General features: G+C 43.2%; 7 protein-coding genes across 17 annotated transcripts; 3 read left to right on the forward strand and 4 right to left on the reverse strand.

The window, feature by feature from the left end:
• Positions 1-30,634: 30,634 nt before the first annotated feature.
• SPA17 (sperm autoantigenic protein 17) lies at positions 30,635-46,289 on the reverse strand. 3 transcript variants are annotated; one of them, XM_061592917.1, is made up of 5 exons: positions 46,135-46,289; positions 40,916-41,095; positions 36,420-36,490; positions 35,217-35,282; positions 30,635-33,660 (listed from the first exon to the last, which is right to left on the reverse strand). In XM_061592917.1, exons 2-5 carry the CDS (start codon positions 41,067-41,069, stop codon positions 33,454-33,456), a joined length of 498 nt encoding a protein of 165 aa, XP_061448901.1. In that variant the 5' UTR covers positions 41,070-41,095; positions 46,135-46,289; the 3' UTR covers positions 30,635-33,453. The 3 variants fall into 3 exon arrangements, with proteins under 3 accessions (XP_061448901.1, XP_061448902.1, XP_061448900.1); XM_061592918.1 differs by having other exon boundaries at positions 46,102-46,289; XM_061592916.1 differs by lacking the exon at positions 46,135-46,289 and adding an exon at positions 45,709-45,998.
• SIAE (sialic acid acetylesterase) lies at positions 43,967-65,696 on the forward strand. 2 transcript variants are annotated; one of them, XM_061592914.1, is made up of 11 exons: positions 43,967-44,010; positions 48,256-48,430; positions 50,355-50,513; positions 51,592-51,767; positions 54,538-54,676; positions 55,718-55,901; positions 57,946-58,055; positions 58,142-58,275; positions 59,518-59,672; positions 60,985-61,180; positions 61,791-65,696. In XM_061592914.1, the coding sequence occupies exons 2-11, from the start codon at positions 48,385-48,387 to the stop codon at positions 62,025-62,027; spliced, it is 1,536 nt and encodes a 511-aa protein (XP_061448898.1). In that variant the 5' UTR covers positions 43,967-44,010; positions 48,256-48,384; the 3' UTR covers positions 62,028-65,696. The 2 variants fall into 2 exon arrangements, with proteins under 2 accessions (XP_061448898.1, XP_061448897.1); XM_061592913.1 differs by lacking the exon at positions 43,967-44,010 and adding an exon at positions 45,815-46,210.
• A 415-nt stretch (positions 65,697-66,111) lies between these two features.
• PANX3 (pannexin 3) lies at positions 66,112-81,943 on the reverse strand. The gene is made up of 5 exons (XM_061592340.1): positions 78,875-81,943; positions 77,133-77,275; positions 76,621-76,835; positions 73,664-74,319; positions 66,112-66,719 (listed from the first exon to the last, which is right to left on the reverse strand). Exons 1-5 carry the CDS (start codon positions 79,053-79,055, stop codon positions 66,685-66,687), a joined length of 1,230 nt encoding a protein of 409 aa, XP_061448324.1. The 5' UTR covers positions 79,056-81,943; the 3' UTR covers positions 66,112-66,684.
• A 97-nt stretch (positions 81,944-82,040) lies between these two features.
• Positions 82,041-90,676, reverse strand: RPUSD4 (RNA pseudouridine synthase D4). Its single transcript, XM_061592341.1, has 7 exons — positions 90,395-90,676; positions 88,772-88,937; positions 87,506-87,707; positions 87,239-87,332; positions 85,650-85,800; positions 84,924-85,021; positions 82,041-82,605 (listed from the first exon to the last, which is right to left on the reverse strand). Exons 1-7 carry the CDS (start codon positions 90,557-90,559, stop codon positions 82,396-82,398), a joined length of 1,086 nt encoding a protein of 361 aa, XP_061448325.1. The 5' UTR covers positions 90,560-90,676; the 3' UTR covers positions 82,041-82,395.
• Positions 90,677-90,859: 183 nt separating this feature from the next.
• Positions 90,860-104,086, forward strand: HYLS1 (HYLS1 centriolar and ciliogenesis associated). Of its 6 annotated transcripts, XM_061592344.1 has the most exons (4): positions 90,888-90,990; positions 99,694-99,759; positions 101,835-101,983; positions 102,709-104,086. In XM_061592344.1, the coding sequence occupies exon 4, from the start codon at positions 102,740-102,742 to the stop codon at positions 103,652-103,654; it is 915 nt and encodes a 304-aa protein (XP_061448328.1). In that variant the 5' UTR covers positions 90,888-90,990; positions 99,694-99,759; positions 101,835-101,983; positions 102,709-102,739; the 3' UTR covers positions 103,655-104,086. The 6 variants fall into 6 exon arrangements, with proteins under 6 accessions (XP_061448331.1, XP_061448328.1, XP_061448327.1 ...); XM_061592343.1 differs by lacking the exon at positions 101,835-101,983; XM_061592345.1 differs by lacking the exons at positions 90,888-90,990; positions 101,835-101,983 and adding an exon at positions 90,992-91,008.
• PUS3 (pseudouridine synthase 3) lies at positions 97,472-107,259 on the reverse strand. Of its 3 annotated transcripts, XM_061592338.1 has the most exons (6): positions 107,154-107,259; positions 101,221-101,612; positions 99,817-100,179; positions 99,611-99,720; positions 98,114-98,304; positions 97,472-97,918 (listed from the first exon to the last, which is right to left on the reverse strand). In XM_061592338.1, exons 1-6 carry the CDS (start codon positions 107,212-107,214, stop codon positions 97,545-97,547), a joined length of 1,491 nt encoding a protein of 496 aa, XP_061448322.1. In that variant the 5' UTR covers positions 107,215-107,259; the 3' UTR covers positions 97,472-97,544. The 3 variants fall into 3 exon arrangements, with proteins under 3 accessions (XP_061448322.1, XP_061448320.1, XP_061448321.1); XM_061592336.1 differs by having other exon boundaries at positions 99,611-100,179; XM_061592337.1 differs by lacking the exon at positions 107,154-107,259 and adding an exon at positions 106,736-107,147 and having other exon boundaries at positions 99,611-100,179.
• A 1,957-nt stretch (positions 107,260-109,216) lies between these two features.
• Positions 109,217-131,356, forward strand: DDX25 (DEAD-box helicase 25). Its single transcript, XM_061593066.1, has 12 exons — positions 109,217-109,454; positions 113,100-113,160; positions 114,188-114,250; positions 116,280-116,415; positions 117,626-117,718; positions 118,739-118,841; positions 121,110-121,224; positions 122,102-122,279; positions 124,955-125,192; positions 127,994-128,156; positions 128,243-128,431; positions 131,022-131,356. The coding sequence occupies exons 1-12, from the start codon at positions 109,377-109,379 to the stop codon at positions 131,081-131,083; spliced, it is 1,479 nt and encodes a 492-aa protein (XP_061449050.1). The 5' UTR covers positions 109,217-109,376; the 3' UTR covers positions 131,084-131,356.
• Positions 131,357-142,209: the final 10,853 nt, after the last annotated feature.

A 142,209-nucleotide genomic window follows, 5' to 3' on the forward strand; every position in this document is an offset into this window, starting at 1 on the left:
TCTACAAGATTCCCACTTAAGCCACTTAATTTTTATTTATTTATTTATTTATTATTTTAAAATATTTCTATCCTGCCCTTCTACCCTATAATAGGGCACTCAGGGTGGCTTACAAAAATAAAATCAAACACGTACATAATAAAATTGTGAACAGTAAAATCACAAAAACATTAAAATAAATTAAAATACATAAAATACAATTAAAATACATATAATATTATATATATATACACACACACACACATATATACATATATATAGGGAGTGGTACTAAAGGGACTACAAAGGTAAAATTTAATGTAGAAGGCATAAAATCAGTGTCAGGCTCTACCTTCAGTCCTTCCCAAAGGATCTCCGGAACAAGATCATTTTCAGAAGTTTCCAGAAAACCAACAGGGAGAGAGCAGAGTGGACTTCTTGGGGTAGGGTATTCCAGAGCTTGGGGGGCACAGCTGAAAAAGCTCTCTCCCATGAATTTCTGGTTCGGCAAACAAGTAACCATGATCATTCCACCCCCACCCTTGAATCCCGACAGTGGGTTGCTCTCAATCTATCAAGAAGTTTGGGAACACAGGAATTTAAGCGGCTGCCTCATACTATGTCATCTGTTGTGGTATATTTGACACTGATTTGAAGCAGCTCTCTGGGGTATCAGGCAGGAGTCTTTTCTGGGCCTTACCTGGAGATACCAGGAATCAAAGCTGGAATCTTTTGCATGCAAAGCATGTGTTCTGCCTATGAGTTCCAATCCTTCCCTCTACAGGTGGAACCTAGACAGCAGACTGCACAGGCAGGCAAACACATCACCTAATCAGAGTCTTCCCCACTATAGGGAGATGTATCTGTATTCAGATGGAAGTAATTCATTCTACATTTGCATTGCATAAATTAGCACTTCCAGTTTTTATGCAAATCAGTGTCCTTTCTAGGGATCATTTATTCTGCACAGTCTTGCGATATCTGGCCTGTTTAGGTCCCACTAACATGTAAACCACTTCCACTTTTGGACAACCTTGGTAGCTTTTGCAGAAAAGTTTGTTCCCTGAAGCTAGTAGCCCCATGGAGGAGGAGAGTCTGGCCTTTATAGTCTGCTTTAAATTCTCATTCCCAACTATTCCTATGCTTTTAGTACAAGTAATGTACTTATGTGTCCTCTCTCTGGCTGCTGTTATCTATTTTGCAATGCAATTAGATGCATGTGTATTCAGAAGCAAATCCCACAGTGTTCAATGAAGTTTACACTCTAGTAACTTACTCTCTAGTATGGGAGTGGGGAACCTCCATCCCATGAGGCAAACTGTTGGTGGTGCCGCCGCTGAGTGCTGCCCACTTGGCACTGAACCATAACAGGACCTTTTCCGTGATGGCTCCCCATTTGTGGAATGCCCTCCCCAGTGAGGTGCATCTGTCTCCATCACTACTGACTTTCAGGAGGAATTTGAAAACATTTCTGTTTATCCAAGCATTTGACTGCTGAAGTGGGCTTTTCCTGGCAATCTGAAGGTCTTTGATGAAAGTATGTTTTTACCTGTGTAATATTCTAAAATATCTGAAAGTGTATTTTGGAATGTTTTTTTGTTTTAGTATGCTTTTCTATTTTCTTGTTAATATTTTTAAATGTTTGCTGCCCTGTGCTTCTTTGGGAGGAAGGGAGGGATATAAATTCAATAAATAATAAATAAATAATGCACAGAAATGCCTGACATCATAAGACATCAGGTGTGAGGGGCATGTGAGCATGGCTGGGGAAAACATTGTCACAGGCCAAATTAGGAACCATGGCAAGCCTAATATATTATTTTTATTTTTTAAAATATTTGTATACTGCTATTCTTAAAAAACAAAATCGAAGCAGTTTACAACAGTTATGAGTCTCAGGATATCCTCCTGATTGTTCTTCTGAAAGCAGAGATTGCAGTCAGTACTTTTTAAATTTGGTGCTGAAAGCAAGCCCCTTGGAATCAGCTCCACTTGGGAAGTCCAACTGGGAGCTACTGAGTAGAGCTGATCCCTGACAAAAGCACAGCTTGCATTTGGAATGGACTAAATCCAGTGCCAAACACAAGCCCCATTGAGGATTTTTCTTGCAGCAGCAGCTTGAATTCAAAGGAAGAATCTTTGAATGGAAGGATCTGGAACATTTGACTGACAGGTAGGCAGCTTCACCCACTTGTGAAAAGTGGGCCACAGAAGGTCCGTTGGTTGGATCCAGACCCCCCCCCACGCCCCGTGAAGTAAGAAAAAGTGCATTTAGGATTGTAGGCTTAGATTGTAAGCTCCTTGGAAACAGGGATCTTTTAAAATTTGTTGTCTATGTAACCATAAGGCAATGATGTGAAGCCTGTGACCTTCCACAGACTACATCAGCTGAGGATTGGACAAGATGACCTTTGAAGTACCTTCCAACTCTATGATTCTATAACTCCCATCTTTTTTGACCATTGGCCATGCTGACTGGAATGGATGGAAGCTGAAGCCTAGCAACTCACAGGTCTCCCCCATCTCTGGTGCAAGCTGCAATGTTTTCTGATTGCTGAGTATGAATATGTTCTAGGATGGATAGCATCATGGCCATAAATCATTCACTGCTGTCCCCTCTGTGCTTGCCCTCCTCCTCTCTTTCTACATAGAACAGGTGGTGGCTGGCGCCCATTGGGACTGGTGGGGCGGGAGGCAGGAAACTCAACAGTAGGTGGAGCCAGAACCAATAACAAGCCAAGCCAACTAATTCTTGTTTTGTCCGCATCCTCCTCCTTGCTGAGTTCTACAAGGGGCAACACTGAGACTATGGAGGAAGAAGGTGGCAGGCAGGAACAACCCTTGGACTGGTTGTAAGCAGGTAGGCAGGCAGAGGCTGCCTGAAGGTTGACTGAGGTTAGTGGGGCAGAATACCACTTGCCCTAATGGACCAGCCTCTGCTCCTAGTGATGGCTGGTACTCATCGGAATTGGTGGGGCGGAAGGCAGGGATCCCAACAGCAGGTGGAGACAGAGCCAATGACCAGGCAGAGCCAATGAGTTCTACTTTTGTCACCATCCTCCTTTCTGTCAAGTTCTACCTGGGCAACACTGAGACTAAAGAGAAAGAAGCTGACAGACAGTGCCCTGCCCTGGGCTAGTTGTAAATAGGAAGACAGGCAGATGAGGGGTGGCTGAGGTCTCATTGAGACTGGTGGGGCAGTAGCCCAGTTGCCCTAATGGACCTGGGTCCACTGGGTGGATTTTGCCCTATGCCACACCAAAGTTGGAAATACTGTAATCAAGCCTTTGGCAACTCAGTGCTTTCCAGATGTTTTGCACTGCAACTCCCATCGGCTCCAACCAGCACGGGAGTTGTAGTCCAAAATACCTGGAAGGCACTGGGTGGAAGTTGCTGTAACCAATAAAGTTGTGGCTACTTTTGACCCACAATCTGGTCTTATGGTGTTCATAAGGTGCGTTGCTCAGTGACAGAGCTTCTGCTTTGAACGCAGATGGTCCCAAGGTTTAATCCTCAGCATCTCCAGGTAGGGCTGGGAATGGTCCCCATCTGAAATCCTAGAGAGTCACTGCCAGTCAGTGTGGACAATACTGAGCTAGATGGGCCAATGGTCTGACTCAGTATAAGGCATGCAGCTTCCTACGTTCTCTGTATTACACCCACCCAATTTGCCTAGCATGCAAGCATCCCGAGATAAACCTGATTCTTTTTCTCATTCTCCACCAAAACAGAGCTGTTTTGTATTACAGTCTTAAACCAATTCACTAAAATGAAAATTCAGTACAAAATACAACACTTCATAGCAGCATCACAAATAGGGACAGGTGAAAATGTCAGTTTTAGTTTCTCTCTGTTTCTCATTTTTCAAGTCAGCTCTCCACAGTTCCGCACCAGTTTGCAGATTTTTTTTTTAAAAGTCCTCATGAAAATTTATCATAGTTTTAATTTGAATTTCTCCTAATATACCTTTTTGTATGCAATTTTGCCTTATGTATATATGTATGTATGTATTTGCACAGCTATTTCCCCTAATATAATGCATTTTGTATGCTATTTTCACTAATATATGCACTTCTATGCACATTGTACATTTGTTTTGGTCCCCATTACTTGGCTGAAGAACTACACTGCAAAATTCGGAGAAGTGCAAATTTTGAAGGATGGCTATGTTTCGGTTCATGTATTGTTTTGGAAAGTACAAATCTGGACAGTTTGCCTTTAAATGCAAGCTGAATTGAATTTTTCCTCCATCCCTAATTGCCTACTGTAAATGTAATCATACCCTAGTGTAAATCCATCTACTTTGATGGCATTGTTACAGCATAAATGATCCACAGTCCTTAAAAACTGCTCATATGCTTGAAGTGACAAGTGCACCTGTCATTTATTTTATTTTTATTTTAAATTTGCCAAGTCCTTAAACACTTGTTGTTTCTGGAAGCTATTCTGAGGTGCACTGAAAATGAACCATGCCGTATAGTAGTCATTGGCTGCACTGTATCACATTTTTTTTAATGTGTGTTGGGCACATTAACATTACACAGCTGGGAAAAGTTATGCGAGGCCATCTCCTTTGGGTGGGTAACAATCACTCTTAACACCCTGCTATTTACAGCCCCAGAGTAGGCTTACATTTTTGATGCTCACAGACCCTAGTCCAATTATTGAGGGATACCTTTGCTCTGTCTGCGCAGGGGAGGAGGTGGACAGACATCATATGTTTCTATATTTTAGCCTAGCGAAGGGTGAGCTCTCCAGCCATTTCTTGCACCGATGAAAAAAAGCAAGGGGGGAAAGAGGGTCTTATTGATCAGCAGATAATTTGGGACAGATGTCAATAATAGCAATGGTTCGTATAGCATATAAGTAACTTATGGCATTCACTGTGGCAAAATGTGGTGATCAGGACCAGCACAAAGTTTGAGGGGGGAGCTATGCAAAATAACCTCCAGTGGGCACCCTGCCCTGTTAGTCCTTCTAAATTTATCTGGCGGAAGGGAGGGGGCCAACAGTAGGCAGCAATCTGAGCAGCTCAAGGGGATGGGGTGGGTCTTTTTAATTTCCCACAATGTCCCAGAGTGATGCTTTGTTGGGGACCTTTTGGGAAATGTATATGATGGCCACCTGCCCAAGGCTGCCAGGTACTGGTGCCAGCCCAAATGGTGATAGCCACAAGGATGGCCTTCAAAAAGGATTAGCCAAATTCATGGAGGATAGATCCATCAACAGACACTAGTCGTGATTGGTAATCAGAATGTCAATTTTTAGGGGGTATATACTTCTGAATAACTCTATTCTACACTGTTGAGATTGCACCTAGAATACTGAGTCCTGTTTTGTGCACTACATTTTAAGAAGGGCATTAATGATCATGTTGTCCACTCTGCTTTGATGCTAGCACCTCTCAAGGTTTCAGATAGGCTTCTTTCCAAGCCCTGCCTGAAGCTGCCTGGGATTAGGGTTGTCAGGTTCAAGGCCTGAGACTGATCCTGTATCTTTAGGAGAAGAGTAAGTCAGCCAAGTGCAGGTGTTCTTGCAACTCTGCAATGGGAAAAACCACAAGGTGGAATTCTCCCTTCCCCCTGCACAACTTTTAAAGATACCGAAGACCTGTTGGAGGCTGGGCCCGGCAACCAAGTCTCAGGCCAAGAACCTGGCAACCCTACATGGGGACTGAACCTGAGACTTTCTGCCTGCCGAAGCTCTTCCACTGAACTACAGCTCTTCTCCTTTAGTATACACAGGGATGTCAATGTTGGTTCTCTCAGCTTCTCATTTTTCCAGTCTCAGATTCAGTTCTCCACACTTCCACAGCCATTTGCAATTTTTTTTAAAAAAAATCCTCATGAAAATTCTCCAGCATTTTCGTGTGAATTTCTCCTAATAAACACATTTTTGTCTGTGGTTTTGACTAATGTACATATTTTTGCAAGCAGATTCTCCTAATATTATGCATTTTTGTGTTTTTTCCACTAATATATTCATTGTTATGCACACTTTCCCCAAATACATGAATTTTTGTAAACATTGGATGGAGAACTGCATCAGAAAATTGGGTAAGTACAAATTTCAAAGGATGGGTGTGTTTCAGTTCTTCTATTGCTTTGGAAAGCGTGGATTCAATTGATCTGGTTTTAAATGCAAACTGGATCAAATTCCCATACCCCACCCTTAACTAGGCACACATGTAAAAGGTGTTGCTGAGGATGGTGATGATGATGAGAGCGTGTTTCATCAACCTCAGAGGCTAGGAGTGTCTTTTACCAGCTGCAGCTGGTAAGACAGCTGCAACCATTTCTGGACCGTGATAGCCTGACCACTGTAGTCCATGCACTGGTAACCTCCAGGCTGGATAACTGTAATGCGCTCTATGTGGGCTGCCTTTGAAGCTGGTCCAGAAGCTGCAGCTGGTGCAAAATGTAGCAGTGCAACTGCTCACTGGGGCAGGGTATCTCCAACATGTCACCCCGCTGCTGAAAGAATTGCACTGGCTGCCCATTAGCTACTAGGCGAAGTTCAAGGTTCTGGTTTGGGTGTACAAAACCCTATACAGCTTGGGACCAGGATACCTGAAAGATCGTCTTATCTCTTATATACCTAGTCGATCACTACGCTCTGCAGGTAAAGGCTTCCTGCAGATACCAGGAGGTTTGTTCTGCACAACATAGGAAGCGGACCTTTAGGGTAGTGTCACCTACCCTTTGGAATTCCCTTCCTTTAAATATTCAGCAGTCACAGCCTTCAGGAAGTTGATTAAAAACTTGCATTGTTTTTTAGATGCTCCTTTGCAATTTCAAAGGCAAACCAAGGAAAGCAGCCTTCATTTAGGAGAAATCTGTAGCTAACACTCATCTGTAAAATTCAAACTTGAATTTGGCTTTGAAAGTTGGCAAACAGGAATGACACAGCAGGTTGTGGTCTCTTAATAGAAACCCAAGTTCATTTTTCTTTCCTAATTAGGGCTGCTAGTTCTTTTCAGTACTCATCATGTATGCTCATCATGTATATTTTAATGTCTGTTTTTATGGTGTTTTAGAGTGTTTTAGTTTGCTGCCCTGGGCTCCTGCTAGGAGGAAGGGTGGGATATAAATTTAATAAATAATAATAATAAATAAATAATAACCAGGATTAGGGGTGTTGCTAGGTTCTTAAAAGATTCAAGGCACAAGCCCAGAGACATATATTTGCATCAAAATTGCATATATATGTGCTAATGCAAATTCAGAATTTATATGTCACAGAAGAGAAGACAAATCAACTAATTTCAGATAAGTTTTTCAATTAATTTACACCCCACCCAAATCAGTTCCAATTCATTTACTTCCAATTAATTTCCCAACAGGTCCTTCTCCTTGTCAGTTCAGTTCCTCTTCAATAGCCCCCATTCAATGCCCTCTGAAATTGTCCCCAGATAAAGTCATCTTAAAATTAAGTTATTCCCCCGAAGATCACCTGCCTAACTCAATTTCCTCCAGATTCATTACCTACCCAGAAACGGTCAGGGCACTTAGAGAAAGGGTTGGCATTCATGCCCTGTGGGCCCACCTCCAACACTGCAGATGACCAGGCTCACTCACAGAATGATGGCATTTAGAGCTTTTTAAAAAAAAAAAAAAGAATGTTGTTTAATATGCATGCCGGTAGGACTGAGGTTCCGTGGGCATCCTTTTATATACGTTTGTAAGTAGTATGTGTTTGTGTATACCTCTGATGTTATACATTTTATGATATACTGGCTGAATTTTCTGGATTTGATTTTTTGAGTTGCCTCTGGCACTCATTTCCTTGAAGCCCTCTCCCCGCCCAGAAATGTGGCCATCTCATTTAGTAAGGAAGTCTGGCTATAGCTCTCAGCCACAATTGGGAAAGGGTCATAGTTCAGTGGCAGAGGATCTGCTTGGCATGAAAAGAGTCACAGGTCCAGTCTCTGGCATCTCCAAGTGGGGCTGTGAAAGACTGCCTTCCTGAAACCCTGGGGAGATGCTACCTGTCAGTGTAGACAATGCTGAACTAGATTGTCTGACTTGGTATCAGGCAGCTACCTGTGTTCCACACAAAAGATCATGGGGACAGCCTATGTCTGTTCAAGAGGGCTTTCCCCCTTCAGGCCTTCCCTCACTGTGAGTGCAGGAGGAGTCCTATGTTTCCAGAGGTGGGGCTAAAGATACAGCCCACAGGTTTGAGGGGACCCTTGGCAAAGTCAAAATGTCCTCTGGTGCACCTCTTCCTACATCAGGGTCCTCATCCGACAGTTGGTGGGATGACTGGGGGTATTTAAGTGTCCCACAATGCCCTGGGGAAACACAATGTCAGGGTCACTGTGGGAAATTCATACGGTGACTTGCCAACCCAGGTGCTGGTGACAGTGGGCCTTGCCAGGGAGCTGGGCTGCTAGCAGCTGCCCAAGGATGTCAGGTGCTGACTCCAGGCCTGGTCACAGCTAATGATGAGTCACAGGAAAATAAGGGCCGATGGAGTGGGATGAGGCTTTGGGGAATGCTGGCAACAATATTACTGGGAAATGCTGTTACGTTGCAGGGGACAGATCTCAGTGCAGAAATCTTAACCTCCTACAAGGCATTTGCTATTCAAAACTCACAAACAAAAGCCATCTTCTCCCCCACCCCAATCGCCGTGAATGCCTCCATGTTGATGTGCCCTTCTATTGAGGCAAGGGATGGAAGGAACTGCCAATTTCAGTTCTCTCCGTTCCTCATTTTTCCAATCCTGAATTCAGTTCCCCACATTTCTGCAGCTGTTTGCGTGTTATTTTTTTTTAAAAAAAGTCCTTGTGAACATTCATCAGCATTTTAGTGCAATTTTCTCCTACTAAACACATATTTTGTATGCAGTTTTGACTAATGTACACATTTTTGCAAGGCATTTTCCCTAATACATTTTTGTATTTTATGTTCACTAATATATAGATTTTAATGCACACATTTCCCCCTAATATATGCATTTTTGAAAACATTGGAGAAGTGCATCATAACATTCGAATAAGTGTGAATGTCAAAGGATGGCTGTGTTTCAGTTCTTATACTGTTTAAGAGAGTGCAGATTTGATAGAATTGCCTTTAAATACAAACTGAATTGAATTTCTCCCCCCTCTCTAATCAGGACTCCTCTGATTGGTTCTTTCAACTCTATTGACTCCATGGTAGTTACCACAGTGTGTGTGAACTTTAACTGCTTTCTTTCTTTCTTTCTTTCTTTCTTTCTGTCGGAAGGGCTCTTTTGCCTTTAATATCAGTGTGACAACAAGAAATTGAGCCAATGAAGCTAGATTTGAATGACAGAAACATTTCCATCTACAGGTCTGTCTGCCATTCTGATGCATTGTTTCATTTGTGGTTATCTCCTTTGAAGATCCTCTGTGGCGCAGAGTGGTAAGTGGCGGTAACGCAGCCGAAAGCTCTGCTCACGGCCGGAGTTCGATTCCAACGGAAGGAGGAAGTCAAATCTCCGGTAAAAGGGGTTGAGGTCCACTCAGCCTTCCATCCATTCGTGGTCGGTAAAATGAGTACCTGGCATATGCTGGGGGGTAAGGAAAGGCCGGGGAAGGAACTGGCAATCCCACCCCATATATACGGTCTGCCTAGTAAACGTTGCAAGACGTCACCCTAAGAATCGGAAACGACTCGCACTACAAGTGCAGGGACACCTTTATCTTTACCCTTTACCTCTGAAAATTGGAATTATTATGTATGATACTGAGGAGTTCGAATGTGTGTAGGGATGTCAGAGAATTCGGAGGAAAACAGAAAAAGGTGTGGAAATTGCCACTGTTGGCTTACTTGTTCCATGTCCCAAACAGAATATAATCAATCCAGAAAATATAATCAGTATTCACAGTTGTTGCTTTCAGTCCACAAATGATACATAACTGATTACTGTTCTTCTCCATTTGCATTGTGTTTCCTTCGCATTGAAATGAATGGGGTGAAATGACTATGTAAAGAATGCAAGTTACATAATTTCACCACCGCAAACAATGAGGCAAGACAAACTGCAGTGGAACGAAAATAGTGCATTGTATTCAAAGCTACTCCTACTCAGAGTAAACCATTGAAGTTGATAGACATAACTAACTTAGGCTCATTGATTTCAATAGGTATACTCTGAGTAAGCCTTAGTTGACTACAACCCAGTGCTGCATGCAATGAATACAGGGCAGAAGAGAAGACCGTGCCTTCTTACATCCCTAAATATGTTTTGTCTATATGGAAAGGACTATCACTCAGCGGTAGAACATGCACTCTGCATGCAAAAGGTCCCTAGTTCGATTCCTGGCTTCTTCCACTGAAAAAGATCAGGTAGCAGATGATGTGAAAGATTTGTCTTTGCTTCAGACCCCGGAGAGAGCCGCTGCCAGTCTGAGAAGACAGCAGTGGGCTTGGTGGAGAATTATTCTGACTTGATATAAGGCAGCTGATTTCTGCAGATCAAACTCCCGTTCAAAGCACAGGAGCAGGATGGTTTGTTCCTCGCCAGTTGGCAATTGTTTTTTTTTTAAAGGAGCCATCCTTTTATTGTTTACCCTTTAATGCACAAGTTATTCTGGCCTTCAAAACACTCTCCCGTGTGAGAAGGGCTGTAGCTCAGTGGTACAGCATCTGTTTTGCATACGTCCCAGTTTCAATCCCAGCTACCTCCAGGTATGGCTAGGAAAGAGTCCCTGCCTGAAACCCTGGAGAGCCACTGCCAGTCAGTGTAGACAGTATGAAGCTAAATGGACTAATGGTCTGACTCAGAATCAGGCAGCTTCCAATGTTCCTAAGTGGCCGACAGCATCAGCCCTCGTGCAAGTGGTACCCTCTTGTCAGAAAAGCCCTTAAGCAAATGCAGCCACAACCTAGATGGGGTCAGCAGCCTTCATGCCCCTGTACCTATGTGGTGGCCTTGCCAGCCAGATGCCCGATAGACTCTCAGCAGCTTTATTAACTCAAGAGGGTCAAAATCAAACAGCCAAGTCAAGATTCTCCTTCTACGCTACACACACCTCTTTCCAAATTGACACATATCGCCTGTTTTCACCCCACAGCAGAAAGGAATGTGGCAGAGCACCTGCCTTTCCCAAGATCAGTCCCCGGCATCTCCAGGTAGGGCTAGGAGAGACTCCTGCCTGAAATCCTGAAGAGCTGCTGCCAGTCAGTGTACTGAGCTAGATGGATCAATGATCTGACTCAGGGTAAGGCAGCTTCCTGTGTGCTTAAGGACACTTGCGGATCTGAAGAATGTCAAGGCAGCTGGCGATCATTCTGTCTTATGATGACACACCTACAGGGCCAGGGCCAGGTTTTGTGGGTCCTTGAGCAAGATGTCCTCAGTGAAACTCAATCCTGAACCCCTCCTTTTCCTCACCATCACTGTCACTGCTCCTCTTTCATGTTTTTTTTGTCCTCCCCCTCAAGGCCCAATCCATACCAGCACCCAGAGGCAGCAGAGGGCAAAGCAAGTGAAGGCTGCCATTCCTCTTTGCTTTCATCAGAGCTTGGAAAAGTTACTTTTTTGAACTACAACTCCCATCAGCGCCAGCCAGCATGGCCACTGGATTGGGCTAATGGGAATTGTAGTTCAAAAAAGTAACTTTTCCAAGCTGTGGCTTTCATCACTGCCTACGGTTTAGGGGCGGCCAACCTGTGGCCCTGCAGATATTGCTGGACTACAGCTCCCATCTCTCCTGATGATTGACCATGCTGGCTGGGGCTGATGGGAGCTGGAGTCCAAAGAAACTTGGAGGATCACTCCTTGCGTACATGCTGGAAGAGGGGAGTGGTAAGGCTGAGCAGCAACAGCAGAGCCAGGGGCTTGGGGGGGGAGAGTCATCCTGGGAGGCCTGCTGGGATGTGGGCTTTGGCAAGTTCCCAGCAATGCCATCCCCTGATGCCAGCCCTGCATACCTGTTCTCCATTGATGGCACACTGCGGAATGCTTTCTTTGGACCGGCACCAGCATGTTTCAGGGAAGATAACAGCTGGGTTAAACAGTCTTGCATATTGGCCCCTCATGTGGGTTCTGTTAGAATGTAAACCTGACCCATCCATCTTCCCTCCCTAAGGAAAGCTATTGCCAAACTTCCTAAGGAAAGTAGCTGTGTGTGCTCCCCCTCCAAACAGGCAAGTGGCCTCCGCCAAAAATAATACAACCCTGCCCAGGGACCCCAGCAGCCCAGGGCCCCTGCCTGTGGCAGCAGTCACAGTTTTATAAGGCATATAAAACTTTGGATGTGCTGCGGTGCAAAGTTCTGCTTCCTGCAAACAAATAGCCTGGTTTTGATCCCATTTAATTCAATGAAAGGCAACTCCACCATCTCCTAATTGAAGTTGCCGAAAACAAACCCGAGTCCTATGGGAACTGCCAGCACATCAATGCTAATATCTCCTGGCTTGGCAAATGGGTTCATGGGGAAATCCCATGTCAAGCGCTAAGCGAGTATTTCACATCCTTCCCCATCCAGCTTCATGGACGTGGGAGAATTTCTGGGTCAGGCTGTTAGACCCAGTTCAGGTTTCCTCTTAACACAGATGGTTCCAGTCAATTCGGGTTTATTGTCACAATACCTTGCAAGTGCAATAGTGTTTGGTTCAGCCTTCCCAACCTGGTGCGCTTATTAGGAGTCCCTATTTTTGCCTTTGAGGAGTGTCATATTCACACTTTTCTTAGTGTGATTTGGTAGCTGTGCCGTTTCTTAAGGTCCAGTTCCATCCCCAGGCAGGGGCTAAATATCTGAGTGTTTGATTGGATGCATCTAGTGTGCATGTGGAAAAATGCAGGCACATTAGCACTAAGGAACTGTGCAAATGTTTTGGACTACAACTCCCATCAGTCCCAGACATCATGCCCAGTGGTCAGGAATGTCGGGAGTTGGAATCCAACAAATTCTGGAGGGCGGCAGGTTGGGGAAGGCTGCTGTAGTCTTTCATATCCTACATGCATAAACCCTGGTTTTTGAAAAAATAGGATTGGCAGCTTTTTTTAAAAAAATGGGCAGGACTCCCTTTTGCAGAAGAAGTGGGCAAGTGTTCTCAAAGCTTGCCAATGCCATGGTGATGTGGACTGTCACTGGATGAATTGGTGCTTGTTGTACAGCTGTAAAATCACAGCAGCCACAATGGGACAGGGGGAACTAACAACCGCATTGGAAAGCCCGTGGCATATGAATTCCAGCCAATACACTCCAACACCGGAATGGGGAACTTGCAGCTCGCCTTCCAGACATTGCTGGAATTCAGTTCCCATCATCCCTGACCGTTGGCTATGCTGCCTCGGGCTGATGGGAGTTAGAGTCCAACAACATCTGGAGGGCCACATGTTTCCCATCCCTGCTTTGGCATCATGCAGATAACAATTAAGATATGCTTGCAACATAGCCTTGCTCTTCCTAAGCTCCACCCCCAGGACCAGCATCAGGGGTCAGTATTATTGGGCGTATGCCAAGGCCCTTACCCCATTCAAGGGGCCACTACCAATTCCTGACCCTGCTGCTACTTCTCTTTGCTGTTGCTGCCTGTTTATCTCTTCTCTTCAAGCAAGCAGCAAGAAGAGCAAAGAAAAGGAGAAGAAGCCTCCACATACCTTGCCATTACTCTCTGGGAGGTGATGCGAACTGAGTCCAGAGGGAGAGCCAAGCAAATGGGAATTGGCAACAGTTGTAAGGACTGACAAACTGGAATGTGTCCAGATGAGAAGGGCGACTAAGATGATGAGAGATCTAGAGATCAAGTACAGTGAGGTAAGGTTGAAGGAACTGGGTGTCTTTGGCCTGGAGAAGACATGATCAAGAAATGATGTGATAACCCCCTTCAGATATTTTGAAGGGCTGTTAAATATGGCGATGGATCAAATGTGTTCTCTGTTGCTCCAGAAAGTAGGCCCTGAACCACTGCATTCGTATTTCAATTAAGGGTGTTTCAACTAAACAACAGGAAGAATTTCCTGATAGCAAAATCTGTTTTACCTTTTCCAGCCCAAGGACCACATTCCCTTCTGGGGGCCACATGCCAGAGATGGGCACTGCCAGAGGCAAAATTGGGCAGAGCAACAGATGTGATTTTTTTCTTTTATACAATAGGCTAGTTTCTTCACACCCCTCTCTCTACCCTCTGTCCAGGCAAGCAAGGAGCGTTATCGTAGTTCAAGGGCATATTCCAGCCAGGCAAAAGCACTCAAGGCAGGTGTGAAACAAGGCTGGCAATGGGTATGGCCAGGATGAGAGGGAGTAGCTGAGAGGGGTGTGGCCTGAGGAGAATCCCAAGGGCCAGACAGAGTGGCCTGGAGGGCTGAAGGTTCCCCACCCCTGTGTGACACAATCAAACAGGCTGTCTCAGAACTCTCCTTCTGTAGACTTTTTTAAGCAGAGGCTAGATGATCACCTATCAGAGATGCTATAGCTGCAGATTTCCTGCATCAACAGTGGGCTGGACTGGATGAACTTTGAGGTCCTGTCCAACACCATGATTCTATGAAGAAAGAAGGCCTACCAAGAATGCCATGCTCAAGCGCCTCCCAAAACCTAGAACTGGCATTGCTCACCATCCCCACTATTGAGCATTACTGAAAGCTCTTCTCCACCCAAATGTATGTCATATCCATATATTATGCACTGATTTAAAAACCAAGAATGTGTTTGTCTTTTTGGTTAAAGATATATTAGAAACAGAATTGTTAACACAGAATTGTCCTAGAATACTTAACAAAAGTAGGGATGAGGGAGAAATTCGATGCAGTTCACATGTATCAAATTCACACTTTCCAAAACAGTCTGAGAACTGAAACACAGCAATCCTTCAAGATTCGCAGTTATCCAAATTTTGCAATGCAGTTCGCCAACCAATGTTTACAAAAATGCATATGTTAGGGGGAAATGTGCACATTAGTCAAAAGCGCATACAAAAATGTGTTTAGTAGGAGATGTTTGCACCAAAACACGGAAGAATTTTCATGAGGATTTCTTTAAAAAGAAGCAATTGCAAATGGCTGCAGAACTGAATTTAAGACTGGAAAAATGAGAAATGGAGCGAACTGAAATGGACATATCTTTTCATCCCTAACAGTGTGTGAAACGGCAGGGTGTGTGTTCTGCACAGTTCCTTAGTGCTCATGCGCTTGCATCTATCTACATGCACACTAGATGCATCGCAATACGTCCACCCAACAACTTCACTAGCCCCTGGGGATGGAACTGAATCCAGAAAAAGCGCACAACTACCAAGTGACACTAAGAAAAATGTGAACACCACACTCCACAAAGGCAACAATAGAAACCCCTAAGAAGTGGAAAATCACGAAAATATCTCCAGGATAGTTTGCAATTTCTTAAGCCAAGGATGGGGGATCTGTGGCCCTCTGGAAGTTTTTGGACTTAAACTCCCATCGGCCCCAGCCAGCATGGCCAATGAAGTGCCACAGGCTCCTCATCCCTGCCTTGACCCCTTGTCAAAAGAGTGAGTGGAAGTGTGTCCACTAAAATCATTAAAGCAGGGGTGGCCAATGTAGTGCTCTCCAAGGAGGTGTTGCGCCACATCTCCCATCATCCCTGGCTATTAGCCATGCTGGCTAGGGCTAATGGGAGTTGGAGTCCAACAACACTTGAAGGGCATTTTGTTGGCTAACCACACCCTGAAGATTGAAAAGTGAAGGAACACAAGGGAATAAACATGATATATATGCCACCCAGTGCATCCAGTCTTCAGATGCCTTTCCCACCCAACAGCAGAAATCGGATTTAAGAATTCCAGCAGTCCAAAATTCAGTGTTTTAGCAAGTTTCTTTTTCAAAAGAGGAAACAAATAAAAGTCCCGATCCTTGCTTTTAGTCCACACAGTTGCTGCCTTCTCAGCCCCTTTACAAAAAGACATTGTTTCCCCTCCCTGGTACGAGACCAGAAATAAGCCATAAACTCCCACACAGAAATAGTCCTGTTATTATTAATTCATGCTCAAGGTTCTGGAAACTAGAGATCACTGTGCCATGCAGAGCAGCCAACTTAAAGACGCCGCAAAGCAGCCTCTTTTTAAAAAATAAAATAAAAAGTCAAAGCACTGCATCTAACTGAAAGTTATTCAAACAGTCTCTCAAAGCAGCTGGTAGAGTTTCCCATCCATCAAAGATAAAGCCATGTCAAAATGTCACAGAGTTCAGATACGTAGTGTGCCATGGTTATAGCTGAACACCTCCTCCATAACCACCATCACCCCAGAGAGGGGAAATCTTAGACTCTAAACAAAAAATGGGAGTGACTCCCCCCACCATATAAATATGGGTGTAGGCTCATAGAAAACGGAACACTCCTGAAGTCCACTGAAATCACAAGTTGCCTCTTGTAATAATTCAGCAATAAAAACAATAGGAACAAAATAGCTTGGCTCCAGCACCTTGACTTCAACCTTTCCCACTAGCTCATGACATTCAAGTACAGCTTTTATGCATTCGAAAAAAATAATAATGTACAGGTGTGTACATACATTACAGCAGTCCATCCTGGGTGCCAATCTGTCAAGAGTTTCCCAGCCAACAGGAGGTTGATACGCGCTGGGAAGGCAGAGATCTGCTTTCTTTTCCAGTTATGAGAACTTGCTTTTTCCCTGCTGTCTCCAGATCAGACCTTTCTGCAGGTGCTGAAGTTGAGCGGAGCTTATTGCCTACGTAACCCAGTTACTCTCGGCTAGGGAGCCTATCAGACCTACTCAAGAAGCTCCTGCTCTTCTTGTGCGTTCTAATTTCTCTCTCTCTCCAGCTTATTTTACAGCAACTCCCCTTGCTTCTAACACCCTCTAAATACTTAAAGAGACAGGCAGCCTGGCTGGCACTAGAGAGCTCTTTGTGCCATAGAAATACAATTGAAGGACAAACAGTACTTGATATTTAATGGGCAGTTCTGCAGGTCTCTTTCAAGTGTGCAGTGCCCAGGTTATTATCATTTATCAGTGCCTGGCCATCATATGCAGGACAGGAGGGTATGGAGGCACATGATGATGCAGTGACCTTATTAAAGCTGAGTAGATCTGGATCTGGCAAGCTCTTAGAGGGGACACTGCCTGCAAACTCTGAGTTGTATTCAACTAAGCCCATTTAACTAGAGAAGACCCATTGAAATTAATGTACTTACAATAGTCCATTAAATACAGTGGGTCTACTCTGAGTAGGACTAGCATTGAATAACACACTGTATGTACACTGCTTTGAGTTCCATCATAGAAGGAAGGTGAGATATAAATGTAATCAACTGTGCTATAAGATGATGATGGTGAAAATCCACCTTTCCTCCAAAGAGCTTAAGGTAGTAATACATGGCTCTCCTCCTCCTCATTTTATCCTCACAACAACCCAGTGAGGTAGGTTGGGTTAACAGGTACTGACTGGCCCAAGATCCTCCAGTCATCTTCATGACCGAGGGGGGATTTGAACCCTCATCTCCCAGATTCTAGTCCAAGGCTGTGACCACACCATATATTTAAAGCACACATACACCCCACCAAGAATCCTGGGAATTATAGTTGACTCCTCACAAAGCTATAGTTACCAACACCGTTAAACTACAGTTTGTAGGCAACACTTAGCTAGATGGGCCATGGTCTGACTTAGTATAACTTTACAGTAGCTTCCTATGTTTCTAACCGATTAATAGATCAGTTAAAGGTTCCAGTCTTAGTAAAATGTTTTGCTAAGTGTGCTTCAAATCATTCATCCCTTCCTGAAAGCAGGGAGATTGCAAGTTTGTTTTGTCATGAACACAAGTGGTGTTTGGGTTTTACATCTGGAGAACCTGATCCAGGAAAGATCACCATGCCTGCAAGTGGGGTATTCCTGATGCTAACATTCCCCAAAGAACCGGGATGGTGAGAAGAGGTGAGTGTAGTCCTGTGGTCTAGCACCTGTCCTGTGTTCAGAAAGTCTGAAGTTCAGGCCCTAGCATCTCTAGCCAAACAAATTCCAGGTAGGAAATTCATGGAACTGAGACCATTGCCTGAGACCCACTGAGATGGTGCCAGTCAGACTGGCAACACAGGGCAAGTAATCTGCCCTGATTTAAAGCAGCTTCCTGTCTTCCAGTACTCGTGATATCGAGTGGAATTATCCTGAGATAAATCAGACGTGTAGATATCTTGGAAAAAAACATAAGCCAAATATCAGTTTTTGCATGAAGCCGTTAAACCAAGACAAATACACCAACACATCAAAGCAAACTTGCAAAACAAAACAAAAACAGACTTACTTACACAATGACCGTGAGAAACCACATCTGAGCTAAGAATATTGCCTTGCCTAAGGCCACATAGTGCAATCCTATGTGTGTCTATTCAGAAGTAAGTCCTATTGAGTTCAATACAACTAACTCTGTAGTATATGGGTATAGGATTGCAGCCTTTCACAGCTGGGTTAGATTTGAACCAAGGTCTTCCCAAACTATATTCTTACAGCACAGTTGTATACATGTCTTCAGTGGGTGTTTTGCAGCATGAGGCAAAGAACAACATGCCCTGCTCCCTCCCCATTCATCACTTGCAGACGTTTACTGGATAGGCACCTGAATCTTGCTTCAACACTGACCATGAGATAGTATCTACTAACATACCTGAGGCAGCAGGCTAGTTAGGGATGCTAGAACATGCCATGCAGTACATACCCAGCTCTGTCATCCAACAGAAGGGAATGGCTAGAGGACTCTGGAGGGACAGCTAGGAGACGTCTGCCTTTGCTCCCATCAAAGAAAGGAAGTAGTCACTTCATTCTGCCTAATGGTAGGGCCGGCCCAACTAATTATTTAGGTCACAGCCTTAGCCTCTAAATACACCAGTCTTCCAAACTCCTCCATGTGGCTACAAGTGGAATGACTCTCTAAAGCAGGGAGTGCCAACATGGTGCCCATGGGCAGTAGTGTGCCTGCCAGTACCTCCCATGGTGCCCATGAAAGGTCTTGGTTAACTATCCCCATAGAAATTCACAAGGCATGAAAGACTATTTCCTCTTCCAGCCAAGTTCTTGTTTGCACTGACTTGGCCTCTGCTACGTTGAACACCACCAGCCTTAAACATGCCCTCATTTCATCGGATGCCAAGATTGAACACCCTTTTCACTTCTATTCTGAACAGAGGAGAGGTATAAAGAGCTCATCCCTGTTTTGGCTACAGAGGACAAATCTAGCACCTGTTCACTAGTACCTTTAGCAGTGATGGCTAGTGTCCATTGGGACTGGTGGGGCGGAAGGCAGAAAGCCCAACAGTAGGTGGAGCCAGAGCCAATGACAGGCAGGGGCTAACCAATTTCCTCCCCGTTGCTGAGTTCTACAAAGACAACACTGAGACTAAGGAGGAAGCTGACAGCCAGTGACTCCATCTGGACTGGATGCAAACAAGAGGGCAGACAGCTGGGGGCCCACTGAGGGTGGATCAAGGTCGGTAGGGCAGTGCCCCAGTTGCCCAAATGGACCAGCCTCCACTGTTCATCCGAATAGTTGCATATCCTGGTTCCAGTCTGGTGCTTTCATGTGAAACAGAAAACAGAGTAAAAGGAGAAATCCAGCAGCGAGAGAGGCTACTATGGTAGGAGCAACAAATCTAGGAGGGTTCCAAAAAAGCAATTGATCAAACAGAAAATTAATCTCCTGTGGAGGATTACCACCAGGGTTTGGAATACTTACTGAAAGCAATAAACACACACACACACACACACACACATATCGCAAAATCACCTTCGTTTTAGCAGAGTTGGGATTTGAGCCACAGAAATAGAGGAGCCTTTATTTAGATGGTTTTAATGCAAATGTTATTGAAAAACAGTGGCAAGACAAAATCTTCCCACTGATACTGAGGGAAGAGCGACATTTGCAGTAGATGGATCCTTATGTTTGCAAGACAGAGCCGCTGAGACAGACAATAAGGACTTAAGGAGCGCTATAAAAGCCTCATGTTCCAAAAACAAACTATCTAACTGACAAACCTGGGAAGCAAACGCACACATACACACACATGCAGACGTCTCATTTCAAGGCAATCTAGTGAAAAGCACTCTTGGCTTTTTGTAGACTGAGGATATGTTCCAACGTGTACGGCGATCACTCCGTGACCATCAAAGCCATCAGGTGGTGGATTGCATGCATGAAACAAGGCAGACAATCCCCCATGTCACCTTAGTGACTTGCACTGGGAATGCTCCCACCAAATGAACAGATGACCACCTTTTGTTTTAGTTTTATTTGCTGCCCTGGGTTCCTGCTGGGAGGAAGGGCGGGATATAAATCTAATAAAGAAATGAAAAAGTGAAACGGACTGTCTTCAAGTCAATTCTGACTTATGGCGACCCTTTGAATAGGGTTTTCATGGTAAGCGGTATTCAGAGGGGGTTTACCACTGCCTTCCTCTGAGGCTGAGAGGCAGTGACTGGCCCAAGGTCACCCAGTGAGCTTCCTGGCTGTGTGGGGATTTGAACCCTGGTCTCCCAGGACGTAGTCCAACACCTTAACCACTACACCACACTGGGTCTCAATAAATAAATAAATAAATAATATTTGATTGCTTGATGAGAAGGACCACCGATGGTCCATTTTAGTTTCTAGAGCTAGCTGAAGATACTTGCTCAATGGCTTTTGACGCACACAAAATGCATCTTTAATAAACATTGATGGCTGGTGGCAACTGAGCTTATGACACACCTCACATGCTTGGGTGGAAGCTAGAGAAAGAGCTGGAAGTTGCAAGGTTGCCAGCAAAGGATCATCTTATAATTCTTTCTTAGTCTATGCCTCTTCAGTCCCACTACATTCCATAAGGCAGCATGTCTAAGACCAGCTGCTACGGCATGCTCCTGGGAGAACATAAGAACTCGGCTGGATCAGACCAAAGGTCCATCTCACCCAGTAGTGTATTTCCTCCAAAAATGATGTTTCAGAAAAATCTGCAAGCAGGTAATGAACCCTCTTCATTTGCTCCCTCCCCGCAAATGGTATTCAGTGGCCTAAGTGCCTCTAAACCTCAAGGATCATGTTAGCCATTATGGTTGAGAACCATTGCAAGACTTACAACGGTCTGCAAAATTAGTGAATCCCCTTTTAAAGCCACCTAAGCCAAGGAAAGATGTTGCTGTGAACTAGCATAGGTAGCTACAGCCTATCTAAGTATAGGACATACTTACTCTTCTGCCGGTTCCAGTGTGTCTCCACCTCTCTTTTCTGAAAACGGGAGCGCACTACGCTAGTCAAACCGCGCTCCTTTTTACTCTAAAACCTGGTCAGATCAGCATAGTTTTTTTTTTAAATTCAGCTTCAAACTGATCGGCAGATCAACCCATTGCCCCTCCAGGTGTGGCCGATGGAAACGCTTCGCTCTAGGCAGCTAGTGTGCCCACAGGCTAATTAACGCTACCTGCTTTGTCCCGGAATGATCAGCGTTAATCCTTTGTAAACATCACCACATTTGCAGCTCATCGCACTGTTCTGCATTATTATATAAATACAGAACGAAACCTGCCAAGTCTTGCCGTTGACATGACAGCAATTGCACTCGTGTTTGTGATGGCTGCAAACCCGCACACAGTTCGACTGCTCGGAATCGGAGCCAATGGCATTCTTTTCTTAGCAGTATGCTAAGGTGGCTGGCAGCCCCTCAACATATGAATGTGTGCTCCAAAGTAAATACTATTGTATTCAGTGGGGATTTGCTTTCAAGTCATCATGCATAGGATCCCACAGCTCAGTGGCACAGCGCCTGCTTCGCAGGCCTAATGTCCTGGCTTCAGTCCCTGCCATCTTTAGGTAGGGCTGGGAAAGAGTCGCTGCCAGTCAGTGTAGACAATGATGAGCCAGGTGGACCAACGGTATGTCTCAGTATAAGGCAGGCAGCTTCCTATGGTCACAGCCTTAGTAGGAAGCAAATCTCATCGAATTTGGTGAGTGTTATGATGGAAATGCATCTCTGGATTGTATTCCACTAAGTCCTAAGTTAATCATGTCTATTAACTTCAATGGGTCTACTCTGAGTAGGACCAGCACCTAGCCCTTTGTGCTTATTTCCCCCCCCCCAAATAACAACAGTGCAGAGAAGGGGAGGGGGAGAATCTGGATTGAGACCACAACATGGGGAGGAGGGTTAACCCTTTCCTCTCATGCTGTTTTCCTGACTCAAATTGCCACACACACACTGGGGAAACTGCACTGTGAAGGGGTGCATACAGTCATATGTTTTTCCCTCCTCAGTTTCAGCAGAGTTGACTTAAGTCAGAGAATCAATGGAGGGGAGAAAGGCTTAACCCTCCTGCCTGCCATGCAGCCGTCCTGTTCCAAAGGGCCCCCATGCAGCTGCTTTAAAAAGAATGTGGGGTGGTCGAGTTATGGAACTGGCACATAAAATCTAGTTTGGCCCTTAATGTATACTGCATGCAAAATGCGGAGAAAGTGGATGAGACATTTTTCTCCCTCTTGTTGATACCAGAACTGATTATACTGACTGGAAGTAGATTCAGAACTGACAAAGGACAGTGATTCTTCACACAACACTTAATTTATGGAATTCACTGCCACAGGTTTTTGCAATGGCTACTGGCTTAGTGATATATTGATGGTCAATAGATCTATCAGCAGTTGTCAGTTATGATGGTCAAAGAATCATAGAATAGTTGAACTGGAGGGGGCCTATAAGGCCACCGAGTCCCACCCCCTGCTCAATGCAGGAATCCAACTCAAAGCATACCTTACAGGTGGCTGTCCAACTGCTTCTTGAATGCCTTCAGTGCTGGAGAGTTCACCACCTCCCTAGGTAATTGGTTCCATTGTTGTATTGGTTTAACAGGTAGTTTTTCCTGATGTTCGGCTGAAATCTGGCTTCCTATAAATTGGTTAAATGGAACCTCCTGTTTCAGAGGCAGTGTACCTCTGAAGATCAGTTGCTGGGAAGAAACAACAGGAGAGGGCGGTGGTCTTCATGCCCTGCTTGTGGGTTTCCTAGAGGCATTTGGCTGACCACAGTGGGAAACTGGATATTGGACTGGATCAGCTTTCCCCAAGCTGGTGCCCTCCAGATGTTTTGGACTTCAACTCCCATCAGCCCCGGACATTAAGGGCTGGCTGGGGCTGATGGGGGTTGTAGTCGAAAACCTTTTGGAGGGCACCAGCTTGGGGAAGGCTGAATTGGCTGGACCCTTAATCTAATCCAGCAAGGCTTTTCTTATGTTCTTATTTCCTTAATAGATTTCTATCCCACTTTTTAAAATACAAACCTATATTCAGAGCGGCAAGCAGCATAGGTTTAAAACATATCACAAGCCTCATGATCCATAAAATCACAATTTAAACAAGCATAAAAATACACAGTACTATTTCAGTATGCCTTGGTAGGCATCATAAGGTCAAACTGTTAGCTTGTGCTACTCTTTCTGATACAGGAGGATGCTCTGATTGTGTTCGCATCCAATTCTCAGATGAACGTATTGGTATTTAAGTTGGCAGAGGGGTGGGGGAGCTCTAATAAATTCCAGCACCTGGTAGTGCAAAGATCTTTTTTTCCCCTGAAATCAGTCCCCAGGCGATAAGAAAAGACGAGCCACTGAACAGTTGCAAGATAGAGTGGGAGAATTGTAAGGTTGCTTAGCAACATCCAAGCCTTTCTTTTATAGAGGCAAATTTTTAATGTGGGCAGGGACCTCAGATGGGAGAAAAACACACAGTTGAGCCGTGCTAATTCTCACCCTCTCACTTTGCTTGGGCTCAGACAGGCACAAATGTTTCGCCCAGCTTTCTCTGCATGGCTTTAATTACACAGGCATTGCTGCAAAGAGATCTCACATCTCAGAGATGGTTTGTCCGATCCTTGCCTCATTCATGCCGAAATCCTCGGGGGACAAAAGCTCATTTAAGCCCTGTTGGGAACTGGTCAAACTTAAATCTAAATGCTTTGCCTTGATGGGAATGAAGATCAGGCTATATTTCCTGGGCTTTACGTATGGGTGTTCACAACAAAGCCCCCTTCTGATGAGAAGGCTGATTCTGGACCAATAGTGTAACTAAAAATGGCAAAAGGGACACCTGCCCTGGGTGCTACCTGGACAGGTGTGCAAAATGGGCAAAGATCATGCAGTACAGGGTGAAGACCTCAGGCCCAGAGGTCAAATGTGGCCCTCCAGCCCTCTTGGCTTCTCTGAGCTCTCCCCAGACTATGCCTCATCTGCAGGCCACATCCATCACTGGCCCTGTCCCAATATTTTTACCTGTCTGGAACGTGTCTTTGATAGGGATGGGGGTGAAATTTGATTCAGTTCACATTTAAGGGAACACTAACTAATTCACACTTCCTGAAAGAATATACAAACTGAAATGCAGTCATTCTTTGAAATTTGGACTTCTTTGAATTTATCAGTGTATTTCTCCAAACAAGTAAAGCATGCAGAAATGCATATACTAAGTAAAGTGTGCATAAAAATGCATACATTCATGAAAATAACATACAAATTGCATTACATTGGGGGAAATTGCTTGCAAACATATGATATTGTGCAGCACTACATACCAAGAAATGTGTATATTGGGAGAAATTCATGCTAAAATCCTGTTGAATTTTCATGAGGTCTTTGAAAAAAATTGCAGATGATGTGGACATGTGGAGAACTGAGATTAAGACTGAGAAAATGAGCAGGTGAGAGAAATCAAAACTGACAGATTCACCCATCCCTAGTGTTCAAACGTCAATACATAACGCCTCTGGCTTGCATGGGTTGGGGGATGTACATGTACAAAGAAACCTCTGTTTTTGCATGGCTGGATTGTAGCCTGCCATGAAGTCACAGCCATTGCCACTCCCCACTGCTATGTGGCCCCCACAATGTTGTCCATGAGGGAAAGCGACCCTTTGGATGAAAAAGGTTCCACCACCACCACCCTTGACAGTTCTTACAATAAGATAAAATGATGATGTCATGTTTTCTTTTCAGCATAGAATAATTAAGCATGCTTTGAAGAGGGCACATCAAAATGACAGATATCTTCTTGCTCAGAGGCTTAGCGATGGCAGCAGGCAAGGCCTGGAGGCAATATTGCAGCATGTTATCGGCAGTGGACTTACAAGGTTGAAGGATTTGGTGTAGTATTATTATTATTATTGTTGTTGTTGTTGTTGTTATTGTTATTATTATTATTATTATTATTAATGGTATAATAGCTTCTCAGCAGGAGTAGTATATCTAAATAGTGAGGACTTACAGCAGCATTACCATTAAAAGGTGGACCTCAACTGGTACCAGATGCCTTCTAGGGAAAGAGGCACTGAATGAAGAGCCTCACCCAGGTGTGAAAATAACTGGTTATGTCAGCATTGTTCTGGACTAGCCTTCTTCTCCAAACTAGTGCCTTCCAGAGGTTTTGAACTACAACTCTAATCACAAATGGATAATTGACAATATGGGTATGTGTTATTTTAACATCAGATTTTTCTCCAAAAATGGAAACTCCTGGTTTAAGGAGAGGGGGGAAGTACACGCTGGCATTTTGATGCCGGTGATATTGCATGGAAGCTGCAAAAAAAAAAAAAAGTGGCATGCATGAGGAGCACCAATACCACAATAAACACCCATCCGGAAGCACCTTGTGTGCCCTGGCACTGAAGAAAGAGTCACAGTCTAGTGATGGAAGATATGTTTGTTCCTTGATCCACCAAGGTTGGCTCACCCGGTGCTAATCTTGAAGGATTTAAAAACCCCTTAACTGTATTCTTGTTTGCTCTTCCAAGCTCTGAATCGATCCGAGGGTTTTTAATTCCTCTTGGTACCAATTATAGCTTTGAAGTAAGGCTAGCTTATAGTGTCATTCGTTTCACTCAGAAAACCACCACTGAGAAAACAGAACCATTTGCTCAACCGATCTTCTGGAAGGAAGGCATTGTGAGGCAAATGTGAGCTTGGTCAACGACGGGGAGAGGCAGCTTGGATCTGACTATGGAGGGAGGATGGACTGCAGGGCCAGCCCTACCGTGAGGCAGAGTGAGGTGTGGCAGCCTCAGGTAGAAGATGCTGAGATCAGGAAGTGGCAGGGAGGCATTGGAGGTCAGATCTGTGTGTGCCACACAGGCTGCCCTGAGGATTCTATAGAAGGAATAAGATTCAACAGCCAGTAGAGATGGGAGAGAAATTCAATCTAGTTCACATTTAAATGCGGACTTGCTACATTTACATTTTCTGAAACAATGCATGAACCAAAACACAGCCGTCCTTTGAAATTTGCACTAATCTGAATTTTGTACAGGCATACCCCACTTAACGTCGCTTCACTTAATGTCGCCTCGCTATAACGTATGTACTCCATACGCCACCATACCCTGCTTAACATACGCGTGCATTGCAATTACGGACACTTAATGGCATGACGCCGCTGCCATCTGGTGGCGAGTGCAATGCAGTACATGCATAGGTAATTGCTTCACTTTAAGTACATTTTCACTTTATATACACGCTCTGGTCCCATTGCGTACGTTAAAGTGGGGTATGCCTGTAATGCAGTTCTCCAGCCAAGCAATATATACAAAAATGCATATGCTAGGGTAAAGTGTGTATAAAAATACATGTATTAGTTAAATAACAAAAAAGAAATGAATTATATTAGGGGAAATTGCTCTGCAATAATGTGTATATTAGGCAAAACTGCATATAAAATGCGTATAGTAGGATAAATTTGCACAAAAATGCTGATGAATTTTCATGAGAACCTTTTGTTTTTTAAAAAAAATTGCAAACAGATGTAGAAATGTGGAGAACTAAACCTAAGATTGGGAAAATGAGAAAATGAAATCAACGTATTCACCCACCCCTAACTGCCATTCTGGTCAGCTTCTGTGCATAAAATTACCACTACTACCACCACCACCACCACCACCAATCCTTCACCAGCAGGTCCCAGGGTGGGATACAACAGTTTAAATTTCAGTGTTAAAAACAACTGAAATATGGGTGGGGGTTCTAGTTCTCCAGATAGCAAAATGTCTTGGGTCAGCCCTGGGGTACTTGAAGAAGGAATAGTGGGTGCAATACAGCTAGGGGCGGCCACTTACATATTGCCCCAAAAGAGAGGAAATGCATAATCACCAGGGATTTGTGAGAAATTCAATTCAGTTAGCATTTCAAGCCGAATCTATCACATTTGCACTTTCAAAAATATGAGAGCCAAAACACAGGCATCCTTTGAAATTTGCACTTATCCAATTTTTGTAATGCAGTTTGTCAACCAAACAATGTTTACAAAAATGGGTATGTTAGGGGAAAGTGTGTATTAAAAATGGATATATGAGTGAAAATAACATAGAAAAATGCATTATATGACAAGAAATTACTTGTAACAATGTGCACATTTGTCAAAACTGCAGACAAAAATGTGTTTATTAGGAGAAATTCACACTAAGATGCTGGAGAATTTTCATGATGATTTTTTTTTAAAAAAAGAAAAACATAAATTGCGGCAGAAATGTGGATAACTGAATTTAAGATTAGAAAAATGAGAAATCTAGAGAACCAAAATTGACAGAACGTTCCATCCCTAATAATCTCCAAAGAAAACAATGATACAAATTTACATAAAATTTGCATATGCAGATTTATCTGTATAGATGCAAACTTAGAAATAATAACAAAAGCTTAAATAGAAATACAGTAACCTCACCATAGTGGGGATAGCTATGAACAGGTGACATGGGTGCCTGTACAATCTGCTGACCCAGTACTGACTGTTGATGGACACCTTCAAGGCCCCTTCTGCTCTCCCTTCTGATGGCTCTTTATCATCAAACCAGAATTGGATTGGACACTCCTTTCCATAGATGATGCCTAAGCTCTTGGGTGGAGAGGAGAGTCAGACGGGATACATAGCCTGTGATCTCCACCTGCTGAGCATCCCTTTGTGCCAACCTCCTGCCGCAATGGGCTGCAGCCTCCTGTTCCCACTACTGGTGTGTTACTGAAATTAATAATAGAAACCGTATAAGGTTGCTTCCCTTTACTAACTCTTCCAGTCACTTTGGATGGCAGCTGGGCTTATTGTTTCTGATGGAAATTTCAGAAAGCTGGTAAACTCTTAGCCTTGCCAACAAATAGCCCCAAAAATCTTCTGGTGATTGGTCACTCGCACTACACTAAACTTCGGAAGCTCTTTTCTAATGAGTCAGGCCTATGGTCTGTCTAGCACAGTCTTGCTATAATGATGGGCAGCAGCTCTCTAATGCAGGGGTAGCTAACCTGTAGCCCTCCAGATATTGGACTCCCAACTCACATCATTAGTATGGCTAATGATTGGGGATGATGAGAGATGTAGTCTAACCACATCTGGTGCGCCACAGGTTCCTCACCACTGCTCTGAAAGTCTCAAGGGGAAGCCTTTCCCAGAATCTACCTAGAATCCTTTTAACTAGAGATGGCAGGAATCAAACCTGCAACCATTGAGCTATTGATCTTTGCCCAAAAATGCATGGTGCAAAATCAGTCAGTTTTGCCAAAGCTCAGGACTAAACCAGGGAACATTTAAACCTTCAGTCTCGTGGTCTCCCCGGATGAGCCATAAGATAAAGTATTAAAGCCACAGCGTCCCTATCCCTTTTTTTAAATTAAACCACCATGAGGGCTTTGTTGCTGAAAAGCGAGTAGACATTTTTCAAATAAATATATGGATTGTAATGATGTGTCTTTAGGTAAGATGTGTTTAATATAATAGAAATTTAGAGCTGAAACACCAAAGTAAATGTATACACCTTCAACTCAGGTTAAGCCTTCAAACATCTGATGAAGTAGATTGCAGCCCACAAAAGCGTATACCATAATAAATTTTAGTCTTTAAGGCAGGGGTGGAGAACTGGATATCCATTTATCTCCCCTACCCCTGCAGGCCAACTTTGAGAGGCGAACAGGACCACCTACCTGTCAATCATCTGATACCAGCTGATTGGCAATCCCTGTGACTTTACCTGCCCTCACCTGACACCATATACGACATCAGATATAGGACAGGTGGATGTGGCTAGGCCAAAATGATCCGGTGGGCCTAATCCAGAACTTCCCCACCTCTGTTTTCAGGTACCACACAACTCTTTGTTGTTGCTATTGTGAGAGATTAGCACAGCTACTCATCTGGAGAAGTTTAGAGGTTATCTGATTACTTTTTTAATGCCATACCACAGAGGGGGAAAACTGTATTGGCTCTTCAACTGTTTGGAACCTAGTGATGTTTCCAGCTTAAAGACATCAGCGTGACACATGCCCAAGTTTTCACTCTGACCTCCTCACTGTGGCACTTCAGTCCTCCTTTTCCCCATTGTACATTCATGATGCTTGCAATAGTATGTCACGTTCCTCCCTCACAAAAGGGAGTTGTGACAGCCTCTTGGGATGCTGGTAAACTAAAATTAGAACTGTGTCATCTAGAGAGAGGTGCATGTAGATCACTTTTCTCTCTCCTTAAAGAGATATTGTAGCAGGACAGCACAAATGATCTTACCCTACAAACACACAGAGCTATGAGTAAGAACTCTCAGGTGATCACATGTAATAATTACAGGCACCTTGGGGATATATCTAATGATTAGTGACAATTTATTAAGTCTGCATTAAAACAAGGTTCTTCATGAGCTAATCTTCCACCCCAAGAGAGGCAAGGAACTCTTTTGTTCTTCAATTATTGGTTTAGACAGATTGTTAAGGAGCAGAAAGGAGACTGTTGATCAAGGAAAAACTGACACATCTCTAGGCTGTTTTGGCAGGTTGTGTCCTAACATAACAATTCTTTTTATAAAAGACACAGACACAAAGATTTTTAGAACAAGGAGGGGAAACTTGTGGCCCTCTGGATGTTGTTGGACTGCCAACTTCCATAAGCTCCAGTGAGCATGGTCAGAGGTCAGGGAAGTTGGCAGCTGCAGTCCAACAACATCTAAAAGATCAAAGGCTCCCCATCCCCAATTTAGAACAGTATTTCCCCAAAGATTGGATGCTTGAGGCATGTGTCCCTCCCCTACTTAGGACACGGAAAACATTTGTTCTAGAGAGTGTAAAAACTACCAATGCCGAGAGAAGCTCATTATGATGAATAAAATAGTTTTTAAAAATAGAACAATCCTCTAAAGTGCCACTGATAGCAACTGCACACTGCCTGCATGATTCTAGAAAACGTGTATTTCAAAGGAATTAGCAGAATGTTCTTTGTTGTGGAAATCACTTACATGGAGTGCTTCCCAAATGCATACAAACATCTGTTGCCAAAAACATTTACCTATTTCTCATCTTAATGGTATATCTACCCCTTTAGAAGTGAAAAATCTCTGCAAATCTAGATGTTCTAATCTTCTGAAGAGCCAGCCTTGGATAATTTTGAATCCCATGCATACTTTTATTTTTTATGCAATTAAGTTCTACTGAGCTCAACCGGATTTGCTTCTAAGTAAAAGCGCACAGAATTCTCTAATCTAAATGGACTTGTGTTGCTCCATATGAAACATTATCCATCGTACCTTTATTAGGCCAACTGAAGTGCCACAAAATAGTGGACAAGCAAGTTTTCAAATTCTCCCAAGCTTTTATCAGGCTGGATGTTAAGCAAAATGGGTAGGGGAAGTTGAATTGGCTTTAAAACCATAAAGTCTGTAATGATATCCATCTCAAACATTGAGTGTGGGAAGAGATACATTTAATATATTATCCTAGATGTCATGCAGGTTACACCTAGGGATACTGGGAAAATGAAACACACAATGGCATATTCCCCTCTTTGAAAACTATAAAATCCAGCTGTTCTTTAGATCCAAAGTATTCCAACACACACTTTTTCCATTAATAAACTTGAAATGCCTAGAACTATGTTCTTGGATGGGCAGCATACAGATATTTGTACATAGCACTTGCTTAAATATATGAATTACTAACTGGTTTGCCTTTAATTTCACAAGCCCTGCCCCTACCACATTCCACAATAAACACCTCTGCATTTTGGGATAGAAACCTTCCTTGGTGTATGCTAAATATACCCTGAAAATTGGGTGAGGATCAGATTAACAAATCTTGATATATACGTGTGCAAACATGCACCATTTTTTATATACAGATTTGACATGTGCTATACGGGTCACTGAAGGGAGAAAAATTGTGTCTAGTGTTTTTAAAGACAATGACTTTTTATAACACCTGAAAACAAAGGGCTATGTTGGTTGCCAGAAGCAAACAATGAGGGGGAGGGTTGCAGCAGCTCACCTACCCCCACTAAAGCACCATTTACTGGTTGTGTTTTATTAACAACTAATAACACAGTATTAGTACTTGTGACTCCAGTCCAGAATGATGAATGCCAGTTACGTAATCATCGGTGTAAAAATAATGCAGCAACGTTTTCTTCTAGCTTCGAACCAAGAACATTGAGTAACACTGCCAACATGTTTACAGAATGTACTAGGTAAATATTTTCTGTCTTTTATCTGGGATAAAAATATTAAAATGGCTTTGTTACAGATTTTCAGATAAATAAAAGGAACCAGGAAAGTACAAGATGATATATACAGGAATTATCAACAGGTGCTAGGTTCAAAAGAAGTACAAGGCAAAAAAAAGCATTTTTAAAATAAATAGGTTAAGTATGGAATTAAAACGTTGGATGCATGGGGACATTCAGGTCTTTCCTCCCAGGGCAAATAGCAGCTTCAGAGGAAATTATTTTGGTTGAGAAAAAGGGCGAGGGGGAGAGAAGGGTTAACCCCATGCCACAGTCTATCTGCATGCCCTGTATCCCCCATGGTTGCTATTTAAAATATTTATCTATAAGATGGAAATGCGATCATGCATTTCTCTTCTTGTCTAGCCTGGCCATAATTCTCTGATGGGAACTGAGCATTTCTGCCTGTTTTAAAATAATAACAAACAGAATGCTGTCCTTTGGCTTTTACCAAATCTTTATAATTATGCAAAATATATAAAGATTTCATTTATTTAACAAATTTATATCCCACCTTTCTTCACAAGACAGCAAGCACAAATACAAAAACTATAAGCACACAATAACTCAGTAACTTCCCTAACCAGACTGAAGCCACAATCTTAAAACACTCTTACTAATGAGTAAGCTCCACTGAAGACAGAGGGATGTACTTCTAGTAGACCGTCTTCCAAAACAGCTACTTTACTCCCAACTTAAGGATGGAAAACAGAATATCGGTGCACAGCAACAGAGGTTTAAAGATATTCTTAAAGATAATCTAAAAAATGTAGCATGAGCATCGAGACCTGGGAAGTTTTGGCCCATTGGATATCGGCTATTATCAAAGGTGCTATGGACTTCAAGAAGCACGAGTACAGGGCGAAAGGGACAAACGAGCTAAGCGGAAAGCACGTCAAGCAAATCCTCATTGCGAAAGTCTTCCGTTTGGAAACCTATGTCCTCACTGTGGGAGGCTGTGTGGATCTAGGATTGGCCTCCACAGTCACTTACGGACCCACTGTTAAACCTTATCTTGGAAGACAACCTTACTCGGTCACGAGTGATCACCAATGAATGACTTCTAGTGAATTGACAAGGTCAAGTGACTTAAGAGGCAACCCTGACCCCCTTTCAAAAATGACTACAGAGGACAAAGTCCAGACCAGAACAAGACTGGTGAAACAAAAGCCAAGAGGGGGAAGGAGCCAAGGACTGAAAATGTCTAAGGACAGAAAAGAATTGAGAAAAGAAAATGAAATAGACAAATGCACTTCTTTTCAGACTTAAGGAATGGACCATCGCAGACCCGCATCTTCTTCCCTTCTTTTTGACTGCTATGGAATCATGACTAATGAGTGTGTATGCTTAAATCTTGAACCAGCCCCAGGTTCTAGGGATGGAAGGAACAGTGTTAAAATTGAAAATCACTCTTTGTGTTGAAACTGAATACTACTAGAAGTTATGTTAAAGTACCTACCAAAACCCGTGATATTTTTGATCTGTGTGGTTCAGATTCAAAGAAAAATTTTACACAAGTCAAAAAGTGCATGCACTTTCATATATATATAAAAACCTCCACCACACACTATAGATTCCCAGTCCAGCCACTGAGGCACCAAGACCATATGGAATCTATGAACATAACCATAATAGGAGACAGCATAATAGAGAGAGCGGTGTATGCAGGCTACAAAGTTCATAACAGTGCTAATGGTCTGACCTGTACTTTACATGCAGAGAACCACATGCAGCTTATCAACTGAAATACTATCAGAACCATAAGATCATTTTGCTCTTCAACGCAGCTGAAAAGGTAGAGTAGCAGGAATTTCAGTATGCCCAGTCAGTTAGGAGCTGCCCATTAGTAGAAAATGAACTTGTGCCTTAAAACAGATTCAGGTTGTTGATCTGCTAATGAGCACCAGGAATAACATGGGTGCTTTTTTACAGTTTAGCATTTATTTAATAAACTTGACACATGCTTCTAAAGCAGACCAAGGGGACTTTGTGTTAAGCCACTTCTCAAACTTGACTGTTGGCAGGGTTGCTGTGATGGATTACTGCGGCTCTTTTTTTTCAGGTTCACTTGGCTTTTCTTCCTTCCCTGTTTCCTTCTCAGCTTCCTTCCCTTCTTCCAGTTCATCATTTTTCGTGTCTTTCCTTGTTTTGTATCCCCTATAAATGGCTTGAATTTTTGTAGCAGCTTGTTCTTCTGTTAGGGTAAGAGCACTTTCTCCAGTTGTTGGTTTCTCCACTGTGTCCTCCTTTACAATTTAAAAGAAAAACCAATTTACATGTCTAAGCTTTGCATTTAACCTGCAGATACTTTTGAAGGGGTATGGGGGGGTGAGCAAGAGGGAGCAAGAGGTTTAAATTACGGTAAACGTAAGTCACATTATCCCAAAAGCTTTTTGGAAGCCAGCTTATGAGGCCAAGGGTGGGTGGGAAGATAAGATGCAATTTGTTTTGTCACTTTTAAAATAGGTATTTTTTACAATACATCCGTGAGGTTATTTTTAGTATTAGATCTTGTAAATGTCATTTGGGCAACTTTCCATCATTTTTTCAAAGGAAGTTTTGCCTGCTAAGAATGTGAGAATTTAGTGCTTAGATAATGCTAACTGTTCATCCTTGGGGATGCAAGGGCAAAAATCTCCCTACTAGAAGAAAGGGGAATAATGCCATAGGCTGCAGTTTCCTTATCTGCGTGCCTACAATGGATAATGATTCCATCACCATTCAAATATTACAAAATGCAGAGGGTACCATTCATCCGAAGTTAAGCAGTTTTAAATCCCAGTGATTTCAACGGATGAATTAAACAGATGCTTAAGCCCCCAAATCTCTTCACATTTACCTGGAAATAAGCCCCAATGAATACAGTAGGGCTTCCTGCTAACTAAACATGCATAAGCACACTGCAAGGTTTTTTTCTACAGAAGCAATGGAACTTAAACACTCGGACTGTGCCTACATTTCCCTGGTGAAACTCTGTTGGACAAAAGTGTAAAGTGGCCCTCAGTGGGGTGTTACCCCTTTGCATACTGGTTCAGAGAGCCAACTGAAATGTCCAGGTGTCTTGAGGAAATGTTAGAAATTGGGCTGGTACCAGTGATGTTGGTTTTCTGGAAAACTATGAACTGGAAAATCAAAGGAAAATCAGAACAGGGTGGTTTATAACATATGCTATTGGAGGTCACTGATTCGTAGGGTCACCATAAGGCGTAATTGACTTGAAGGCATATAATAACAACAAAAGAGAGGGATTTAGTTTAGCATGTTTATCTTACTTGTATTTAAAGCTAAAAACTTTTAAACTGCCAAGCTTACCCAATACTGTATTTGCAACTGGCATCCATTCATTGTTAGTAATGAATTTAGGAAATGTGGAAGTTTTCCATGGGAAAATAAGACACTGGAAAACTTTCACCCCATCACTGCTGGCTGCTGCTTGATGCAAAATGGCTTTGGATATGTGTTAACTGCTCTCTCTCTCAAATCATTTAAGTTCAAGAACTGTTTCAATGGATCAGCAACCAGGGATTTGAAACTAATATCCATGCAGGGAAGAAGAGACTCCATTGCTTATTACAGATGACGCCTCTTTCTCTCTTTATTTTTTCTTTAGAAAAGGGGCCTTGACAAACTGAGTGTTTTGCACTCTAAGTAAGCATTAACTCTAGCCTTACTGATTCAATGCTGCCTTGATGCAGCCTTTGGGGCACAGCAAGATCAGCAGAGGTTAGCTTCATAATAAGGGGCTGAAAAGATTTTTCAGTTTCTGGAAAGGTACATCATGAACTCATGGAACATTGCTTACTGGCTGTGGACTGGGTTCTTCCTTCTTCTCCTCTGTTTTGTCACCACCTCCTGGCGGTGCAAGTTCCTGCAAAAACAAAGGGAATTTTTAATACACTTGCTTGCAAGAAAAGCACCAGAATCTGGAGGTATAGGTGATACTTTATTCAAAATCTTGTCCCAATTAAGACATAGGACAAGGAGCTCATAATCCTTTGGATGAGCTGCTTTCTTTAGAGCACGGTCAGGAAACCCGTGGCTCCAGATGTTACCAGACTTCAACTCCTCAGTCAATATGACCAATGGTGAGAGATGAGATAGGATTGGCTGAGAGACTGTGATTGGTCCAAGGCTACCCAGTGAGCTTCATGGACGAGCAAGGATTTGAACTCCTGTCTCCCAGGTCCAACACTCTAATTACTCCCTACACTGATATCTGACAACATCTGGAAGGCAAAATATATATAGGGTGTGGACATTCATTAATATCGAAAAAAGAGAGGGGATGTCCCCAGAATGTCAAGGAGGGAAGTTCCAAACTGTATAGATTTATTTGTTTATTTTCTTTAAAAGAGAAAAAAATTCTTCTTAAAATACCCAACGCGTTTCAGCCTTATAACTAGGCTTTCATCAGGGGATTTATGTTGTTGAAATGCTTTATTCAATAGCGTATTTCTTCTCACTTTTACTATGGATGGCTTCAATATCTTTATGACTATAGTCTTTTTTCTCTTTTAAAGAAAATAAACAAATAAATCTATACAGTTTGGAACTTCCCTCCTTGACATTCTGGGGACATCCCCTCTCTTTTTTCGATATCAACACCTGGAAGGCCACAGGTTCTCTGCTCCTGCTCGGGGGCGGACTTTGCACCTTGAAGGCTTATGTGATTAAAAAACAAGCACATTAGTTTATCTTTTCAACCACCTTTGTGGTATTATAGCAATCTGTTATCACAAAGTTTCATGCATTCAAGTACTCAATGAACAGTCATAATTATGTCTGAGCTTTCAGCTCAGTTCAGAAATAACAATGTGTGTGTGGGGAGAGAGAAGGTTAACCCATCCTCCCAAAATGGCCCACTGCTTCCCATGCCACTGAGCCTTTCCTGCCACCTCCCTGCATTGGCCGTTATTAATTTTTCCCCTGATCCTTGATCTTCCATGTCTTTGGCCCAAAGTTCTGTACATTAAAGGAGGTATGCCCACAACAGAATAATACTCACATTGAAGGCACGGTTATTGTAGTATCGGTCCTCTATCTTTGCTCCCCATTCACTTGCATCATACCCAGTTTCTGAAAAGAGATTTTTTTTAAAAAAAAAAAGTACACTGAATTCTTCAATATTTATCTTCCTGATCAAGTTGTGCTTATTTAGAGTAGCAACTGCAATGAAACACAGATATAAAGGAACATTTCTTGTCAAGGGTAGGAACCCTCAGTTTTGCAGGCCAATCTTGGCCCGCCTGGGTGTCCAATTTGGCCCATGAGGCCATTTTACCTAAACCATGCCCATCTGTCCATCAGCTGACATCACTGCGGGATGATAGGTGATAGGCAGGGTTCAATCCTGTTGGGTGCTGCTTCACCAATGTGTTCCCTTCAGGGAATGCACTGGTGAAGCAGACCCCTGCACAGAGCAGGACTGAACTCTTCTCTACTCATCAGCTGGTAAGCAGAGAGTTCAATCCAGCCTGGCGCTGCTTCACCGGCTTTAAGGATTGTGGCATCAATTTTCAATGTCTAACTATGTATACATACACCTGCACACTTATATATAGCTCAGTGGTTTTGAAGTAGTGTGCAAATGAAAGGGGGAAGGAACTCCAAGACTCTGTATGGGGTTGAGGAGTCCCCGGGGATTGTAAGTCAGAAGCACACACATTCCCTTCCAAAAAAAAATAGCAATAGAAACAAAGAACAGCAAATGGGTGAAAATGCAAAACACCGATTTAAAATGTCTCGTTTCAGACAGGGAAAAGGGATCTGATAAAGAAAGAAAGGTAGGAAAATGGCTGGAATGAAAGATGTCAGGAAATATTTGTCCAGTCTAATTGCAGCAAGGTATGCAATTTTGCATGAATAAGTTTGGTAGCAGAATGGTAATCAGGGATATTTGGTGGCAGTATAAAAAGAGACTACACTAGCTCCTCCTACTATTTTAAGTGAAGATGGTGGCAAAAGGAAATAGTACACTGCTTAACAATGCAATCCTATGCAAGTCTACTCAGATGCAAACTTTGCTGAGTGGGGCATACTCCCAAGAAAGCATCAATATTGCAGCTTAGATCTGTTTTCAGCACTACGTTCAGCCTAGGAAACTAAGAGCTGCTACTTGATTCATACTACTTTGGAGGACCCAACCCAACCTGCATACAGTTGCTTGTTCACTCTCCTCACCACCATCCCAGTTCTATGATCTAGGCCAATCCCACAGATACATTTAGTCACAGGCTGGAAATAATCCCAATGCCCAGTGACCCAAACTCTTATTTCTTTTTAGATGTATAACCAGCTTTTGGGCTGGAATTCACAGACAGGCTTACTGCATTTATAAAATGCAACAGTTCCCTTCTGAAATAATACAATTAAAAAAACAAACTACAAAACAAATGTTCACATGGAACAACCTGATGGGAGTAAAGGAGAAAAGGGGGCCAGGTTGAAAAAGGGAGGTTGAGAACCAGCATGTTGTAGTCATTATAATACTGGCCTGAGATCAAGGAGATCTGGCTTCAAATATCCACTCAAGTCACAAAGCTCATTGGGTGTTCTTGGGAAAGCTGCTGTCTCTTAGCCTAACCTACCTCACAGGCTGCAAGGATAAAGTGTGGGGTCATGTACACGTGTCACCCTGAACTCTTTGGAGGGAAGGTCGGATAAAAATGAAACACACATTTTAAAAATACTGAACTCGGGAAAATGAAAGAAACACAACCAAGGTGGAGGTGGGGAAGGGTCCAGGTGATTCAGGGATAGATATATAATGGTGTCTTCACCTGCCTCCATTCTTCAAAATGTTCCGAGGGCACAGAGATATGTTTTTCTAGTTCTACAGAGGGCTATGCCTTAAACCAGGGACAGGGAATGTGTGACCTCTGTCCAGCCCTCCAGGTGTTGTTGGACCATCTCTTCCAGCAACCCTGATGCTTGGCCATAATCACTGGACCTGATGGTAACAGAAGTCCAACAACATCTGGAGGGCTACAGGCTCCCCATCCCTATTCTAAACATACCTTTTTGGCCTCTTAAAAACAACAACGCAACCCGATTCTGGTTCCTAAAGTTTGGAAATATGTTTCCTGCCCTGCTTATGTAAACAGACAGATCTGTGCATTGTCCTTACGTTCCATATGAAAGCCTGGCTACACAATTTGGGTTCTGGGGCCAGGACAATGATACGGTGAAGAACCTCTTTATGAAACAGCTGATGCTGTATGCCCTATACAATTAAAATAACCTCCTCAATGTCAATCTACCTAGCAACATCTTCCCTCATAGAACCAATTAAATTCTGAAGGTCTGCTAAAGCACAGAGTGTATTTTGAAGAGAGGGTATTATTCTAAGGGGGCAAAAAAAAAAAAAAGAGAGAGAGAGAGAGTAGATCTCCACCTACAGCTCCAAGGCACGGTTGAGTCTCCCAACTAGGAAGAGGAAAAAGAGTTGATTATTCGAGACAGTGAGGGATTATGTCTCTTGCGCCCAGAATATTCTCCACTCACTAGCTTGCATAATACAACAATTCTTCTCTGGAAGTGTCATTTACTAGACATTTTGAAAACAAGAGGCCAAATAGCTCTGAGCTTCACTGTGAGTCATCTCGCAATTAAAACACCACCACATATTTCTAGCTTGGTCAATCAGCAAGATTGCTTCCTCTGGCCAGCTATTTTCTAAAATGCTGCACGACGATCCTGCCAGAGAACTAAAAGTCCCACGTTATCAAGAGAAGGCCACAACAACATGAATTTAGTCAGACTTGAATTGCTCTCAAGTAGTTTAAAACGAAGAAAGGGACTTCAAATCCATCAGGGGCATTTTCCTTTCCTCAAGCTGTAATCCTACTAGTCATTGACACACTTTCCTAGACCAGTACCTACATATCAGGTATAGAAGAAAGCCCTTTGCCAGTTTTAGCAGAGGACTGAAGTGACTGTAATAGCGTACAAAGAGACCTATATATGGGGAAAGAGAGGTGCAATGATGTGGAAACTTTGCTCCCAGAGAAAACAATACCCCACACAGTACTTGGCACACCAAATGGACAAGAAGGGAAGAACGTGTCTTGTCTGCTCTCACAGACTTCCAGTGCATTCTCTTCTTCCCATCCTTCCCAATCTAGGTTTCCCTGGACCTAAAGAAAAAGCCTCTGAATAAAGCCAGTGCCGGTAGGTGTTACAGCAGGGGTGGGAACCTCAGGCCCTGGGGTCACATGTGGCAAAAGAGCTAGATGTATCTGTAGCCTTTTGGAACATTGCCTATGAGGGCTGAAAAAGGTTCCACAGCCCTGGGTTAGGGTGTCTGACTAGAACTGGGGAGACCCAGGTTCTAATCCTGCTTCAGTCATGAAGCTCACTGGGTGATCTTTGGTTAGTCACCATCTCTCAGCCTAACCAATCTCACACAGAGTAACTGCAAATGTAAAATTGGTAAGGGAGGGTAGGACCATGTATGTTATGCTGAGCTCCGTGGAGGAAGGGTGGGCTATGAGAAAATTAAGTAAGTCAGTTTTATTTATTAATTTTAATAAGGGAAAGCTGTTGGCTTAGAGAGGAAGCGGTTGATTTAGAACAACAGTCACAGCTAAATAAGCACAAAGAGAGCAGTCCCAGAAATCTGGGCAAAATTTCAAGGCTGCAATCCTATGTACATTCATTTAGGTACAAGCCCCACTGAACCAAGGCATTTACTTCTGAGTAACATGCACGAGGTTGGACTACACAAGTGGTGTTAGCCCTGCTCACGACACCCCTGCATTCCAAGCTTTCACCAGATAACACTCACATGTTCTGCTTTACAATTATGAGTCAGAAAGCTTTTACAAAATGAAAACTGGAATTCTATGGATGCCGAATTTCATGCCAGATTATGAACCTTTGATCTTGTAGGCTCGGAAATCTGTGTTTATCGGATGTATGAAAACCTGGTGTAGTAGCCATATAGCACTCACTGCTAAAGCCGTTCACTGTGCTGAAAAAATACTGCAAATTTAATATGTTACGTGTCTAGGCTGTTAACTTTAAAGGTTTTTAAGTCTTCACTTTGAATAGAAAACAAAGGCAAAAAAAATCTTATGGCTGTCGTCATATACACCAGCCTTCCCCAACTACCTTCCAGATGTTCTGGACAAGTCCAATTATTCCTGACAACTGGCTGGCTAGGACTAGTGCAGCGTTTCCCAACTAGTGAGCCACCAGATGTTGTTGGACCACAATTCCCATCTTTCCTGACCATTGGCAATGCTGGCTGAAGGGAGTTGTGGTCCAACAACATCTGGTGGCCCACTAGTTGGGAAGGCTGGACTAGTGGGAGCTGCAGTGCAAAACATGTGGAGGGCACCAGGTTGGGAAAAGCTGCTATGCACACTTCCCTGGAAGGAAACACCATTGAACACAGTGGGACTTCTGACTAGGTTGTCATGGGCCTTTTCTCAGTTAGGGAATATAAAGATATCTGCACACATACATTAAACATATTTGAAGTTATCTGTTTATGCTCACTTTCTCTTTCAATGAGGAGAGTTTCAAAATACTTGGCTGCAAAGCTTGGTATATCTGCTGGCTGGCTCCTCAAGACTTCCCTGGCAAGCCCTTCGAGCAGATTTGCAAATCCTGGAGGAATGCGTTGGGTGGTGTTGGAGAATGGAATGGACATTGTCTCTCACTAGGCTTCTATCACACCTGCAGTTTCATTTAAAAAAGCAATGGACAATTTTTAAATCTGAAAAATAGTATTCTTAATCTACTGAAGTTTATAATGTTGTTGTTGGTCTAGCTTACACAGATATCGCAGGTGTTACAATTGAAGTTATGAAACTCATACCTCCCCCCACCCTCATTCACTGAATGAAGTGTGCAACACAAATGTCTTCATTATACCTAACATACAAATAGCACTAAACTGACCAAAACAACAACAACAAACAACAACAAGCTTGGCTTGCTATCTGATAGGCAGAAATCTGCAACTGAAGCTTTGCACTGGGGCTGCAATGTCTAACTGATGAGATTAGTTGATTAAAAACATTTTAATCAACCAAAAAGGTGCCCTCAATTAACCAGGCAAATTTTTAATTTAAAATTATTTTCATTTGGGAGCATAGGCTGCACACCCTTCTCTGTCTTATTGTCAGACCAGAGAAGTCCTGCTCATCATGGGGAACTAATTTTAAACTATTTTTAATACAAGTACTTGTATAAGTCCCTCATGTGAGAGACAAGGGAATGCTTCTTCTAACACAATGTGACACCTGAATGCACCTGAATATCTAAGCACACAGAGAACATGCTATCTTCTGTAGGGCTTTTCCCACCTTATGTTCAAATTTATCTGCTTAAGTGATTAAAACCCATATACTTAATTGACTAAGATTTCATTGTGGGCCCTGCTTTTCACAGCATGGAGGTAAATATTTTCTCTGGCTAATTGCAGCAGTTTAAACCACTGTTTAAAAGCACAGCTAAAGCAGCCAATTCAAAAGTTGGAAACCTTAAATAGCATCTCAGTTTTCACATTTCTGCCATTAAAAATAAATTCTGCAAAACTAAATGCCAATAGTGTGTCACTGTAATGTTGGAGTTATGATTTTCATAGCAGGCAAAGTCAGGGAGTGCAAGAGTTAAAGCAAAGATAAAAAACATTAATTCATTCTATTCTGTGCATATCACACCTATGCTAAAATTTCAGTTGTCTTTTATATAGTCACAGTTTACATTTGCAGCTTGAGTGAGGTTACAAAAATGAGTTCTTGCATCTCTCATTATCCTAATGAATGTAATTAGACATGCAAGTACTCAGATCTGCAAACAGAAAACAAACTCACCTTATACATTTGCAAATACTTTTAACAGCACAATTCTATACATGTCTACTCAGAAATATTCCATATCAAGTTGGATGGGACTTACTCCCAGTTAAAACATATATGATTGCAATCCTATGCTCTCTACTTGGAAGTAAGCTCCATTTAGCATAGCGAGACTTACTTCTGAGTAAACATATACAGGATTGTACTGCTAATATGATGAGTGATTGCCATCCTACCACAGGTAGATCCCATTGAACTCAGTGGGTCTTGCTTTCTGAGTGACCTGCAAAGGATCAGACTGCAAAACCTACATGATTTTCCAATTGAGGAAGGAGTTCTGATCCTTAAAGGTCCCATAAGTATTCCTTTTGCTGCCATATTTTATCCTATTGCCTGTTCTGATTTGTTTCTCATGAAGTATTAAATTTAAGCAGCTTTGAGTGCAGTTATATTTTGAGGAAATATGCTCTGACTATAAATGAAAGTACAGTGTTGAGATATGGTGACAGTTTTGTGGTTAAGCTATGAGGAACAGCAAAGAGAAAAACAAGCTAACAGTCACAGAAATGTATCCAAGGGCATTAACAAAAATGATTCAATGCTGTTTTTGGTACTGTCCGTGTGGAACACACCAAGGAAGGGGCAAGGCGAAAAAGACCTTGGAGTGTTCAGCACAGAAAGGGGCAGGGGCAGGGGCTTGAATGTGTACCTTGTAATGGCGTGTAATCATTTTATAAAGCTATGCTTTGGCTGGTTTTCTTCAGAGTGGTTCTTCAGATTTGCTCTGTTGAGCTTCTCTCCCAATTGCGCTATTGGTTTATGTATCTATCAAAATAAACTCTGTCGTTTGGAGCATAATAAATTGACTGGAAAGTTTTTCCTTCCACACAAGGTTTAAAAATGCTGCATGCAATCCTGACAGCTAGCTCCACTGAACATAATGGGATCTACTTCTGAGTAAATATGCACAAGATTGGGCTGGAAACTGAGAACTCTTACTGCCAAACAGACATAAGAGTCAACCTCAGAAAATCCTGACTGTGAGATGTGAGGCAAACAAATAATGATAATTTTATTTATTTATTTATTGGATTTCTTAGATAATAAGAACAAATGGTTAACAGTGGGGCCATAAAGCCCCAAAATGTAGAGGAAATAAGTGTACAACCATAGTGAAATCAGATACACATCAAGACATAGTATGAAGAAATATTTATATAAGCATGAATGTCAAATATGTTTATTTTTTACACAACTTGTAAAGATATTTATAGTGCAATCCTATGCATGTTTACTCAGAAGCAAGTCCCAATGTATTCAGTGGGGTTTACTCAACCAGGAAGCATGCACAGGACTGCAACCTCAAGTGGTAAGGAACAGCATGGAGCAGGTGCGGCAGCTCCAGGAGAACTACGGAGCCAACGGAAACAAACACCTGCAAAAGCCATATTGAACCAAGCGTCTCTTCTCCACCCCCACACCTTCAACAGTGGTATTAAAAAGGGGGTTGAGGTTGCAATTTGATCAACATGGCAAGTTCCCTGGAAGATGATGGAACTTGTCTGAGCTACCGTGCATAAAATCATGAATGTGGTGTTTCCAGCTGCCCCACTACCTCCGGCCTTTGGAGGGCTTGCAAGAAGTGGCTGCAGGAGTGAGACTGCGGGTAACATCACGGGTGGGGTGTTTCTAGGAGCAAAGCTGAAAGTGTCTTAATTTCCTTTTATTTTTGCCATATTGCCAAGAGGTGTAACGTGGCCTGCTAAAGAATGTAATGCTATTGAAAATGTAAGTATTGAAAAGGGTTTTGTGTTTGCTGTGACATTTGTTATTGTTTTATTACTGCTGTTATATTATTTTATTATGAAATTGTTTTTGTAATTGTTGTTTCCTTTATTGTAAGCCTATTTGAACACAATTTTTTTTCTTTTTTTGTAAGTCGCTTTGAGTTCCATTTTGGAAAAAAAGCAACTAATAATAATAACAACAATAACAACTTCACTCACCCAACCCAAAATTCAGAATCATGCCACTTTAACCTGTTTTGCAACTGTTTTATACTAGTTTTATGGTTATTGGATTTTAAATAGATTTCTTTTTCTGAGCTGCCTTGGTTTCCAACCAAACGTATACAAGATATGCAGAATGGCCACTATTTCTTTTTAAAACACATATAGCATCCTTCAATCTGTTTAGGATTCCAGGACAAAGTACAATTTAGTGCTGCTGTGACTAGTCATCATTCCTCTCGTTTACTGTTCGGATCTGCATAGAAATGTCACATGCTGTTTTTCACAGCCTTTGGCTGGAGTAATTTCCTCCACCCCCTCTATACATAGCTGTTTACATACCAACTGAGAATCACACTTCCTATATCAGATGAAATGGCCTCCATGAAAACCTATGCCTGGTAAATCTGTTAGCCTTCAGGGTGACACAATATCCTTTGTTGTTGTTATTTATTTATTTCTTGCCTTTCCCTCACCATGAGGTCTCAGGGCAGGTCACAATATTTTTTAAAAATATAATATTAAAAACAGTAACAACAGATTACTCATAAGGCATTAGTTACCTATTAGGCATTAGTGACATGTCTTCCAACTCCATTATTTAATAATTAAAAATATGAGAGGAGCTGGGGATACTTCCAGACTTCAGTATTTTGGGATGGCATTCAATCACATACCAGCAAATTCAGGTTGCACGATTATAGTTCATTGGAATGTCTTTTACAACATACCTGCTTCCCCCAAAATCTGGCTATTTGCAATAAGGAAAGTGCAGGGAAGATGGATTCTAAAGCATGGGCTAACACTTGCCTTGACATAATCTCAGCTAACCTCCCCACAAACAAATCTGGATAAATGCTCAATAAACAGGTCGTCTGGAATCACTCTGGGTCTCGCATCTACCTGGAAGCCATACTAACTTCCATAAAAACCATACATCCTGCTTTCAGATGTGAAAGCGTTAATCACCCGTCGCTTCCAGACGACCTGTTTATTGAGCATTCATCTTGATTTGTTTGCCAGGAGGTTATATGATGTCTCATCAATCAACCGTTATCCCCCACTTTGCAATGCATTTTCCCTTCACTTTCCTCAATGCAGGAAAAGTCCAGTTGTTTTTGAAAGACGGCTGACTTTTAATTGTTCAACCTAAATTTGCTAGTGTGCGATTGAAACCCATCCGCAAAATAGCAACTGTCTGCAAGCGTCCAGCGACGGGGAACCTGTGGAGGTCCAGATGTTGCTGGGCTCTAGCTCCTCATCTGCCCCAGCCAGGGATGATGGAGCTGTAGTCCAGCAATATCTGAACCTCACAGGCTCCCTTCCCCGGGTTGACCAGATAAGGCACTCTGCCCATGCTCAGAAACTCTCGTTACAACCCCCATTTGGCGCGTGCCAGGCTTCCGGGGATCAGGACGCTAATTAAGCCCTGCTCCTCCCCCTCCCCACCAGAAGGTTACGTCACAATAAGGCTCACCGCACTCCTGCCGGTCTTTTTTTTTTTTTTTTTGCCTCAACTCGCGGCTACTTGACTGTGGGAAGCGGGAGACGGGAGAAATAACAAAACCCCGCCTCAACAGCGCCGCAAAGGCCTTTTCCCGGGTCGCCTAGGTGAACAGCGGGGTGTTTGTGTGCGTGAGGCGTGAAGACCAGTGTTTGTCGTTGGTTGCCTTAGCAATCGGAATGGGACGGCAAGCCGGGAGAATCAGAATAGCGAAACCGTTGGTCGCTTGGTTTAGCAGAGCCTTGAATTCATCGGCCTCGAACCGCCCACCCATTGGATGAAGGCCCCGCCTTTCAAGCAACAGTCCTTGCCCCCCCCAGAGCCCGCCCACTTGGCCACGTCTAAGCCCGTCCTTTAATATATTACCTCAGCGCCGCCCCTGCCCCTCTTGAGCCTCACCTCGTTGCCTGTTTTGATTGCGAAGCTCGCGGTGGCGATGCCAGTGAAGGAGGCGGTGGCAAGGCCAAGCCTTTAGGTCAGAGCCGGCCTAGTGCATCTAGTCGGGGTCCATTGACTTCGGACTCTGGAGACAGAGTGGGAGTAACAGTGGTCCTGAGGGCGTTACGTAATAAAAGGCAACGATGGCGTCACATATTAGGCCTCTCGGCCAACATCCGGGGTTTCAGGCTATGAGGGTCTCAGCACAGCACTGTGATCCTCAGTAGGGAACGGGCAGGTACAAAATGTTGGGCCAGCCTAGTGTAGTGTGTCGGGAAGGCTAGGGGCTCCCTAGTGACTAGGGAGACTCGGGCCCAAATCCTCTTTCAGTCAGGAGTTCTTTGGAGGACAGGCCAGATATAAATAAAATAATATTGAGGATATTAGTATGCATCGTGGTTAAGAGTGTTAGAAGAGGACGGGGGGCTGCAAATTCAAATATCCTCTCTCATAATTTGGGCCAAAATCATTAAGTCTCATAGCCTAATTTATCTCAGATTTTTGTGAGATAAAATGAGGAGAAGGGAGGGGAGAACCATGTAAGATGCCTTAGGTTTCATTGGAGAAAGGCTGGATATAACGATACAGTGATATAACGATACAGTGAAATGCTGTGAAGTTCTTTTAAAACGTTTAACCAACTTGAGTGTAGCCTACTAGCAAAGGTATATGGGAGTTCTAGAAACGGACACGTTGATACCCGCAATGTTGTGTACTCCTATAACCCTTCGCCAGTCGTCTAAGCTCATTTGTGGCCTCTTCACATGACAATGTAGGTATGCTGCACACAAGTGGGAATTGGGATGACAGTGGTAAGCTCCACCCCCCCGACATACAATCACTCATTTGGAGGCTGGAAAGAATTGTCCCTAATTGTGCACAAATGGCGTAGGTTGTACCCACACAAATTCCTGACTGAATGATTAGAGCCTACTCACATAGCACTTCGGGTCACTATCAGCTGGACATGCGGAAGTCCTGAGCACAGCTTGGTGCCATGACCCTGCTTCCCTACTTAATGCATATCCAGTTTATGTACACTGCATATGTGTGGAGAGGGTTTCTCTGGAATGTTGGGAGACTTAAACATGTACACCCATCTTTTCAGCATCTGTATGTACATGCCTAGAGGCCTTTGATTTAATTAGAATCCCACATGAATATCTGAAGACCAACATTTGCTCCATAATATGTATATGGTGGTATTTCCTTTAGCAGTCAGTACAGAAAGTGTGGATCACATGTGTACACTTATTTTTAAACACTCATGTATGTATCAGGGAACCCTTGTCGGGCCAGGGTTCCAGGATGTGTATATGTGTGTATGTATGTCATGAGGCAAACATGTTTGCTCTGTAAAATAGGATGATGCTCTAAGGCTGCACTCCTTTGTTCTTTTAATTGAAAGTACTATGAAATAATGGATAGTACTATTGAGTGAATATGCATATGATCTGGCTACACATCTCATTGAAGTTAGTGGGACTTTTGAAGTGTGTGATCTGCCAGCATACCCTCCATTTCTTCCCTAGAGTAACAGCAGACTCTTTATCAAAGGTAAAAAGAAAAGGAGCATGTCCAAATGTAGTTCCTGGCTAGTATTTTTAATCCATTTCGGGTGAAACTTAAGGATATTTGAGATACTAGGTAAAGACAAACTTGCATTTGCCACATCGTATGCACTCAACAGGGAGCTGCAGCCATTGGCGACTGATAACTTCTCGGAAGGCACAGAAATATAGTGACTTGCTCAGAGGGGCTTCCAAGCTCTGCATTGGAGGCTTCTGAAACCCAAATTTTTGGAGTATGTTTTTAGGAGGAGGTAGGGAGAGATTGGATCAGATTTATAAGCCAGGTATAGCCCTTCATGGTATCCTAGCCTATCTGTGATAGGCCTGAAACAGCTTGACCAAATAAAGCAGAAATTGTGCTATAGTATTCTTGCTGGTGCAGATCCTCTGTTAAAATACATTTTACCTTTTTGTTTGTTTATTACTTTTCTGTCCCACCCTTTCCCCCCAAGGAACTCTGGGTGTATTAAGCTTTCAAATGAAAATGATGAATTTTTTTTTCTTCCTTAAGCCACACCTTTCCGTCTAGTTTGCCCCAGCTCAGTTGTGAGGTCACAAGGAGGTTTGTCACTTTAAGATACTGGCTGTTGAGATTCCCAGAACCACGTGGTCTGTCTTCCTGTCTTTGGTCAGAGGGACGATGGCTGCTTCCCTGCTGCTTGTGCTCCTGTTGGCTTGGACGACAGGTGAGTGTGGAGAGAAGGGGCTGCTGCATGCTGTGCATGGGCAAATGGCATTCTCCCAGAGGCATAAGTCAGAGAGAAACTGCTAGGATTGCTTTTACTTACCTGCCTCCCATTTGAATCTGTCCGGATGAGAAGACAATTTCAACTCTTAACAAAAAGAAAACTAAAGCCAGGGTTTTTTTGAAGGATGGATTGGAGGAGTGCTTCATCCTTCTCTCTTGATTGGTAGAGAATGTTTTCACCTATCCTTGCAATGCAGCCCTATGCATAATCGCATTATGGATTATGCAATCCATAATGTGGATTGATTACTACTGTGGCCTTTTAAAATGCTCTTTAGATAAATGGGGGGAAACACATTATTTGCCACGTTTTCATCACCCAGGTTGTGTGACAAGGCGTCTCTTAAAGAATTACAAAACTTAACTTACGCAGGTGAATGGCACCTTAGTTTCTGCTAACCCCTCCCCCCAAAAAAGAGTATAGTGTTTTGGTGATTTTGAAAAACAAGCAGCAAATGATACTTAGCTATAGGGAACTTTGTGGACCACCAGATGTTGTTGGACTGGAACTCCCATATCCTTGACTGCTGGCCATGCTGGCTGTGATTGATGGTAGTTGAAGTCCAACATCTGGAGGGCCACAGGTTCCCCATATAGGGGAAGGACTGTTAGAGCAGTGGTCGAGTATATCCTTTGCATGCAAAAGGTCCCAGGTTCAATTCCTGGTATCTCCAGGCTGGAAAAGATTTCTGTCTGAAACCCTGAAGAACCACTGCCAGTTAGTGTAAACTGTGCTGAGCTAGCTGGACCAGTGATCTGACTTGGTATAAGACAGCTTCCTATGTTCCTATATAGATGGCATTTCCAATATCTTTCCATCAATGAATATTAATCATTTTCTCTCAGGTGTGATAATTTCCTGGTAGTCTCTTAGCCTTTGCAATGGGAACTAACACAGAAGATCTCATAAGGCTTACTATGTATTGCCAATAATACAGGCAAGTCCGAAAAGTGTCCATGTAAATTGTTGTGCATTGTAATTCATCAACCTGTACTTCCAAAGAAGGCTAGATGCACCACAGTTCCAGCTGTGCAAGCTATCAAAAGTTCAGTAGGCAATAGTTTTGTCATTTTGATTAGACTTTAGTTGTATATGTAGGTTATATCTGACATTAGCATACTCAGAGTTGACCTATTGAAATAAATGGACGTGACCAACTTAGGTCCATTAATTTCACTGGTCTGTTCTGAATAAGACCAAGTTGAATATAAACCTTTGTCAATAGTGGATGTCTAGAATTTTATGAACGTCCTGGGTCACATGTGAATGTCCAAAAATCCAGAAAAACAGTTACTAATATTCTTCTATTGTCAGTATTCACTGAACTGACATATGTCTGAGAAATAAGGATAAATAGCCACTTTGAATGTCTCTGGCACTAGTAAATGTTCTAATAAATGTATGTTTATTTTCTTGAGATTGTCAGCATTCACCAAATGTTAGGCATTCGTTATAAAATATATAGAATCTTTTTTCTCTGTTTCTTGGATCATGATTGTTTAAGTTAACTTTTTCTGAGTAAACTTAAAGTTGAGGTCCTAAACAACTGCAATCAGAGGAACAGAAAAACATCCTTGGTGTGTTTGTGTGTTTTCCAGAACCAATGAAAGCATGCATATGGCCCAAAAGATTTTCTTGAGATTTAAAAAGAAAGGGGAAATGAAAGTAAAATATCTGAGGATATGTTCCTCTTCTCAGTAACAGACTTAGCTTCCTTGGCAACCTGACACAAATTGGCAGTTATTTTTGCAGTCAGAAAAAATCTGAACATTGATTGGCTGCAGAGGAACTGATATCCACAGGAACATTCCAGAGAGACCACCCATTAACAGGAATGTCATGACATTTTGTGTACCCCCAGGCGCTATACTTCGCTTTGCCTCCTATTATGGTGATCACATGGTACTGCAGAAGAAACCGAGTCAGGCAGTCATATGGGGCTATGCAGATCCTGGCACCACCGTAATGTTGATTGTTTCCCAGGGTCACAATCTTATGGAAAAAATGGCAGAGACTGAAGGTAAAAAATAAAGATTCAGGATTGACAAAAGGCAATTCTTCACAGAGAATACTTAAATTATGAAGTGTGTAACTACAAGATATGGCAGTGGCTGCCAACTTGGATGGCTGTAAAAGGGATTAGACATTCATGGAATATAAAACTATCAATGGCTACTAGTTATGGGGTTGTATCCAACTAAGTTATACATTAAGCATTGGGTAAAATCCAGATAAAATTGAGGAATTGTTGGTCAGAGATTCTGGCAGTCTGTGGGAGGATATTCAACCTGTTGTGGGTTCCACTTCCTGAAGCAAGACTAAAAGGTGGAGTGTAAGACACTGACTTGCTAAATGAGACAGCCTTAGGTCAGTCAGTCACCATCATGTATAGCTAGGTAGACCACTATCAGGTGATTATGCTGTCTGTCTCTTATTGCTTACTTGAGATCATTGATTTATTGAATTTTATTGCACTTTATATCTTTTCTTATATCAGGGTAAAGAGCCACCTTCATCCAGTGGACCAGATCAAAAAGTGGCCAACCCTCCATGGGTTGACAAATGGGCAATATAATGGGCATTATATAAAGTCAGATGGATCTGATCTCTCCAAAAACAGCAGGGCTTGCATTTGGTTCCAAATTTAAACCGCACTGACTGCAAGCTGTGACTACAAAGGAACAATCAGGAATGCATGGCTTATAATGTGCTCCCAGTTATTCATTTGCAGCAGCAATTTGTATTCACTACTGTTTAAATATGGCACCGAATGCAATCCCTACTGCTTTCGGCAGCTATCAGATCCACTCAGTTCAGTCAAGAACTGATCCTGCCCCCAAACAGGACTCAGTAACAAATTTAAACAGCACCAAATGCAAACAGATACGTAGTTTGGGGGGACTTTCCCTGAATGCTGAAGCAGTGGTGACGAGGAGTGTCTTTTACCAACTTCAGCTGGTTTGCCAGACCTGGCATCAATTATCTATGTCCTAGTTGCTTCCAACTGGATTACTGCAGTGCTCTTTTAGATGCCTTTAAAAACAGTTCAGAAATTAGAATTGGTGCAGACTCTGATGTTTCCTCCAAAAACTTTTCAGGGAGCAATGGGATCTGGAAAGTAATCCTGAAACCTATGGCCCCTGGTGGCCCTTTCACTATAATGATACGGCAATACGACAAGGAAGAGGTAGCAAATGCGACACTGAAGGATGTCTACTTTGGGGATGTCTGGTTTTGCAGTGGACAAAGTAACATGGAAATGACAGTTTCACAGGTAAGCCATATCACTACCGAGTGCAGTGAAGGCACTGGTTATTTTTCAAAGAACTGGAACATGTATATGCTTGATTGAGATGAAAATGATTGATATAGGCTGAGTTCAGACATAACACAAAGCCATGGTTTGTTAAAGCAGGGGTGAGGAATTTGTGGCCCTCCAGATGTTGCTGGATTTTAACTCCCATCATCTCTGACCATTGGCCATACTGCCTAGGGCTGATGGGAAATGGAGTTCAACAGCATCCAGAGGGCCACAGGTTCTCTTCCCTTGAGCTAAGCCGTGGTTTCCTTCAACATTTGAACTTGAGCCTGCCCCCAAACTATGGCTTGCTTGTGGCTGACAGACTAGGATCTGAAACTCTTGTCTGAGGCTGGCTTACAAACTGCAGTTTGTGTTAATGGTGGTTTTCTGTTATTTCTGAATTCACAGGTCATTAACAAACTATATTTAGGCCCATTTCTTTACTTCAGGAGGTTATTGCATCCTGAAGATGGGAATGTTTTTATAAACTTACAAGGTTGTGTGCTGAAGGTATGGACATATCCATGCTTAGGGATATATTCTCTCATAAGACCATAGGACACTGCCTTCCACAATGCCATATTTGTCCATCTAGCCCTGTGTTGTCTATTCTCCCTGGCAGTGGATCTCCAGGGTCTCATGCAGACAGTCTTTCCCGTCACCTGCTAAACAATCCTTTAACCACCACCATCCCACAAGCCCCCTGAAACAAAACTGTTTTCACACCCCATGAGACGAGCCTCTCAAGCCATTCCACCAGACTGCCTCAGTGGGAGACATGGGACACAGGGTTCATTCCTTCGGCTCTCCTGAAAGAACAGCTCCATCAGGCACATCCTACCCCTGAACTGTTTCTATGCCATCTGGCTATTATAAGAACTACTACTTAGAATTGGTGTCTAAATTTGATTTTTTGCTCTTCCCTCTCTGCCCCTTTCCCCTTGCGTGTTGTGTTTTTTATATTGTAAGCCTGTGGGCAGGGACTATCTTGTATTGATTGTACATAAGCCACCCTGGGAACCTTTTTAGCTGAAGAGCTGGGTACAAATACCCTAAATAATAATATTAATATTAATAATATTAATAATAAAAACAGAAAGAGGTCCATAGCCTGCTGCCCTATAGACATACTCCACATATCTGTTGTCTGGGGAAATGGAACAGGACCCCTATAAACAACGTAAGCATACAGGTGGGTTTGTGTGGGCTAACGTAGTCCTTTCAGTACAGATGGGCCCCGCTTATACAGCAGGTTCCGTTCCGGACCCCCGCCGTAAAGCAGAAATCGCCGTAAAGCGGAACCCCATTGAATATAATGGGGTGCGTCATGCGAAAATGCCGCAAAAGGGCAAAATCGGCTTTAAAAACGGGGAATCAAAGCCGCCGCATTAGCGGAACGCCGGGAAGCGAAGCGCCAGGAAGCGGGGCCCTACTGCACACAGAACCCTTGAATTCAAGCAGCTGTTAGACCCAGCCAGCATACTTGTGAGAGAGGGGAGTAGTAGTCTAACAATATCTGGGCAAATTCCCCATCCCTAGTACACTACCTGCATGTTTCCAAGTCCTTGCCTGTGATTATGATGGCTATGAACTCTGGATTTTCTTAGCATTTGGTGAAAGTCCCTACATTCTGCATTACACGTCAAAAACGGTGTCTTCCCACATGCAATTGTGACAGTGTAAACATCTTGCCTAAAATTGGCATTCAGTACTTACATCCACATGTACTGGCCCAACAAAATATGTTGTTCCTTTACTCTTCTTCCCTCATGCCCTGGGAATAATGCCACAATCAACTTGTTTAGATCAGGAGCTCAAAACAAACTGCCAAGAAGCAAGAAAATAACTTGTCTTCTTGAGATTGTTGTCTGGCAGTTGACTTGCCACCCTTCAGCCTGAGGAGAAACTGGCAAAGGAGCAGTACTATATGGACACATTGCATAGTTGAAGACTCCTGAAGAACTAAGAAATCAAAAGGCTTGAGAAAATACAATCTTGAATCCCTCTGTACAGATTAAATTAGCAGCAGGAGTGGTGTGCACTTACTCCTGTACTTCCCTGGGTGGAATGATGTGGAAAGCTTGACATTTAACTTGTTTGGCCACCTCATTGATACACTGTGTAGACTCTTCCAGAATATCACTATTTTTGGGTGGGATTGAGTCATACCAGTAAATTCAGGCTGTGCAATTAAAACAGATTTGGAGCTCTCATGAAACAAACCTGCTTTCCCAAAAGACTGGACTTTTTGCGATAGGGAAAGTAGTGATTGGGAAATGCAGTGGGGGGTGGAATAGCACTTACTTGATGCAACATTGCCTAATCTCCCCACAAACAAATTCAAATGAATGCTCATTAAATAGCTAACAATGATTAATCTCTGCAGACAACAGGATGAATGTTCAAAAAACCAGGTTGTCTGGAAATGACCTGTGGAACAAGTGTCTGGAAGTGTCTGGGTCTTCCTATAAACCAACAGAAAAGCAGGACATACTCTCAAAATATAGGTAGCAAAGAGACCAAGTCACAGGAATCCAATTAACAAAAATAAAGGTGATTTAGTGATATAAACGTCCACAAATATGTGGAGCATACAGGTTGAAATACAAAATATGCAAGCCGAGGCCACTGAATAAACAAAAGCTAAGGCTGCTCTATAAACAATAATACAAGTTTTCCAAATAATACATTGTTTTGAACTTTACTTAATTATTATTTCAGTGGAATATGTCCTGTTTCCTAGGTGTTCAATGCCAGTAATGAGCTTGCAGAGGCCTCCCATTATCCACTTGTGCGTGTGTTTGGAGCTGCTCTCGTCCAATCTGAAGTGGAACTGCAGGACCTTGCCAGCATCATCTTGCCATGGTCTATTCCGACAGCCAGTAAGAGTCTTTTAAAGCAAAACTTGTAGCAAACAATCTGCAGCAGTGGTTTTTAATGTGTTATATCAAAAACAGATGTTCATTTTTTGGTTTGGTGGAGTAAGATTGGAGCCATTTTCCTTCTTAAACTCCACAGTGCATTTTAGGGTAGAAGACATTGGAGATTAGTTGTGGAAGCTTTGTGTCATCATCATTCCAATAATTCTCCAGCTACCCTCAAGCTCATGACAAGGCTGGTGAGGGCATGGCCTGGGGGGAGTCCTGAAGGCTTGGTAGAGAGGTTTGCAGGGCCACATTTGGCCCACATGTGAGAAGTTCTCCATCCTACATCCAACTGATTAATCATCTAAAGCAAATGTTCCCAAACTGGTCCGTGGACCACTAGTGGTCCACCAGCTTCATTTGGGTGGTCAGCAGCATGTCTGCATTAAATATTCATATTGATTTTTAATTACATTTTTATTGCTTCTTTCTTGTATTGTATTTTATCGCATTGCAGTTTGAATTCTGTGGAATGCAGATTGTGAGACGATAAAGCACAACATAAGAAACAAAAGAAGTAATAAAAATACAAGTAAAATCATACAACACATAGCACGGTACATTACCATTGCTACAACAGGCAGAAAAATCGTTAAGTGGTCCTCTGGGACCATCAGCAATTTTTAAATGGTCCATGGGGAAAAAAGTTTGGGACTCACTAATCTAAATTGATGTATCTGTGAAAGATTCCTAATACTGTCCTCTGTATACAATACTTGCAAATGTCTGTACACGTTAACTGACACCCTCATTCTGGCTCAGTTACATGATGATCCACCCAGGGGGTTTTCCAGTTTCTGACAGTATTAGCTGCTGCAGAAGAATCTGTAGTAATTCTGCAGTATTTCGTGCCAAATGTCTGATCTATCACAGCTGTACAACAGCTAATATCTGAAAATGCAGAAGAAGAAAGAATTGTTTTTGTAGTTTGTTATGTAACATTTGTATTAGTTTGCAAGCTTTTAAATGTTGTTTTTTAAAAAAAATTACATTGAACAGAAAACCTTGGTCATGGAGACTTCAGTTACTTCTCTGCTGTGTGCTGGCTCTTTGGGCGGTATTTGTTTGAGAAGCTCAAGTATCCCATAGGACTGATAGATTCCTCTTGGGGAGGAACACCAGTTGAGGCCTGGTCTTCCAAGAAGGCACTGCAGGAGTGTGGGATCTCAGGATATGCTGAAAAGTAAGGAGGACTAATGACAGCATGTTTTGTTCCTTTCCCACTTGTTTGGCTGTTTCTTCGGTAGTGAATGGTTTTCATCATTATAGAATCCTGTGTGCCCACTTTCTCATAGCACCTCCTCCCCGTGTGGCTATAACACACAAGGGGCCTCACAACCTGTGGTCCTCCAGACGGTGTTGGACTCAAACTCCCATCTTCCTTGAGTGTTGGCTGTACTGGCTGGAGCTGATGGGAGCTGGAGTCAAACAATATCTGGAAGACCGCAAGTGTCCGCCCCCCCCCCGGTCTTGCTGTAAATCCGCTTCTCCATTTAAAACAAGAAAAGGAGTATCAGGTTTGCCTGACATGCCTAGTTTGTTACGCTTCAGATGATCCCGTCCTCTAATGTGACTGTGGTAAATAACCTTGGACCCTGCAATCATCATGATCTGAATGGAGCCAATCAGATATCTCTGGGAAGTCCACAAGCAGAACTTGAGAGCAGTATAGTCTTCTCCTGCTATTTTCCTCCAGTAGCTATCCAGAGGCATATTGCTTCTGACCCTGGAGACAGCATATAAACCTCAGAGCTGGCAACCATTGATAGCCTTATCCTCCATGAATTTTTCTAATCCTTTTTAAAGCCATCTATGCTGATGGCCAACAGCACATATTGTGGTAGCATATTCCATGATCTGGAACAAGATGATGTTTTTGCATTGTTGTTTAGTTTTCGCCTGGTTTGGAGGGTTCAATCCTTGATCACATTAGCAGCATGAGAGAGTTGTGCTGTTTTATTCTGATGGAAATGAGAGGTGTATGTATCTTAAGATAGGATTGATTCCATAAAGGAAGCCACAGACCTGAACTTACAAGATCTGAACAGGGTGGTTCATGACAGATGCTTTTGGAGGTCGCTGATTCATAGGGTCGCCATAAGTCGCAGTCGACTTGGAGGCACATAACAACAACAAGGAGTGTGTTGCACAAACCGATCCTACTCGTTCATCCTAAAAGCAGTTCAGTGAGGGTGAAGACAAATATAAGATTTTAAAAGTAATCACTGCAGGTTCTTTGTTTTCAGTGTGAGATGGATATTGGAACTTACAGGTATATATTTCAGCAGGTCAAGTGCTGGATTAGGTGGATCTTGCCTGTCCCCTTGTTCATCAGGTGGACTGTCCACCTTTCACAATTTTATTTAGGCGTTCATCTGTATGTCCTCTCCCTCCCTCTGCCCCCCAATTCACAACCTTTTTTTTAAAAAAAGTGCAAAACTGCGCTGGGGTCTAGCGGGTGCTCTCTGCAGGCAGCTTTCATTTTGTTCAAAATGTTCCATACATGTTTTTGGAGCTTAGCCTTAGAAGATTTGCTTGCTTATATTTAATGTGAGAGAGATCCTTTAAAATCCCTCCACAACTCTATAAATACTTGGTCTCTTTTATCTATTTATTGATTACATCTATATCCCACCCTTCCACGAAGGAGTTCATGGTGACTCACATGGTTCCTCACGCTACCCTTTGAAGCAGGTTAACCTGAGAAAGAGTGACTGGCTCGAGGTTATCCAGTGAGATTCCTGGCTGAATGTGGATTTGAACTTGGGTCTCCCCGGGCTAAGACTGACATTTTAACCACTACTACACACTGGCTGTCAATCCCATTTATACTTCCTTCCATGATGGAACTCAAGCTTGCATATGTGGTGTTCCTTGGTGTCCTGTGGGCACTGATGAGACCTGGGCCTGCTTAGCTTCAAGCAAGATTGCTCCATCATGTGTCTTCTCTGGGGTGTACAGATACAGTGGAAAAATAAAACGTGGGTTAGATTCAGGAGTAGCAGGCAAGACTTAGATGACAGAAAAGGTTCTGCTAGCTATTAGAGCTAGGATGACACCAGAACAATATAATAATGTAGCCTGAGCTGTGTAGACCTGCTCTTAATATTTCAGCACTTTGACCACAGAGCATAAGTTCCAGGAAGGCAAGTGCCCCATCACCAGAAATCAGGCATTGACTACATGTTGTAAATTCCTTTCTAACTGGTTCATCTTGTATGTTGCAGAGCTACTTCCTCGTATCTTGATGCTGGCCCCAAAGAGTTATCGGTGCTCTGGAATGCAATGGTTCACCCTTTTCTCAACATGACCCTCTACGGTGTTATTTGGTATCAAGGTAGGTAAGTCCCACAGCAGGGTTGATCAGGCACAGTGCCGTCATCGCTACATTTGGACTCTTTCCTCCTCTGTGCCCTATCACAGGTGAATCAAACACCCTCTTGAACACCGATTTGTACAACTGCACATTCCCAACACTCATTGAAGACTGGCGGAAAGCCTTTCATGAAGGGTCTAGTTGGCAAACTCAGCGGTATTTTCCCTTTGGCTTTGTCCAGGTAAGTGGCACTGGTGTGAAGGCTTGAGCGTTGGATCAGTTAGTTGGCATTATCAGACATGGGACAAAGGCAGCACTTTGAACAACCAGTGGGCAGACGCTTAGCCATGCGGGGACTAGAGGGGGCCTGGCCCCACCTAAAATTTTCCTTCCTACCCCCATTTTTTCTTATATAAAAATAAATAATTAACTTTTATTATAGAAAAAAAATCCTCCTGATATGTTCACATGGTGTGGTTCTCCACACCCTTAGATACTGCTATTCTACAATTCATGGGAAACAGGGTAGTAAGATTTGACATATGGATGCTGTTTTCAGTAGCAGGGTTGAATCCCGGATAATGGGTAGTTCCAGCCACAGGGCTTCTTCACAATGTAATCCTGGAGTGATATTAAGGAGCCAATGTCTTTCCTTTACAATATGATGGGGAAAAGATATACAAGGTCACATTTCCACACTGTTGGTGGCATTAGCTATATCTGTAGGATAGGAGTGGTGAACTAGCAGCCTATGGGCCCAATCCAGCTAGCCATGCCAACTGTGCAAGCGTGTGTGCTCTGATATATATGTGATGTGTGGGTGTACTCAGGTACATGTGATGTGTGTTTGGTTTGTAGAGCGTGCATACACACGCCACCTCTGACATGTAGCCCCTAGAAAATTTGCACTGGTGGCCCTCAGGCCTGAAAAAGGTAGCCACTCCTGCTGCAGGAAATGGTGCCTTCCCTGTGCTCTGGACCAGAACACAGGTTCTGGACTTGTGGGAAATGTCATTTCCAGCTGTGGTTTCTTTTCTGCTACTGACACACCCATATTTCTTCTCCCACTGCAGTTGCAACTATTATGCCAAAATGGATAGGTGGCATATCTTCCACAGACTTTATGTTCTTGATGGGGGTTTGATCATATCCACACCACACATTGAAAGCGCTCTTATGCCATTCTAATGGTCATGGTTTTCCCCAAAGAATCCTGGGGACTGTAGTTTGTTAAGGGTGCTGACATCACAGATCTATAAATCCCAGCACCCTTAACAAACTACCCAGGATTCTTCAGTACTGTTAAAGTGGTGCAGGAGTTCTTTAAATGTATGGTGGGGGTGTTGAGTCAACAGCCATGCCTGCAGAAAGCACAAACAGGAACAATTATGTGATAGACAATAAGGAGTACACCTGATATGAAATCCATAGCCGGAGATAGGTTTTGCCTAGTAATACCAAGTGCGGTTGTTCTATGTTGCAGTTATCTACAAATCATCTTGTGGAGGAGAATGACCACTTTCCACGCATCCGATGGCATCAAACAGCAGACTATGGCTACGTCCCTAATAAGAAAATGCCCCATACTTTCATGGCTGTGGCTATAGATCTGGGTGATGAAAGTTCTCCCTATGGCAGGTAATGATACCCCACTTTCGTTAGGCTGTCCAAACCCACTCAATCAGCATTAAAGATTCTTGGGCAGCTGAAATCTCTTCTATTACAGAAGGCATGTAGAGATGGAAACTGTCTGTCTCCTATTGGACAGAGCCTAGAATCTCAAACAATGCCTTTTAACCAAATAGAAGGAGTATTCAACAGCAGACAAATTTACCACTGTCTCCCACTTAGGAACATAGGAAGCTGCCTTATACTGAGTCAGATCATTGATCCATCTAGCTCAGTACTGTCTCTGCACTGACTGGCAGCAGTTCTCCTGGGTTTCAGACAGGAATCTGCCCTAGCTGGTGAAGGGCTGTAGATCAGTGGCAGAGCATTTGCCTTGCATGCAGTAGTGTCCAGGTTCAATGCCCAACATCTCCAGGTAGAGCTAGGAGAGAATCCAGTACTGGAGACAGTACTGAGCTAGATGGACCAATGGTCTGACTCAGTATAAGGCAGCCTCCTATGTTCCTAGCCTTGCGTGGACATATCAGGAATTGAACTGAGGACCTTTTGCATACACAGCATTTGCTCTACCATTGAGCTACAGCTCTTCCCCTAGAAAGGGATAGAAAGAGGCTGCATTGACTGAGAGTGTGCATCAAGGACTTGGTGAAAGAGAGGCTTTCTAAGTCTGCTGATTAGGAAAGTGGCACTGTGTGTGTGATGGAATTTGATACATGATGCTGGCTGTGGCCTGTAGTAAATGGTACTAATTAAATATGCTTGATTTTTGCTTATACTGCATAACTTACTCTCTGAAGGTTTTTGGGGGGAAATGGAATGGCAGAAAGCATGAGGAGAGTAGGTGGAGAAAGGGAAAGGGCCTAAAAATAGAGACTGCATGTAGATGACATGTGGAAAAAGAAAACTGGTAATAGTAGACGTGATGGGTTCTGTAACCAAGATGACTTAGCAGCAGGTTGGGTGGCCTTTCTCAGCCTGGTGTCCTCTAGATGTTTTGGACTACATGAGCCTCAGGTAGCACAACTGAGCCGGGTTGTGCTGGTAGGAGTTGTAGTCCAAAACATCTGGAGGGCATCAGGCTGGGGAAGGCTGTTTCAGGGCATTCAATCATTTGGTTCTGGACCCTTACATAAGACACCACCTGTACATGCACATAAACCTTTTCTGTATAATAATGAGGGCTGAATAGCATTTTTATATGGGAGCTGAAAAAAAATCTGGTTCCAAGTTTGGCATCTTGGAGGTGTGGACTACACATAGCCCCTTAATAATCCCCTCCTTCCATTCTCCCCCTCCCTGGCCACTTTTCCTTGCTTTGCAGCATCCACCCCCGGGATAAGCAGACTGTAGCCTATAGACTGCTTCTTGGTGCCTTGGCAGTAGCTTATGGTGATAAAACCATGGTCTTCCAAGGCCCATACCCTGAGAAAGTACAGGTGGACATAGCCCACGAGAGCCTTAATGTCACATTTGAAGATCATATCCTGGTCCGCCACTCAGACAACAAGACATTTGAGGTAAGACCTTGCAGAGGAAAGGGGTGCTCTTTATGGCCTGCACCGTGTGGGAAGAGCTCAAAGTTGTACTGCCTATTAGACAAGCACTTCTGTAGTCCATGCTGCTCATTGTTAGAGCCAGCAGTGCTGGTCTGGCTTGTGCCCCATGAGAAGGAACAGACTGCATGGATGTGTACAGGCTATCTTGTGTAAGCAGCTGCACAGTTGTTGAAAGCATCAATGACCTGCAATACCTTTTTTACAAAAAAAAATTTCTCAAACATCAATATATATCACTATTGTTTTATTCCCCTTCAGTGGGCTCAATAGCAATTTCAGGAGTGGAGGAGTAGAATTTATGGGGGAAACATAGTTTTGTCTGACACTGCTGCTCCAGTCTAATTTACAGCCTGCAGTGGCCGCTTTTAAGGGAAAAAATCAAAACGTTAGCAGGCCTAATCATGGCTGTCCTGAGTAATGTATACTTTGCCCTGAGTCTGATGCCAAGCACACCCAGATATAAGCTTGAAAAGATGCTTCACCTTGTGGCAGGGCTACCATTCTACACCATTAGTTTGTAGGACTCCAGATGATGCAAGTTTGAGTTAAATGCTTTGTCTTCCTTTGGCAGGTATGCTGCTCTGAACAGGCACTGTGCAAATGGAGTGCAGTATCCATTACATCCTCCTCTTCCCGCTCAGTGATTCTGCACAACACAAAGTGCCCAAATAACATGATTGGCCTGCGCTATGCATGGACTGAGTCGCCTTGCGACTACAAACTCTGTCCCATTTACAATGTACAAGGATTGCCTGCCCCTCCATTCATTACATTTTCCCACAGTAATCCTGGTTGGACTGTGTCGTAAGTGGGGTAACAGCAGGAAGATGAATGGACAGACAGAGACTGTAATACGAAGTTCAGAAAAATTACAGCAGCACTTTATTTTGCTTAATGTAGTAAATTTCTCCGGCTCATTGCAGAGGGAAAAAAACCCTTAGAATTGGGGGTTGTGGTTGCTTGCTCATCAGAAAGTTACATAGAAGTTGCTACCAGGAAACATTTCTTGCACTTAGCACCTGCACGAACCTTCACAACAATAGAAACTTTTTGTAGGAGCTGCACTGGAATTCAGGCAAGACGCATACCAGACTATTCCCATCTACCTACACAGACTAGGTAAAATGGAAGTGGACTGCCTTCAAGGCGATCCAGACTTATGGCTACCCTATGAATAGGGTTTTCATGGTAAGCGGTATTCAGAGGGAGTTTACCATTGCCTTCCTCTGAGGCTGAGAGGCAGTGACTGGCCCAAGGTCACCCAGTGAGCTTCGTGGCTGCGTGGGGATTCGAACCCTGGTCATAGTCCAACTCTGCATAACAGTATAGCTCTTAGTTACACTGTTGTCAGATGTGAAAAATACAGTGAGTGAGATGGTTGGATTTACTGAGTTTAGAGGTTTTAGTGATAGCTCGTGCTTAAAATCTGTATTTCTTGGGTTGTATCCAATGCTTGTCCTACTCAGAGTAGACCCATTGAAGTTAATGGACATGACTAACTTAGGTTTATTCATTTCAGTGGATCTACTCTTAAGTTGGGTACTGCCCCTTATTTATGCCATTTGACATTGTACACCACTCTGCTACCTTAGGGTGAAATGTGGGCTATAAATTTTATTAATAAAGTAAATGTTTTCTCAGAATTAAGTCCAACTGTGGTCAGTGGGACCAGCTCCCATGTAAGTGTGCACAAGATTGCAGCCTTAATGTTGCTTGTTCATTTCTTCTAACAGCTTAATGGAAAATTGTTTGATGGCTTCATCTTCTCAGGATGCTGCAGTGGCCCTTCTCCACTGCCTGCTGTGAAGTTGCGGACAACTGCACGATCATAGTGAAAGAAGGCAAACCTTTTTGGGTAGCTGTTGAAAGGAGTAGATCTAATTTGAACAAGGGCTTTGGATTAAAACGTGAAGTGCAGCGCGATACATTTGTATGCTGCATCTAGAACAGAGCCGAGGTGGCTCTTTGGGGGACTCTTGGGTTTCATTTGTAGCTTTTGTTCCAGGAGGACTACAATAAATTATACCCCCTAGAGTACTTCATACTTCTATCATTGAAAAAGCATTAACTGTGCAGAACGATTCTGTTCCACTTGGGTTACATTCTAGGTTAAAAATCTAGTTTGTCACGGGGCTTCTGCTTCAAAAAGGGAGTATTTCACTTTCTAGCTGTCGCCACCAAAGTCTCTGGCTACAGCTGAAAGCCATGGAAGTTTTTCCAGTAGCAGATCCCGATTAACTTGACTCCACTATTGAAGTGGAACTGATTGTACGTCTGCTTTAGAGCAACAGCGAGCCAGCCTTTTGCGCTAAGAACTGCCATTGTTCCCATGGTGCTAACCAGAGCAGAAAAGAAGGAACAGCTTGCTTCTGTTGCTAAGTTCATTAGATTTGAGCAAATGCACAGGAGGCCAGACCTGCCGAGTAAGGTGTTATGGAAGAACAGATGCACAGCTTAAGGATAATGTGCAAGCAAGTATGCATTGTTTTATTTCCCTGCTGCTATCTACTCTTGAGATCAACGTTAGTCTTGTTTTTTGTTTTTTAAACTTGCTTCACTAAGCAGGCTTGCATTAAATGACTCGTTGACTGAGAGGTAGGAAGATCAGATCCTAGTTCTCAATTTTTTTAATGAATCTTCATGATCTTCGATGGTTCCAGAGTAAGCACTTGAAGAACTAGCTTCTATCATGGGCTTGTGTAATATTGTAGTGCAGAGCTGGAAATGGTGCAGAAAAGGGCAACCAAAACGATGCAGAGATTGGAGCAACTCCCTTGTGAGGAAATGTTAACAATATTTGGGGCTTTTCAGTTTAGAAAAATGGTGGGTAAGGGAGGGATGTGTATGGAGAGATGTTTTTCTCCATTATATTAGAAGAACCCATGACATCTAATGAAGCTGAATAGTGAGAGATACAGGGCAGATGGAAGCATTTCACACAGTGCATAGTTACACTATGGAATTCACTTCCACAAGCTGTGGTAACAGCCAAGAATTTAAACAGATTTAAAAGTAGATCAGATAAATTTATGGAGGATAAGGATATCGCAGTGGCCGGTAGGCATAGTTTATATAGGATCAGAGACAGCATGCCTATAAATTACCAGAAACAACAGTAGAAGAAGGCTATAGCCCTCATGTCCTGCTTGTGGCCTTCTCAGAGGCATCTGGTTGGTCACTGGGAAACAGGATGTTGGACTAGATATACTTTTGGTCTGATTTAGGAAGGCCCTTCTTACGGGGTGGGTGTTGGCAAGATAGCATTTCTTGGTCTCGTTTTATTGTTTGTTTCTAAAAATATGTATATATCATCCTCATTAAATATTTTGGATGGAGGCAAGAGTGCCTACAACACAGGATTATTGTGAGTGTAAAAATCTGAAGTTTAACAGCCAAGCTGAAGGTGGTATAAAAATGGTAGAGGGGACTGGGTGGATAAATATACATTTTTAAAAACAGATCTTTGAAATCATTTTTGAAACTTGCAGCTGTATTTAATGTGCCTTAAATTTTCTTGTGTAGCCAGTCATTTTAATGATTGCCCTGCCCTGATGCTTTATGAGAGAGTGCTATATAAATAAATAACCTAGTTTAAAATGAAATCTAAATTTCATCACCAGCAGACATATGGGTAAAAAAATACTTGCCTTTTGAGGCCAAGAATTTATAGATAGATAATATTTAGACTTTAAACCAAAGGGTATGGACACTTATTACTGATTAGAACAGATTCTAAAGCAACAAATCTTGCACCCTAGAACTCTGCATGGAAGTCGTGGAAGCATGTGATAGGTCACTGTAACAGGTAGGATGCTGGCGTATGGGTGCCTGGAGACTATTTTGTGGCATGGAGTCAAGTGCATAACTTGAACTGTAGGTCTGGGCAATTAAAAGTGGATTAAAGTTGCCCTAGTACAACAAATCCATTTTTTGTGGTTTGAAGAGAGACAGAAATGCTCAACAAAGACTGGACATAGTCTAAATTACCACCTAAGCTTTGTGCCAGCAAATCAGGATGAATGCTGAATAAACAGGAAGAGCCCTAGATAGGCCTTTGGTCTGATCCAGCAGATCACCTACATTCTCATTTATTTATTTATTATTTATTTATTAAATTTATATCCCACCTTTCCTCCCAGAAGGATCCCAGGGCAGCAAACTAAAAACCCTTGTAAAACATCTTAAAAACAGACTTTAAAATATAGTAAAACATCTTTTTTAAATAAAGCGTTAAAGACATCTTAAAAAGCAGTTCCAACACAGACACTGGGATAAGGTCTCTCTTTAAAAGGCTTGTTGAAAGAGGAAGGTCTTCAAGTAGGCACTGAAAAGATAACACAGATAGTGTCTGTCTAATATTTAAAGGGAGGGAACTCCAAAGAGTCAGTGCCACAACACCAAAGGTCCACTTCCTATGCACATTCAGAAGCACCTCCAAAATGCACATCTATAATAAACAGTTTTAGTGTTGTCATTTTAGTGCCTTTTATAATTGTAAGTCTGTTGGATTTTATGCTTCTATCTTTTTGTGAGCCCCTTTGTTTAACAAGAGGAGGGGGATATAAATGAAAATATTAAGATAAATACAGTAAGATTTTGAGACCCTAAAATAGTTGCTTTGCAAATAATTAAACCTTTTATTAAACCATTGCTGGTCTTGGACCGAATTAAATAAATTCATTCATTTATTAAACCGTATTATTAAACCATATATTTATGGGTATTATAATGAATCTTGATTTATAAGATGGTGGTTGCTGGTTGTAGACTGGAGAAAAAGCTTATGATGGAATTCATGGATTATTTCATGAACTGTTGACATGATCCAGCTTGCAACACATTTTCCACACCAGAACCAAGTCAAACAAGTGCCCTAAACTGATCAATGTGGAATTAAATTTAATGGAGATTAGTCTACAGAATTAATACAGGAAGAGAGACAAATGAGTTGTGGGTAAGATAAACATTTGCACACAACATAAGATCACTGCTTCTTTCCCACGGAAAAGGCTATTATGCCTTTCACAGTTTTGTAACATTAAATAGGTAAATCATGCTTGCCATGCAAGTTGCATCTGTTGAATTTTTACCTGTAAGGCAACTATTAAGAGGCAAATGACTGCCAGAACAAGTGGCAGCCTTACCTTTATGAGAACATTAAGCCTCTAACAATACAAAGGCATCTGCCAGCAACCTGTAGCCAGCATGCAATAATTATATTACAGATATTGTGTTCTGTGGACTTAGTACCCAGTAAAGAAACAAGCATTTAGGATGATGCATACATACTCCTGTCATGCCAGGGGAACATAATACAGCTTTGAAATCATGATAAAGGTACACAGCATGTTGCTGTCACCAATGCATAGGAGTGTTGCCTGGTGTGTGTGCTCCATCACTATTCATTAGCCCCATTTGTTCTGCTGTTGGCTGCTCCGTCAAGTCAAGCGAGGCCAGAGGGAATGTCAGTCTTCTTTAGAACCCAAGGCAGGCTTCATTTCTAGGTACAGGAAAGAAAATATAATGTTAGACTGATGCTACTTTTCATTGACAAACCAATCAATGGCATGGATACTGCTTCACTGAGCACAACTGGTAATTTCTGGCATGCCTGGAAGAGGAGGAGGAAACCCAAAAGGCTTGGTCATAGGACAGAGTTAGGTTCATGATCTTACCTGCTTCTCCTGTCCAGCTCAGGAAGCTACAGCTAAAACATACCAAGGCAGGGGCTTCTAAGCATTGCAGTGCGCACAACAAGAGTATCATCTGCTACACTATCTGTACTGCACATGCAAGTAAATACACAAATAACAAGACAGCACAGAGAGAGAGAATGTGTGGCCTCATATATTCCTGGACTACAACTCCCACCATTCCTGTTCTCAGGATTATTTGGGAGAAATTGTGTGTTTTAAATGTATGGTCTCAGTTACAGGCAAAATTCTCAGGTGGCATTTGATGTGCTGGGGGCAAACTCTTATCTTCAGCATGGTAACAGAAGGCTATTTCAGGGCCTAAGCTTTTCAGGGACTTTTGTCACACTACAGCGTTCATAAACAACATTGCTGTCTCACACTAAGTGCTACTTTGAGAGTGACTCATCTGCGGCCTTCCGTTCAGTGGTTCTTTTCACACTATGGCACAGGAGGCCTGATGGAAGAGCCTTTCTCCTGGCATCACCCAAGACATGAGTGTGTTGTCCGTCCCTAGAAAGTACTTTCACTGATTCGCAATGTATCTGTGGGATCCTGCTGGGAGGAAGGGCGGGATATAAACCAAATAATAAATAAATAAAATAAAATGCTCCAGCACTGGTTCATCATCTGAACCTGACCTGGGAAAAAGAGCTGATGAGGTTTGAGAACCCAGGCAAGTTGTCTTATACTGGGAACATAGGAAGCTGCCTTATACCATGTGAAGTAAATGGATTGTTACATAAAAATGCAAACCTTATATATAGGTTTGGTCAGAGGTTGTGGGGTTAATTTGTTAAGTCTGACCTGTCCAGGGCTCATATTGGACAGAAGTAGTTTCATTGAAGATGGGATGGTTTGGTAGGTGCTATCTATACCTAGGAAATAAGACTCTCAAACTTCCTTGAATATGTTGATTGCAAAGCAACCCCAGGCTATATCTGCACACTCAGAGGAAGGCAATGGTAAACCATCTGTGAATACCTCTTACCATGAAAGCCCGAGGAACAGAGTATCCAAAATGCAACACGAGATAGTGCTGGAAGATGAGACCCCCAGATCAGATGGCATTCAGCAAGCTACTGGGGAAGAACAATGGACAAGTACGAGTAATGATGTGACTAATGACACCACTGGGTCAAAGCCAAAAGGAAGCCCAGAGGCTGATGCACACAAATGCGAAAGGAGAGTCCGGAGTTGTACAACGTATACAATAGGAACATGGAAGTGAGAAGCATGAACACTAAAGTCAGGATCATTCAGACCATAGTATTCCCAATCTCTATGGATGTGAAAGTTAGACTGAAAAAAGTGGATAAGAGAAAAATCAACTCATTCAAAATGTGGTGTTGGAGGAGAGCTTTGCACATACCATGGACTGCGAAAAAGACAAATAATTGGTGTTAGAACAAATTAAACCAGAACTGTCACTAGAAGCTAAAATTATGAAACTGAAGTTACCATACTTTGGGCACATAATGAGAAGACATGATTCACTAGAAAAGACAATGCTGGAAAAAAAAGAAGGGAGTAGAAAAAGAAGAAGACCAAACAAGACATGGATTGGTTCCATAAAGGAAGCCACAGACCTGAACTTACAAGAACTGAACAGGGTGGTTTATAACATGCTCTTGCAAGTCACTGGTTCATAGGGTCACCATGTGCCTTCAAAACAACAAGCACTGTTGGAAATTTTCAAAGAGCATCCTGCTGTTGTCCCTAGCAAGCTGAAATGAGGAAGCTAGCTTTGCTATTCCAGTATGCATGCATAGGATGATAAAGACTATAAAATGCCAAAACTAGAGGTAATATAAGGTATAGTTGAAATAAAACCATTGATCTAGGTTTATATAGGTATAGATTATAGGTAACCATAATAAGAGAATAGATATAGCATCAGATAAGACTTTAATAAAGAAGATCACCTTAGGGCAAACACTACAAGGTTTACCACACAAAAAAGGAACATGGTGAAGTTTGGGATAAACAAACTACGTAGACGGGCAGATCCTTCTTGGAAGAGGGGTATATTCTAAGGAGAGTAAGACCCAATCATCGTAGGAAGATTAGCATGATATTAATAGTTAATTAATGGGACGGTTTTACTGGAAGTGGGGAGAAGGGAGTATTTAAGTGGGAACCCAGGGACAGCTCAGGGCCGTTAGCTTACTCTGAAACCCAGAGGCATGTGTTGTCCAGTCGGGGAAAGGAGAGGCGGTGGGCCAAGGATACTTGCTGTCTTTTAATGTTTGTGAGTATTACGTTTACTTTGCTTGCTGAGTGAGTTCTTGTGTTTGCTTCTATTTATCAATAACATTCCTGTTTCAAACGATCAGTCTGGCTTTGGCTTCCTGCCTTTGCTGGGTTTTAAGAAGGGAGGGTATCTGCACATGGAATAGATGCAGAGGTGGTAGAAAGAGTATAAGGGGCCCTGCGGTATTGCAGTCCCTATAGTCATCATTACTGGAACCAAAAGCGTACGTACTGGGACTGGGCTTGTAGGAATATTGCAACAACCTGTGACCGGTTCCTTTACAAAAAGACCTGGAGATGCCAGGGATTGAATCCACAAAGCATGTGCTCTACCACTAAGCTATTGTCCCTTCCCAAGACATTTCATTGTGCATGGGGCAAAACAGCCCTGGGGGGCAGTAGCCCCAGACTCATTTCACTTCAGAAGGCAGAGTCCCACTCTCCGACTAATGCTGATGGGGTGCCCAAATCTCCTCCCCAGTGCTGGAAGGAACTCTTCTCACCACCACCTAGCTGGCTGATTGGGCATAATGTTGAACATTAGGAGAACCCTGCTGGTTGAGACCAAAACATCCTGGGTTGCAGCCAGTGCTAGTTCTACTCAGAGTAGACCCCTTGACCTTAATGGGCATGACCAAGTTAGGTTCAGTGGGTCAACTCTGGGTAGAACTTAGTTGGACGCAACCCCCTTTATTCCAGTGACCAAACAGATGCCTATAGGAAGCCCACAAGCAGGACATGTGAGCAACAGCCCTCTCCTGCTCTGGCCACCATGCAAAGGGACTGTGATGGACTGTCCTCCCTCCAGCTACAGCTGGGGAGCTTCTCTCCAAACTCTGCTATCATTGGCTGCCTCTGGGGAATGAAAGTAGATAGCTGCCTCCCTACATTCATACCACCTGCTTCTCATCCTCTGCTGACTTGGGGGCTTTCCCTGACTGAACTGCGGGGGGGGATAAGATCTCCCTCTCTGCTGCTGGGGAGGCCAGGCTGGTTGCAGCATAGAACTAACAAGAGGCCAGGAGCAACACAACTCCCAGGACATGGCTTTTAAGAAAGAAGGGGAAAGATCTCTTCCTATGCCAGTGTGGAATTCTGGGTCGGGGTCAATTTTATTGATGTTAACTTGTATTCATTTTTATGGGTATGTAGTTCCCTTCATCACTTTCTTGTTTCCATAGTCTGATGACTAGGGTTTTTTTTGTTTTTGTTTTTAAATCTGAATCAGTGTAAAATTAACATCTCAGTCTTTGACCAAGGATGGACTTTATGGGGAAGGGTTGTAGCTCAGCAGCAGAGCATCTGCTCACTTGCAGAAGGCCCCAGGTTCAATCCCTGGCTTCCCCAGCAGGGCTGGGAGAAACCCTGTTTGAAACCCTAGAGACCCGCTTGCCAGTCAGTGTCCTCTGCTAGATGGGCCAGTAGCGCTGACTCTGTATAAAGTAGCTTCCTATGTTAGCCACAGGCCACATACAGAGGTATGCAAGGATCTTTGCACATTCATCCGTGGAACATTGGTTCTTTTTGGGGGGTGAGAGGGGGGCAGAAGGCAGCAGAAATTTAGCTATAGATATTTAAGAAATATTGTCAGCTGTATAGCTTTGCGTTCAGCAGAACAACAGGTTTTTGGAAAAATAATAATGTGGTCTAGCAGTGAATCTTTCCTCTTTGGAGCTGGGTAGGGGCAATCCGATATCCTGGGCTTTGCTGCTTCCATGGATGTTGTGTGCTTTGCTGCACATAGCCTTGGAGCTGCTCTCTGAAAGAAAACTGTGTCCCCCCCCTAGAGTTACAGAAATGGCAGTCACAACATGCCTTTTTCTTCCTTGTCATTTGCTATGCTAAGGAAGTTTCCAGAGCTTGCCAAAATGCAGGAAGGCCTCAACCACTTTGAGGCGTCTCTTATACACCCAAATGTTTTTTTAAATATATATATATAACAACAAACAGCTGATTATGAAGTGGTTGGGTTATACACTGTGAGGCCCCTACTGCAAGTGTTAACACAACCAAGCCCAATAGTATACATAAGTAATTATCATGTGGCACAGCAGAACATCTCTCCAAGACCAAAAGGCAAGACTTAGTCTGAGCTACACGCTAATGTCAGTGTACGTTCTAAAATAAGAAAGCAATCTAAGTTGGCTGCCAGCATTTAACCCCACTTTTTGCAACACAAAACGACAAATTCAGCAACTTGGACAAATGTATGCACGTAGACTTGCTGATTTTGCATATATGTACTCATGATGAAGGTTTGGAATAAAATTGTGCCCTCTTTGTCACTTGCTCTTAAATTCCTAACTGTACACTAACTACCAAATAGGACAGCAACGCATGGAGCTGAAAGTAAGGATGGGCAAATCTGTTCATTTAAGTTTCAGTTTTCCAATCCTCAGTTCTCCACATTTTCTTCATGAAGTCCTCTTGAAAATTCATCAGAAAACCAACTAGTTCTACTAAAAGCTGAGTGAAATATCTGTTGCTAGTTCACGTCTTGCCATCCACATTAGTGCACAGAGCCAAGACATCCTTACAGTTCTGCCAGTTCCAGTCGTCTCCACCTTTCTCTTCTGAAACTGGGGGTACACATGATGCTAGTCAAACCCCTCCCCTTTTTACTAAAACTGGTGGGATCAGCTTGAGTGTGTTTTTTAAAAATTTGCTTCAGAGATTTCACAACTGATTGGCAGATCAACCCATTCCCCCTCCAGGTTTGGCCAATGAAAATGCTTTGCTGTAGGTGACTAGTGTGCTAACAGTCTATTTTTTTGTGTGTCCTTCCCCTGCCCTCCAGTACCTTTTCCATCATGGGCCTTTGCACCAGTATTTCTGTACCTGAGCATGTACATTTTTTTAAAAAAAAGCAATCACCAAAAGTGCATAAGAATGTAAAAGAAAACATTACCAGTCCTGAGTTATCATGTTTCACAACAGGCAAAATGGAGGCTCCTGCCTTGGAGACAGGGACGGCAATTTCCGTTTCCAGAGGAGAGGAGAAAAGGAGGAATGAGGTATCAATAACAAGGGACCAATATAGCAAAGAATCTTGTGGCATCTTAGAACACTGAGAAATCTATTGTGGCAGAAGCTGTGATGGAGTAGGTCGCTGGTGGCTGGTGCCTATTGGAACTGATAGGATGGAAGGCAGGGAGACTGCCAGTAGGTGGAGGTAAAGGTAGTGACAGGCAGAGAAAACTAATTCTAGTTCAGTCACCGTCCTCGTCCCTGCTGAGTTCTATAAGGCGAACACTGAACTAAAGTGTTTTAAAGTGTTTTTAGTGCTCGTGTGTGCCACCCTGGGCTCCTATTGGGAAGAAGGGCGAGATATGGATCAAATAATAAATAAACTATGGGGAAGAAGCTAACAGGCAGTGCCACCTCCCTAGTTTGAACCAAAATGGAGACAATAGTCAAGAAATCAGAAGAAGGCTAGGACTGGGGAGGGCAGCTATGAGAGAACTAGAAAAGGTCCTCAAATGCAAAGCTGTATCACTGAACACCAAAGTCAAGATCATTCCAACCGTGCTATTCCCGATCTCGATGTATGGATGTGAAAGTTGGACAATGAAAAAAGCAGATAAGAGAAAAATCAACTCATTTGAAATGTGGTGTTGGAGGAGAGCTTTGAGTATACCATGGACTGCGAAAAAGACAAATAATTGGGTGTCAAAACAAATTATGGAATAGTCTCCCCGAGGAGGTTCGCCTGGCGCCGACACTATCATCCTTTCGGCGCCAGGTTAAAACCTTTCTCTACTCCGAGGCATTTTAATTTTTTGTTAATGATTGTAATGTTTGTAATTTGATTTTAGCCTTTGCTGTTTTTAGACTGTGAAATTTGATTTTAGACTGATGTTTTGTATTATATTGTATTTTATTGTATCTATGTTCACCGCCCAGAGAGCTATTGCTAGTCGGGCGGTATATAAGTTTTAAAAATAAATAAATAAAATAAATAAATAAACCAGAACTGTCACTAGAAGCTAAAATGATGAAACTGAGGTTATCATACTTTGGACACATCATGAGAAGACATGATTCACTAGAAAAGACAATAATGCTGAGAAAAACAGAAGGGAGTAGAAAAAGAGGAAGGCCAAACAAGAGATGGATTGATTCCATAAAGGAAGCCACAGACCTGAACTTACAAGATCTAAATAGGGTGGTTCACGACAGATGCTATTGGAGGTTGCTGATTCATAGGGTCGCCCTAAGTCGTGATCAACTGGAAGGCACATAACAACAACAAAAGAGGGCAGGCAGGTGGAGGCTTGCTAGGGGCAATGCCCCATTCTCTCTCATGGACCAGAGGCCACTGGAGTAGTGAACTCTCATCCACAAAGCTACAATAAATGTGTTAGTCCTTAAGATGCTACAAGATTCTTCCTTGGTTTTGCTGCAGCCAAAAAGGAATAGTTATGAACAAGTCCGAACTGGGCTGTGACTATCGCCCACAAAATATGAGAAAGCTTTGTCTTCCGTTGACAACACTCACCAATAATTTCACTGTTGGAATGAGGTGAGTTTCCATTGGCGCAGAGATTATGCTTAGGTTTTGACATCTCCAAGCCAGCCAGGAGGGTCATAAAATCCACCACCGTGTCAATGTTTTCCTTGTCTGTGGTGACGTCCCTCAGGGTGCAGAGCACGCTCAGCCTGCTGAAGGACTTGACTTCCGAGATGTTGGCACGCAGGAAGAGCAAAATGATGTTCAGGTCGTTCAGAGGGCAGGTCAACATCTTCCTGCTGAGGAGGTCGAAAGCTGGCAGCATCTCGTAGATGGAGAGGAGCCGTTTGTCCCACTGACACAGCTGGAGTAAATGGTAGATGACAACCGGTCCCAAGAGGATGTACACACACCCAATGCAGATGCTGGTCAACTGAAAGACCGAGAAGAAGATGAGCTTGCATGGGATTGAGTCCGGGACACGAGGCTCATCTCTTAGCAGGCCCACCTTGATGGAGCAGCTGAACTCATCTTGGAAAAAGACAGCCACATGGCAGTAGCCCAAGTAGAGACAGGTGGCAGCGAGGAGGAAGAGGAGGAGGAGGTTCCGCAACACGTAGATCCCAACAAGATAGTAGGAGCGCTGTTTGCAAGTGAGGTATCGCTCCAGTAGAGGGAATTCAAAATAGCGCTCCCTGCGAGCCCTGGGCAAAGAAAAAACAAGGACTGTTAAGATTTATAGCTACAGTACAGCTTGAAAAGAGAACAGGAGCAAGGGGTGTTAGCAGAGTGACTTGAATAAGACAGAGTCCAGAAAGAAAAGAAATTGATATCCTTTCCTGAGGAAAAGGATATAACTTGAGGAGAAAGAAACAGAGAGGTTTTGTCTTTCTTTACAGGGTTCAGGCCTAGCAGGAAGATACTCAACAGCACTTACATGGGGAAACTCCCTCAGAACTACACAGCCAATCAGAGTACAGGTTACCTCAGCAAGGATCATGCCACTCTGCCTGGTTGCTAGGCAGCACCTCCGCCTGACTCCTCTTAGCTAGTTGACTTGCTCATGATAGAATTAACCCTTAGGTTGAACACGGGATGATCCCTGCTGCTATACTTCCAACAAGGGGAGGGGTGGGCTGCAGTGGCACAGTCAAGTAATTTTAGACTCTCGACTTAGATGTTCTTACCAAGGGCAGGATGTTTCTTTAGATGGTAATGTGTATTACATCACTTATCTCAGGGATGATGAAACTGTTTCAGCCTAAAAGGCCACATTCTCTTCTGGACAACCTTCTGCAGGCCACATGCTTGTGAAGGGCGGGGCCAGAGGCAAAAGTGGGCAGAGCAACTACCATTAATTTTGCCTTTGTATAGCAGGCTAGTTTCTACACAGACTTACACCCTCCTCTCTACCCTACCTCCAGGCGAGCACAAAGCACTAGCAGAGCTCAGGGGGAACATTCCACCCCAGCCAACATACCCAAGGAGGCTGCAAATCAGGGCTGGGGAGGGGTGTTGTTCAGGAAGCTTGTGTGGCCTGAGGAGCATCCCAATGGTTAGTTAGAGTGGCCTGAAGGGCCACATGTGGCCTCTAGGATGGAGGTTCAAATCCTGGACTGACCTCTTGCCTGCCCTGCAGTGTTTGGGGGTCCTCCTGCACATTCTGCTGAGTGAGAGACCTGGATCTCTGCCCCCAAAATCCTACCCCTAATGGGATCACTGGAGGGGGTGGGGGGAACTGCAGGCCATGTGCTCCAGCAGAGATGGCTTAGCTGTTTTCAGACGCTTGTCACAGTCAAAAGCACCTAGAAGGCACTTACAGTGACACGCTCCCAAACAACTCCTCATACTCCCACCCCACACATATGCCAAGCCACGGACACTGGTGGCTGTGATGCCAGTGAGGCAGTGAATCCACTCTGGGCTTCAGTCCGAACTTCCAAGGAGCTGTCCACAGTGCTGAACCTATTTGGGGAACAGGTTTTAGCACCTTGGACAGCTCCTTGAAAGTTCAGAATAACACCTAGAGCAGATTCCCTGTCCCACTGACACTGAAGCCACCAGTCTCCACTGATGCCAAACCATTTGCTCTCCCAGTAATACCTTGGGGGCAGCTAGTTCTCTCCAGTAGCATCTCCATCCCCTCCCTGGGAAGCTGTACACAGCCTGCAGCCATTTCTCACAAAAAGCCACTCCTCCATTGCAAACAATTTCCCTGAGCATTGACAGCTAGCATGTCAGGATAAAGCTAGCCTAGAACGCTCTTTCCTGACAGGCTACTTTTCTATGCACAAGGACTAATTTAACAGAGAGTACAAGGGCTTAGTTAGTGAAGAAAAGGAGGTAGTGATTTGTTGGTTGTTCAAGGAGACTCAGCTGGAACTAGGTTGCCTGTGTCAGGGACCAATCCCGTGATAAATGTTTTGGATAGGCTAAACGGGATGTTACAGGGCATCTGAGACAAATGCAGGCAGGGCCAGGAAGGCACTTTAGGTGCTCTCAAGCCAAACATTGGAAGGGTTATCCCTCCATTCTCAAGTTGCAAGACAAAAGAAAGCAGCAGAACCATCAACAGCTGAGGATGCTGCCAACACCCTAGCAAGCCCAGGTGCGGCTAGACTCCATCAGCCCCAGCCAGCATGGCCAATGCTCAGGGATGATGAGAGTCAGAGTCCCACAACATCTAGAGTGCTACAGATTCCCCAACCCTGTGTTAAGAACGCAGGAAGCTGCCCCATCCCAAGTCAGATCCTTTGCCCATTAACCCTACTCTACCAGCTCTCCAGGGTCTTAGCAGAGAGGGGTGCATTTCCCATCATGTGCCACCCAACTCTTTAAGGGGAGATGCCAGGGCCTAAACCTGAGACCTTTTGCATGCAAACCATGTGCTCTCACTTGACTTGGATTCCTGCAATGAGCAGGGAGTTGGACTCGATGGCTTTATGGGCCCCTTCCAACTCTACTGTTCTATGATTCTACTGCCTAGGCCATCAGTTAGGGCTTACTTGTCATACTCCTCCCACAGTTCTTCTGGGTCAGTCCCAGTCTGCTGGAGTTTGACCATGTGCTGCACTAAGCGGATGGAACGGTTGTAGGATTTATCCAGTTCATCAATGATGAAGAACAGGTCGCAGCTGAGCGATGGGGCAGCTGCATATCTCCAGAGCAGGTAAGGTAGATACATGGCAACTGCAATAACCAGCATGGAATATGGAAAGACCTAGGAGGAAAGAGAAAAAAGCACAGGAAGGAATGCCGAGGCATTCAGGGCATAAGGGAGAGAAAATGATTCATTGGCCCAACTTATTTTGACAACACTGTTCTCCGGGGGCTCTTTAGAACTCTGTGTGTGTGTGTGTGTACGTACACAATACAACCGAGCCCCACCCAAAATGCCCATGTGTTCAGGCAGACTTTAGAACCCCTCTATGAACGCTTCTCTATAAAGTGCCATGCTATATTAATAATAAATATAATAGTCCTTCCTTTGAAAAGCAAAGATGTCCCACCCTGATACCTTGAGGACCCAGAGGGACCTGGATCTAGAATCTCCCAGGGTGTCAGGGTCATAGTGAAACAAGGAGTCCCAACACACAGCATCAATGTAGGCAGATTGCTTCCCTGTGAAGTTGGCAGGAGAGAAACAACTGATCTGGGAGCCTGGAATGGAAGACAAGGAGGAAACAGAGCCATTAGCCTAGAGTGCCGTTTCCACTAGTAGTTCATCCATCTGCTCCATCTACTGTAGCAAAGCTGGATGCTTCACCGTGGTGGCAGCAGCAACTGTGAGACTCAAGCAAGTGGAGAGTCTTCCTGGGCAATGAACAGAAAGACTCCAGGTTCCATCCCCAGATCTTGAAAGCAGACAGTCATGGTCAAGCTGCTCCTAATCACTTAACTGCAGAGTATTGCAACAGCCCTGTTATGTTGGCAACAGCCCTTGGTGATAGTCAGCACATGGAACTGCAGTTCATGTGCAGCAGCTTATCACAGGCTGATCTTCTCTGTGCCACTTCAAATGCCAAATAAATAAATAAAGAGCACACTGGGATATAATGTGATAAATTGCTTGATTCAGCTGAGCTGTTGCACCAGAGTAATTAGAGTAATTAAGTTTCATTGGCATTTTAATGTGCACTTCTCAAACCAGTATGGGAACCAAAACCAAACCAATGCATGAAGTGCAAAATTCTCCTATTTCCAAATTATGCAATTCAGTTCTCCAGCCATAGGATATGTACAAAAATGTGTATACTAGTGAAAAATGCACGCAAAGTGCATATATTAATGAAAATAACATACAATAATGAATTCTTCTTTATTTATTTAATTAAAAGAAAATACAATTTTGTTCCAATACACATTAAGTTTTCATGTAAAATATCTTGTAGCTTACTAGTTAAAGTTTGTATGTAATCTAAAGGAATGTTATTAATTACACAACCATAACATAAAAAATTAATTCTCTTCATCCATGTATATACAAATACCAAGTTGAGCAAAACTACTGGATAGCTACTGCTTATTTGTTTGTTTATTTAAATTAACACAATTTGGAGATAAATTTTCATTTCAAAATTTGAATTTACAGCTTTAGCCTTCTTGACATTTCTTCACTTGTCTTGGCAGGTGCTGAATATGAAAGCATATAGGATGTCAATAACTAAATAGTATTACATATCAACTAGCAAAGAGCAAATGCTAATATCAAGTATCATAGCATATCATCATCAACCATTTAGTGAATATCTAGCAAATATCTGAGTGCAGACAGAACATCTACAGAGTATTCAGTGTCAACTTTTTGCAGAAGAGTTTTTCAACCAAATTCATTTCAGCTCACTTTTAGTTTAAGAATAGGGAAGGTCAGATTATGAATTTCCAGATTTAGTCAAAAGACACTGGACTGGATCCAGACTAAGATGTATTTAGTTCCCATTGTGATCATTACATATACCACTAACTTTTTACACTGATTTTAATCATGGGACCTAAATGCAAATAGCACGGTCTGAAGCCAACCCATTGTAAAAAGATTTTTAAGTGGTTTAGCTACAACCCTTCAACAAAAAGAGCAAGTGTGGGAAACTGTTCGCCCTCCAGATGTTGCTGAACTACAACTCCTGCCATCCCTGGCCACTGGCCACACTTGCTGGGGCTGATGAGAGTTGTAGTTTAGCAACTTCTGGAAGGCCAAACACTCTCCACACCTGCAACAGAGGAACAAACAATAATAGTAAAGAAAGGAATTGAACATACCAGTGGAAAATTCCCGTGCAAACGACAGGGACACCAGGAGGAGGGGCAGCCCCACTGTGATAAACTTCACAATGCGGTCACAGGATAACTCCAAGCGAAGCCGCTTTGCCCTGGAGCCATTTGGATCTGGAAGCAAAGCATCCGAGAGCATGTACTCGGCAGCAGTGTGTGCGATTGACATAGCGCCTTTGGATGGGCCAAGCACAGGCAAGTGGAAAAGAGGCAGCTGCTATTGCCACTATGCTCACAAGCAGCATCCAAGAGCAACTAGGCAGCTTTCTGCCTGTTGAACTGAAAGCTTTATTTGCAGAGAATTAGGCACTGGACAGCTGCAAATGACAGCCTTAAATGTTTGCAAAAGGGAATGATAATTACAAAGCAACCGGTTCCTTATAAAGCAGTAGCTACCATAAGGCCCCAGAAATAGAGCGCCATGCACAGCAGCTTTGCGATTGCTGGGACACCACATCCCTCAGCCTGCCACAGGCGTAGCGAGGCAAGGCTGGGTCCTTGTGGTTTTACATCCCTCTCTCATAAGCAGATGTTATTTCCAGCAACCATTGTAGGAATGTAGGGCTGTGGGTTTGGTTTCACATCCAGGAACACACAGGGGTGGTTAATCCTGATCCCTGCCCTTATTCTCAGAGCAAGGCCGGGGGGGGGGGAGCATAATCACACTCAGAACACCTGCATCCAAAGAGTATTTTTAGCCCTGTGGTGCATGCAGTGGGATTGACAACGCCTTTTCCAAACTTGATATTAAAAGACACTCTTCATGGATTTTGCAGAGCTCACAGCTTCAGGTCTTCATTAGTAAACTGAATGCTGATGATTTGGAGATGGAATTGATTTCAGAGAGGTGGGGAACATCAGAACAGGGGGCCACATGCACTCCTCCATGCCTGCCTCTCTGGCCTTTGGGACTCTCCACACCCCATCTTCTTCCCAGGACATGTTCCCTCAGCAGCTCTGCTTTGAAAATGGAAATGGACTGCCTTCAAGTCGATCCTGACTTATGGCGACGCTATGAATAGGGTTTTCATGGTAAGCGGTATTCAGAGGGGGTTTACCATTGCCTTCCTCTGAGGCTAGTCCTCCACAGCTGGCTAGGGCCTGCTCAGCTTGCCACAGCTGCACAAGCCAGCCCCTTCCTTATCTGCAACTGCCAGCTGGGGGGCAACTGGGCTCCTTGGGACTATGCAGCTTGCCCACGGCTGCAGAGGTGGCAGGGCACGTCACCCCTGAGCCACTCCCTGTAGGGGTGATTTAGCTGGCCCTTGACACCCTGGAGACACGAGTGGGGATTTGAACTCACAGGCACTGGCCTCCCAGCCAGGGTCTCTTCCCAATTGTGCTATACCAGCTGTTAGCTCTGCTTTGCAATCGCCTTATTTTTGCCTGTCTGGAATGTGTCCTTGAACTCTGATAATACTATTTCTTGCCTGGATGGAGGATACAGGGGCATGTACGAGTGCGATATTAGCATACTGTACAAAGGCAAAATCATCATCTGTTGCCTTACCCACTTCTGCCTCTGGTCCCACCCATTGCTAGCATGTGCCCCCAGAAAGTTTCCCAGAAGGATATGTGGCCTTCCACTGAAAGATGTTCCTATTCCTGTAATTCTAACAACCATGTGTAAAATTATTATTCTGCACTATTGCAGATGGAAGACTGAAATAGAGTGGCTATAGCAGAAGCACCAAATGAACTGGGGGTTTCTCAGTTAGTAGTTTAAAGCCTCTTACCCGCTCTGCTGCACCAGCAATTCCCAAAGCTAAGGCAATGTCCCAACCTATCCGAATGTTTCTCTTTGCCAATAAAATCCACCTTACGCAGCCACTCCAAGGATGGCCTAGGTGGCTCTAATGTGCTGTTTCAGCACTTGCAATGCAAAGTCAAAACATTTGGAAAGCTCTGCCACCACCAGTCCACACGACCAGAACACACAGGCAGTGATTAATGAGGCTAAGCCATTTGCATGTTTGGCTTCTTGCAATCAGCACAGAGCTAGTCCCACTAAAAGAATACTTGCATTTTCTGGGAACATTTTCCACACTATGCCATAGTACCAAATTGGGAACCCCAACATCTTGGTTCTGGTTTTGAAGATTAAGACACTGAGTTTCCAGAGGATCTTTGCAGCATGATCCAGTGTTCTACCAAATCCTCTCCTCATGCAAAACTCCAGCATGTGGAATATCTGTTCATTAACCTACATCCCTGCCCCCAGTGTGGTCTGTTCTGGACACGTACACTGTAGGGTGAGGACTGACTCATGTTCTCAGTTTTAAGTGGAAGATTTTTAGGACATGGAGTTATCTGCCCAATATCCTATCCAAAATATACGAGTACCAATGCCAGCACAAAGGCTCACAGGAAGAGGCCACAAGCAGAAAATCCAGGGAAGACATAAAAGGGTTAACCTCACAAGATGGGGGAGAAAGGAAGAAAAATTTACTGACAATTAAAATTAAGACTGTGTGGTTCCATTTAGTTTGTGATATACATTTTATATACTGTTTTAGAATGCCCAAAATGTATCACATCCATTACCCTACTACAATCCTTACAACAGCCCTTTAAAGTAGATCAGGGTTGTTATTCTTATTTTAGAAGTAAATATTGCGGATGAGAGGGAAGCACTGAGGCTAAGACATGATTCGCATGTAAAGCCAAGCCAAATGTGGCTTAGCACGGACAAGGGCATTCTGGAGTGAAGATATGGCTGCTTTTTGGCCTTGCTGCACTGCTGTGAGCTAAGCCATAGTTTTGCTTAGTGTTACATTCAAATGCTGGGACTCCTGGCTTGTCTCGGGGAAATAAAGCACAAGCCCAGGTTGGGCCACAACACTGAGTCAAACCATGACTTAGCTCCCGATAGCATAGCAGCAGGGCTGGCAAAGCACTAACAGCCATGATTTTCTCTCCAGGAACCTGCACATTTGCTCACTTGGGATAAGCCATGGCTTGGCCAAGTGTTACATATGAACTGGGCCTAAGAGAAAGACTGGCTTGTCTAAAGCCATCATGTGAGATCATGGCAGAGGCATGACTTGAACCAAGGACTTCCCAATCCACAACTCACTCCCTTTCCTATTACACCAGCTGAATGAACTCCAGAGTAAGTCTTCAAAAATCCCTTCTCCAATTAGATTACACCCACTCAGCCTATCAATTTATTTTATTCAGGCAAGAAAGTTGTTTGCACTGGGCTAAGGCTCAGATGCCTCAACTGCTGTTTCAATAACTGATGTCACACGGTCTGCTGAATATTCAAATACTCCAGTTCTGTTTCAAACACCATGGGATCTCTGTCTCCACTCCCCTTGGCAGCTGAATACAGAGTCTCACCACTTGGCCCAAAGATTCCCTGGAGAGATGAAGGCTTCTGGGAGAAGCAAATCTTTCCATTCCACAGGCGGTCCAAGGTGCTCTGCACGTAGGGGAATCCCAGGAACTAGAAAGTCAAGGAAAATAAGCTTCTCCAATGAAGCAATGCTGGCCATCAGTGTCCTGGCTCACTTTTTTCCCAACTCTGGAAACTCCAGTTTCAGTCGCTGTAAGGAACGTGTGAAGAAGAGGGGTGGCCTGCAAACCAAGTGGATTTTATCTTCCTTGCTGCCATTTTGCTCAGGCAGGGTGAGCTGACAGGCATGCAAGTGAAGTGGGAGGTGGCGAGCTTTGGCTTGTTCCAAGCCCAGCCTCTTCAATGTGCCCACAGGAAGCTTCTGCACAAAAAAAAAAAAAGGAAGAAAGTGACCTATTGGGCAGCAACAGCAAGATTCTCTTAGGTTCCCCACCCCCATTAGATCTCCCAAGTAAGTTGCATCCAGCAAAAAATGGGCCAGTATGACTGAAAGAATGTAAGAAATTAGGGAGCATCAGAGAAGTAAGCGATGAGTTATTGGAGGTGTGAAGTCCCTCATACAGATATAAGTGCAAACGATATGAACAAGTTATCTTCTCAATTTTTTGAGAGATGTTGTTCAAGAAATTGACTTGGCAAGGGAACAGAATACGTCTTAATGGGTCACAGTGTTTTCTTGTAGATAGTTTTTGAGAATTAGGAATGTTAAAAAAAGTTGTGTGTAGCCATATATTTAGTGGTTAGCCACTGGAAAAAAACTGGCAGGGTCTAAAAATAAGCTGATTGGTTCACATGGATGTATGAGGCAGAGTTTAATGAACATTCAGTGCATGTGGTGAGATTCTCTTCAAGGTTTGAAAGTGTATAACAGGGTTTTTTAAATTATGCATAACAAAAAGGGAATTACTGTCAAAGTAAATTAAAAAGGAACTATGTTTTTGCTATAAAGGTCTGCTGTGTTCTGGCTGTCATTCAAATCATATGCAGAGTAGTACTAATATAATAAATGATACTGATGATACTCTCCAAATGGATTAATACACGTTCACCTTGACAGTTCTGGAAGCACTAAAGACCTCAACAACCATCAAGCGTACATCATAGGATACAAAGGATAACCAACTAGATTGGTGCCTGACAGCAATTCAAGCTAAAAAGCTCTTTTTGATTCAGTCACAGTGATGCTCTGTATCAAGTGCAGGGAACCTCTGGCCCTCCAGATGCTGCTGAACTACAACTCCCATCATCCCTGGCCAATGCACAGTAAAAATTCAGCTAGTTTCACTTTTAAGGAAAACAGTTTTCAAAAGTTGCACAGGAATATTCTGCACTGTAATGTTACCCCCAAGAGAGGTAAAAACCCATATGCTTGCTGAATGTGAAGCCCTTACTGCTATGAGGCCCCACCTTAATTACAGTCAATGAAGTTGGGTTGAAAATTTTCTAGTGGTTTATTTTTCTGTTTTTTGTAAGTTCATTAGTAAAAACAAATGGCTGCTAAATGCAAATACATGGTTAGGCAAGATAAGCAGTTTTAATTTTGTTTACTAAACAAACATGTTTAGGACATCAGAACATTTTCCAATGAAAACTGACATTTTTGATGTAAATCCTAATACCCTAATATGCATAGGATAATCTCCCAGGAAATCCATACCACTGATATCAGTGTCCCTCTAACAAAATAGGATTTTGGCCCCAGATGAGGAGAATAGGGTGCACCCTCAGAATACTGACTTCCTTGGCTTAGATGTAGCAGATTCCTGGAGTGGGTCATTTTTCCAGGCCTGAGGCCGCTGGTTCCTGGTACTCTCCCAGGGCATTTAACATCAAGTGAAAAGGGAGTGGTTGCTTCAATTGTACTGTAATTTGAAGCAGAAAACAACCACCTCAGGGTGGGCGATCAGTTCACTAACTGGAAACCTCACTGTACTGGAAACCTCACTGTACTGAAATGGATGAAAACTCAAGCCAGGACACTTTTTAAAATTTGGCTAAGGCTGCAATCCTAAGCAAACTTACCTGCGAGTTAAGGGTCACTGAACACAGTGGGACTTATTTCCAAGTAGAGCAGACAAATATTTGTAAGTTGACCACACAAATATTTGTAACGCCCTAATTTTATCACGACAACAAAAGATAATCAATCAACAGAGTTGATACTTATGCTAAGTTACAAAATCTAAAATGACCAACTGTTAGTGTGAACAAAGTAGAACACTGTATGTATTTGTTCATACACGTGATTGAAATAAATAAAATAAAATTTAGTAAGTTCAGATTTTTGTAAATAATAATAATAATAATAATAATAATAATAATAATAAATTTTATTTCTAGGCCGCCTATCTGGCGGCTTTTAACCTGACCCACTAGGGTCAGCCTACCCTTTACACATTTGGGGGGGGGGGGGAGGAGAAAGAAGAAAAAGTAAAACTTTAAGCAAAGACAAAAAATCTATTGTTAAAAGCAATTCTGATAAGTATGAAGCAGGACAAGTATCATGAAACTTCTGGAAATATTGGACCACTGGGAATTGACCAGTGCGCCAATCCTATTTCCAAGCAAGTGTAGTGAATTCACTGAAAGCAGGGCATAAGAGGCATCTATTTCATCCTATTGTCTTCTTTCACGGAAGTTCAAAGTCACACTCAACTCCTTTCATCATGCCTCTCTTACCTGTGGTGCCAGCTTGCTCCAGTGAGAGTATTTGTGGTCCCCAAGGACTGGACACCCTAAGCCATAGGCCAAGTGGACTCTGAGTTGATGCTTCACTCCTACATACAAGAGGGAAGCGGGGGGGGGGGGAATGAAGCACACACATATCAAGCATAGCAATCCAATACACCTGCCTGCTCATTTTTAGCAATGGGCTGCCTAGACTAAGTTCCATGTGCACCTTGCCTCAAGGGAAAGGGTGAGTTTTGAATGGCTAGTCCAGCTGAGTACCAGTTCTATTCTGCTTTGCATGCAGAAGATCAAAGATTCAACCCTGGCATCTCCAGGTAAGAATGGGAGAGAGATCCCTGCCCAAAACCTTGGAGAGCCAATTGTTAATTGGCATCGATGACAGTGAACAAGAAGGATCAATGGTCTGACTTGGGATAAGACAGCACCCTAAGGTCCTATGAAAAACATGTAGTGGGTCAAATCACTATTGTGAACCCCAGCACAAGATTTCAAAGTGACCAAACTTGATCTCTGTATGTTTGTTTTTGATGTTTTTAGTTGCTGTAAACCGCCCAGAGAGCTTCGGCTATGGGGCGGTATACAAATACAATAAACAACATATCAGGCTCCAAGACGTTCAGGAAAGCTTTTGTACTCAGTGCTGAAATCACTTTGCAGATGTTCCTGAGCAGAACTAGCAAACGGGGGGGGGGGGAGATTTGGGCGAGGCATTACCTGTGACTGGCTGGAGTTCAAGGAGGGAACAAGAAGAAAAGCTACTCAGCACTCGGTACCGGGTCACTGCCTTATTTGCATTTCTGTGCTGGCGCACTTTGAACATATGACCATCCTCAAAGGACATGCGGTAGTTTGGAGCAAGTGCCATCTAAGCCAAAGAGAGGTAAACAGACAGAGGTATCACACTGTAGAGAACCATCACTTGTTATCAACCTCATGCATGTGATGACATAACAGGCAGTACAACTGGGTGTATTTAAGTACTGTGTGTGCAGTAATGGTTGCTGGGAGAGTGGAGCTCCCACACCATGATCGTCATACTTGTCAGATCGCATTACGGAATATAAACCTTATCGGCCTGTACGATCTATAAATGACCATACTCTCATTGTTCCATCAACCTTCTCTGTTCATCAAATGGCTACCAGAAAGAAAGCTTTTTCAATTGTAGCCCCCACCTTATGGAATAATTTACCTCCTGAGATACGGTCCTCTTCTTCTCTCATTGACTTCCGACGCCAGACCAAAACATTTTTATTTCAGCAAGCTTTTAATACTTAATTGGTGCTGATTCAATTGTTTTTAGGGATAATATTATTATATGTATTGGTTTTTTATTCTATGTTGTTAGCAATTTGAGATTATGTTTATTGTACGCCGCTCTGAATTCCAAAATTCGGAACTAGGGCGGGATATAAAATTTTTAAATAAATAAATAAAATAAATGATCTGTGCCACCATCTGGTTGCACCCTGATGCTGCCAGGGATTGTGGAGCAGGAGCTCCACCTTCTCAGTCACAGGGGTCCTTAGCCAGCCACAGGGGCTCTCAGCCAGGCATCAACCTGGCTACCTGCTGGCTTTGGGTCTGAATACACTATATATGGTTCCTTTTTTTTTTTTGCCTTAGCAGCCCAATGGAGCAGACAAAATTTCATTGTACAACATGGGGTCCTGTCTGCTGGGGACCACCAATGCTAAAATATACTTCTATAAATTTGTATTTCTGAGACGTCCAATGGTTTCTAACAAATAAATGACTGACTGAGGACAACAGTAAGGAAAATTAGACGACTTCATACAAAGACCACCAAAATTCTCAGTTGGCAGGACAGATCACACAGCCTGGTCCTTGTCCAGTCTTGCCTGTGCTTCCCTTTATTGTCATTGCAATGCATGCTGTGGGTGGGCTTGTTAATGGAGCAGCCCAACCCTGCTGACGTTGGGCAAAATCCCAATGCAAAAATGAAATTAAGCCACAGCCTGGGTGGGTCTGTGACACAGATTATTTGTTCTCTTACGACACTGATGGTGATGCAGCCCAGTTTGGGCACAATTACAGCAGAGCAAGCATGGTGCAGCATTAGCTAGAAAGTGCTCAAGAGCGGACCAGCACTGTTTTTAAGGGCAGGTTTCTGAACCTGGGAGACAGCCCCAAATCATGCATCATGTTCGTTTCCCAGGTATAAAGCTTAAATAATAAATCTGTGCCTTGGTGCTCAGGAGGAATGAAAAACACCAGAAAACCCTCCTGTGAAACTGTGTGGCTAGGACAGCCAAGACATTGCTAACAGGAAGCAAACTCACTTTATAGTGCACTTGGTTGCCTTCTGCTTCCTTCTCCATGATGGGAATGTCCACCAGCCCCTCTGTTGGCTTTGGTTCTCCAACGCAGATTGCCCTACCAAAATAAGAAGTGACGAACAGTGCCACATTTCAGCCCCCTGTTACAACTATCAGCTCTCCTTGCAAGGGGTAGTATCCAGCATTTCATAACTGGCACTGCACCAGAGAGGCAGCGCTGAAGAGACCCTTGGCTTATAAGAAGTTGAATCCCAATAAAGTGTCTCATACCAGTATTTCTTCTCCACTTGGCGGGTTTTGAAGAGCTCCTGGATCCAGTGTGCAATGTCCTGGTCACGTGCCAGCACCATGACCCCAGTTGTTTCTTTGTCCAGCCGGTGACACAGGTGCAGGGGCTCAGCTTTCATGCCATCCAACATCTTCGCTAGTACTGGCAGCACGTCTGTGATGCACATTTTCACCTTGGGGCCACCTGGGAGGAATTCAGAAACAGCCTCAATCACACAGCTTCCGAAGAGATTTCCTTCCCCAGAAAAGCTGCACTCCCAATGTAGGAACGCTCCAAAGTATCACAGACCTGCCACTTAAGATTACTGCATATATCCACTGAGCTGCTTGGAAAGACTGTTCGAAATCTATATAATTAGGCACATACCTGTTTAACTGTGGCCAGTAGATCTTCCTATAGGCTACAAACTGTGGCCCCCAATACCAGGGCAGAGTGTGCAGAAGCAGTAACTGTGGCTGGGGAAATTCAGCAATGTGTTGTGGCTGTGTTTTGTTCCTCTCTTTGTCTCTTCCCTGTTACAAAAACAGAGACTCGCGGGAGGAGTAGCCACACCACCCTGTTACATCTCCCCAGAACGGAGAGAGTGACATACCATGGCTGCCACCTCTGCAGTGTCTATCTTTACAGTAGGAGTAGAAAAGAACAGACAAGTGAAGCACCCCCTGAATTATTATTTGCAAAATGGCTGATGCAGCACTCAGAACATAGGCAGGAGGCAGTGTTTGCTCAGAGAGGTTTTTCATCTAGATTATAAACAATTTTAACAAATATATAATGACAGTTCAAAGCCACATGCACAGGCAGGAGAGTTTATCAGACTCTAGTCCGGTGACGTGAGAAGCTCACAAGTGCAGCGAGTTGGAGAAAACCATCCTGTTGTCATCCCCTCACTCCCAATCACATCATCTAATAAGCAAAGGTATATTGCCCCTAAAAAAACCCTTGAGAGCAGCGTAACAAGGACTCCATTCCACAGGATCAATTCATATTTAACATACTGAACAGTGTCAGAAACAGATGAGATGCAATTTTGGTTATGAGCTCTGAATATGCTCAGATAGTTAGCAGAACTGTCTACAATTGGGAACTTGTAACACACACACCCAGCTGTTGTTGGACTACAACTCCCATCATCCCAGACCACAGACCATGCTGGCTGAAGCTGGCGGGAACTGGAGTCCAATAATATTTGGAAGACCAATACAGGAAGACCTTCCAATTATATGACAAGAGTGTATTCCTCTCACCATGAACAGGGAGGCCATAAGGTTTGTTAATCACCACAATCTCTTTATTCTGGTAGATAATCCCCTGTTTGAGTGCCTTGGCCAGCACATTAGGATGAACCCGCTGCAACTGCTGGGTTAGTTGAGCAAGTTCTCGCACACGCCTCAGTACCGGGTCCTTAGGAATCTTTGAAGAACCAATGAAGAAAGAACAAGGTAGTTAGCAATACTGCATTGCTTTGGGTGCCATAAAACATATAAAATGCAATTAACATTTTTTAAAAAAGAAATGTAACTATTGATGACAACAATACACTAAAGTCCATGATTTGCAAAACAAAAACACCAGGAAAATAGCATTGCAGCCAATTAAAGTGCCAACCTAGACATTATGCAGCAAAATCATACACATTTTCTGTTTTAAATGAAAAGATCTCTAAGGGGGCTGAGACTCTGAGCTGTGGAGGGAGAGATGGAATGTTTAACCCTTTTCTCTCTGGCCATTTCCCCACGCAAAATCACCTCCCGGTAAGCGGCTTTTCCACCTACAGTGAAAAACATGTCTTTGCCCCTGTGGGTGGAAAAGCATTGGGGAGGTTATCAGAAAAACAGCCAATACAAAAGGGATAAAACAGCCTCTCTTTGCTAATTATCTGTTCTATCAGGATTCAGCAATAGGAGAAATGGGTTCTGCTGGAAAACAAGCTCCATTAAGCTCCTCCTCTCCCTGAACTGTTTTATTTATTATAACTACTATGTAACTTTTCAACAGAAAGCTGCCTTTATGAGGATAGCAGTTCATGCATGCGCTGATGTGATCCCTGGTTACTGCTCTCTTCTGCCACAATAAATCTTTAAGGCTTTTAGCTGGACTGTAGTTCCTCACACTGAGTCAGGCCACTGATCAGTCTAGCTCAGTATTGCCTACTAAACTGACTAGCAGCAGTGCTCAAGAGTTTCAGACATGGGGCATTCTCAGCAGCTACACTGATGTAATGAAAACTTTTTAAAAAGAGAGGATGTGCTATCTCCCAAGCAACATCACACATAAAAGGAGATGAAACGCCATCACATTTCATTATTTTACATAAGCTACCAATTTATTTATTTATTTAGGTTTATATATTGCCTTTTCCCTCCATCAAAAGAGCCATAAAGGCGAGTGGGGGGAGGGGGGTGTCAAAATAAACAAATAAAAATAAACAAATACATAAATTATCATAAAAACAATTTAACTACAAAAGTTAAGATCCAGGGTCATATTCAACTAAATCCTACTCACAGCAGATCCACTGAGATGAATGAACCCAACGTAGTCATGTCCATTAATTTCAATGGGTCTACTCTGAGTCAACCTAGTATTGGATACATCCCAACAAACCTATGCTTATGTTATTAGCAAGGATCATGGGCATTTTCACTGATATGCAAATACATGTTATCATTCATTTATCAAGTACATTTTGGGAGAAAGGGCAGGATATAAATTTAATAAATAAATAAAATTGTAACTAGGCATGTAACAACCCGCCTCCACGCAGAGATGCATCACGAGCCTTTTAAAGGGCTCCCAGGGCATGATGCATGCCGGAATATGTAGTCCCACCCCTACGCATGCCGGGAGACACAGCCCTACTGACTCACCTCTTTCTGCTGTTTTTTCTGCTCCTGCTTCTCAGCTCGTATTTTCTCAGCAAGCTGCTGGGCGTTGAGAGGCGCGGCTGCGCTTTGACTGTGAGAAAAGGACCGCTGTCCTGCCTTCACAGCAAGTCCCAGAACACCGCGAGGGACAGCCCTTCGAGCCGCCATTTTCTCTAGGGCTGTCCAACGTCAAACGGAACCCACAGATGGGCGTGGCATCAGCATTCCTTCCTCCGCCCCTTCTTCTCGCGGGCTACCATCGCGCCAAATCAGAAGACAAGTCGAAGGAGCTTTGACCAATCAACTCCAACGTCTCTGTCTGTCTGTCTCTCTCTCCAATGAGATATCGGTGCGGTGCCCTCCGTGGCTCACTGTGTCCAATAAAAGTAGATCTTATGTGTTCTGGGAAAGCAGCGGGAGGGAAAGGAATGTTGGCGCACCAATGAAAAAGAACGCTACGGAGCGCCTCAGACCAATGGGAGCGGGCGAGGTATGGTGGGGGCGGGCCTTACCATTTTTCGGTTTAAACAACGGCAGTTGTGAGGCAGAGTAACCGTTGTTGCGCGAGGGCAGAAGGAAACCGAGCGGGCGGCGAGCAGGTAATAACGGAGGGAACGGTAAGATAGAGAGAGCACGTGCTGGGTCGTGGACGATGCGTGCGCAGTCGCTGCTTGACGGGGTTTTTCTCCATACTGGGGAGAAAACAACCCAGCCACAGCGCTCTTTGTTATGTTTATAGCCCGCCTTTCCCCCAAGGACCTCAAGGCGGTGTGCGTGCCACTCTCATTTTTTATTCTCACAACAACCCTGTGAGGTGGGTTAGGCCGAGAGATATAGTGACTGGCTGAGGATCACCCAGTGAGCTTCCTGGTGGAGTAGGGATTTTAGCCTGGGTTTCCTGAGCCCTATCCTGATATCCAGGGTGGGGAGCCTGTGGACCTCCAGCTGTTGGACTCCAGCTCCCATAATCTCTGACCATTGGCCCCAATGGCTGATGAGTGATGGAGTCAATATCACCTGAAGAGGCACAGGTTCCCTATCCCTGCTGTGATACTCTGTTAGCTATAGTTGTAGCTGTGCAGACCAAAAGGAAACAATCTTTTAAGAACATAAGAAGAGCCTGCTGGATCAGGCCAGTGGCCCATCTAGTCCAGCATCCTGTTCTCACAGTGGCCAACCAGGTGCCTGGGGGAAGCCGGCAAGCAGGACCCGAGTGCAAGAACACTCTCCCCTCCTGAGGCTTCCAGCAACTGGTTTTCAGAAGCATGCTGCCTCTGACTAGGGTGGCAGAGCACAGCCATCACAGCTAGTAGCCATTGATAGCTCTGTCCTCCATGAATTTGTCTAATCTTCTTTTAAAACCATCCAAGCTGGTGGCCATTACTGCATCTTGTGGGAGCAAATTCCATAGTTGAACTATGCGCTGAGTAAAGAAGTACTTCCTTTTGTCTGTCCTGAATCTTCCAACATTCAGCTTCTGTGAATGTCCACGAGTTCTAGTATTATGAGAGAGGGAGAAGAACTTTTCTCTATCCACTTTCTCAATGCCATGCATAATTTTATACACTTCCATCATGTCTCCTCTGACCCGCCTTTTCTCTAAACTAAAAAGCCCCAAATGCTGCAACCTTTCCTCGTAAGGGAGTCGCTCCATCCCCTTGATCATTCTGGTTGCCCTCTTCTGAACCTTTTCCAACTCTATAATATCCTTTTTGAGATGAGGCGACCAGAACTGTACACAGTATTCCAAATGCGGCCGCACCATAGATTTATACAACGGCATTATGATATCGGCTGTTTTATTATTTAACTTTAAATAATAACTTTATTTTAAGTTGTTGGTCTTTCTTAATAGCAAATAAAATAAAATGGGTTATTGAGTGAGATTAGGTCATGGGGTGTCAAGGTGGGGGCGTCTAACTCGGTTTGTCTGGAAATGCCAGGAATCAAGTTTCTATTTGAACATGGGAGTTTATTTGCTGGTATTAGACCAGTTACTCTCTACCTTAATGTACCCGAAAGGGTGTTGCTGTTGAGATAATGGCAAATAGGCTTAGAAAACTAAATAAGATTCAGTTGAGTCATTGTTCTATCTTTGCCAGCATCTGTGCCCTGAGATCTTTTGAACTGGAGATAGCAGGGATTGAAACTGGGACTTTGTAAATGCAAAGCATGCCTCCTACCAGTGAGCCATACACTTCCTATAGAGGTGGACTAAACACGTAATAAATAAGTTAGTTGGATATGGTTGTCCACTATATAAAACTATACGACAGATAATTGTCCTCTTTATTGGACTCGCCATACAACATGCATGATATAAAAATTACCTACTGCTTTGAATATGCAACTACTTCGTAAGAGGAAGCTGTGTCAGTCTGTTGTAGCACAAACAACATAGAGCCTTGTGGCACCCTGGAGACTAACGACTTTATTATGGCATAAACCTTTTGGACTGGAGTACTCTGCATCAGATGCATGAGGTGTAAGCCTCATTTGGCAGGTGTATATATACCCATTATTGGAATGGGTGGGTGGGATTGTAAGTAATGAAATTTGAGGGAAATGAAATGCAAGAAGTACAGACTTTGTGTCAATTATGCTAAAGCTTATATGTGGCAACATTGTTACAGTGAGAACTTGCAAAGCAGTTCTAATGGTAACAAACATTGTAGCATCTGTAAGCTAATTAACACCTGTCATAGGACAAAAACCATGAATTACTAACAGCCTGGGGCTTACTCCTACCCCCTTCATGTGAGTATGATTGCAGCCTGATTTGGTGTCATTCAGGGGTGGGGAGTCTGGTCCTCCAGACGTTGGACTTCAGTTCCCATCATCTCGAGTCACCATGGCAATGGTTGTAGTCCAACAACATCTGAAGAATCATGTGTTCCCCATTCCTGGTATAATTGAATAAATGGTTTGAGAGAGGCTGTGAGACTTGTGTTCCTCTTGGTTTTACCCCAAGTAGCTGTATATTCACATATATATAGGCTTTTTTCTATATATGTTGGAGAGTCTTAGGATATATAGGACAGAAATTTGTTCTTTGATTTAATGGGTGAACTGATCCAATTGCCTTATCTACACTCCAGTTGCCTTATTTAGGCTACAATTCTATGCAGTGTATATACTGATCCAAGAGTTGAGTCCCATTAAACTCAATAGGACTTGCATTTGGCATGCATAGGATGGTACAATTATTTATGGAAATAACATGCTCTGAGAGACATTGGCATTCAACATACATTGGGAATTGGGGGTGCTACTTCATGTATACAGCTGATACTGGGTTTTTTCCTGTAACATTTTACAGCTGTTGGATCCTTATTCTAGCTCTGCTTCCTGTAATTACCTTTTGCCTTCCCACCCAATTGCTACAGCTCATCTAGAGACACCCTGTGTTGCAGTGAAGCTTATTTCCTGATAATAATAATAATAATAAATAATAAATTTAATTTCTGTGTCGCCTATCTGGCCAATGGCCACTCTAGGCGACGTACAACAGTTAAAACACAGTAAGATAAAATACAATGGTACAATATAAAAACAGTAGAAAAACAATACAGCAGCAGACAATGATATTAAAACAGGGTAGGAGGCAATTCAATCTAGTAATTAACCCTCCCCGGAAATCCCAAAGGCCTGTTGAAAGAGCCAGGTCTTTAAGGCTTTACGAAATGTATTTAGGGAAGAGGCATGCCGGAGATCCATATGCTCTTTCACTTTATGATCAGTGGAATTTACCTAGTCGCTTATGTATACTCTATCAAGTAGACATATATTCAGATGACATGGGAAGCTCAACATCACAAGCCTGAACAAATCCTATGCTCTTAGACTTTATCCTAAATATTTAAAGAGATGTCAAAAGAGGGTAAGCACTTGTTGCTAAGACTCACCAGTCAGGACAAGAAACAGTGGCTTTAAATTTTAGTATGGTAGGCTTAAACTGAGGCTACAATCCTAAACATACTTACAAGTGACTTTTGCTACGATCAATGAGGTTTAATCCCAAATTAAGCCTGTGTAGGATTGCAGTCCTAATGTAAACCGTTGGGCAATGGAATAAAATACACTAGTATCCTACAGTAGAATGGAATGGAGCAGATGACATAGAGATACTGGGTTTTTCCTGTAACATTTTACAGCTGTTGAATCCTTATTATGAGGCCTGTTCATCACTAGGCTGAGCATATAAAGAGTGTGTACACAGTACACAGGCAGTCCTAACCTCAGACTGCTGCTTGTAGTTGCTAGAAGCCACTGTATTTATAAAAACTTCTCAGGGTTATTCTTGAAAAAAATTGGCATCAAGCTCCCAGATCTGTTGGTGTGACAGGGCTGATTCACATATAGAACTCATGATGCAGTGATCATGTGAGAAGATTGCTTGGTCACCTTCACCGGTGGCAGGCCAATCATGTTCAGCCACTGCCCTATAGAGAATTTGGGTTTGGGAAATGTATTGGAAAGTGCCATTTACAAAGCAGCATTTAGAAATCTGGCTCTGTACATGAGCCTTTCTACAAGAACCTGGGGATTCATTAGATGCAAGTTTTTCACTGTCCTTTTCCTGTAGCCACCACATACCTCTAAGTCACGCAAATATTTTTCACACTGTATCCTGTCCTGCCTCCAAACAGCTTAGGTCAACATATGAAAGGCTTCTCGCAACAAACAGGTGAGGTAGGTTAGGATGAGAGATGTTCAGTTGCTAAAGGCTACCTGCTGAAAATCAAGCTCAGTGGAAACTTTATTCAGATTGTCCTGGTCCATTACAAGTTATATCATACTGGCTATAGAGTTATAAAACTTTGTTCCTCTTGATTAAAGGCATCTTCAAGATATTAAGCAGGGAGATTGCTTTGCTGGGGAAAATGTAGTCAAGTGCCAGTCTGAAAAAGGGAAAGCAATGAACCTGGAACAAATTTGAAGCATATTGAGAAAGCTGCAGTCTTTCTATAGTGGAAGAGGATATCCTCACTCAGTTTGTTCCTTCCACTTTCTGCAGCAGGCAGAATTATGCAAGTGAGGCTTGTGTCAGTGTCCTGTGTTGGAGAGAGTCCTGCCTGGAGCTTCACTTTGGAATGTTCCCTTCCTCCTGGTTTTTGCCTTTTCCCATGGGGGCTAGAGGGACACGCACGCACACAGTCACACACTCCCACTCTCTCCCCCCCTCCCGTAGAGAGAATGTACATATTGGGAGGAGAGTGGAATCAGAGAGGAGTACCATCCCTGGATGTGCCAGTAACATGTTGGATAATGGAGGGCAGTCCCTCACTGTCAGTAGATTCTCGGAGGGGCACTTCGATGGGGAATAAAGTTACTGCTAGTAGGCATCATGTCCTCAAGAAGCAAAGAGCTCCCCAAGCAGTGGGACTGCCTGTTTGCTGACCACAGATCAGGGTGTGTTCCTCACTAGAACCTTGGGCAACTGTGAGCACCAGTGGGATGTGGTGGCTGCTTTGGGAGGAGGCCCAATCTCTGCACATGGGGACTAGCGAGAACCTCATTCTTTGCTGGTAGGGTTGAGTTGGGAGTAAGAGGGCACTGTTGCTGGCCAGGTCTCCCTGCCACCAAAGTCACAGATGCCCAGTTGACTCCCTCCACCTAGTTTTGGTGTGTGCAGTAAATGCCACAGAGATGCCATTGTGAGGCGTCCTTCCCTGGCTCTCCCTGTCAGGTTCCTACCTGCTCGTGGTTACTGCCTGTCTCTAGGCACCACCAGGGACTCCACCAGTCCGGACCGCTCTCTCTTATGATTTCTCTCCCTGCTCTAGCACAGATCTCAACAGATCCCCCTGCTAGGCAACCACCAGTAACGTCCCAATACTAGTATTCCCAGAGACTCTGAATATTGGTATTGTTATTCTCTTCACCGCTGCCACCATTTGTTACAGTTCCCCTTCAGCCTTGGTCATTACCTTACCCTCCCTTCTGGTCTGTGAAACCCCAGCCAAGGATCAGGCCTTTGGTAAACCAAATTAAGTATTTATTACAGATAACAAAGCTAACAAGATTAACAAGATTTCTTCTTAAGGCACATAAGCATATGGTTTTACTCAATACTAATCCGAACTCCACCTCCCTCCTGGTAAACAACTCTCTAAACCCCACCAAGCAATCCACTCTTTCTCTTCTCCCCCCAGATTCCACAATTTACCACCTCACATTCACCCAGATTTACCTGTCATCCTTTCATTTATACTGTCAGCCATTTTAAACATTCAGCCAATCATCAAGCATTCTATTGCCCATTCACTCCCCCTCCTCTTTCACTACTTACCATGTATACTCTAAACAACCAGCACTTACCATATATACACTAATATATAGGAACATCACAGCCATATCAGGGATAAGGTCCCAAGTCACTGTTGTGGCCCCTACCCTAGATGGGAGGAGGACTGGTCCCTGCACCCACTCTCAATATGTGCTTATAATAAGTGGGAGATTCCTTTATGGGGAGGAGGGGGCAAACAGACTTCTTTTTTAAAAGGTAGTGAATCTAGCAGGAGTGCAGCTGACTAAGAAAGTTGTAGTTCCAACAAACGTGACAGCTATAGGATTGCTTGGAGTATATATGTGTGTGTACACACACACACGAATGAATGAACAAACCATTAGTATTGGTGTAGACTCCAGCTCCCATCAGCTTCAACCGCCATGGCCATCGTTCAGGGATGATAGCTGTAGTCTCAGGAACATCTGATGGGCACCGTGTTGGCTATCCCTGCATTAGCAAAATGGGGTCTCACATTTTCTGGAGGAGTCTGAAGGCCGTGGACAAAACCTGAATCATTAGGCTGGCTGCTTAGAATATAGTTTTTCTTAAGCAGTGGCAGCCTAATTGCTTATTCCTCTCCATACTGTTACTCTCATCTCCAGAATATTGCTATGGCAACAATAAATTGCTTACTGTTGTTTTAAGAGCCTGAGATGCTTTCAGTGGATGTAACAGTAGGAAGAGAACCCAGAGACAATACTGCGATTCACCAATATTTCTAAAACAACTTGACAACATTTGCTTTTGGCTATTATATAATAAAATGTTTATTTCTTAAACACAAAACATTTAGTGGGATGCTTGTATTCTTTATTTTAAAAAAAATCAAATGAATATCCCTGCAGTCTTGGATGACTACTTCTACTCCAGAAGAGGTTCTTCTATCTGCTTGGTGAAAGAGAGTTGATCTGGAATCTTGTTTGAACTCATACAGACCCTCTTTGCAGCTTGTTCTGGGACTTCGTTGCCTGCCTCTGCACTTTTGCTGTGGTTGCTCTGAATTTCCATCTGTTCATCTGCTTCCATTTCAGCGTGTTTTGATTTTTTCAAGTGTGGAAGTTCAATGCGTCCCCTACGCACAAAGTGACTGATGCGAGACTCCAACCCTTCACATTTTGGGCGATCCATTAGTGGTTTGTACTTGCGGGCTTTTGCTCCCTCTATTAAAGCACTGATCTGTTTGTAGACTGGGGGCTTTAGCTCTCTCCAGAGAAATGTTACCTTGTTGCTTGAACCTGAAAAGGTAACAATGGTCAACTGGTCAGCAGAAAGTCACGTTTTACATAGCATGCTATTCACCAATTGCCTCTGTCCTCTTTGAAATTGCTTTAATATGTACCCAAATATGTGATAACTAGAAAGGCCCCCGGTGTCACTGACTTAGCAACAGGGAATACTGTTAGAAGTCTACAGAACCCTGCTTCTCCTACCTGTTTCTGCAGGTATCTCAGCAAAATCTAGCCCCTGTAACATGCTGTACAGCATATGAGTTTTAACAGCATGGTTGGCCCAAAGCTGCTGTAAGTGAGTGACATTAAACTCCTGGACTTTCCGATCGTAGATCCACTGGATATTTTCAAACTCGCAGTCGTACAGAACTAGGGGAAATTCCACTGCCATACTGCAAGACAAAAGAGAAAATGAGATGTTAAGGAGCTTATATCAGATGCATATGACTTTTTAAAAAAAGGAAGTGCATGCATAAGCAACATCCATGAGCTAATCTCTTGCTGTGTTTGAAGATGTGCAACATCATTCACATCAGTTGTATGTACATCTATGTTGTACTTATCTGGGCCCCATTAGATACCTGTGGATATAGATGGAGGTGTGCATCTTCATCAAGGGCTGATGTTCTCGCACAATAACCTTGCTTGCAAGCAGCTAATACTGAATTAGAGCTGTATGCTATAAAGCCTGTTCCTAGGTATTTAATCATGTGCAAAAGCATGAACACAAATGTACTTGGTGAAGGTGGAGCCATGTAACTGTGGATCCTACATGCTTCTTCTCAAGCTTGTTTACATAGGACAACATGAAGTTTAATGCATCAAAAGAAAATTGATTCTGGGATCAAATGTCCATTAACATTTTTGACTGTATTGACTGTATCAACAATTTAAGACAGTAAGAATACTAAGCTTGATGGAAAGTCATGCTTTGATTGCAGGGAAGAATGTTCAACAGCTAAAGGCTACTGTAGAAATGCAGTTTTCCATTATTGCTATTAGCCCAAGTACACCATTAACCTTGTGCAATATGAAGCAGTGATGATTCCAGTACACATAAAACAACAGGGCCCAATCTTTCTGTGCCACAAGATGAAATATGAGAGAGTGCAGTTTTACTGCACATCTATAGGTTCCCTTTCATATCTGATCCCCAAGATCTTGATGTGTTTTTGCCTGCCGGCTGATTATACTAAGCAGCAAGGAGAAATGTGGCATTGGAGAAACTACTTAAGAGGAGCTACCAATTTGTGAAGAGCTACACAAATCCCTTTTGCTGCCCTGGGCTCCTACTGGGAGGAAGGGCAGGATATAAATCAAATAAATAAATAAAATATCTATTTTTTATTTTGCTTAGCAAAGACAATGCAAAGTCCTGGCACACCCTAAAGACTGGCATGCATTTTTATACGCAAGACGGTTTCATTGGATATGAACCCACAATACATTTGTTGCTCTTTAAGGGGCTATGATGATGGCTCGCAGCTCAGCGACAGGACAGAAGCTGTGCATACAAAAAGTCTCAAGTTCAGTCCCTATTGTCCCTGGTTAAAAATGGACCTTGAGTGTCAAGGCTGGGAAAGACGTCTGAGATTTACAGTCACTGCTAGTCTGTACAATAAGATTGAGTTACACGTAAAATAATTGTCTTCTGAAGACTTGTTAATTTTTTTTTTGAATTTCTTTTCCAAATCATACCTGTATTGTGGCTTTCTAGGGTTATTCTCTATATCCAGTAGCTTATCAATAATTTCTGGCTTCTCCATCCTTTGTCCAATCAGGAAGAGGATAGCCATCATGCAACGGACCTGGTGATAGAGGAATGCTTGGCCTGTCACTTCAAACTGGTACATTTGGAAAGGGTTGTGTTGCTCCATTTCCTCTTCTCTGTTCACACACTTTACCTCTGCAGTAAGAACTGTTCGTTGAAAGTTGGTCACACCATTGGCTACGTCCATCTTGCATAGATTACGAAAATCATGGGTCCCCACAAACTTCTGAGCTGCAGTATTCATGAGAGCTACATCTAGATCAGCATGAGGAAAGAAATAACGATAGGTCCTTTTGAGGCAACTAAATCTAGCACTGAAGCTGGGATCTACTGGGGCCCAAGCCAGTATCCGAATGTCAGGAGGGAGCACCTGGTTCAAGATGTGGGTGTACAGAATCTCCTCTGGAGTATCTGTGGCTACGTCCTTTGTGGTACCCTCTGGTTTATTTACTGCTTTGTCCTCTGAAAGGTTTGAACGGAGGTCCAGGGAGATCACCTGAAACATTAGGGAAGGCTTATATTGCGGAGATAGATATGACAAAACACAAATGTTAGTCATACTCAGAGTAGACCCACTGAAATTAATGGACATGACTAACCATTAATTTCAGTGGGTTTACTTTCAGTAAAATGTAGTTGAATATAACCCTAAGATTTTATTATTATTATTATTATTACTACTACTGAGAATTCTTCAAATGAGATTATGTTGGTGAATAGCTTATTTCAAAGACTATTTGGACTGCAACTGATTTGGTGGTAGATCTTAATTTGCAGTCATTCTCAATTTCATGGATAACTCACACCTCAATCCTATATACACTTTCCTGGAAGTAATCCCCAATGAATGAGTTCTGACATTTTGCCAAGTGTCAGTATATTTAATACCCAGTATTCAGTTCCACACCACAGACAGGCTCTCTTGAGATCTAAACTCTGAGCTAAGGAGGAGCATCACAAAAGGTAATGGAGCTGATCCCCCTTTAATTCAGGTGCTCTTACAGCGCTAAGCTAAAATCTCCCCTCTGTGAATGGGGATGGAATTTTCTTCTTTCAGGGGTTGCGTGCACAAATTTCCTAGAAATTTGTAAGGGATGGTTGCAAGTTTATGGTCGACTTTAGTGTGGCCAAATATTTTTCCCTTTTTTATTTTGTCTCATCTTCCCCCTCTCCCTCTTTTGCTTAAAAAAAAAAGTTGTCTTCGTAGTGTGTTCTTTGGCTTTCTCCCAGTCTATTATTATTATTTTGCTTCTTAGTCACTTGTTAGCCAAAGCTCTGCAAAGCAATTTACAACATTTTAAAAACATATATGTAAGTTATACTATAAAAACAGAAGAAAATAGCCCCCAGAGCAGCCCCAGGGAGCTTTGGCAGCATGCCAGGAAAAAATCATCATCTGAGTCTATCAAAAGCCAGGGAAGGAAGATCTATCCCCCAGGAAAGGAAGGGTCCCCTGCCTAACTGGAAAACCTCTTTGCCTGCTGAGTTGAACAGATGGGCTTTTCAAAAATAGCAGTTGGACAGATGCCGCACTCACCTGCCCAAAAGCGCTGACTCCCTTGTCAGTGCGCCCACAGCGGTGATAGTTGGAAGTCTGCCTACTGTCCACCAGCCGGGTCTTGCTTAGAGCCTCAAACAGCTTCTCTTCAATAGTATTGTTGGTGTTTTCCTGGCTAGCAAAGCCCTGGTATTCCCAGCCCAGGTAGGCTATCTTCAGTGCCACATGCCTCCGGCCATAAGCGCTGAAATCAAATGGCCGCTGCTGACGTTTTTTAATCTTTCCCGATGCTGGGAGGCCACCTCCTGTGCCTGCCGCCGCCTTGCTGTCCAAGAGCTTTTCTTGCAGCCTTTCCACAGTCTCTTCCAGTTCCTGGACCTTCTTCAACAGCTTCTCTGTTTCTGCCCCATCTCTGGCCATAGTGAGAATCCCTATGAAAAAACTGATGTGAGGTCTCAGCAGGAGTTTCTAGTATTGTTCAAACTTCTTATTTGCTGCTGGAAGCTAGTCAGTGGGGGAATGTCAACTTGTTATCCAAGTTGTTGCTTTTCTACCTACACAGCATGTGTGGTCTTAATGTTGTACTTCCACTATTGAAAAGCGAGTGCCTGTTTTTTTGCATTTACTGAAAAATTCATTCTAATTCCCTGTAGGCTTTGGGGGACATTGGAATTTTTACAATGGCTGCAAGGTGTGCAGGAGAGGAGGGGTCCTTTCTTGACAGCCATGTGCTACTTGGAGCAGAGCTGAATCACTAACCTTTATCCTGCCCATACTCAAAGTGGAGCTGCTTACATTGTTGGTATAAACTGCCTTCCTCATTTTGCTATGGTTTAGTGGTTTTCAGGTCTTTTGTCTTTAGCAAACCCTGTCAATATCATGCAGAGCATGGGTGAGAAACCTGTGATCCTAGATGTTGCTGGGTTACAACTCACATCTTACCTATTAGACCTTATGGCTGTGGGCTGATGGAAAGTGGACTTCAGCAAGATCTGGAGGGTCACAGGTTCCTCACCCCGACCTAGATTGTTGAGGGATATTGCAGAGGCTTCCAGGATTTGTTCTACACGCACAGTTCATGTGAGATGTTGGCTGGCCCTCTTCGGTCTCACGGTTGCTCAGTGTAAACTGAAGGTACACCCTAAAGCATACTTAACACTCGCCCACTGTTGTCTGCTTGGGGAAAAGATTTCAAGTTGTGGGCAAACTACCTTTCAGGGAATCTTGTCCACCATTAAAAAAAAGATTGTGGAATGCCTGATATATTATCAAGCAACCATAGGATTTGCTGGAACCCACTGGTATAGCTAATAACCGTGTAAGACTGAACACATTCTCACATGTACTGTGAAGGGAATAGCATAGCACAGCAGGACTCAGGGTTTTGTACTAGATCCTAAGTTGACTTAAGTGAAAGTACATGCTTGCTAGAGATAAACTAATGACTATTTGGTCGGTGAAAGATTTAGCAATTAAACTTGCTCTAGTATAACACACTGTGTGAGAATTGGCATCCTTCTTTTTCAGAATTGGTAACTTCACCAAGCAAAGCACAGCAATGGAAGCCCTGATGGGACCTGATCGCTACCGCTGGGCCTCTATGAGCCGTGAAGATCAGCTCAAGGAAGCTGCAATGACCTTTATCCGCCTTTGTGCAGAACAGGGAGAAGGTGATAGCCCAAGGAAGACACATGCTGCACCTCAGCTAGACCCCTACACAAGAGCTTCGGTGGCCTCTTTGGCCAGACCTGCACTTCCTGTGATGATCAGACACCTTCAGACAGGATCCGCCTTGCAATCAAAAACTCCTGAGGTTCCCAGAGTTGCTAGGAAGCCTGTGATGAAAAGGAAAGTTTTGAGGCGAAGGCCCGATGGAGAAGTAGAGGTGACGGATGAGTCCATTATCAGCGAACCAGAGACTAGCAGTCCGAGTGACCCTGAGTGCGGGGAGTTGAGTCAAAGAATGTACAGTCTGAAGACTCAGCAAGAAGTAGAGGAGGAGTCGTCAGAGGAGGAGAGCGGGCCAAGCATTTGCCCAGAGTCTGAGATTGCTTATTCCTGGAGAACTACAGAGGAGAGCCAGAGCCGAGGCTCCCAAAGAGAGAGCCAGAGACGCAGCATCACAACCTACGAGCAGGACTTGATCATTGCTGGCCACCCAAAGTCCTTCATATTACCAAGACTGGAGCAGCTAAGCAGGAACAGAATGAAGACAGATCGGGTAGCCCGTTACCTGGAGCATAAGCATGACTGGGAATCGCTGCGGCTGCCAGGGGAAGATCCCAGGAAAGGTGTGCGCTGGAGCATCCGAGAACAGATGCTATACAAGTCAGAATTGCCTCCCAGGGCTCAGCACATTTATATCCCCAACAACTACCTGGTGCCTACAGAGAAGAAAAGATCTGCCCTGCGTTGGGGAATACGCTGTGACCTGGCAAATGGTGTGATACCTAGGAATTCCTGCTCCTCCTAGCTCTATAGCTCCGTCCACAGGAGAACACCTTGCTTAGCATAGCCCAAAGATCTAGCTACTCCAAACAAGCAACCAAGCTAATTTGTTCACTTTGAAACCCTTTCAAATCCTTATTGGTTTTAAATCTATCTTTGATTTCTGGAACAGGTATTTTCTCAACAGAAATGGATTTTATGTATCCATGCTTCTTAAACAGTTGCCCCATATAGGATCATTTGCAAGACAAATGTTGTTCCCTAAGAAGCCAGGCAGATGAACTAAAGCTCATTGAAATTTGTGTCAAGGAGAATAACCTTTTATTTTTATTGCAAGATCTTTTAAGCCCACTTCCTCGTCCTGAGCAATCATCATACTCCTGTATGATAACACTATTTTTAAAGAATGTTTAACTTCTAGATGCATGGATTAAATTAAAAGTATGTAGTATAAAAAGATTGTCTGTAGTTTCTCCCTAGATGAGTTTGATTTCCCCAGTTCATCAGTTTGTTTAGGGATGAAGGAATGTCCTTTTATCCAGAACAAGAGACAGGTTAAGAGTTTCACCTTGCTTACCATTCCTGGTGTAGAACTGCTGTCATTTTACAGACACATGCTAGAAGGGAATCTGCCAAAATCATGACATAAATATATTATTATACTGAACTAGCCCTATGCATGTCTATTCAGAAATAAGCCCTCTGTTGAATTGGGAGAAGTTCCCCACATTAAGCTTCCCTTGTCCTGGGGAGGCATTCAATTCTGTCTGTGGGCATTGCTGTGTGTGCGTGTCGTGTTTGGTATATTAAGTTTGAAAACAAATTCACTAAGTGTGTGCCCTAATCACCTGAAATCGAGGAATCCATCAAATTGCCAGGAATAATGCTATAAAGATTGTGTGAAATCTGTGATAATTCTGACAGCAGCCTTTTACTTCCAAGTGGGCATATGGTTATTTTCACATCTAGAATATTCTTTTGGTTCATACCATATACTGAGGTTCTCATGCAAAGTGCTTTTCTTCACCTGGTTTAGCTATTCTAAGCTACTTTCTACACTTGGAACTACTATGCACATAATGAAAGATAGGTTGCATGTTAGAAAATGCAACAGGTCAGTTATGCAAAGTAAGTGGAGCTATGCTACTAGATTAGTAAATCACTGCTACCAATAAAGATAAGCTTGCTCAAAATTACAGATAGAGAAAAACACCAATTATCAATGGTAGGAGAAAGTACTGGGTGAATATCCCATTTTGACAGTATAAACCTGCGCATCTTTACTCAATGTTAAATTGCACTGTAATCAATGGGGCTTGCTTCCTATTAAGTTTAAGACTGCAACATTATTTTCTTGCCTTTTAAAGGGGCTGGAGGAGGAAGAGAGTTGGTTATATTGCCTCAAAACACTTTCACTCAAAACACTTTCACTCAAAGGCATGCCAGGAAACTCCTGACTTGAATCTTGCCTCGGGTTGCAAGCATATGCAAAGTTACCTAGGTGTAAGGACCACTGAACACAATGAAACTTAATGATGTAGAGCAAGGGCGGGGAATATTTTCTAGTCAGAGCCGCATTAACCGCTGGGCAACCTTCTGAAGGCCACATGCCAGTGGACTAGAGATGGTTCACTATGATTAAAACAAAAATAGACTACACAATATAAGCAAGGGCAAAGTGATACATACAGAAGCAAAACCCCCTAACTGCATACACATCTATAGGGTCAGCTACTGACCAGGAAGAGGTTCTTGAGGTTGCGGTGGATAGCTTGATGAAGATGTTGGCTAAGCATGCAGCAGCTATGAAGAAGGTAAATTCCATGCTAGGGATCATTTGGAGAGGGGTTGAAATTGCCAACATAATGCCATGGTGCAACCAACCTTGGAATACTCTGTACAGTTCTGGTTGCTGTACCTCATGAAAAGATATTGCAGAGCTAGAAGAGGGCAACCAAAATGGTCGAGGAGCTGGAGCAATTCTACTATGAGGAAATGTTACGTTTGGGGCTTTTTTTTGTTTAGAAACAAGTAAACAGCACAACAGAGGTGCATAAGATTATACATGATGTGGAAAAAATGGAGAGGAAGAAGTTTCTACTAGAATGCCCAGTCATCTAATAAAGCTTCATATTGGCAGATTCAAGGTTGCCCTTGGGTAACCCACTGAAAGATTATTGTTGCCAGTAGAGGGAGTGGGTGGTGACAACCCATTCAGGACTCTCCTGTTCCACTGCAGGAGAAAGTGGTGTTGCACTCATCTGCTGCTTGTGGGCTTCCCGTCAACATCTACTGGGCCTCTGTGAACAAGATGCTCGAATAGATGGGCCTTTGGTCTGATGCAGGAAGGCTCTTATAAGATCCTAGCTGGCTTAAACGTTTGCCATGCTGAGCTGTAACTGAATGGGATAACCAAAGCTGATTCTACCCTTCGCACATAAAACTTGCCGCCTTCATATCTAAAACTATACAAATGCACAAGGAACAACCAGTTCACATCCAATCCTCAAAGCATATAGTGCTTCAAGCACAAACAATGCACCAACAAGCAGAAGGATGCAGCCCTAAAACTAGTGTTCCCACCCTAATGGACCAGCCTCCAGTGCCCATGCAGGCTGAGGGTGATAGTTGTTATCCAAAACAACGTTGGAGGGCACCAAAGTTAGGAGTGAACAAATGAGAGTCTGACTTCCCAATTGCCAGGTCCACCCACCACCCTAGTTGGCTTAAAATCATATTTGAAGACAAATTTGTCACCAACTGCTCTCACTGTTTGGATGCCTCCCCATAAAACAAGCCACCCCCCTCCTCCACTACCCTCTTTTTAAGAAAACACGTACACTATAAAAAGCAGGCAAGATACAGTTATTGAGCCACTAGCATGCCAGCCCGACGGAGTGCATCAGCGTGTCCCAAGAGCCCAATCCTGTGCATCTTTACTCTGAGGGAAGTTCTGCTGAATTCGGTGGGATTTTAACCCTAACACCCAGTAAGTGTGCATGGGTTTACATGCAACCTTACATTAAAAGTACTGCAGGGAAGGAACATAAAGAGAACTCTGCCGGATCAGGCCAAAGGCCCACCTAGTCCAGCATCCTGTTCTTACCGTGGGCAACAAGATACTACGGGAAGTTGGCAAGCACGACCCAAGCGCACTTGCGATCCTCAGCGATTGGTATTTCAGTGGCTTGTTGCCTCGAACACCGGAGGTAGAACATAACCGGCGTGGATCGGCCCACTCGTCCAAAGTGTCAGTGGGAGGGCACTGAAGGAAACGGTTTGACGCACGGCTACCACCTTAGAACAAACCATGTAGTATATATAGGTCCGAAGTGTGTGCTTCGGCGCGGTGGGAAGGGGTGATCCGACTAACACCCTTTACGGTTGCCTGTGAGGACCATCAGCTACACTAAGGGTGCAATCCTAAACGCGCTTACTGCGGAGTAAGCCCCACTGCGCGCAGTCAGACTTGCATCGGAGTCGAAATGCGCGGCTAACACGTGGCGCGATCTCCTCGGTCCTACCTCTGCAGCAGCTTTCACGCAGACGCTTGCAGAAAAGAAAAGGCTGGAAGCGCAGAAGCATCGTCCCTTCCGCGATTTCCTCATCGGAAATGACCTTAAAGCTTCTCCCGCCTCCACACGGCACAGAGGAGGCTTATGGGAAATGTAGTCCTTCTCCAGAAAGCCGGATTGAGTTTCCAGGGTCAATCAGTTGAAGAATGTAGAGGTGCCTATCACCGCCATACCGGATCGAAGGTCCAGCTAGTTCAAAGTTTTACTTCTGTGCCAGAAAATTTCTCTGGAAATTTACAAGGAGGGCATGGACGGGACAGCCATTTCTTTGATGTTTCACCACAGAGATACACTGCCTGCCTCTCTAAACATGAAGGCTCCATTTAGTTATCATGGTTAATGACCATTGATGCATTTATCCACTGTAAAATAAAAATTGTTTAATCGGTTTTTCAAATATTGTGTGTGTGCGTGTGTATCGTGAGCTGCTGACTTGAGATGTTAAGTAACATATATTGTGTGAACTTTGTTTTTCTACCCCAGTCTCCTTCTATTTCAACAAGAATTTAAGAGGCTTCTTGAGAAACATTCGGTTACAAATAGGGAACTGCACCAAAATGTTGCAGCATGGAGTGATGGAGTGATGCTTGAATTATATTTTTAATGTAGTTTTTTTAAGGTTACAGTTTTACAACAGTACTTCCATTGTCCTCACACCCTGTGGCAATACCGCCCTGAACACCATGCCTGACCTCATCATCACACCCTCACAGAAATGATTTTGAATTTTATTTTTATAATTGCTAATAATAGATACCAAATGCTCACAACATATTCATAGCCACTTTCTTAATGATCAAAATCCGAATTCCAGACCAGAAGTATTAAATTATTAGGGTTGTAGTCAACAAAGGCTGCAATCCAATACACACATGGGAGTAAGTCCCATTGAACCCAACAGAGCTTGCTTCTGAGTAGACATGTATTGGATTGCAGTCTAAGTCCTACTCAGAGCAGACCCATTGACATTAATGAACCTAAGTCAGGCATACCTATTAGCTTCAGTGGGTCTACTCTGAGTAGCACTAGCACTTGGATGCAACCATTACAGTTCTCTTTTTAAAGAAAGCAACCATCACCTAACATTAATGTTCATATTGTAGTTTTAGGCTTATACGCCCTTTGCCGCCTCAGTGAACTCGATCCACAAAGACGGCTTCTATATTTAAAATTAATTTTTAAAAAATAAATACTCGGAAGTGCATCCCACCGAAGTTTCATCCAGGGGACTTTACTCCCGATTAGATAGATAGATAGATAGATAGATAGGAGAGTTTTGAACGCAACAAACAGAACTTCACTCAAGCTTGCTCTGGATCCCTGTAAGGATTCCGTTAATCACCTAAAAATATATATGAACATAACTGTGATTAACAAAACAGAGGTTTTTTTTATTGTATTAACAAAACATTTCAGCTTCCACCTTCATCAGCTGCTAATATACAAATGCTGTTACCAAGGTGGCAGTTATAGAGCTTTGAGGATGGAATGCTCAGAGGGGCACATTGGCACCACATGGCCTGAACCTGGAGGACAGTACCACCACTACTTTGCTTCTGCAAATGAAGCCCCTCTGAGCATTCCATCCTCAAAGCTCTATAACTGCCCCCTCGGTACCAGCATTTGTATGTTAGCAGCTGGTGAAAGCGGAAGCTGAAACGTTGTGTTAATACAATAAAAACCTCTGTTTTGTTAATCACAATTATGTTCATATATTTTTAAGCGATTAACGGAATCCTTATAGGGATCTAGAGCAAGCTTGAGTGAAGTTCTGTTTGCAGGGACTCGACGATGACCCAACCACTTCTCGTTAACAAGCGTTGCTGCGGCGGCGAGAGAACTGACACACCAGCGTTCCGGAACGCTCGCGGGGACATCAGACGACCTCGAAGGCTCGTCTCCACCTCGCTCCTCCCTTGATCTCCATGGCAACCCTGGAGCAAGCCGGCAGCCTACTCGCTCGCTGTCGCCCCCACCCCTAGCCGCGAGAGACTATAAATACTCGCCAGGCAGGCTTTGTTGCCCCGCCTACTCTTCTGCGTTCGTTTCTTTTCTCCGAATCGCAGTTTGAGGCGGCTGCGCCTCCTGGCCTCGTGCTGCGGTGCCGCGTCGCACGGGCTGGCTTTCTTCGGCGGGTCGAGGCCCGCTGGGCAGGCGGAGCGGCTAGCCGAGATGTCGTCGAGGCAGAACGGCCCGAGGAAGGGGCTGGGAGTGAATCCCGATGAGGACGCTGTTTGTCTACCTCAGAAAGTAAGGAAGAGGCGAGGGACTAGCGCCTTGAGGGCCAGCCGCCCTCCACCATCCTTGATAAGAGTGTTTAATGCTTTTCCTACCCCTTTTTGCCCCAGGGCATCTTCAGACCGTCTATTATTTGGGCCCTTTTCCTTTGCAGTATCTTCATCTTGTCGTCCTCCTCCCCGGTTCTCAAAGGCTCCCTTGGTGGAAGCCATGGCCTGGCCTTAATCCTCGATATGGGTGAGTTAGCTGGAGAAAATGGGCTCTCTGCAAATGCCCCGAAGTCCCTTTTTAATAATTCTGCATGTTCTCTTTTAAGGCCATGCATCCTACTAGCATGGAATCTGTAGCTCCTATGAAGAGCCCTGTAGGATCAGACCATAAGGGCTGTGTACTTCTGTAGAGCTCAGGGACATAGAAAGCTGCCTTGTACTGAGTCAGACCTGTTATCCATCTAGGTCAGTATTGTCTGAACTGACTGGCAAGTGACTCTCTACGGTATGAGGTTGGGGACATTCCCAGCCGTACCTGGAGATGATGGGGATTGAATCTGGGGCCTTCCACATGCAAGATAGTTCCTCGACTGCTGAGCGACAGTCCTTTCCCTGACTTTTAACTTGTTGGTTTTATGTATTTTATGACTGGTTTTGGATGCAGGGCATTTGTCCTGAAAGGTGGGATGTAAGCATTTTAATAAACATAAATATATACCCTAGCCCAGCATCACTCTTCCTCACAGTGCCTCAACCAGAAGGCCATACAAAGGCAGTAATTCTGCTGTAGTTTGCATCCTAGTTACTGCTGTTGAGAAAGGTATACTGCATCTGAACTGGGAGTGTCAATTTGGCTACTGTGATTAATAGATGCTAGTTAAACTTTACCTCCCACTTCCTAATTGCCCTAGCTGGTACTGTACTTCACCCCATGTAATTTGGTTGTCTTTAAGTTTTATATCCCTTTTTTTATTTCAACGATTTTGTTTATATCCTGACATTTTAGGGAGGATTCTTACTAGGCAGATCAAAATAATACCTAAATTAATTAACTATATAAAACATAATCTAATGCTAAAAAATGTATTTCAGACTTGCTATGTTGTCCCATGCTGTGGTTGTGTTTTGCATATCTGGCGATGTCCGTGGTTTGCAGCTCTGTAAATTACAGCATTTGGACGCTAAATCTGCCTGACCCGTAGCATACAGACATGCAGTATTTATATCTTAAAAGTGAATATTCTAGGGAAAGTGTACCTAAGTTCCAAGTTCTTGAGAGTGTTTTAAATCGTATTTTAATTTGCTGTAGTTTTCAGTTTGTTTTGATGTTTTGCTTTGTAAGCCACACAGAGAACTCTTGTTACCGAGAGGTGATATAACTGGTTTTGTTTGACAAATATAAATTATTCCTGTTGCATTAGTACATTGTAAACACAGTCATGCTCAAATTGTATGTATAGACTTTTCTTATTATTTTTTTTTTAAAGTATCAAGCTTCCTATTTGGGTTCAAATGATTCCTCATGTGGTCATATACCTTCATGATGGTCCCCAACCCAAACTTGGTTTTTCTAAAATTGTATTTATGTGTTTGAATTGGTTTCATACTTCTGTACACACAAACACACACTTATATGCATGGAATTTTCCGATGAAGGAAGGTTAATATCTTAAATGAATAAATAAAAACAATAGTACTCTCCTGGTAGCCTGGAACTCAATGCAGGCAAGTGAACAGATTGGCAGAGGAGAGAGGTGGTAAAATAATTATCAGCGTACAGATAAAAAGTCTTTTAATAAAAGCAATTATACATGTTTTCTGTGTTGGCCAATAGAGAAAAAGGGAAAGTTTGTTCCTTCTCTACCAACCTGCTTGGTAGAAGACTACTAAATAAATTTCCTACTGAGAGGCTAGTATCTTGCGTTTTCATCCTGGTTGCAGAGAACCAGCATGGATATACAGGCTACTAGCCCCATAGCTGTTCCAAAACATGTCCTCACCCCTCTGCACCACTTGAAAGCTGCTGAGGGTCTTGGCAGACCACCTAATGATTTTTCTGCCTTTTTTGTTTACAATTTGTAATGCGCTACATGCCATGCACGCTCTCTTAGCTTCTTCTCTGCTTGCTGCTTCCTTCGTTCCCATGTACTTCATCTCCAGTTCTTTCCAGTGCCTTATTGTTGTCCTTTTCCCTACCTGGGGCCTTCTTCCATCTTGCCACCAGTCATGGCTTTATTCCTCTGAGGAAGGCAGAGCCTTCTCCCCCATCACTTCCATGGACCACCTGAATGAAGCTCATGGACCACATTTTGGGAACTCCTGGGCTAATAATTTTTGTTGGCTTATTCATAAGGCTGTGTTTCATGGCGCTTACTTCTGCCTGCACACCAAGATAATCTCAAGCTGTTCTCCAGGTGCTTTTTCAGGTGTCTTCGGAGGTGGGTGGATGGCGGAGAAGAGGGACTTTTTACCTGTGGCCCTCAGCTTTTGGAATGCCCACTCTTCTCTGTGCTGAGTCTCATCTTTGCCTATTATCTTTTTCTAACATCAGGCACAAACTATGAATTTTCATGGGTCTTCTAAAACTCCTTGTATTGCTTTTGTTCTACTGATGTGGTTCTGTGCATTATTCTGCTGTAGTATTGTTCATTTGTGGTTTATTTTTATATAGGATTTTTTATATAAAAAAAAGAAAGTAAGCATAGGATTGCAGTTACGCAGCCTGAGCTTGCTTTTTTGGGGGGGGGTGTATATGCTAAAGGTGGGTGAGAATTTCTATTCAGTTCACATTTCAAGCCAAATCTATAAATTTGCACTTTTCCGAAATAATATGAGAATCAAAACAAAGCCATCCTTTGAGATTTGCACTTATTCAAATTTTGAAATGTGGTTTGCCAATCAGTGTTAACAAAATGCATATATATGGGGAAAGTGTGCATAAAAATGAATATATGAGTGAAAATGGCATGCAGCATTGGATTATATGCCAACAAATGGCTGGCAAAAATGTGTACATCAGTCAAAACTGCCTACAAAAATGTGTTTATTAGGAGAAACGCGCACTAAAATGTTGGAAAATTTTCATGAGGATTTAACCAAAAAACCCAGAAATTGCTGCAGAAATGTGGAGAACCAAATTTAAGATTGGAAGAATGAGAAACTGAGAGAACTGAAATTGAAAGATCTTTCCATCCCTAGTGTATGCATACTGATGCGTGCAAGCTCACAGACAAATTGGAAGCCTCATTGAGTTCAGTAGGAGCTCATTCCCAAGTAAGAGTGCAGAGAAGCACAGCTTTTGTCTCTGTGCACTCTCAGCCCTAGGCCTTTCCTCTCTCTTGTCTCCAGTACATCATTATCCTCCCATATCTGTTAACCATTTCCATCCTGTCACCCCCTTCTGTTTGCACAAAACCTTTTACTTCTCAGATTCCTCCTGTATCTTAACGTTTTCCTTATTGTTGTTCCGTCTACTAACTCGTTCCCCCCCACATCCAGTTTGCCTTTGCAATCCTCCAAACTCTCTTTTGCGCCCATCTTCTGACCAACCCTTAATTCGTCTGGTGTGTTTCTTCCCTGGATGTCACAGGTTGGCTGTGCTAGGCCGAAGTGTCTCAGAAGGTTTGTGACCTGTGTTGCTCATACTTGTAACCGTTTCTTTTTCTAGCTCTGCAAACCCTTCACCCCTGGGAGAAATTTTGGGCATTTGCAACATCGCCCTGTTTCAGGTAAGGGACCTGTGAGTGTGCCTTGCTTATCTGTTTAATACAGGTTTGCTTTCTGATCTTACCTACCCTGAATCTTCAGATAGATGAGCTCTAAAACAGACGTTTAGTAATGATGCTCCTGAGAGGCCCCTGTTCTTTCTTTGTGGTTTGAAATACATTGCATTGGATGTACCCTATGAAGCCAAGAGCCCATTGCTTGTACTTCATTAATAGAAACGTAGGTGAATTTCATGGTGGTAATTACATATTTTAAAGCACACTGTCCAAAACGTTATGATTGTATTAATTTACTATATGTTTATCTTGTTTTTCGGACAATTGTCTCCCAGAGCAGTTAGCCTCAATAAAAAGAAGAGACGGGCCCTACTATCAGGTTTACCAAAAAAAAGACAAGAGACAAAAGGAAAGGAGTGGAAGGCAAAGGTAGAGAGGAGATAATTTTTTTCAAGGCCAGAACAAAGCGGTGATCTATAAGCAGGCATTTACGTCCTGCTCAGGCCAGACTGCTCTTCTCTTGGTCATGATCTTGTTTAAATAGCAACTGGTGGCTCTTGCTCCTTTGGACAATGGATGGAGACTTTCTCCTTTCTTCTGCAAGGACAATTACTTCTTGTGGCAACTGTCAGGTGGAGCAGACTTCTCCTTACTGGAAGGAAGGGGAAAGCAAGCTCCTTGCAGCTGCTGCTTCTCTAGCCAGTGGATGGGGCCTGGTTCGTCTTTCTCTTGCTGTGAGGTTATCTCTGGGAGGCTGGCGAATCGGCATGCAGCTGCCCTCAGTGGCCCTCGATCCTTTGGCTTCCTTTCACCTCTGTGGTGTCTACTCGCAATTCAAAAGCCTTCCCCAAAGTTGTCATGTTTTAGAATTGCCTTGCATGTTCTCTAATTAGGCAGACTTTTAGTCAGCTAGGTACCTGGAGCTGTGACTTGGGATGAGTCGTAGCTATATTTTTGTAGGGCACTAGTTTGCATTGTCATTCATTAAAAATGTGTAGGCCAGTCTTCTAATGTTCTGAAAACTCTTTTAAAGGGAGAAGCGATGGGAACAACAATGTAAACATGGTAAAGTTGGAAGACGACGATGATGACCGAGGTAAAATAATGGGCAATGGCAAGTGTTCTTGGGCTTCCTCATCTATTGAGATAGTAAGCCTCAGCTTGCTGCTTCAAACTGCCAGTGGGAGGATACATGACTGAGTACTCCTCCATACCAAAAATATTCAGAAACTTCTCTCTGCATATAGATATCTAATATGTAAGGTAGGGTGGAGAACCCCAGCCTGCAGGCCAAACTTAGCCCACCAGACCGTTTTCGCAAAATTGCACTCATCTGACCCACCCATTATGTCATATGTGACATCAGGTGTGGGGCAGGTAGAGATGCAGCTGCAGAAAGCAGGATTGAATTCTCCATGCATCAACGGATCTGTGAGGAGTTCAATCCTGCCTGGTTTGGGCATGGCTGGTGAACTCAAACCCTGTGATTGAACTGGGAGGGCCAACTGTGGCAGATGTGAGTTGTCCCACCACCTGTCAATCACCTGGCACTGATATGACATCAGATGATTGACAAGTGGGCCGTTCTGTCCACCTGTCAAAGTTGGTCCTCCGGGGTGGGGGAGACAGATCTGGCCTGCCGGGCCAAAAAGGTTCCCTTCTGCTGATGGAAGAGATAAGGCTAGGCTATAGCCTTTTTTCCTGACAGGCTAGTTCTCTATCTGCAAGGGATTATGTGCATGTAAGAGCATTCAGTTGCATAAACTCCCATCTGCAGACTGTGGTACAGACCAGCCATGGGTTTACTATGATGGAAGAAAGCTAATCTACTTATAGGAAGGCCCCTAAAAGCAACAGTTGGGCTGGCTTGTTGCGGCTGTGATTGGTAACCCAAGCATTAGTTCCCTAGGCTTACCGATTAACACCATTGAGTCTACAAGCAAGACGCCAGGATTAATCTGCATGTAATGCTTGCATGCTTTCTAGTGGTGTATGATCTCAGCAATGGTTTTTGGAACTGGCTATCTTACTGCTAAAAATGAAGTTAGCAGGAACAAAATACACTTTGAATTTGCCCTGTTGATGCTTGGCTCACTTTGTGATTGATGCACCCAAAGAAAAAGACAGGTGGATGAGCTGGTCTTGAAGGTTCTTCAGTCAATGGAGTGATGCAAATTGATTTGGGGATAGCTCTACTGCCCTGAGATTCCTGATGAGAATGCATGACATCTGGACTAGAAGGCTTTAAAGATTAACATGGGAAGCCACTATAATTTAAGCGTTAAGGAAAATCAGCCTTGAGAAATTAAGCAAATTCTGATACCAATTCTTTCTGTTGGCGTACCGGTACGTGATGTCCATATGGAATAGCCACTGCCTGAGACAGTTCTGGAGGGTGGACATATGGCAGTTGATTCCAGCTGAATTTACAAGGGGATCCCCACCCAGACAGTTAGGAGTTACACAATGGCCAGCATACATCGATGCATCTTTAACATAGGAAACTGCCTTATACCAAGTTGGACCATTGGTCCATCTAGCTCAGAATTGTCTACACTGACTGGCTGTGGCTCTCCAGGGTTTCAGACAGGATTCTTTCTTAGCCCTACCTGGAGATGCTGGAGATTGACCTTGGAACCTTCTGCATGCAAGGTGCATGCTCTGCCACAAAGCTACAGCCCTTCCCCATCTTTCTTCTTCTCCATGCATGTCTTGTCTTTACAGTCCAGTTCTTTTAAAAGGGAAAAGGTCAGGTACTTTGTATGTTTAACTAAGACCTTCAGAGGCCTTTCTCTTGGGTGCTTCTGCCACACAGAGCCACCAGAAAGCAGGACCTCTTGGTAGGAGTGCCCCAGTTATGAAACAACCTTCCTGGAGAGGTTTGCAATCTTTGTGATATTTCTGTCAGCAGGTGTTCACGTAGGCCTTTTAAATATATTCTGTCCTACGGTCTGGTCTGTCTTTTAGATGCATTTAATTATTATTATGATAATGTGTCTTATGAGCTGGCAATTAATGGGGTGCCTATATACATTTATATACTGTAGAAATGATAAAATATGCTAAACTTCTATGAGATAAATTTAGCAAATAAATAACATACATTTTTTCTTCATGCAACGCAGTGACTTCAGCAGAAACGTCTCTCTTAAACAAGTTAATAAGAAAATCTTTAGTGGAATCCTATCATCATGTAGAGGTTTTACAGCGTGATCCCAGCTCGCCACTGTTTTCTGTAAGAACCTTTGAGGAACTGCATTTGTGAGTAACTAGAGTCAATGCAGGTTTGCACATTGTTCATAAATGGCTTTACGCAATGTTTGCCCTTCACTGGGCTGTAGGTCTGCTTGAAATTGAGAGTTATACATCAGAAATTGAATTGGCCATTCCCCAGGAAATGCTTGTCCATCCTGTTGTCTGAGGTCTGCTTATGGTGTTGCCTCTCCTTGAGCTAAGCCTGAGAACATGCATTCCTCAAGAGCACATTTGGTTTCTAAGCCTCATGTGGTGCCTCTCATTATTGGTGCATTGTGTCTGATTCCTGTTGACCGCGGCTTCCTTGCTCTTCGTTTCTGATTGCCATTTGCTTCCATAGCACTTCTTGTTCCCTTTCTGCCTCCAGCTCTTGTGACCTTCTCAGGATCGTGACACGTACAAAGCTTTTATTTAATCTCGCTGAAACAGTTAAGTCTACTCTGGTTTGAGGCGCACATCACAGACTGTAAAAAAAAAAATACAGCAGAGGGCATAGCTGACACCTGTCTGTGTGTAATTACATAGGAAGCTGCTTTATACAAAGTCAGACCATTGGTCGGTGTAGCTCAATATTGTCTGTACTGACTGGCAGTGGCTCTTCAGGGTTTCGGGCAGAGAGTCTCTCCCATTACTACACGGAGATGCTGGGGGTTGAACTTGGGACCTTCTGTATGCAAGGCAGATGCTCTACTGCTGAGTTACGGCACTGACAGGATATTTTTTCTGGTAACCATGTGGTTATCTGGCGCTGGAAAGAAAGGGGAATGGTGAGCCTGGAAATTAGGTTCCTAATATTCGAGAAATGTTGGGATACAATAGCATCATGCTATTCTGTAGTAGCCTTTTGCTGATATTGATAAGCCACTTTTAGTACTAGCTCACTCCTCTTTAAAAGCATTTGAGGTGAATCCCGCGTCTTTATAGGAGGGGATTTTTCTGATTTCCAGGCTTTTTCATGTGTTACAGATCAAATCTACAGGGTTTTTTAACCTGTTTTGTGAAACTATACAGAGTTGTTTGTCAGTTGTTTTGAACTTTATCTTGATTTTTCATAGCCATGGTAATAGCAACTATGATTCTCCAGTTTATGAAAGTTATGCCTATTGAAGACCTCCACAGTATCTTAATTACCAGACTGGCAGGATTTCCTAGTTTCGCTGGAGTTACCTGAGCTGCTTGCCTATAAAACTATAAATTTCCTTCCTTATTTTAACAGGAAGCATGAACTACTCCAAGGTATTTATGCCATGGGCTTTAACAGACCTTCCAAGATACAGGAAACGGCACTTCCAATGATGTTAGCTGACCCGTGAGTTGGTTTGAAACAAGTTGACGGTTGTTGTTTGTATTGTAGTCAGCATGGAAGACACCTGTGTCAACTAGCAAGTGAACTGTTGAGCCAAACATTTCTTGCAGACTTGGGAGTCTCATCTGTATAGAACAGATAGCACAACTTGTCGAGGGCTGCCTTCTGTCCCCAACCAGCACACAGGTTTAGGGAAGGGATGTTTTCCCTCTGCTTATACTGTGCTATCTCCTGCTATAGTTTAAAGCCTATCATCATATGAAAGTCGCAATGCAGAATTTTTTTCAGCCTGTTCAAGTCATATTTTAATCTGTCCTTAAAATTAGGCTTGCATTGGGTTTTTTCTGCCTCAGTAAGATTCATCTGTGCTTTGATTAGTCTTCCCTCGTTGTTTTGTTCTCTGTTCTTCCCCTTAGCCTGTATTTATTTGCTACCAGCCTTGTGTTTGGTGTCTTGTGTTGCTTGAGGATTCTAAGAAACAAACAAAAACCATTGCAGTTTAATCAGTGGTTTAAATCAGTGCAGTTTTGAAAAGTTTAGTCCATCATCTTGATTTAAAATGGCGTCCAGTTGTATCAAAACAGAGACTAAAATCTGCTCCTTGGTCTTAGGAACCATCATGCAAAACTTTGTTTATGATATCTTAAGAGGGGCCAAATGCATGGAGAACAGAGAAAGTGGTAAACAACTTTTCAAAATATATAGTAGCCTAAAAAGATGTATAAGCTGCCTTTAAGATAGCTTACATTATGAAATATTAAAATACAACATACTTAATATCCTGAAATACCCAGCCCCAAATCTTTGTTAACTTGTACTTGCAATTGAAATATTCTTCCCACTTTGATTTCTGTTGTACATACTTTGTTTTGCCTTTCTTGAACATTGTTGCTGTTTCAGGTAGTGATTCTCCCTCACTAGCATTCCCCTGAAACTGGAACGTTCCTTAGTTTCCCCACACCCTTGTATCTCTGGGCTATTGTCAGCTGTTCGCATTAATCCTGACATGATTCTGTGTTTCAGACCCCAAAATCTTATAGCGCAAAGTCAGTCAGGGACAGGCAAGACGGCTGCTTTTGTTCTGGCTATGCTCAGCAGGGTGAACCCAGCTGACAGATTTCCACAGGTAAAATAATCTTAAGTGATATTGCCATTGACTTCAGAGTCATCCCCATTTCACTAACGCCAACTTGAAATCGAATCTTTGCTCTTAACCTGAGTAAAGAGCTGCTTCCCTGCTTTACATGTTTTCCATAATGTCTGGTCCACTGTTACCACAGAATGGCTAAAAGCATATTTGTTTCAGTGCTGAGAGTTTTGGAAAAACCTGGAAGCTGGCTGGTGGAAGGAAACTGCCATGAAATTGACACACAGTCCCAACCTTGCTGAACTGGCACTGATATCTGTCTTAAGTGGCAGCATGGTAACAAAGTGATGTTAATATCACCAAGAAACTGCTCTCAGTCTTGGCTTTGAAACTTTATGAACTACCTGTTGGGGATTTAAGCCATTTTATTGCATTTTCCTCTCAGATTTAGAGTGGAAAATACTTTCTTGAAACATCAAAAAGAAAGATGTACTTGCTTCTTGTAGGTACAGTATATTTAATGCCCTGACGAGATTGGATGGCGCTAAGCCATCAGTCATTGTTCTTCAGCTGTAAGCTACATGCGGAATTGCAGTTGACTTTCCACACTTGGAGGATAAAGCCTTCTTTGTGTGTAGGGATGTACAAAGCCATTTATTTCAGCTCTCTGTTTCTCATTTTTGCAGTCTTAAGTTCAGGTCACCACATTTCTGCAAAAGTTTGTAAAAGTCTGGGTTGTAAAAAAAACTTCCTCATGAAAATTTATCAGCATTTTAGTGTTACTTAACATTTAATATGACACATGAGATGGATATTTTTAGGACCTATCCTATTTTTTGTGATACTGTGATTTTGCTTTTAATTGTGTATTTTAAATTGTAACTCACCCTGGGACCTTGGGGTGATGCGCAGGTAATAAATTAAAATTTAGTTACCCTCTTTCTCCTCCTCCTTCTTAATATTATTAATAATATGCCAATTTCTCCTAATACATTTTATATGCGGTTTTGACTAATGTACACATTTTTGCAAACAAATGTCCCCGATAGAACACTTTTTTGTAAGTTATTTTTGTGCACACTTTCCCCCAATGTATGCATTTTTGTAAGTGTTGTTTGGTTGGAGAACCCCATCGCAAAATTTGGATAACTGTAAATTTCGAAGGATAGCTGTGTTTCAGTCCACGTATTAGTGAAGTGTGAATTAGGCATTTCCTCAATACAATGCAAACAGAAGCAGATTTCTCCCCATCCCTATTTGTGTGTCCATCCCGTTGTACATCCTGCTATGTTCACCCACATTAGTGGCTGTGACCTAGCCGTATGGGGAGGGAAGAGACCATTAACCTCACTTAAAAAATGAAAGAAAATTCTTGATCAATTTGTTTAAAATCATTTTTTAAAACTTGCGCTAAAGCACTTTATTTATTTATTAATTTAATTTGTATCCCACCCTTCCTCCCAGTAGGAGCCCAGGGCGGCAAACAACGCGCCAAAAACACATTAAGACATCATAAAAACAGATCTTAAAATACATTAAAACAAAACAGCTTTAAAAAAGTTTTAAACAACTTTTAAAAAGGGTTAAAAACATTATTTAAAAGCATATTAAGCAATTCTAACACAGACTGGGATAGGTCTCAACCTAAAAGGCTTGTTGAAAGAGGAAACGTCTGTGGTTACTTTAGTCTTTAAAACAAAAGAAAATAACATGGTGATAAAATGGCACTGAGTGGAATTCTACCTTGTTCTAAAACACTTTTTCATGTCAATGCTGCTGTGTAAATACTTTAATTTTAAAAACAGACAAAAACACAATTTAAAAGATTGATTAAAATATCCTAAAATGCTCCCAAGTGTAAAGGGTAATAGTGGAGGTGAGCAGAGAGATGGGGGCATGGTCAAAACCATACCTTCCTTTTAAAAAAGACAGAACAGCACCAAGGTGATCCATATCTAGCGGATATCTCACTTACTGTTTCTTTTTAGTCATTTTTTTTAGGTCAGGTTTTTTTTTTTACTGCATGAAAAACTATTGAGGCAGTATGGGGAAAATGGGGAGGGCAGTGCTTTCATGACTGGGGGGGGGTAGTTGTTCCACAAAAAGTAAATGAACAAGTTGTAACTCTTCCACAGTAAAAGCCTCATATGAAAGAACTCCAGGGTCCGGAATCTTATGAACATAAGTACTTAACAGTGAAAAAGGAACGTGGCCTGCACTTTACGTTGCTGTAGCTCTGTGCCATTTTGAAGGCTAACCCTTCTGCATCTTTCTGTTTCATTCCATATCTGTTGTCTCTTCCTAAAGTGCCTCTGCTTAGCTCCTACCTTTGAACTGGCTTTGCAAACTGGACGAGTTGTTGAGAAGATGGGAAAGTTTTGTGTCAACATAAAGGTTACGTATGCTGTTCGAGGGAACAGAGGTAAATGCATTTGTCTTGTTGTCCCACATTTGAAATGCTTACGTTAGAAAACCAAATGTTTCTAGATGCCCCCAAATCGTGAGGGGAACATGACTACAATGGAGTGGAAGGACTGTCATTCCCTCCCCCCCCCCCCGGTGCATCTTGCTCACCATCACAATCCCCTTAGCTTGCCTGATAGCTGTTTGGGGGTGGGGGGGATACAGCAGTGAGGGCAGCCTATGAGACCAGCATGAGCCACATTCAGATTGGGGTTTGTTCACATGTCACCTCTGCTGTTGTGAACTTCCAGATCGACTAGTGCCCTTAGTGTATGTGGGTCTGCCCTGCTAAGAACGCTGAAATAATGTGAAATATTGTAACCTATCTCCAACTAGGGGTGTGGAACCTATTCAACCAGTTTTGCAGCAACTGTAGTAGCTGCTATTTCGTTTCCAAGCACAACTAAACGTGTTGATTTTAGCCTCTTAAAAGCCCTTTGGGTCTGCATAAGAACACCACCACCACCACCTCTCAGGTATCGGCCTTTTTCTCCTCGGAGGCCTTGCTTAGAATCCTCTCCCGAGGTAAGACTTGAGGAAATAGAACACAAGCCATCTGTTTTGTTCCATACTGTCATGGCCCACTTACCTAGTGATGCTTCCATGATGGGAACGTTGCAGCTGCCTATTGAATAGTGTCTGTGACTTGGCGCACTGTCCCTGCCTGTGCACTTGTTGAGTGTGTACAAGATACAGATTTTGTGTCAAGGCTGGTGCTGTCATTATAGGAAAGGGGAAAATAGCTCTAGGAAAAGTAACTGTAATAATGCAGATTTTTTTAGTTTGGCAAATATGTACTAGTTGGCATAGGAGAAGTAACTTAATCTCTCTCGCAGTTCCAAGAGGAACTGTAATAGAAGAACAGATAGTAATTGGAACCCCAGGGACTCTGCTAGATTGGTGTTTCAAGCTAAACTTTGTGAATGTGAAGAAGATCAAAGTGTGTGTGCTGGATGAAGCAGATGTCATGATCGACAAACAGAATTTCTCAGACCAGAGTGTCCGTATTCACAGGTAAACATGTGTTCTTTTTTGGTAAGACAGATGTTGGAGAAGCAGCTCATTTCTTGCTTTAAAAAGTGCTACATGTTGAGCACCTAGGACGCTTTTACCAACTTCATTTGTATTGATAGAACTCCCTTTTCAAGTAATTTATTATTACATGGGGGAAGGCCTGTCATTTTTGTGACCTGCCAGTGCCCAAAGCCTTTTCCTACACTGACAATTGCTTCCATTTAGGAAGAACTGGGAACATGGGATTGGCCACAGCTTGCTGCTTTCCTTTCTGATGTACACCGCCCAGAGAGCCTTTTAGGCTTAGGGCGGTATATAAATAAAATAAATAAATAAATAAATAAAAATGAATAAGGGACACCTGCTGCCCAAAATGCTCTGTGACAGTCCTTGAATTCCCACGCTGACTTTCATGCCTGCTCCCAGGTCTAACCGAGGCTTCGTCCTCGCCTTAATAGCTCTCCAAGGCCCTGCTCCTCCTTATCTTTCCATGTCTTTATTCTGAAAACATTCCTGCTGGCGACTCCTGCTGGTCCAGTTCCACTCCCCTCAGCCATCCAGAGGCCTGTCTGCCCTTTTCTCCCTTCCTGCCCCTTGATATTCGGACCTGTGTCTTAGAATGCCATCACAAGGCCATCTCTCTCTCTCCCTCTCTCTCCCTCTCCCTCTCTCTGTTCCCCATGCCTGCCCTGCTAAGCCTAAGCTTAGTTATAGTCATTTGGTGAACACTTAGTCCAGGCATTTGATGGGTGAACGACACTGTTCCTGACAACCCATAGATCACTGGATGAAAGAATGTTTTTAACTGTAATTGTTGTTAGAATCCTTTTCTGTTGTTGTTAAATGGTTTTGTCGATGTTTTAGCCACCCTGGGCGCCTTTGGGAGGAGCGGTGGGATATATATTCAGTTTAAATAATAAATAAGCATTTGCAGCTGAAACGACCACATGTCACCTCTGCTCCCCTTCTTCGATTGCTTCCCCTTTGTCATAATTTTAGGTCATAAGCTCCTGGGGCAGGGAACTGCCCCCTTCTACTCTGTGAAGCACCGTGCATGCTAATGGCACTATAGAAATAAAATAACTGGTTTAGGGGGAAATGCATGTGCGCTGTGGCCTAAAGAAAGATGCTGCTGGACTGCAGCTGCTATCATCCCTGACCATTGGCCCTGTTGTCTAGAGCTGTTGGGAGTCCAGCAGCATCTGGAGGGACCAGCATTAGGGATAGGTGAGAAATTTGATTCAGTTCATATTTAACACCACATGTATAAAATTTGCACTTTCCAAAATGTTATGAGAACCGAAACTCAGCCATCCTTTGCAATTTGCACTTGTTTGAATTTTGTGATGCATTTTGCCAACCAATGTGTATGTTAGGGGAAAGTGTGCATAAAAAATAAATACATGAGTAAAAATAACATGCAAAAATGCATTGTGTGACGAGAAACGGCTTGCAAAAATGTGTACATTGGTCAAAACTGCCTGCCAAAATTTGTTTGTTAGGAGAAATTACCACTAAAGTGCTGGAGAATTTTCATGAGGATTGTTTTTTTTAAAATCGCCAATTGCTGCAGAAATGTGAAAAACTGAGTTTATTGGAAAAAATGAGAACCTGATAGAACCGAAACTGACAGATGTTTCCATCCCTACCCTGCATTTAATGCCTGTGAAGATCATATAAGCTTGCAGAATGACAGCTTAAATGTCTGCAAAATGCCCTATAACATGGGCAGATACAGGAACTTGGTCCTCCTGTCAATTTAGACAAGTCTCTAATTTGGCTCTTACAGTTTTGTCTCTCATTAAGTCAAAGATACACCGCACAGTCCTTTTTCTCTAGTTCATGGAAAGGTCTGGGAGGTGTTGGGACAAGACCTCTTTAGCTGTTAATATTTAGAAATGGGAGCCTGTGAAATATAGCGCTAGCGAAGAAATTGAAGGAGGCGGGCAAAACCAGCAACACAGCCTGCTCCAACCGGACTGTCCTCTCCTTCCTCTTCTCTCACCCCTCTCCCAACTTTTACAACTGCCCTCTGGGAAGGATCTTCAAGTTGTCAGTTCCTGCTTCAGTGGGGCTTTTGGTTTGTTTTTGTAGGCATGTGGATTTGGTGTATCTTTTATGTGTTATAAAAATGAGTTGCTTTGAGGACTCTAGCTGGAGATGTAAATCTTACTTTGCATGAACCTCACTTGTTACCTGGTTACAAGCTAGGGGTGAAGAGCATTAGGAACCTATGATGCTGCCTCATATCAAATCAGACCATTGCCATCTAGCACAGCGAGCTAAGGTGTGGTCCTCCCGGCTTTCAGGCAGAAGTCTTTCCCACACCGGCCTGCAGATGCCAAAGATTGACCCTGGGATCTTCTGCAGGCAAAGCATGTGCTCTATCATTAAGCTGCAGCCCCTCCCCAATGAGTACCTTCATTTAGATCAGAGGTAAGGAATCTTTGGCCCACCAGATGTTTACGAACAACTCCCGTCATCCCTTGCCATTGGCCATGCTTGCTGGGACTGATGGGAGTTGTACTTCAGAAACATCTGGAGGGCCAAAGCTTCCCCACACCTGATTTTTAAAGAGGCTCATCTGCACAATTTGACTCGGGGATGAAATGTGGACTGCTGCAAAGCAGTGCGAGCCCCATTTACATTGGGACTGTTTTTTCTTTTTCTTCCAGAGCTTTGTCGCCCAGTTGCCAGATGCTTCTCTTTTCAGCCACCTTTGAAGACCCTGTGCTGCAGTTTGCACAACGCATCGTCCCTGATCCCAACATTATTAAGCTCCGCCGAGAGGAGCTGACGCTCAACAATATCCGGCAGTACTACTTTGAGTGTGAGAATAAGGAAGATAAATACAAAGCCCTGTGCAATATCTATGGCAGCATCACCGTTGGCCAAGCCATAATCTTTTGCCAGGTAAAGTGCCCTTGCAAGATAACAGCTAAGTCGGGGATTTTAGGGATGTCAGAGGACTTTGCCGGGAACAGAAATGTCTGGGGTTTGCTTATTCATCCCATGTCCAGAACAGAAATCAATCCAGCAAGTATGATTGGTATTCATTGTTGTTTTCAGTCTGAAAATGATACATAATGGATAATGTTCTGTTCCCATTTTCATTGTGTTTCCCTTACATTGAGATGAATGGGGTGGAATAATTATGTAAGTTATGTAATTTTGCCACTGCAGAGAGTGAAAACAGTAATATACTACTTGGCAGAAAACAAAGTGCAGTGGAATGGAAATGGTTCTGTACGCGACTAATACAGGGCAGGACAGAAAACAATGCCTTCTTACATCCCTGCTCAGGTGCAAGAGAGAAACCAACACTTATATTTGGGAGGGGAGGGGTTAGGGAGTAGTGGTGGAACTGGAAATGTGTTGACTTCCAACCCATTGCAAGGCAATTGTGAATAGCCTGGCAAGCAGTGCATCAGCTTGATTTGGTTTCAGTAAACAAGATGAATGCTTGAGCCCTGAGGTCTCCTCCCGTTAGTTTAATCTGGCCAAATCTCTCATAGTCAGGAGGACTTCATTGTGAACCCAAATGCTCAGACCCAAGCATCAGAATCGGGAAGATTGTGTCAGGCAATGAGTAATCTATGAAGGATTATTTGGCTCCCCAAATAGAGCGACACTCCACCAAGCCCCAAAAGGGAGACCTCTGCAGCAAGCCAGACGGTATTGTAGGAATCCCTGGCTGCTGTTCAGTAACCAGTGAAACAGGAGGATATTTTGCAGCACGTGAAGCCTGCCGGAGGATGTTAAAGCACAAATAACTGCACAACTTTTTCCACAATAAAAGAACAGTTTGCCTTGTTAAGAGAACAACCTGCATTTTGGGATTTTCTGGAACAGGTAGTCCTTGATTTTTTCTTCTTCACAAGCCTGGCTATTAGAAAAAATCCCAGATGCAGATCTGTTAGTGATTTAGTGAAGATTGTCTCCTGCTTGTTAGTAAGCTGGGGAAACTGAGGGTCGTCATTGCAAATTCTATTTTTTCTCTGACCAAGGATACATTGGCCCACTTCAGATTATCATGCTTTGTGAAGCTGAGAATAATCATCGGAGCCCAGGGTTCCTCACTACATCACTTCTCTTTTGTCCCCCCCCCCCCAAAAAAAAATATTGCATGCTGGCTTCAACAAGAAGTTCCTCACTCTGTACTAAGCCAGAGATCACCATTATACACAAATAGGGAAACTGTGATGTCACTTCAGTTAATGAACCAGGATGAGATCTTCCCACAGTCTCTTTTGTTTCAACCAATTAATTAACCATTATACTAAATGAGCAAAACCACAAATGAAGCCAGTCCTGGCACCCTTGGTTAAATAGCAACAGCGTCGGTTTTCTTTCACTAATTGGAGCGCAGTTGTTTTCAAAGTTCCTCTCAGTTGAATGCCCTTTTCCTCATTTTCTCCTCTTTCTTACAAGCTGTCTGCTTTCTCTCCCCACCTCCTTCCTCTCTCCCTCAGGCTTCTCTGTTCAGCTTCTCTCAACAACTGTCTCCTTGAGAGGACTGCTTCCCTTTCGAGGTTCTACACCTTTTCCTTTGCATGCCCCACATTCCATAACTGATGGCACGCAAGCACTTGATAGGGAAGGAAAATGCAGGGGTGGGTATCATGTTTTCCCTTGGAGATAGGGACAAGACTGATGGCTGATGAGCTAACGTTGGCTTTGCTGGCGTGCATACCTGTCACTTTGTTTGAAAAATTGGGACGAAGCCAGGCTGGGGAGCCTGCTGTGAGTCTTGAAAACACAACTTCTGACTTCACCCAACAGCAGTGGAGGCTGGTCCATTAGGGCACATGGCATGCTGTCCCACCAGCTTCAATCTGCCCTCAGCCAGCTCCCACCTGCCTTACCTTCTTACTTAGAACCAGTCCAGGAGACGGTGCCGTCTGTCAGCTTCCTCCTCCTTAATCTCAGTGTTGCACTTGTAGAACTCTGCAGGGAAGGGGATGGGCCCAAACTACAATTAGTTGGCTGTGCCTGCCATTGGTTCTGGCTCTATCTACTGTTTGGGTACCCCGCTTTCTGTACCAGTCACCACTATGCAATAGGAAATTACTGCTCAGACTGTGTGCAGTCTTGATATGGCCTTACTATTCAGTTACCAGTAGAGACGGGTGAGAAATTTGATTAAGTTTGCATTTAAAGCTGAGGTTATCAAATTCCCACTTTCTGAAACGATATGTGAACAGAAATACAGCCGTCCTTTGGAATTCGCACTTATCCAAATTTTGTGATGCAGTTCTCCAACCAAGCAGTGTTTGCAAAAATGCATGTATTAAGGGGATGCGTGCGTAAAACTGAATATGTTAGTGAAAATAACATACAAAAATGCATATTAGAATAAATTGCTTGCAAAAATGTGTCCAGTAATCAAAACTGCATACAAAAATGTATGCATTAGAAGAAATCTACACTAAAATGCTGAAGAATTTTCATTAGGATTTTTTTTTAAAAAAAATGCAAATTGCTGCAGAAACGTGGAGAAGAAAATTTAAGATTAGCAAAATAAGAAACTAAGAGCCAAAATTGACAGGTCATTCCATCATTATTTACTATGGGGAATCCAGTGTGGAATGAATGAATGGTTCAAGACCGAAGTGCTGAAAGTTATATCTGCCAAAATAGAAACAGGGCTATCTGTCAGTGCAACAAAGGCCGTAATCTTTTGTGTTACCACCATTCCTACATTCCTTTGATAGACTCGTAAAAATGCAAAATGGCTGTATCGGGCTCTGTCGAATGATGGCCACCAAGTATCCCTGTTGAGTGGGGAGCTTGCAGTTGAAGAGCGGGCAGAAGTGATCCAGAAGTTTCGTGATGGCAAAGACAAAGTCCTCATCACAACCAACGTCTGTGCTAGAGGTATGATTTGAGCAAGCAAATGCAAACTGGGCTGCCGGTGACGTGCTTCTTCCACCGTAAGTGACCTCGTTTATGTCTCCCTATAGGCATTGATGTGAAACAGGTCACGATCGTGGTCAACTTCAGCCTGCCTACAACGATGTCGTTCTCTGCCGACTTCGAGACGTACCTCCACCGCATAGGTCGAGCAGGCCGCTTTGGAAAGAAGGGCTTGACGTTCAACATGGTTGAAAGGCATAATTTGCCACTTCTGTATGCAATTCAAGAGCACTTCAGTGAGTATAATATTTTCATCTGGCTAATGGGGACAGAACATTAGACTTCATTTTTGGGTACTCGGGATTTGAATCTCTGTTCAGAAACATACTCACTGGCCTTCAGCCTCTGCAACAGCAGTAAATGAGAATTAAAAGGCTGCGTATCAGTGAAGACAAAATGAGAGAGAAAGAGAAGCATTTCAACTTTACGGTTAGGCATTTTTCCTGCCAGAAAAGATTTGGTCAAATAATAGTATTTCTAACTTCTGTTAGAGCAACATATACTTTAATCATTTGATATATATGCTAATTTCAGGATCTAATCTGTGTGCTAATTACAGGTTCAGATTATTTATTACTTGTATAGCCTGCCCTTCCTCCAAGATGCTCAGGGTAGCATACATAACTGTTCCCTCTCCCCCTTTATCCTCACAACAACCCTGTAAGGCAAGTTAGACCAACAGATGGCGACTGGCCCAAGTCTTTTTAGATTTTGTATCCCTCCTTTATTCCATCATGGAATCCCAAGTTGGCCTACATGTGGTTCCCAGGCAGTCATTCCTCCCGGCACTGAACAGACCCAGACCTGCTTAGCTTTAGTTAGGTGGTGGCCTCATGTTCCTTCAGAGCATACCCACGGAGCTTCATAGCTGAGTGGAGACCTAAAACGCCCTAGTTCTCTAACCATTGAACAGCATTGGCTCTCAAATCTGTTAATTTCCTGAGCTGACAATCACAGGGAACCTTTTAAAAGTTAATTTCTAGACCAGATAGACCAGGGATGGGAAACCTTTGGCCTTCCACGTGTTACTGGACTCTGGTTCCTGTCAGACCCTGCCACCTTTTCCCATGGTCAACAATGATGGGATTTGTAGTCCGAACAACATCTGAGGGGACCACCTTGGAGCCTGCTCCAGCGGGCCTTTCTTCCCCACAGAGCCTTTCTGTCACTAACGGCAATGTGAGAAGGATCCTGATTACTTTGCGTGTGCTGATATTGGTGCGTTTTTGAAAATGCTGTTTACTTGCAAGCTGCCTTGGAAGGAGGTTTCCATTAATTTGTTTATATGCCACTTTGGGGGCAAGGCCCCCAAGTAGTGAACAGAATAACACCAAAGAAAATATAATAAAATTACAGTAAATACAAATTCAGAAGTCCAGTGCATCAGTAAAAACATCAGTTAGCACAAACCCGGGCACCCCATGAATCACACTTTATACATTCGTGAGTTGTGTTTGTGCTCTCGCAGGTTAACACAGCTGCCACCCACAAACCACAGCCCACGCAACAAGCTTCCCCGCGGAAGCAGCTACAGCCATGGGAAAGTTCTTACAGTTGCTCTCCAAGGTGTGGGGCTGGCTGGCTCAACCTTCTGGCTCCTCAACAGGCTGCAGTTCTCCAGGTGCAGGAACAGGAACAGGAGCCGGTGCAGTAAAGAAGGGCTGGGGAAGCTAAATCTGATATTCACCTCCCATCCTGTTACTGCTAATTTACATTAGTCTCACAACTCTGAATCCTGAAAGGTGGGATATAACTGATAATAAATAAGTTAGATATTTAGGTAGTAGTAGAGTTAATTGATCTATTCAGAAATAGCACCTTAAACTATTTGGCTTATACCAATTCATACTTTAGCAGGATCAGGAAATTACGAGTGGTCCTGATATTTCTTTTAAAAAAGCCCTCCATACAGAGTAAGTTCCTGATGAAAACTCTCCTGTGGTTGCCACATGGCTATAGAGTGGTGGAATATGGCCTTGCCTGCTGTTTTATATATTGGAGCTGTTTACAGAGGGCCTCTTGAAAATATCCACCATATTTGTTGCCTTAAGAATTAGGGTGTGGTGTAGTGGTTAAGGTGTTGTACTAACACCTGGGAGACCAGGGTTCGAATCCCCACATAGCCATGAAGCTCACTGGGTGACCTTAGGCCAGTCACTGCCTCTCAGCCTCATGAAAACCCTATTCATAGGGTCTCCATAAGTCGGAATCTACTTGAAGGCAGTACATTTACACTTTTAAGTATTGGAAAGATTTTACCAAATTTTTCTAAGCAGGGGAAGAAACCCTCCCAACAGTTTCTCAGGGCTGGGGCTCACCATTAGCAATGGCATGAGCACGTCGCCTTTCCAAATATGGGGCTTTTTTGTGGGGGGTGGGCCGCAAGTGGTAGCGGCAACTGTGTAAGCATCCTGGCTGGCATAAAAACATTGGTGGAGAACATTAAGAGAAAATTCTGCAATGTTGCTTTTTGCTATGCGGGTGAGAGACAAAAAACATTGGACATTTTGGCCCAGTAATGCTATGAACTTAAGTGGGTTGCATCCAGTGCTGTTCCTACTTGGAGAAGACCTATTGAAATCAATAGACATGGCTAACTTAGGTCCATTAATTTCATTGGGTCTACTCTGAGTAGAAGTTAGTTGGCTGCAGTCCAGTAATACCTATCTACCCTCAACATGGAATCCTTGCACATTAGAGAGGAAGATAGGCCAAACTACTTGATGCTATTGCTAACCAGCAGCTTAGAAATGGTTGGGCTCTGCTCCATCGCCTCTTCTCTGAGCTGTGGAACCACCCTTCCAGCGAAAGTTTCCTCTTTTTCAGAGACCGCCATCAAACACCTTGATCCTGAGGATATGGAAGCACTGGAAAAAATAGAAGACTGAATTCTTCTGGTTCGGCACCTTGGGCCCTCCAGATATTGTTGGGCTCCATCTCCCAGTTAGCCCCAGCCCAGCACGGCCAGTACCAAGGAATGACGGGAGTTTGAGGGCCACAGGGTCACCATCCCCAAAGAGTTCTATAAAGTCATTTAAACCATTTTTTCAGACCGTGATGATGATCTGTCAGAATAAAAAGAGACTTATTTTTTGCCCTTGGTTTTCTTTTGTTTCCACAAACTGTTAAGACACATTAAATGCCTTGCATGATTAGTAGAACTAACCTTGGTCTTCTTTGACACTTGTCTCCAGGCTACATATATGTCTTCAATATTTTGACAGAGGTACAGATATGACCTGTTGTGATTTGTGATCTCTTTTTTTGGGGGGGGGGGATGGGAGAACACTTACCAATACAGACCATGTGGTCTTCACTTACGTGTCTCAATGCCATATGGGGTATAACTTCATCCCATAGTTCAGTAATACTCTAGTCCATACCTGTGCTAATGGAAATATTCCTGAATAATAACCTTGAGTGTTAGCATCCTTTATTAGGAAGCAATCTGTGTGAACTGAGCAAAATTAAAGGTTAATAGTTAATAGAATTGAAGGTTTTAATAAAAGCAGCATGAGCAAGGTGGTTATTATGAGTAATTAAGCTACCAGCCTCTAGATGTCAGCAGTTGCTTTCACTGAACGGTGTGGCAGAGGCAAATCAGTCTTGCCTTCAGAAAAATGTGTATCTTATTCCACTCCCCTTAAAATTTTGCATGGGGTTTCAGCTTATTTTAATGATCACTTGTTATGTGTTTCTGGGTGGGTGGGGTCAGCTCAGCTTGCTAGTGTCATTTCTAGCTGTCTTCTTGTAATACCAGTCCTAGTAGGATTTGCAGTAAAAATTCATGTGGGGATTAATCTTGCTCTGCCGTCTAGCTTTTTATTAGCCATGAATAACAAAAAATAAATAAATTAGATTATGGGGCACAAATGAAAACAGCAATCCTCAGGATGCTTACTTGGTCACCATTCAGTAAAATGGGACTTGCTGCTGAGTTAAACTACATTATATGCAGCATGGTCATAGCTGCTTGAAGATGTTTTGCACCACGCAGTAGGCAAGATGCCCCCTCCAAACATAGCAGCCAATCGCACTGTCAGTTGAATCTTCCTTCACTGCTGGTTTCAGGATGACATCCTCTGCCACAGTCATGACTATCTGAAGGCGTGCAGGCCAAGCCCCATGCCAGCTTCAGCTTCTACCCTTTGCTGCTTCCTGCATCAAGCGCCTACTGTCCGAGGCATCTGCCCCATTATGCTTTATCCTAATCTTAGGTTTCGACTGTTCATGAAGAAACTCTGTTGCCCGTTCTTAGCTGGCTCTGTAACTCTCTTTTTTGGCAACTTGAGCTACAGGTGTTAGGATGGCATCACTGTACTATAACAAGCTCAGGCTCAAGATTAAAATACAGAAAGCACAAATGCAGATTACAATTGCCTTTTCTTAGTGAGCAATACTAAAGAAACGTGTGAGTATATACAAGGTGTCCCTTCCAGAAGCTGCTGGCTTCCCCTCATCCCCAGCCAGCAGGGGCAATGATCAGGGGTGATGTGCATACAGCTTTCCTGTCCCTGATATATTCTCAGCTATCAAGTTCTCATTGCCCAATATCACATCCAGTCTCATTTAAAGGTCAAATTTAAAGTGGGCATGAATGTGTGATATAAAAATGGAATGTAGGAAGCTGCCTTACACCGAGTAGGTTTGGAGGAGAAGCTCGATTCAGTTTGCATTTCAAACCGCGTCTATCCAGTCTGCATTTTCAGAAACAACACGAGAACCGAAATATGGCCATCCTTCAAAGTTCACATTTATCCAAATTGAGCGAGGCAGTTTTCCAACCAACCGCCATTTACAAAAATGCCTAGTTAGGAGAAAGTGTGTATAAATATGAACACATTGGTGAAAATAGCACATAAAAATGCATCACAGTAGGAGAAACGGCTTGCAAAAATGTGTACGCTAGTCAAAACTGCATGCAATCGTGTCTACTAGGAGAAATTCAAACTTAAATTTTGAAGAACTGTCATGAGGATTTTTTAAAACGTGGAGAACTGAATTTAAGACTGGAAATATGTGAAAGTAGAGACCTGGATCCTTCCATCCCTGAGTCAGACCCACCGGTCCATCTAGCTCAGCCTTGTCTACACTGACTGGCAGCAGCTCTCCTAGGGTTCAGATAGGAAGTCTCTCCCAGACCTGGAGATGCTGGGGATGGAACCCAGGACTTTCCACGTACAAGGTAGATGCTCTGCCACCGAACTACAGCCCTTCCCCAAACAGTTGGAAAGCATATCGCAATCCAGAACAGTAGATGATAAGCCAATAAAATAAAAGCCACCATCAAAACCTTAAATTGCCCCAGTGAGTCAGAAGCCTGTTGAAAGAGGAAGATCTTTTGTCTGCCAGAGGAAGGCCATCAGAGGAAAGGAGCTGGACAAGCCTCCCTAGGAAGGACGTTCCACAGCTTGGGGGGAGCATCGGAGAAAGCCCTGTCCTCTTTGTCACTGCCAGACTTGTCTCGGATACTGGTGGGACGTAAGGAAGGGTTTTAACCCCAAGAAAACTTCAATACACAGTGGAGAAGGCAGTGCTTCAGGTGCCTTGTCTTGAGCTGTATAGAGCTTTAAAGGTCATGAATGGCTCTGATATTGGAGCCTGGAAATAAACCGGGAGCCAGGACAACTATGGGCATCTCTTAGACTTGTTTGTGCTGACAGGCCTAGGCAGCTGTTTCAAATGTTTCATGAGTAGCCAGTCGTTTTAACAATTGTTTCGCGTCGTTTTAAGATGTTTTTATGTCGCTGTATGCTGCCCTGATGTTTTACAAGAGGGCAGTATAGAAATACATTTTTAAACCAGTAAGGATCAAATATCGGGGAAAGGGAAAGACATGCGCTAGAGGCTCTGGAGAGCCACTGCCAATCAGGATAGACTAGGTCTGGGGCACTACAGGCCCGGGAGCCAAACGCAGTCCTCTGGGCCTTTCTGTGTGACCCTTAGAACTCTCCCTAGGCCACACCCCCTCTCCCTAGGCCACACCCCCTCTCCTCAGGCCACACCCCTCATCTTGAGTGTTTTTTGCCTGGTTGGACTGTGTCTTGGGACTATTACAATGCCTCTCGCCTGCCAGGATGGAGAAATTTATTATTATTATTTATTTATTGAATTTATTAGTCGCCCATCTGGCTGGCTGTCCAGCCACTCTGGGCGACGTACAAAATAGGCATACAATACCTAGACATTATAAATCTAAAAACAATGAAGATAAAATCTAGAAAAATGTGTGTAGAAAGCTCTGCCCTGTGTATTGCTTACTGAACAGAGGAAGAGGCACATACTTTGCTCTGCCCACCACTAACTGGAGGAGTTTGAAGGTTGCCCAGAGGGGAATGCAGTGCTTAGGCTGGAAAAGGTTCCCCATACCCATGGAATAAACAATACTAAGCTGGCTCCATAATTTGATGTAAATTGTGCTGGCTTATAATTTGTGGGCTTTCAGGCTTTATATCCCCAGTTTGCTGCCTGCCCCCCACCCCCAGCCAAACCCGAAAGAGGCAGAATATGCACACTGAATCCTCTCTCCTGTCTCTCATCTTCTGGTTGATATGTGCAAAGTGGCAATGGCGGCTGTGTTAGGGTGGTGATCCCTCTGCTGGTGTTTGGACCACTGTGCAACTCCCTGGAGCTGGCCCTGGATTGAGACAGCAGCTTCTTTGGGGCTTATAGATTAAATGTCATACTTCCACCATTGCCGCTTCCGTGTCCTTTGCAAAGCTGGGCGGTCTCAATGTGTGAGTCTCTCTGGCTCTTTTATGGTCACGTCCTGATGCTTGTTTTCAAGGGGTAAAGCATCATGCCAGAAGCAGTTGGTAGCTAAAGCTACACATCTTTCCTTGAAAGAAATGCATTTATTGAAACAGGACAAGTGCTACCTTTGTGGCCCTCGCAACCTCTGTTGCAGAAAGTACAATCCAGCCTTGTTTTTCAGCCCCCTTTGACACGTCATTATACCTCTCCCATCTCTAGCCAAAACAGCCTGTAATAAAAAGGAATTATGAATGATTACCGAGGAGCCACACTGCTTCTCGGCTGCCAAACTGTTCCATTCCAGTTACAATGTGTTATTTTGCATTCTCAGGGAAGTATTTTTATAAGGCCAGGCTGTTGACAATTTTGTCATTTGCTGGATTGGCCAGCGCCTCCCACTTCAACTCTGCTCACTTCTTTTCCACTCACCCCCCAGCCCTCGAAGACCTGTCTGCATAGGCCAAAGAAACAATATTAGAAGGTGCCTGGTCTGAGCTCCGCACAAAATGATCCTGCAGAGGTTTATACTGAGTGCTCCAAATAGGAACAGATGGATCACTTTATTTGTGGTCCATATCTGAATGTGATCACTCATGAATCCACTCCGTCTGGCTTCTGCATTCATTTATGATTTATGAGAGAAGCCTAGTTAGGTGCCTATGGGAGCAAATGTCAAATGTTAAGCTGACAATAATGCTAAAGAAACATGGAAATGGTAAAAGAAGGATTGTGCAATATGTAAAAAGAGAGTTATGGATTCAAGGAAAAATAAATGATGACTTTTTAATTAGTTGTTAGCTATGTAATATTTATGAATTAAGGCTAAGGCCTCACCCGCACCATACATTTAAAGCAATATCATACCATTTTAAACAATTATGGCTTCCCCCAAAGAATGCTGGGAAGTGTAGTTTGTTGAGGGCAGCATCAAGAATTGAGACCACAATAAACTTCTGTGTGGAAGTGTCCCAGGTGCCTTATGGCATCCATATTTTCCGTACCTTCCCATCTAACCAAAAATGTCAATTGCATCCCAGACTTTGTTTAACCCAAGAGGTATGAATGGTGTCTATTAGGACCCATCTGCCCTATCATACCACTTTAAAAAGGTCATGGCATCCCCCAAAGAACCCTGGAAACTATAGTTTGTGAAGGGTGCTGAGAGTTGTTAGGAGTCATCTATTCCCCTCGCAGAGCTACAATTCCCAGAGTTCCCTGGGAAAGAAGGATTGACTGTTAACACCACTCTAGAAATTATAGCTCTGTGAGGGGAATAGGGGTTTTCTAACATCTTTCAGCACCCTTTACAAACTGCAGTTCCCAGGATTGTTTGGGGTAAGTCATGACTGTTTAAAGTGGCATGATACTGCTTTAAATGTATACCACAGATGGGGCCGGTTTGAGTTCAGTGGGTTTTACTCCCAGCCAGGTCAGTATGTATAGATTACAGCTTGAGTTTTGTTTCTGTTCAACTAATGTTTCCATTCAATTACTTTTATCTATTGGAAATACTTTTAAGATATTTATATTGCACATAGAACCAACATGGGTTATCTTTTTTCCGTTTAATTTGGATACTAAAATAAAATGTTAAATCAGATCTCCATTGATTAGAAAGCGGAAAATCTGCCAATTCAAAATGTTCCAGAAAACCCACATCGCTGCTCTCTCGTAATATTAAACTCAGGATCACCCAATGAGATGATTGATGGGTACCAGCTAGAGAAAGGGCCTTCTCTGGGGTAGTGCCTCTTCCTAATATCTTTGTTGTCTCGTAGGTATCGGGCAGAGTCCTTCCTGGTCTCTTGGCTCTTTAATGGCATCTGAGATCTTTTTGATGGTGTTAGCCATTGGCTTTAATCTGCTGGTCTGCCCTTTTTATTTCTGTGGTTTTACTATGGTTTTGTTTATTCACACAAAATGAGCTTATTCTGTTGCACTTTCCAGTGCAATTATCCCATTGTTTTTCTGACTGCAAAAAGTCCAATAAGAATAGTGATGGAATTTTGCATGTGAAAATCTGGGATAACAGCCACTAACTGGCAATGTTGTATAACCTGCACGTAAACATATCAGGATGTGCACCCAGTTAACAGTCGACAGACACTGTGAGTTTTGTGCAAACATCTCAGCTGGTCTGAAAGTTCTGTGTGTATTTTATGGAGTTTTAAAAATGGTTATTACTGGGTGGTATTCATTGCTAATCCTACTCAGAGTAGACCCATTGAAGGTAATGGACATGACTAACAGGTCCATTAATTTCAGTTGCTCTTCTCTGAGTAGGACCTAGTTGGACACAACCACTTGTGGTGAAAGGTGGTATAAACTCAGAAGAAAGTTTTTGAGTCCCTGTTGTATTCAGAAAATCACTAGATTGCATTTCGGTGTTAGAGTTGACCTGCCGAAATGTGTAACTTAGGTCCATTAATTCCAGTGGGTCTACTCTGAGTAAAACATAATTGAAATCAACTCAGTAATTTGAAAGGTTTGATTTCCTATGCGTAAGAGGAAACCTTTCAACGTTTCCTGAATGCAGCTTGCTTGGGAGAGCATGAACTGTGGGTACATGATGAAACCAGCTTTCTGAAGCTCTTCAGTGCCTGGATGGGAGGAGATCAACTACAACTACCTGTATACCTCCGTGAGTTCTGTGATGGAAGAAAGGTGGGATATAAATGTACTAAATACACAAAGTAAATTATATTTTGGTCATAGTGAAAGGCCTTGCTGGATAAAACAGTGCTATATTTGTCATAGCTGGCATCCTCTTGGAACAGATATTCCTCCCTGTGCATGAGAGAAGAACTCGTATTAAAAATAACCCATATTTCTAATGAATGGGGAGACGATCTTGTTAGTTAACCAAAAGGTTTTTAACCAATCAAACACAGCACCCCGATTAATAGCACTCATGTTGCAAACTGGGCTGGTGGCAGGGGTCGGCATCACTGGGCCCCTGCCAAGGCCCTCACACCCTTGGAGAAGGGCCACTACCGAACATTGGTGCCTCCTCCTTGCTGTTGCTGTCAGTTTGCCAGTCCTTCCTGTGTGTGCAAGCAGTGACCAGACTGAGAGGATGGAACAGTATCCTCCATTTGCTTTTTGCTCTGCTTCTCGGTGGTTGTGTGGAGAGGGCAAGTAGATTGGCAGCAGTGACAGTGGTAAGGAGGTGGTCCCGCTCAAAGAGGGGAACCCACAGAGAGCATCAGATTGGAGGCAGAATGGCTTTGAATACCAGTTACTGGGAAACACAGGAGGGGAGAGTGCTGTTGCATTCACGTCCTGCTTGCTGGGCTTCCTATAGGCATCTGTTTGGCCACAGTGAGAACAGCATGCTGGATGAGATGGGCCTTTGGCGTGATCCAGTAGGGCTCTTGTTATGTTCTTATATCTTGCCCGATGGCTCGTCAAAAGCCTGGAGCTGACACTGACTGCAAAAGTATGCATGCTTATAAGTTCCATCGACTCTGCAGGACTGACTTCCGAATAAACATGCCTAGGAACTGGGTTGCATCATGGGTGTCAGCATCGCAGCACGGTAGGCAATGGCATGAAAACCAGAAGAGAGTAATTTAAAGTCTTGCAGAGACAAAGCCCTCTCCAGGGAGTTGCATTATTGGCACTGTGGCACAGAAGACGTTTGTACAGCAATTGCCTGCTATGTTGGTGGCCCATGCATGAACATGGTGAGTCGGGCCAAAATACCTCCCCAATCATTTTGTTTCCTTTTTGTAAAGCTCAGAAAGGAGATTCCCCACCCGCCTTCCCCGAGCTTCCCATGTCTATCCCTTCCCCTGGCTCCTTTCCATTTGACCAAAATCCTTGACTGGTGAAAACAGCCTGGGGAGAGGAATTATGGAGTAAAAATAGTTGTTGGGAGATGAGTTTTCCCCTGAAAACTATCCCCCTGGTCACTCCCCCACCACTTGACCAAAATCCTTGACTGGGTGAAAGACAGCTGGGAGGTGAGGAAGAAGTTCAGAGGAAAATCAGTGGTGGAAGGATGGGTTAAGCGGCAATTGCTTCTCCCTGCATTTACTGTCCTCCCCGCTGCTGCTTTGCACGTTTCCCACAACCATGCTGTTGGGAATCATGTGTTTGCACCACTAAACATAGTAGCTCTGCCCCCAGATAATAACAGTTTCCAAAATGCCTTTCCAAGGAGTCACAGTTTTGGTGAAACCAGTTGTAAAAGGCATGTTGTGGAGAGGTGCTCCGTGTCCACCATGCTAGAACTTGAGGCTAGGGATGGAGGAAAAAGTTGATTCAGTTTACATTTCAAGATGAACCTTCCTAATCCTGCTTTTAATTAATTAATTAATGCTTTTAATTAACAATATTATGATAATGTTATTTATTTAATTTTTGTAAAATTATATTATTTGTTAATTTAATTTTTGTAAATTATATTATTTGTTATTTAATTTAATTTTTGTAAATTATATTGTTTTTATTGTATTTTTATTGTATTTTATACCTGTGTTTATTTTTCTTTGTAAGCCGCCTTGAGGGCCTTCGGCCGAAAGGCGGGGTATAAATAAAATTTAATAATAATAATAATCCACACTTTCCGAAACAACGTGTGAACCCAAACATAGCCATCCTTAGAAATTCTCAGGATTTTGTAATGCAGTTTTCCAGCCAAGTAACATGCTCAAAAATGCATGTGCCTAGAAAAAAAAAAGTGTGCCTACAAAGACATATAATGGTGAAAATAACATGCAAAAATGCATTATATTAGGAGGAATTGCTATGCAAAATGTGTGTGTTAGGCAACATTGCCTACAAAAATGTGTATATTGAGAGAAATGTGCACTAAAATGCTGATGAATTTTTATGCTGATAAATGCAACTGATGTGGAACTTGAGAGTGAAAAAATGAGAATCTGAGCTTTGCAGATGCACTCATCCCTACCTGGGACCCACACCCTTCAGTCTGGGCACACCTCTCTCTGTTTGCTGATGTACTTGCCTACAGTTGAGCAACCATGCTTTTTATGCTGCTGCTTCTGCCTGCTCCATGATTGGCCTATCTCATATGTAGCTAATCAGCAGTACTGTGGTGAAGCAGGAATGATAAACTTTTTTTAAACAAAGTCAATAAAGTTAATGGAGAACATTGGAACCAGCTGTAGGGCTGAGGTTGTGAGCAACCTGCTGGGGGAAGGAGACCGCTTTGACAACCCGTGGAGGGAGGAGGGAGTTTTGGCGACCGGGGGGGGCGCTTTGGTGACAGTAGGTGGGGTTGGTAAGCGAAGTGAGCAGGATGTGTGTGTGTGTGTACAGTATTGGCATTTAGGCACCTGCTTAAAACTCACCAGTTCACCCAAGCTAGCCTGAGGGATCCTTCAGGCACATTGATGTATTAAGCTGATGTGCTGGTTTGAAAAGTATTTTGTCTGTGTTTTATATATGTAACTTTATTGTTGATTTTATGCTGTCCACTGCCATGATATTTATTTCTTAATGTTGGTGGTATATAACATTTTTGCAAGCAAATAAACAAATGCAGTGCATTGACTCTAATCTATTGATGTCTGATGAACAATACCTTATTTCTGCACAACAAAGTTTATTTTCTCTCTTCTACCCTTTCCCTCTCCTAGTCACCCTTTCCCATTTTTTTGTTATATTGTTGATTCCAGTTGTGTTTGTGGCCATGGAAAATGCATATAAATTTAAAAAAGGTTCTTTACAAATAAAAACGTGGTCTGGATTTCATTTTCATTTTGTTTTCATTCAAAGAAGTTGGCTCTGAATCAACCCTAAATATGTGATCAAAGTCTGGACATGTTTGGATCTATATTATGAAGGGGAATAGGGCTCGCCACAGCTAATTGAGTCCTTCCTGTTCTTCTTGTACAACAAACGTAATGCTGGGAAGAGAACAAAGGCAATGTTACAACTTCAGCTACTGTTATGGGCTCCGCTAAGGCACTTTAAAATGGGTTTAAATTCAATGTGGTCACGAAACAATCACAACTGTTACTTCAAATCTGCACCATACATTTAAAGCACATGGTCCCTCCCTCTTCCTGGGAACTATAGTTTGCCTCTCACAGAGCTACAATTCACAGAACCCTTGACAAAGTATAATTCCAGGATTCTTTGGGGGCAGCCATATGCTTTAAATGTATGGTGTGGATGTGACCTTTGACAGAACTGCTGATTCTGTTCTGACTGCCATTTGCCCTGGAATTGCAGAGCTAAAGGGATGGACAGTCTGGCCTCTAAGAACATCAGGGCCAACGCCAGAGGGGTGGCCCCTCTTTAGGATGGATGGCGCTCCCATTCTGTGATCCGCAACAGCATCAGGTCCTGCAACCCAACCCTGCCACAGATTGCAGAGTGGGAGCTCCCAGGCACCGCCACAATACAGACAGCATGGGCTTCGATCAGCCTGCCCTCATGCCCCAACTACCTCTCCCATCTGTGTGCATGCCTGACATCACCCAAGATGGTGGCGGGGGCTTCCCTAAGGGGCTGAGACCCCTACCGCCATCTTGTTTGAGGGCAAGTATGCGGGCATGTCATTTATATGACACAAGAGGAAGGTGGGGTGCTTATTAACCCCACATTGCCTATATTGGGGGTGTTGGGCTACGGCACCACAGGCCTGGGGCAGTCTTGTGCTCAAGGGCCCAGTCATGCTTGGCGCTGGCACATCATTGCAAGGGGGAGATTATCCTGGCCCAAACCATCAGCCAGGGAAGGAGCAGCTTCTTTAGTGCTTGCTTTCTTCTTCCCTCCCTACCCCTTTTCCCTTTTGTATTGTGACTTTAAATTGGGAGCCTTCAGGCAGGGAGTGTCTTATCTTTTGATATCTGTGCACTGCTTGAGAAATTTTAGGTGCTTTTATATCATTTAACACCTGTAAAGCATCTATTTCCCCCCCTTAGCACTCATACTGCTACTTCCTTGCATTCACTGATAGATCTCCATATACAATTGCCAGGCTATTGGTCCATCTTGCCCAGTAGGGTCTACTCTGAATGGCAGGGATTTTTTGGAGTCTCAGGCAGAGGACTATATATATTTTAAAAACCGAACACACCAGGAGATGCCATGGATGCTCAAAGCCTTCTGTGTGCAATGCATGGGCTCTGCCGCTGAGCTATGGACCCTTTCCTTTTAAAAAGTTACTAATTATATTGAAAACTGATCCATCTTTGGCTGCCCAGTTGGTGTTGAACCATGGCAGGGGCTTTTCAGTGGTGGCTCTCCCTTTGTGGAATGCTCTCCCCTGTGAGGTGTGTCTGAC

The sequence above is a fragment of the Rhineura floridana genome, chromosome 12 (genome assembly GCF_030035675.1).
Source record: "Rhineura floridana isolate rRhiFlo1 chromosome 12, rRhiFlo1.hap2, whole genome shotgun sequence".
Taxonomy (NCBI): domain Eukaryota; kingdom Metazoa; phylum Chordata; class Lepidosauria; order Squamata; family Rhineuridae; genus Rhineura; species Rhineura floridana.

What these genes read in the sequence shown, in the direction of transcription:
- SPA17 (XM_061592917.1), bottom strand. Translation starts at nt 41,069, where the DNA reads ATGTCCATTCCATTCTCCAACACCACCCAACGCATTCCTCCAGGATTT. An exon ending in TCTCCTCATTGAAAGAGAAA is followed by an intron (nt 36,491 to 40,915) that starts GTGAGCATAAAC and finishes ATCTCTTTTCAG; the next exon opens with AAACTGGGTATGATGCAAGT. An exon ending in ACAATAACCGTGCCTTCAAT is followed by an intron (nt 35,283 to 36,419) that starts GTGAGTATTATT and finishes TTGTTTTTGCAG; the next exon opens with GAACTTGCACCGCCAGGAGG.
- SIAE (XM_061592914.1), top strand. Translation starts at nt 48,385, where the DNA reads ATGGCTGCTTCCCTGCTGCTTGTGCTCCTGTTGGCTTGGACGACAG. An exon ending in CGGTGTTATTTGGTATCAAG is followed by an intron (nt 58,056 to 58,141) that starts GTAGGTAAGTCC and finishes GCCCTATCACAG; the next exon opens with GTGAATCAAACACCCTCTTG. An exon ending in CAGACAACAAGACATTTGAG is followed by an intron (nt 61,181 to 61,790) that starts GTAAGACCTTGC and finishes TTCCTTTGGCAG; the next exon opens with GTATGCTGCTCTGAACAGGC.
- PANX3 (XM_061592340.1), bottom strand. Translation starts at nt 79,055, where the DNA reads ATGTCAATCGCACACACTGCTGCCGAGTACATGCTCTCGGATGCTTTG. An exon ending in TGCACGGGAATTTTCCACTG is followed by an intron (nt 77,276 to 78,874) that starts GTATGTTCAATT and finishes CTTCCATTCCAG; the next exon opens with GCTCCCAGATCAGTTGTTTC. An exon ending in TTCCAACAGTGAAATTATTG is followed by an intron (nt 66,720 to 73,663) that starts GTGAGTGTTGTC and finishes TCCTGTACCTAG; the next exon opens with AAATGAAGCCTGCCTTGGGT.
- RPUSD4 (XM_061592341.1), bottom strand. Translation starts at nt 90,559, where the DNA reads ATGGCGGCTCGAAGGGCTGTCCCTCGCGGTGTTCTGGGACTTGCTGTG. An exon ending in CAAGTGGAGAAGAAATACTG is followed by an intron (nt 87,333 to 87,505) that starts GTATGAGACACT and finishes TTATTTTGGTAG; the next exon opens with GGCAATCTGCGTTGGAGAAC. An exon ending in GGAGCAAGCTGGCACCACAG is followed by an intron (nt 82,606 to 84,923) that starts GTAAGAGAGGCA and finishes TTTTTTGTGCAG; the next exon opens with AAGCTTCCTGTGGGCACATT.
- HYLS1 (XM_061592347.1), top strand. Translation starts at nt 102,740, where the DNA reads ATGGAAGCCCTGATGGGACCTGATCGCTACCGCTGGGCCTCTATGAGC.
- PUS3 (XM_061592336.1), bottom strand. Translation starts at nt 107,214, where the DNA reads ATGCTTCTGCGCTTCCAGCCTTTTCTTTTCTGCAAGCGTCTGCGTGAA. An exon ending in GCGTGAAAGCTGCTGCAGAG is followed by an intron (nt 101,613 to 107,153) that starts GTAGGACCGAGG and finishes GTTTTTTCATAG; the next exon opens with GGATTCTCACTATGGCCAGA. An exon ending in GAGTCAGCGCTTTTGGGCAG is followed by an intron (nt 100,180 to 101,220) that starts GTGAGTGCGGCA and finishes CTAATGTTTCAG; the next exon opens with GTGATCTCCCTGGACCTCCG.
- DDX25 (XM_061593066.1), top strand. Translation starts at nt 109,377, where the DNA reads ATGTCGTCGAGGCAGAACGGCCCGAGGAAGGGGCTGGGAGTGAATCCC. An exon ending in CTGTTTGTCTACCTCAGAAA is followed by an intron (nt 109,455 to 113,099) that starts GTAAGGAAGAGG and finishes TTCTTTTTCTAG; the next exon opens with CTCTGCAAACCCTTCACCCC. An exon ending in TGCAATTCAAGAGCACTTCA is followed by an intron (nt 128,432 to 131,021) that starts GTGAGTATAATA and finishes CCTCTTTTTCAG; the next exon opens with AGACCGCCATCAAACACCTT.